Source organism: Diadema antillarum, unplaced genomic scaffold (assembly GCF_040938485.1).
Source record: "Diadema antillarum isolate AM-2024a unplaced genomic scaffold, OU_Dant_1.0 seq00001475_RagTag, whole genome shotgun sequence".
Taxonomy (NCBI): Eukaryota; Metazoa; Echinodermata; class Echinoidea; order Diadematoida; family Diadematidae; genus Diadema; species Diadema antillarum.
Window position 1 is genome coordinate 110,286 of NW_027272214.1, and position 144,179 is coordinate 254,464.

At 38.6% G+C, this 144,179-nt stretch overlaps 1 protein-coding gene across 1 annotated transcript; it reads left to right on the top strand.

Annotated features, from left to right (window-relative positions):
- Positions 1-6,822: 6,822 nt before the first annotated feature.
- LOC139709858 (protein RD3-like) lies at positions 6,823-74,569 on the top strand. The gene is made up of 2 exons (XM_071621818.1): positions 6,823-7,191; positions 73,859-74,569. The coding sequence occupies exon 2, from the start codon at positions 73,902-73,904 to the stop codon at positions 74,517-74,519; it is 618 nt and encodes a 205-aa protein (XP_071477919.1). The 5' UTR covers positions 6,823-7,191; positions 73,859-73,901; the 3' UTR covers positions 74,520-74,569.
- Positions 74,570-144,179: the final 69,610 nt, after the last annotated feature.

A 144,179-nucleotide genomic window follows, 5' to 3' on the forward strand; every position in this document is an offset into this window, starting at 1 on the left:
TTCGTCCCTCTTGCATATAACTTGCATTTTATGTGGTGATTGTTTATCAAGCGGTGTTCCTTTCTGGATTTGCGCGTAAATTCTAAGTTCCTGTCACTGTCTTGTGTACGAAAGCCATGATTTTGCAGTAACGTAGCTACAAATTGTACTGGTCATTTGAAAGAACAACAATCATAGACTTGTCATACAATTTATATCAAAGCAAAGCATGACATTTTCTCTACAATGTAACTCACTATTTGTCCAGCTAGAAAGAAATCTATAGGAGTAACATAGATTTGAAAAACAACATGTTTTCTCTAAGCACTACTACGTTTGTGTCTCTGAATAATGTGGCACACAGGAGGCTTCCGCAATGGCACATAAAGAGTTAATTCACAATGTATGGATTTTGAAGGTCCCTGCCATAAATCATATCATACACACAATTGACTTTCCTGGTTTGTAGTAGCCAGCTACGAATACAGTATATGCTTGATGATGATAATCATATTCATTGATGCATTGCCTGCTTACAATCAGAGCTGATGAACTCAAAACCTTGAAAAACAGTACGCAGAGAGTGACGCCATAAAACAGTCCTTCAAATACACGGGAAAGAGGTTTTATTTAACTTTGAGGAATTACATGTTGCCTGCAACATGCAAGATGCACCTTTACATGTCACTCTCGTGCACTCCCGTTATAACAAACATTGTTATGATGAAATTTTCGTAACAAGGAAGTGAAAATTCAGGTCCCAAAATCATCATCTTCATATATTTATGTACTTTACTGTTTGGGAATGATGAAATTTTGATATGACGAAAGAAAACTGCCCTTTCCAAGGACTTTGTTATAACGGGAGGCTCATTTATCACAAATAGAACATCAATTATGCATTCCAGACAGCAAATGCATCAAATTTGACAATATGCAAGAAAAAGTCAAATATGCTGCTACTCTACATGTGTATGTGACATTTCGTCGGCCTCATGCCAGAAGGGCCTTAACACCATAGACTTTGTACACTGTTAGGGCCCTTCTGGCATGAGGCCGACGATTTGAAGTCTTTACAGAAATGACATGCGTCATTGCATTGTAGATACAGGTAACAGAATAGGCAACTCTGGCTCCACATTACTGTCTTTGCCTCTTTATTATTATTATTTTTGAGGTTGTTGTTGAAGTGACATTCTTATGAGAATTTTGAATAACGGTAATCAAGGGCAAGCCTGTACTCTTGGATATAAGAAAAGAAATTACTGAGTATGTTAAGGAGCCTGAAATGCATCAAGACTAAGAAATAACAATCCTTTGATCAGAATTACCAGTTACATCAACAATCAGGTAAAAAGCTTTTCAGATATCGTGTCAAACTTTTCATCTTGACTCAATATGGGAAATATGAATGAGACATTGCAGTTGACTCTTGTAGCTGGTTAAAGGAATATATTAATGTATGCCTTTTGACAAAAGGGAGGGGGCACAACTATGGCAATGGAAAGGTTTACCCAATTAACCAAGAAACTACAAAATACCTCCGCAAGTCATAGCTATATGCATGGACTCATAATAAAGTAGGTTGATCCATATCATGGTAACTGAGCTACATTGAGCTAAATTTGGGGCATTTTCACTGAAGAAGAATGAACAACGTCATATCTCGAATATGACTAACCTTTACACATTGACATGGCTTCTATCAGAACCCTAGTGATCTGCATGAATCATATTAAGTGTCGGAGATACAAGTACTTCTATTCAAAATTAAAATATGTATATTGAAAAACAAGCTTGGTGAATGTAAAATAAAAAAATATGTGGAAGCATGCATAACTATTTGTTGTATACTGTCTAAACCTCAGGAGTGCATTATTCACATCTACATCACTTATATCAATATTTCTTTTTGCAGGCCAATATTACCAAACCCAATTCTATAATATACATATATGTACACTTATACTACATGATACAATATTTTAGATATTTCTCTCATAGAACTCCCAAAGTGACAAAGTGACCAATTTCCAGAAAGAGAAAAAAAAAATATGTTTGTCATTTTCCATCTTGTAGTACACTTATTTCATAACTGCCTCTAAAATATCTTGAAGGGGAAAAACTCTTCACAGTATCTGTGTAATATGACTGAAAGTTTACAAAACATATAGCTGGACTGATACACTAGCAATGTGTGGATGTTGGTCCATGACTTATATCAATTACTCATTAATGCAAATGAAAAAAAAAAGTAATTTAGTTTCCAATGAGTAAATGTACAAATTGTGCTATTGTTTACTTTGATTACCTGATTATATTTTGCGAAATCTAAACACAGAAAACCTTACGTGAAAATAACCTGGGCTAAATTGTGCAATTTCTTCTTCAATACAGAAAGATGTCATACATTTAAATTTAAATCAAACATCTTGTTAATGGACATGACACCGAGTTGGAAGTATGGACCGACACAGCAAAGTAGAAATGTGTGAATCAGCATGAAGTCTGTAGATAAATAGGGGTGATAGAGCTGTGAGATAAGACGTATGGAGGTCATCCTTTATGATGGATAACCTGTAAGAAGAACCATTGTAAAGGGGGGTGGGGGATGAAAAATAAAAGAAAGAAAAAGGCCCCGGGTCACTGAAATAGAGGTGAGCTCCTCTTTTCATGTGGGCTAAGCTCTGTGTCCTGCTACCAGCTGAAATCGCACTGTATTCTCCATCTAGGGGTGTGAAGCAGATGACTGGTTACAAGCAAAGTATGTTCCTCTCCTCCTCATTGTGGTAGAATGGGCCCACTCCTCAAACAAGGGTATCTCCTCTTGTTACCTGCAACCAATGAAACCATGGATACACTTCAACGGGAAGAAGCAAGCAAACAATACAATGTGCAACAAACCAAGGAGGTACTAGGTGAGCTTGCCTATTTCTTCCTTGATCAAACCAGATGTAAACACAAAATATCAAAAACAAGTGCAATGCAGATTCAGAACTCTAACAGAGTGAAAAAAAATGTTATCTTATCTTTTTTTTTTGCTTTTCCCTCTCACTCTTTCATTAGGGGGGGGGGGGGGGGGGGGGCTGAGAACAGGAATTCTATGTGCCAACACAGAATGCTGTGTAAGATGATAATATACTATCAAACATGCCTTACAATCTGACATATAATCAAGTACATTGTAGTATCATAAAGACACTATATCATTTTGGCTGAAATCATCACTGGTCTGTTGCTTATTTATGTTTACTTTGTAAGGGGATTCTCCTCAAGTAGGGCAAATTCAATCTGAGAAACCTGTAATGATCATAGTAGGAAAGTGGTATGTCCACTGGCTTACACGTACTTTGCTGATCAGTGCAAATGTTTTAAAATTCTACTTAACTCTTGAGAAATAGTTTATAATAATCCACACTTTTATGCTTCACTGTTAATAGAGACAACGCCAATGTCATGCCTACATGGATGGTGAGTCGTTTTAATTTCAATACGGCTAACTTTTTAAGGGGATGTGGGGGAGAAGTAATCATGATATAACTTGGCACATTGACGGTTAATAGGAGAGAGCTGAGAGCAGATATATGTACTACAAGATTGACTGATTTCTTTCTTTCAAACTCTTCTACAAACTGTCCGTATTCTCAATTCTTACCCTTGCTTCCAGGTATTCTATTCGTCTTTCCAAACCAGTGAGTTTCTCATTCAGTACAGCAAGTCTTGATCTACATGATGTGTCTAGAAATAAAAAAGTAATGAGATATTATGAAAATGTGAATGTGTACCTTTCAGCCTAGCAGAAACATAAGAATGTCAGATATCTCTGTGGCTATTGAACAACTGCTACAAAGATTTAACTATTCAGCCATTCATATTTCCCTGAATTACTTGTTTTTCTTACTCTTTTGATACAATTTGTAGACAAAAAGTAAAATATTGCACCAAAAGTGTGCACAAGATTGCAGAACTTCAGCTCTGAAAATACAGTCTCCCTCTTTTCTATCCCCCGCACCCTCCCCTGCTTAGCCACTCCGCTCCCTTGCACATATCCTCCATGTTTGTCCCCCCGTATATAAATGTGAGACAGATATGCCACAGTCTGAGCTGAGAAACAGACATGACAAAAGTCAATGCAAACACTGACATATTATCTGAGTCTTGTCTAAAGACAGTTCAGTTATTTCAATCAAAACTTTCCTGAATTTTGACAACAAATTCCATTTGTACATTAAAGCAACACTGCACACTGGTCAAACGGTCCTTGACTAGTAAAATTCACTGTCAGGCCAATAACTATTTCAGGAATTTACCAGTGAAAAATGGACAAACTCGGTACCAACAAAGTGTGCTAGTCCAACAGACTGGTCGGACCAGTAGAAGAAGTGGGTTAATGTGCAGCCCCGATTAAAGTAATGTCTGCCTGGTTTTGTAAGTTTCCTAGTTTTTCACTTGTGTTTGTTATATTATTAACACAAACTGAATAATGCAAACTCTGTGTCAGGACTCTGAAAATAATCTAGAGTGTAATATGATATAATTGAGTGTGTGCGTGTGCGCAATGTTAATTATCAAACTCGAAAAGAAAAATAATAAAGAGCATGCATTTAAACTTGTGTTTTCATTCATACATGCTGTACAGCTAGCAACTTGTTGTACAATAGATGAGTACTGTTTTGCATTAAGAGATAGCATTATCATTGTGTGATGTTGCTACGATGCCTGCTGGGCAGGTTATTAATATTGCATTTCAATGGCTGCAAAGGCCAATCAAAGATACATGTACCTGTTCTTGCTGCACTTTGCATTGCGTCTAGGACTTTGTTTACTATTAATCTCCCTAAAACTGGCACAGAAGCAACAATGATTACCAATGATTACAAAAAAGCAAAAAAAAAATCGCAGAACATAGCATTGTCTGCAAGATTAATTGATTCATTGTATGATGATATATTGAGCAGCACTAATGTGCTTTCATATCCGTAGATATCTCAAATCCAGAAAACCCAAATTGCACCAAAATCACAGGATATACTTAATAGCTAATTTTCAATCACCCATGAAAATTTGAACCAAAATGGTCATTGGGAAGCATCAATATCAATGTCAACATTATGTTGTTGCTCAAAACAACTCGCTCTTGGTGAGCGATCGCAGCATATGCTGCCTGCACAATCTGAAAGTGAAGTTAGCTGTCTATTTTTGTGATAAATCTTTCAAGTAACTGGGAGCAAAAATAAAAATCCATGTTCAAATGATTTATGGCGAGTTGAAGTCGGATGAGAAATGCAGTTCCTACATTGCACAAGATCATACACACAAAGACAGACAGACACACATGCACACATCACACGATCGGAGCTGCACTGTCGCAGTTGACAGCGTGACCTTTAAAAGTGCAGCTCCCATCGCGTAATGTAAACTCCCAATTATTCAAAATGGCTGTAGTGATAGATGATGTACTGTTCGCACACGCTGCATATAATCTGCGTTTTTGGTAACTTGTGATGTGTATAAATGTCAATATCGATAACATAGACATGAAGTCTAATTCATGAAGATTGTCATTAAATTTTAGTGAGTATGAGGTGAAAAAAATGATGTCAAGTATCAAAACTCAACGCGATCAACATTTTCGTCTTGTGTTCGCTTTGACTGTAAATGCATACAGACCTAGCCGTCCTAGGTCAAAGATGACTTGTGAACTAACGTTAGCTACTTGTGCGTGAATTTTGAACTTTGAAGGGGATGAAAAAGCGCATCGCGCTACCGACGCCCTACAATCAACATATAGCGGGGGGTATGGTACATACGGAAGTCTTGCCAAAACTATGCCAAAAGCTATCATCTTTGATGATTTAAATCCTGTAGACAAGACACCTCACCTCGCTCGTCCACTGCCTGTTTTACTATGCGTTACACTAAAGACAGCTCGGACAATCACAGTGCATTTTGTTGACAACCAGCCGTGCAGGTTAGTACCGAAACACGCATATGTACGAGTGGGGCTACACTAAAGCGACACACCCAATTCTACTGGTACGGAAACAAACACGGGCAGGGACATATGCGCCGTACCCAAACTTACCAAAAGAATTGAGAAAATCAGCTATTTTCTTGATATTCGTTGTGATGATTTCGATGTATTCTCTATTGGCCCAGTCTTCTTGAATTTGATTCCGAACAGTGGATGATTGGGGCATTCCGCGCGACATCTTGCTGATGGTGTTGTTGCCTGTTTGATGTATACAACTAAAGGGGCAATGAGTTTACAGAGTGAGCGCTAAAAATCCATTGTATTATCAAATACGCTGCAATCAACAACTTTACAAATATTTATAAGCTGAAAAAAATTATATTAGCAAATTTATGATATATTTGTTATGATTTTTGGTTTTATAAAATCTTACCAATATTACACACGTACTAATGCGTTGATTGCAGCTGTAAGAAGTTGAGCTTACTTCCTGGTTCGAAACAAAAACAAACTTGGCTCGCATCCTATCGGGCAAGAGAAGGGCTGATCGGATGACAACAGCAGAGGAGATGCCTCCTCACGACGCGACGACGCGATAGTCGGTGTACGCATGCGGCCTCAAGCGAACCAGCGATGCGATCGTGCTGGCTAGCTAGCGGCTGCGCTGGAACACATTTCAATGCGAAAAGCACTACGACAAAAGTAAAGCTGGGAGTGGGAGTTCACAAGACTTCATCCAGTAGTTCGTAGCAGCTCAGCGAGCGGTCGGTGGATAAACGTGGACGCACACTGAAACTTCGGGTACATGTACATCTACTTTCTGATTGGACGACATCCACACTCTTATTACCGATGATTTGTAGGACTGTGTGCTGTACGAAACTTCGACAGCTTCTACATTTGTTTAACATTCGAGTTCTTCCTAATCTGCATATGTTTAGACAGGTAGATACCCGTTTCAGGCTGTTAAAAAGTTGAGAGAGCTTCATCTGATCGGAATTTGGCTCCGCTACTCGTAGAACTAAGAGTTGATGCTGCTGTCGATGTCGAATCCCGCTGAGTGTAAAATCGCCACACGAGTGCGAATGAGGATTAACTTCTCTTCCATAAGGTGCAACTCCAGTATTAATCTTACAGCGTCAGACACCATTCTCATATGAACAGAACAATACTGGATATATCACGGGCTCACGGCATTTGCGATATTTCTTGTTTCACAAGAACTTGTGATGGAGAAGGTAGGTTTTGGAAATATTGTTTTCCTATTCAGGCGATATCTTTTGTCCTTACAAATGAAATAACTTTGTTTCTATCTATAGTCTTAAGTTATTGTCAATGGGATGATGCTTCTCTGACAAAATTCAGGTTTCATTGAAGAGCATGAGCCCCCCCCCCCCCTTTTTTTTTGGGGGGGGGATATGATTAGGCCTGGCTACTTGATGTTTTCAAACTGTTCAGCTTTTTTCTTTGTACTTAGATGTAAACTGGTCCATTCATTTTCCTCAATATTGGGTTGCGTAATTTCTAAGTTTCAGTTGTCTATAATTCTGTGGAATATGTGGACCTACTTGCACTCACATTCAGTTACAAGTATAAACACAGGTCACAATTCAATTCATGAAAGGCCTATCACATAAAATCTCAAAAGTCAAACTATAGATTTTTTTAGCAGATTTTCATGTTGTTATGAAAGAAGTTTGTTGTTATTTATCTCTTGATTTTTCCTTATGTAGATGGGATTATTTTTCCATGTTAGGTCTTGCTGAGAATTAGATACTGGTACAGTCTACAGAATCTTCAGTAGTATGCCAAATTAAAACCGGTAGTCGGTACAGGAAGTCAGGATTTTTAGTAGTTTTGCAATACTTCTACTTCCCCTGCATATGTTAAAATGTGATACTTGAGTGTAGGAGAATTCCTTCCCAAAACAAATAATCTACTATAGGCACCCACTGTGTACCAGGCACTTCTGTCATATTTATGCAGTACAAATGTACTGTGAAGTTGTATTTGAGGTATTACGTTAAGTCCGGATTTTGAAGTAGAAAGGTAGACTCTATAAAGGAAATAGGTATCATTTCAGTGTCAAATTTACTTATAATTTTAATCCACAAACTACAAACTGTACCCTTCTAAAAGAAAATAATTTACTTACAATAAAGCTATTATGAACACTAGTTTTACATCTACTCTGGATTTAAGAGGTAAATCTCTTTTGATTTCCCTTGCAGATCAACTGTAATTTAACAAATATTCATTCTTGATATATGACAACTAAGGTTCAAATGATATTTTACATCCAGCATAATTTCAAAAATTGAATTAACGTTCAAAATTGAATTGATGTCATTTTACAAGTTTTTTTTTTTAATGACATCTTTAATGACATTCCCTAGTGGAAAAAAAAAGTAAAGACATGACTTATTGTGTGTACAGTGTATGTGTGAGGGATGGAGGATGCACAATGTATGATGACTGTGAAAATTATTTACAACTTTCAATTTGTGTTTCAGATTTTTTAATGTCATGTTTGCTCTGGTTATCAATCATAGTTTTTCACACAAACTGTGTGTCTCTGTATGTGTCCTATTCAATACATCCTCTTCCCAGTATGCAGACAGGCAAACAAACAAACATTTCAGTCTATCTACAAAGTACTGTGCTTATCTATTTATTGTATGAAATGTAAAATGTACAGATGCTGTACATACATTCCCTACAAGTAGGCCTACTGTAGAAATGGAAATTTGAGTGCAACTACAGTGTATAGCTTGAAAATTTAAACATGATCATCTTTTTTCTTGTTCTACTTTGTATTTTATAATAGGGCAAGTCCAAGATAACACGCGCGTTACGTATGGGACATTCAGAGACTTTTATGACCTGAAAAAGAGTGTTAATGGCCTTTGATCATATTGAACTTTATCATGGTGATTGATATCTAGGAGAAGTATAATCATGTAAAAAATTTAGAAAAATGACCTTGACAATTATATTCTAGAAGAGAAAATATGTGCCGTTACGTATGGGACCAGAAAAATTTTGTTTTTTTGAACATTTTTTTCAACCTCAAAACTCTCTGAAAGTATTTCATTCTACAACTTGTAACTCACTGTGATGAAAGTCACAACACTCAAGATTATCACAGGTAAGTTTCATGTCATTAGGCAAAAAGCTCTAATTACAGGTTCTAATTAAAGACAGACATGACGTGTTACGTATGGGACAGTTACGTATGGGACACTTTGTCCCCCATTCATTTAGTGTGTGGAGAACCATGTTTATGGGTATTTTGCATAATTATTGAAGTAAAATCAGTTGAAACTACTCAAATACTGATCCAGATTGTCAAGGAAACAATATTCCCCAAATATTCACCATCATAGTCATATTCAATCATATTTTCATATTTTTATGACCAACCTGAGTATGCATGCCCATTGTCCCCCATTCGTTTAGTGTGTGGAGAACCATGTTTATGGGTATTTTGGAAAATAATTTTGCAAAATACCCATAAACAAATTTTTGCATGATTATTGAGGTGGAATTAATTGAAATTACTCAAATACTGATCCAGATTTTCAAGGGAACAATATCCCCCAAATATCTACCATTATAATCATACTCAATCATATTCTATATTTTTTATGACCAAACTGAGTATGTATGCCCTATTTTTATCAGGATAGTTACTACTAAAAAATTTGATTTTTAAGTGTTTACTTCCACTGATGAAGGGCAGTTTGCCATTTAGTTTCAATAAAAAACAACTTGACACAAGAAATATTAATTTTAAGAGGTTATAAGCAATACCTGCTGCGTGGAATTTCAGTAATCGAGTAGATGTATGATGTCTGTCTAGCAGTCAAGTCATTGATTTGAATCACACCTCAGTATGTATACCCATGAATTTTGTTGTGGCTACTACTGGAAACTGAATAAGGACAATTTGTGTATCACTTGCAATTAAAAAAAAAAATCATTTTACTTTATTTTTTTTTTATATCACAACCGTTTCACATTGGATCTCCATCAAATTAACTTTGAATTCCTCTAGTCTTAGAATTGTATGCTCTTTAAATAGTCATTCATATGATTGGTTTCCAGTCATCTCATAAAATGTTGAAAACTGAATCCCCGTTTCTACAAAAACTATACAATGTACCATCCCTTTAATGCTGCTTTTCATTGTGTATTTTGCCATCTTCCCCTCCCCCTTTCTGAAAATTGTTCAGTCAAGTATATGTATTGTTTCAAGTGTCTATAACTCAAAAAGTAGCTACAAAGTTGGGATGCTTTCTTCAGGATGATTGACCATTTGTGTACTGGAAGACCTTCCCAGCTAGCTACATGCATTCACATGCAATATATATGAGGATGTCCCATACGTAACGCATTTGTCCCATACGTAACATTATTTCAATGCCTAATAAAAAAATTTTCTTTTACTGTTTTTTCTTTTTTCTATGGTATTTAATCTCTCTAAACAATAAATTAGAACTTTCCAAAAGGGCATTCAAATAACCTTAGCAATTTCAGAAAAAACCTAAAAAATTGACCTCATTTTGTTACGTATGGGACATCTCATGATAGGACACGAGCTAATTTGCATAATCATTTGCATAATCCCTAAATTGTCATAACAAGTTAAACTATTTGATGAACTTCTTATGTCCACATATTGATCAAATAGAATTTGCTTTCCTTTGAATAAATATGAATTTTTATAAATGTCCCATACGTAACGCTGTGTTTTACATTTATGCAAATGAAGCCCTTGCAATTTGCATAAATTTACATAATATCATTTTTTCCTCCATGGAAATCAAAACTTCAACTCATAAGCTTCAAAATGATACCAAATATGTCAATATTGAGCAAAGATGAAATTTTGCCTTCTGAGGGGACCTTATCTTGGACTTGCCCAATACATTCTTATTCCACAGAATTAAAAGTGCACAAGCAAAACTCATCTTACCAGGCAGAGTGCATAAAATTACTCCCACAAAAATTTCCTCTCTTACCAGAAATAGAGAGGGGGGGGGGGATAAAGTGTTTGTGATATGCATGCCTTTTAGTAGAACTCCATACTGACACTTTAATAGCTACCATCCCAAGACAGCTTCATCCATGAGCTGCTCAATGAAATTACTGGATCAGCCATCAAACGTTTTCTATCACCTGGATCTGTAGCCACTCAAAATGCAAATATGGATTCTTGCGTCAGATGAAGGTAATCATGGCATAGCTTTCTTTTTAATTGGGTTTAGAATTTGAAGGGCATAGATCTCTCAAGTATGATTTTTTAATGTGATCCTCAGTTCTGATTGGTAGTAGTTAGGAGCATAAATTCCTTGATTGCCTTCCACACCATAGTGCCACATTGCTCCATAAACTTGATGGCACTCTGCTGGTTCATAGTGCTAAATGCTGTGCTTTCATAATGCATGAGGTGACCCCTGTCCAATACGATCGCAATACAAATGCCTGTAGCAGTGCAGATGTGGGAATACACCAGTGCGATCATGATTGACCAAGTAAAATTTGATATTATTTTGTTTTTCATATAAAACAGATTTAAAACTGCTATCACTAGGGCATTTTTTATATTGTCCCTTGGAATCTCAAAGCAAGAGTTGAGATCCCTCCCACAAGGCAAGTAGATGGGTGAGAAGAAGAAAAAATCATTTTACAGCACAGAGTTGATTTCATGACATTCTGCATATCAGGTGATTAATAACTGATTGGTAAAATGGAGACCATAGCTTGATTTGTTCTGCAATTATGAAATCGCCTGTTTTGGATTGATTACTGTATGTCCCTCAAAAAACTACAACGGGACCCCCCACAATGATAACTTTACAAACAGTAAATCAATCCAAATACAATTTCAGGATATGAAACTATAACTTATTACCCACATCTTACAGAACACCCCATCCAATATGCTTTAGTGGTCAAAAAGAAATGAGGATTTTTGTCAAGCATGGAAGGAATCCCTTCTCTCCGTGTTCTGTCCATTGTGTTCACACATTAATGCGCAACTCCAAGTGCATCCAAGCACTAAACTTGGAAGAATCAGATCCATGACATGCTTTACAAAGATCCAAAATATAGCAAAGATGTAATATATTTTGAGACTCTGAAATAGCACTCAGACAGTTTAATCATTTTAGAAATTATCGTGCAAAAATCCCATTGTAATTTTTTGGGTCATATTGTGTGTCGCACGAACACATAATACTAGGTGTTTCAAAAAACATTTCCCACTTTTGATCATTGATAGTCCAAAAACTATTCATCCGATAAATTTGTCATTGATTATGAGTAATAGCTGAATAGTGTACAATTTTGTTGAAGGTAATTTGGATGTGAAAGCATGAATCAGTTTCATTAAATCTAAGATTGATTTTGAAGTAAGGTTTCAGATTTTGGTCAAATTTTAACCCTTTGTACAAAAATGAACTTTGCACAGGAACCAATGATGTGTATGTGAGTGTGTGCTGACAATGGCCCTGAACAATGGACATGCCTGAACCACCTGTTGACTCGGCGTCAGTCTCGCGCTCCCAGGCACATGAATCCTTAATCAATAATTCATGTTGATTGCCCTGGGCACTGCTAGTCTGAATTCATGCACGATAAAGGGTAAAATGCATGCACATGGAAAAAGTAAGCACATGCTTCCATCATGTGCTCGCAAACACCACATTTCATTCCAGCTGGCAATCATTTTCAAATTTTGCTTCACATAACACTAAATCTGGGATATAAATAAGCGTAAATGATCTAAAGTTTTTCATTTTAATACAACTGTTTACTAATATTCTGACAAATTTGTCGATTTTTCGATAAAAGAGATCATTTTTGGTAAAGAGTTCAGCAGCATTTTTCATTGGGGCGATTTGTTTCACAGTTGTGAGTAGATTTATTTAAGGCTCCGTATACACAAGTGTATACTCTAACTGATTTTCTTTGCTTCCTGTCACCTTGTTTACGACAGAACAGAAGGTATTCATTGGAATTTCGTTTTTCAGAAGTAGGGAGAGCACTGTCGCCACTCAACGACAGTATCGGCCGGCGTTTCACTTTACACAGATACTGCCAGAGGCTGAATAAAGACTAGTTGTGATAGTGGAATTTCTCATGAATAAATAATAAAGCATTGAAACCCTGGCCATTGTTTAGGACCATTGTCAGGGTGTTAACCACACACTCCCATACACACCCATTGACCCCTGTGCAAAGTGAAGTTTTGTACAGAGGGTTGAAAATAGAGCAAAATCTGGAACCTAACTGTGAAATTAATCATGGATTTCATGAAACTGATTTATGCTTTCATATTTAAACCACCTCCAACAAAATTGTACACTATTCAGCTATCACTAATATCAATGACAGTGTTATCTGATGTATAGTTTATGAATTATTAAGAATCAAAAGTGGGAAATGTTTTTTGAAACACCTAGTATTTGTTATTCTCTTGTGTGCTGGCCTTTTTTGCTTGTAAAATTGCACAGCTCTAAACTGTCAAACATTGTTCAGGTTTATTTTGATATCAATAATCTTGTCCAGAATTTATGGATAAGAATTACAGGAAAGAAATATTGCATGAACTGCAGGCACTGCTGATCCAACTATTTGTCAAGAGTTACAGTGGAAATTACTCTTCATTCTGTACGGGATTCACACTTGCAAGCTTGTATAGATCTCTAAATCTAAATGCCTCCTGTTCACACCAACTCCTTTACATCTGAGCAGAAAGTGGGTGTATGTTTGTCTACTGCAGTGGGGACGAATAACTGGCTGATTTCCAAAGTACAAGGTATTTCTTTACATACTACCTTCTGCAATTTTTCAGAGTCCAATAAATATTGTGAAAGAGTATCTTATAACTTTATGATAAAGTGCAGAACAGAACGGATGGCCTACTTGTTACAGGATCTGCCCTTCAGGCATTGAAACAGAGCTACAGTTGTATGCATGATAGACAACACCCTGCTCCTTACATGGCTGCTGAGCCAATATTGGGAAGAGAACCAGAGCATATATTTCAGCCATTGGAATGATATTGATTTTATTTCTTGGAAAAAAATGAGCCCAAGCACATTCTATGAGGAGTAAGATAACCCTTGTAACTTGCAACATGTAAATCTACATACCAACTACTGTATCTTACTCGAGGCAACTTCATTTCGTTCCCTGGGTCTTTAAAAATTCCCATTATCTCGCACTGATGTCTCTGGTTTCACTGGAGGGCCACTTGGGCAGCGACTTCAGTGCGCTTTTCGTGCCCTAAAGATGCAACACATAATTTTATGGCAAGTTGCCATCAGCCCTGTATCATCCGTTATGGCTGCTGGGATGGGGAGAATGTTTGTGAGGAGGGGGAATGGGGGGGGGGGCTGATTACCAGGTACTATGAGTTAGCTAATTGTTTAAATCTGCCGTGTCATTTTCACTTTGCAATCTTAACATCTACATTAGATATCATAAATGCATATTATATGTGACCCTGTACCTCAAAACAAACAAAAAGTCGCCAGACATGAATTTTTAGTTAAGACCATATTCTGAAAGAGCAGACTTTAAGCTTTAAAATGATGTATAACTCAAATCAAATGGACTCTCCTAACCTATCCAAATATTTGAAAGAAAGCACAAACTCAGGAAAAGTGTGAACTGAGAAAAGAGGCTCTGAAGTACAGTGTCTATTCAAGCGCTTAATCTTTACCAAACCGTGCTGGCTGTGCGATGAATGGGACAAAAAACAGGAAGTAAACCACCAGAGTAACAACAATGAAGAGATTATCAGATTAAATTGAAATTAAGCATGCCTCATTAACACATTCTGTCCATAATCAATGCCAACTTTCAAAGCAGTAGCACTATCCCTTCAAAAGTTATTAGAGTTGAAAGTGAAGAGTGTGGACAAGGTTTTTCAGAAATGAAAAAGGGATTTTAAAGACACACCTAATCACACTATTCTACCAAAAATGTTCTAGATAAACTGCTAAAAAAAAAAACACACTTTCCTGCCCGTTTTATGATACCAAATTTTAGCATAATGTAAAAGAAGACCCGCTCTTTCAGAAAATATGAAAAAGTCAAGTTCGGCTAGGTTGACCCATTTCACTTATTTTCAGTCCTCACGCAAAATCAGTGTGTGCGACTTTATGTTCGTTTTGAGGTGCACGGTCACATATACACATGTACATTCAATTCCAATACCAGTATACTTTCACTCAATTAAGAAGCTGTGCAAATTCACTTCAAAGCAAAGTTTAATTTTTTCAACCCACTCATTGCTTTCTATGACAACCCTTTCCCCCTTCCCCCTTCTCTCCCCTTCACTCATCCCCTCCCAAGCTTTATTTGCATCTGGATATATGTGTTTGAGAGACTGTATCATTCTCATGCACTCTGCATTTTATTTCTCTGCTGTCTGTACATAAATAACATTAATCAATATTGAACATGGATTTCCTCTATACTAAATTTACTATCTAGATGATTTTCTAGAGAAACTGCTGCCATCAAATGACAACACTGTTTTTCTTTTCTTTTGGAATGCAGACATTGCTTTTAAGATTATGTTTTTGACATCATATTTGGGGTTGTCTTCAATCTCAAGTCCAGACTTGTGTGCAAGAGTAACTTGGACGGTTGATATTAAAGTGGTGATAAATTCAAAACAAAAAGTGGGATTTTCATGTTCTTCATTTAAGGCTAAAATACCCAAGAGCTGGTAATGGAAGACTTGTTTTATCCTTGATTGAAAAGTGCTTCAGTTTTGATGAGCCCAAATGTGCTTGCACTTGAAGGCCAGAGTAATTCAAATCTAGTTCTTCAACCCCTTGCTACTTGTATGTTCCAAGCCTAAGGGAAAACATAGCACCAGTGATACATATATTCTAGTCACATGTTCTGAGACTGGATTGGATAAAAAGCATCTTTGTTAAACTTTAAGGATTTAAAAGTCATGTGTATAGAATTTTGCACAACTTCTTTTCTTTTTCAAATAGTTATATTTTATACATGTGGTCAATTTGTTTGATTTTTCTATGGCTTTTAAAGGAATTCTGAGCAGTCTGACAAATCAGCTTTCAGATATTGTGCTTTACAACATCTTTTCCTTTATTCTCTTTCTCTCTTTCTTTGGTAAATATAAAACTGGACATATTATGCCTGTCTGCATAATGAACACTGACATGTGTCACCTTAACTTCTGCTCTTCTGACTTCAATGAGGCGGCCAATCATGCATTATGTCATAAATCATCAGTGTAATAAGATGGTGTCCATGATGAAGAGCTCTGTCCATTGGTCTGCTGGAAAGTCGGCCACACTGTGTTTATAGGTTTCATGACATTTAAAGGGACTGTGCAGTACTGGTTAAGGTGATGATTTGGGTGTATGACATTTTTTTGGTGAGATAATGAGAAACCTCTTACAAAATATGAAAGAGCATGTAATTTCAAGAAAGATTCAACGTTCATTTGATGAAAATTGGCCTTGAAATGGCTGGGATATCCAATAAAGCAATCCTAATAAAATTGACAGGCCACGACCTTAATTAGTATCTTTGTTTTTCCTTGTTTTTAGATATCTGAGTTATTTCAAAACCAATTTTCATCAATAAACTTTTGATTCCCCTTAGCATTTTATGCTCTTTAACATTTCGTAGAGTGGTTTCTAAATATCTCGCAAAACGTTACAAGCTGAATCCTCACCTCAACCAGTACTGTACAGTCCCTTTAAGTATCATGCTGCAACAATTGCTCCCCATAAACTGTCTGCATGCTAAGGCAAACATAAATTCTACCCACAAACGCAATCCTAACCCTAATCCTTATCCTCATATCAAACTACATAAATTGTAAACCTACAGTGTTCAAAACCCTATCACAACCTTAGAGGGTTGATACAGTTCTGGTTGAGGTGAGGATTTAGCTTTTAACGTTTTGCGAGATATTCAGAAACCACTCTATGAGATGTCAAAGAGCATGCAATTCTAAGGGGTATCAAAAGTTTATTTGATGAAAATTGGTTTTGAAATGGCTAAGATATCCAAAAACAAGGTGAAACAAAGAGATCCTAATAAAAGGCGTGGCCTGTCTTCTTTTATTATTATCACTTTTTTGGATATCTCGGCCATTTGAAAACCAATTTCAATCAAATAAATGTTGAATCATTCTTAAAATTACATGCTCTTTCATATTTCATAAGAGGTTTCTCATTATCTCACTTAGGAATGTGCAAAACATGAATCCCCACCTCAGCCAGCACTGTACAGTCCCTTTAACCCTAACCCTAACCCCGAGTCCCTGGAGAAAATAACACTCTCAGAGCAATACAATGCATATTGTCACAGGAGCAAATGTTGTGTCATCATTCATGACCCAACCTATAACATCCAGACTGATTCAAGCAGGTTGGAGATATCATCCTCATAATTTTTTTATGATCTGTTCACACCCAAATAGTCTCTTTGATATGAGTTGATACCATTCTTCCAGAAAATCATGCTATAGTTTTCCCATCAGTGCCAGATATTTAAACATGATGTGTATTTTCACAAGCCTGGAGAGATTTTACAGTGTAGCACAGAAGATTGAAAATGACATTGTATTCAATTGTCTCAACTAAAGATACACAGCTGCTGCATTTTTTATTTAAAATCTTAACTTGTGGAAGACATTTTTAGATAAAACTAGATCAAAACTTCCGGGTGATTTTCTACACTGTAGTACATTTTGCTATATAATGGCCTAATTTGAACACCAAAAGAGTGACATACACTTACTGCGTACAAAGGGAAACCATTGTGTGCACTGACATCAAATAAAATATAATCTTTTCAGATTTGATTCCCAGCATTAAGCAAATATGTGTACTTTGCAGTGAATATTTAAAAAAAAAGAATCCCAATGTGTATAGCAAATATCCCATGAATGTAACATGTGCTACTCTTGTTCTCCGTCCTTATGTTTAGAAATGACCTTTACACAATGGGATTGGATTAAGGCCTTACATAGATAAAGAATCAACACAGCATATCTCATATGTTTATGGTGAGAAATTATTGGTGAGAAAAAATAGGTACTGCTTTGAAATGCAACACAACTCTTTCTAGATTCAAGTGCTTACTGAAGCGCTCTTTTTTTGAACAGTTAGCGATGACTGAGTAGACAAAGTTCTTTTTATCTGTCCTGTCATCTATCCATATGTATACTGCATGTGTGTTGTGTGTTGTGTGTGTGAGTGTATGTGATGGTGTCTTGTTTATCCGCTTGACTTCACACAGAATTATTTGTAATGTTGCCATTGTAAAGTATTTAGTATTTCATGTGTAGGCATCCTAATTCAAGCACAAGATGCTTTTAAGGCTGCCTGGCTCTCATTGTAAATGCCACCATTATATTGTTTTCGTTTTTTATTTTGCCGAATAAACGGCCTAAATTGGCTGCAATCAATCAGTCAATCAATCAATCAATCAATCAATCAATCAAATTATAGTTAACCGTTAATGATAATAGCACTTTGTGTTTTGGTAGCAGTGATCACTGTCAAAATCAATGTAAAAAAAAAAATGTGTTTCGGAGATGATGTTGTCGTCACCTCACAATGCTTCCTCTGATTTATTTATGAAAAATACCTTAAATCAGTTTTTCCATCCATAATTTAGCAATTGAAACTTCGAAGTTTCCATGTGCAAGGTCACTATTGGTGAATTGTTATATTGCAGAAAAAGTCACTGCAAAGAATATCATTTTTTCATTAAAACAGAAAGAACAGGTGATTAAGTGGAAGATTGAGCAAAGAGTAAAACATGATTCACAGAAATGGGAAATCTGTGAAGCATGATACTGGTATTATTACATTGTTTGATTTGCTGTGTGATTGACAGACATCACCATTTTGTGAAAACATTTATGTAAGCTTTGGTGTTGCATAACCTTATTTTGGGAAGACAAGTAATTTCAATGAAACTTTCAGTGTTATGTCTGATCTTCTCCAAGTAGTGGATTTTTTTTTCAGTCAGTATTTGACTTGGATTGTTCACTGAAAATGTATTACATACACTTTTGCAGACTATTTTATAAATGGCTTGAAATGATGTCAAATGATTTTCACATTAGATAGACTGGCATTTTATCCCCTTTTTGCACTTTGTTAGGTCAAACAAGGCATGCAAATTGCAGTTCGTTGTTGCCCAGTGCACTACCGCTATTCATATTTCTGACACAAGAGGAGCACAAAACAATATCTTCGGCAATGAAACCCACAGGGAAGAAGGCTCTGTAATGCAAATCACCTCACAATCCCTGCGTGAGGAAAGTATTTAGGACTTACATTACTGTAATTGACTTCAGCGGAATTTGTGTGAAATGTCCTCGGAGCAAGGGAAGGGTTACTGATACCGACAGCTTTTGACATCCAATGCACAACTATTCTTTACATTCCTCCATCAAGTACAAAAGTGCGGCTTTCCCCTCATAGGCATCCTTTTACTCCTGACACCTTTGAACATTAAAGCTGATCAATCAGAATTGCTCCCCCCCCCCCTTCTCTCTTCCTTTCCTTACATCCTTCTTTTGAACTGCACTCTCTCTGGAGGCATATCAAATGTCTCTTTCAAGTCCTGTGCACTTTCTTGGGTAAAGCCTTTAATTCGCCGAGTGCCGGTGACACGTTTTCTCGTGAGAAATGGTTGCGAGCTCCGCAGGTGTCTGGGAGCATCGCAGATCCACTTCACCATTATATGCTGTGCGACTGCAGCAGCTTCCCCACGACTCCGGCCGCCGACAGATCTGACAAGTGGCTTCTGATGGGCATTTGAGGAGCCGAACAACATTTCCCGGCGATGACTAAACTCTACAGATGAAGACATTGTGACACATGTTTGCTGGTTGCCAAAGTGAGTGGTAGTGCCTCTGAAAAGATTCCTTGATCCCTAGATCTACAGAATTCATATTTCACTTTCAACCATTTGCACGAAAATCGAGATAAATCAGTTATCGTCACTGAGGGTTGCTGATATAGTCAGTGCAATTTGTACTGCATACAAATCTCGAGACTTTGTGTCAAAAAGTTTTGTGTCACAGGCTTTCTCATCTGCTATCAAATTTTCTTCAGAGATGGTGTTTGGTATCCAGTTTAGTACAGGTACAAAGAACTTACAAAGTGTATTCCCTGTTTGTTTGGTTTTTTTTTTATCTTTCTCATGGCAGCTGGAGTATCTGGTAGATAATTTTTAGTGTAATGTGAAATCACTGAGCATGTGAATCATTTTCACCATGAATGCAAGTGATATTAAAATACAGTTGTAATTACAACCTCTTTACCACTTTAGGCATCCTATTTGCATTACAGTTAGAGTCAATCCTTTTTGACATCTTGACGTGGAGCTGAGACAGTGAATTATTTTATTTGGAAAAGTTAGATGGTGTGAATGATTAAAAAGAGTTCAAGATGACTTTTGATGCACATGTGCACTTTGTGTAAAAATTGACATTATATTGCATTTTCACTAGAATAATTTAGGAGACAGTAGTGAAATGCATGGCAGAATTCAAATTGACTTTATAAATTGTTATCAAGGCAAGGTAGGTGTGACTTTCGTTTAGAAAATGGAAGAAGGTACAAATTGTACATCAAGAGAAAAGGATAAAAGAAAAATATTGTACTCAAATGAAAACCACTTGTTGCATGAGCAATTTGTAAATGGACAAATGAATGAAACTAATTTTAGCAGTGCATACAGTGATGTATATACAGGTTTGACTGCATGGATAATGGGGCATGCACAATTTAGTAAATTAATGTGGTATGGCTATTGTGTAGCAGTTTGCTCAATGGACTGCGAGAGTTCAGGTGAGTGAAAAACCGCAAATAGCTTCCCTGTGTTTCCTCCGAGCACTCACCCCAAAAATCTCAGTCTCAGCTTGGCATGTGGTTAAATACTCCGATGTGTAATCATACACTATTGCTAGTTTGGGAAGCTATCAGTGGCACTCTCAGTGGCATGGGGTGGGCACTGGTGCTTATTTAGCGTGATTACGTCTTCCATTTGGCCAGAAAGTAGTTGGCCTTGCACCACTGGGTGCCCTACTCCTCGCTCGCCCGACTGGGGATGCCACGGCGTGCGCTGACAAATTGAGACCACCATTACGGATGATGCAGGCCTCAGTCAAGCTCTCCCTGCACTTGTTTTGATTTAAGTCATTATTGGATACATACATCAGTCGTAAACATCTCGGCGTACGGAGCGGTGCGAGCACGGATGCTACCGATTGATTCGTCGCCGGTGCTAAGAAGGATGAGCAACATTTTACCTGCCACATTATACCCATTTTGCCTGCAATGTTGTCGTCTGCTCCAAGGTGAGCTATCTGTTCTGTTTTGCGGTGGTGATGTATTTGCTGCTGCCTCTTATGCTGCTGTAATGTGCTGTTGAAGACAAAGTCATTCATTTTCAACCCTGGGAACTCATACGTATGGTTATCTTATCAAGGTATTAGAGAGCAGAGTAAATGATACTTCAAGTTTCCAAATGCATCTTCCAGAACTCACATATCAAATTAAATCACTTACCCAACATTTTCCAAATGCATCTTGCAGAACTCGCAAAGCAAATTAGATCACTTTTAATACCCAACTTTTGCTTTGTAGCAGCTGAGACGTTGTGAAATTTGCACATCATATGATCGGAGAGTAGCAGGATAAAAATATCTGAAATTGACATCATCATCATGTTCCAATCATGGATTTTCAAGTTCTCTTCTGTAGTTTACTAGGTACTGTATGTCTTTATTTCTTGTATTTTAAGTTTTATTACCAGTGTATATATCTATTAAACCTGGAAAGTGTTGGATGGTCACTTTAGTTGAATCAATAGCTAATCCGTCTCGCAGACATTGCGTTTTACACTGTATGTATATTTTAAGGAAAATAGTGCCTATTCCCTGTACCCTACATACATGCAGTTAAAACGTTCTGTCATGGTAATGTAATATGATTCATAGATATTGTATTTTAAACAGAAATGAACAGATCAAAACCTGAATCGTGTCATCCATTGACCCCCATGTTAGCTGTTGTATAAAGCATCAGAATTTTCTTTTGAATATTCAGCTTTGTTGTAAAGATGATTTGACATTTATATACAAGCACTAAAATGAACAAAGGGATAGCACAAATCTACTTGACTGAGGTGTGTTCTATGCTTAGATTATGGGATGTATAGATGACTTATTATTTCTTATAGATGGACAATACTGTATCACTCATAACAATGTGTTTTCATTCATATGTGTATAAATGTCATTGCAATAGGTTGCAGAGAGCATGAACTTCAGCAGGTACTTTTTTCATTTTGATGCAGTTGTTCTAGTTTTTTTCTCTCTCTTGATTGTTTGGGTTGGTTTAGCATGAGTTTTTATAGCAGTTTCTTCCTTTTCAGCAGTGCTATTTGAGTAAGTCAGTCAAATGTTCATCATATATGAAAAAAAAAAAACCAAACAAACAGCAGTTTACTCTTCAAGTGCAAAACTGTACAAACCATACTGGGCTTTATTGTTCATGATTCTAATTCACCACAGCTTTTTCGTTTACGTTTGTGCACCCACAACAAGAAAATCTGATCAATAATTCTATCAAGTACATTCTGGCTAAAATTATGAAATAATGAAGCATTGAAGTGAAGTCTCTCTACAGTTGGAACATTTACCATAGATCTTATTTCTGCTCAATTTATATAACGTGTAGCTAAGAGAGTGTTATCACATTTATGACAGTGATAAGGATGTCAAGATGATAGAAACATTTGATGGTGCAGTTGCAAAGTAAATTAATTATCACTGTATCTAAGTACTTGGGACTTCGTCCGGAGTTTGTGAATTTTCCCCAATATGGGATAATGACTTGTAACACCTTAACCTGTTGGTTTCTTGGCAACAGATATGTCAGTGTGCATCATGTGTGTGTGTTGTGTGTGTGTGTGTGTGTGTGTGTGTGTGTGTGTGTAGTGTGTAGGTAGGTAGGGTGGCTGAGAGTGTTTTTTTTTCTTTCTTAACTCATGTCATATAATCACCTACAATTATTCTACTACAGTGTACACACTGTATTTCAGACACAATAAAGTAGTGGTGTTCAGTGGGTTAAAAGCTACATATTATAATCTGTCACAAAGAAGAATGAGGGCACTCTGCCTTAATAAATGACTTACAGAGCTGTGTGCCACTACCAGGAATTACAATATACGCACACAGAATTGCTCTATGTGGTTTGCCCTTGAAACTGGAGGAGGACTGTTACGTCATACAGTAGGCCAGTGTACAGTAAGGGCTCCTTAAATCCTGAGCCTCATCTTGTTTATCTTCCATCGATAAGCAGTACTGTTTGTGTTCAACATGGGTAGTAGATTGGATGGTGGACACAAGCTATCATGCATGTATTAGACTTGCTTCTACTTTGGGATTAGCTTTCCTGGACTTATTATTTACAGCAATGTTGAGGTGAGGTTCCTGATGCGCTATTTACACTATACTGATCCAATGGGGATGACTTTCTCGTCAGTCATTTAAAGTATCCTGCTTGAGTGTACTATTGAAAAGAAAACTTATACATGAACAAAAAGTAGGCAGGAAATACTTGTTTGAAATTGGCAATGAGCAAAAGTAAACAAAATTGCATCATCACCAAAATACATGCATGTTTTGAATTTGCTGTTGTGAGAATGTTTTTTGTTTTTAGGCTTACTCAATACTTTGCAGGCAGATAATAGCTACTGTAAAAGTGGAATTTTTTATTTTTCTATATTTTGCATGACAGGAAAATTTACTATGTGCAAAAATATAAGCATTTGCATATTTTGCTTGCTATTTGCATGCATATGATGCAATACCATTTTAGAGTTTGATCTTGCAGAATTAAAAACAGGGGAAATTTGTCTTATCTGGCAGAGCATAAAAAATTTCCCGTATAAACATTACAACTTTTACAGTATCCAGCTGGTGTACTCCACAGCTTAAAGGGACTGTACAGTACTGGTTGAGGTGGGGATTCATGCTTTGAACATTCCTAAGTGAGATAATGAGAAACCTCTTATGAAATATGAAAGAGCATGCAATTTTTAGAAGGATTCAACATTTATTTGATGAAAATTGGTTTTCAAATGGCTGAGATATCAAAAGAAGTGATAATGACTAAAAGGCGACAGGCCACGCCTTTTATTAGGATCTCTTTGCTTCATCTTGTTTTTGGATGTCTCAGCCATTTCAAAACCGATTTCCACCAAATAAACTGTTGATGCCCTTTAGAATTGCATGCTCTTTGACATCTCATAGAGTGGTTTCTGAATATCTCGCAAAACGTTAAAACCTAAATCCTCACCTCAACCAGAACTGTACACACCCTTTAATTTTACAGTGGTTGTAGGACATATAATGCACCTGAGTGGAGGATATATTGTCATTCATTGGCACGGTAAATTGGCACCTCGTCTACAACCACCCTGTCCACTGTCCACCTAGTCTAATGCCATCTCGTCTAAACTCACTTCGTCTAATACCAACTCGTCTACCAACCATTTTGTCTATATGCCAATTAGTCTAATTGTCATTTCGTCTACTAGCCATTTTATCTAATGTCCAATTTGTCTAAGTCACATTTCGTCTAACACCCATTATGTCTATTGACCATTTCGTCTATTAATCATAAGGTCTATGAATAAAATAGTCTACAGCTCATTTTGTCTAATAGCTAATTGGTCTACAACTCATCGTCTAATAGTCAATTAGTCTAATAACCAGTCAGTCTACTGCCAACTGGTCTACTCCCAATTGGTCTACTCCCAACTGGTCTACACCCAATTGGTCTACTCCCAACTCGTCTACTCCCAATTGGTCTACTCCCAACTCGTCTACACCCAAGTGGTCTACTCCCAACTCGTCTACTCCCAAATAGTCTACACCCAACTGGTCTACACCCAACTCGTCTACTGCCAACCAATCTACTCCCAACTGGTCTACTACTAGTTATAGTTTTTTTTTATTTAAGTCTACTTCATCCAGTTTCTTTTTTCCCAGTGAAATAGGTTGAACACTCTTGGTGCCCCATTTGGTTTAAATTTTTATGTTCTAATTATGACATTTTTTTAGGAAAAAAAGATAATGTCACAGTGTGAAAAACTTGCTGTGTTATTTTTGTGGTGGATGTGTACTTTATATCAGAAGCAATCATGCAGCATTTATATGTCCAAACTTCAACACTCCATCCATTCAACTTTGATACACAATCATAAGTATGGTAAAAATGAAAAGGAACACATTAGAAGTACATTATCAGTATTCTTTATTCTGTCTGCCACGTACTGATGTATGTAAATGGTTAAATGCACAAAAAAAGTTGAAACATGTACACAAAAATATGATTTGCGATGATGGAAAGAAATTAAATCTTGATCTAAAATATGGTAACGTAAGTTTCACTATATACAATTCGTCGGTCGCATTACGAACCGGCGAATGTTCGAATTTGGGTCGATTTTTCAAAATTCACTTTTTTCCATTTTTTGAATGTCCATACCAAACTCTACCTATCCCCAAAATATAAAACTGCAAAATTAACGAAAACACGTATTTTTGGTAATGACGAATTTTCAAAATGTCCAAATGCTGCAATTTGTGACATTACGAACCGGCAAATGTTCGTATTCGCCGGTTCGTAAAATCCCTGTTCAGACGGTAACACACGTGAGGTATGTGGGGCGAATCGTTTGTAATGGAGGATTGTAACTGAGCTAGTTTATCATTATTTAGTTATTTTACGGCCAGAATGTAGACTGGATAGTCATGTCTCACCATTGATTAGTATGTCTTTATATTCAGCATGTGCGGAATAATTAACAACTAGAATAGTCTAATATTGATTTTTGTGCTAATCAAGGGCAGGGTTTAATATGAATAGTTCATGACAGTGAGACGGACTGGACACTAGACAAAGTGGTATATTCATTATTAGCATGACCAGATGGAAATGATCAGTTTGGGTAAATTGTTGAGAGTAAAACTATATCAGTTGGGAGTACACCAATTGGGTATAGACGAGTATAGACCAATTGGGAGTAGACAAGTTGGGAGTAGACCAATTGGGAGTAGACCAATTGGGAGTAGACCAATTGGGAGTAGACCAATTGGGAGTAGACCAGTTGGAAGTAGACCAATTAGGAGTAGACCAGTTGGGAGTAGACCAGTTGGTAGTAGATCAGTTGGGAGTAGACCAATTGGGAGTAGACGAGTTGGGAGTAGACCAGATGGGTATAGACCATATTGGGTATGGACAAACTAAGGGTTGGACGATATAACTAGACAAAGTGAATGTAGACTAAATGACTTGTAGACGAGGTGGGAGTAGACTAACTAGTAGTAGACAAAACAGATATTAGACGACATGGCAAATAGACATTGTGAGTGTAGACGATTTGGCTATTAGATCAATTGTTTTGTAGACGAAATGCTCCTTAGACGAGTTGGGTATTAGACAGTACGGGTAGTGGGCAAAGTAGTCCAGGCTAGGCTCCATAGAAAGTGCACCTAACCTTGTTTTTTGATATATACAATGTTTTTTGATGGTTTCTTGTCAATTCGAGGGTGCTGATTCCAAATCCGATTGATGCCACTCGCGTAACCTTGAGCATTTTCGGCAAAATGCAAAAATCCAAAATGGCCGCCAAATATGCTAATTTGGCCGTGATAATCACAATCATGTGCATTCTGTGACCAATTATTCCACCAAACTTTGTACATTTCTGTTCCGAGAGCTACTTTAAGTGCATTTACAAGATAATTTTCATTTCATATAGTTTCATTTGGCATTTAAAGCTCATTTCCCATTAAAAATGGCCGCCATTTATATGTTCATGTACAATATGAATGGCAAAAAGTATGCATGGAAATATATACCAAATTTACTGTATTTCCAGTTCCGTACCTATGCTGTTATAAAGTGTTGCATGTGCAATGCAAATCTGATGAGTGCCACTAGCAAAACAAGCAAGCAAACAAACAAACAAACATAAAATATATTGTTTTTAGGCTTATATATTCTTCTTAAAACAAATCTTCAAAATGGATGCCACTAATATTCCTCTGTACATTATGAACGGCAAAATGCACATGGCAATAGACATTTTTTTTTTTCTGTCACGCAGCTACACTGGTTATCAATTTGGGTGCTGATTATAAATCAGAAGGTTGTTACTAACATAACAAAAAGCTGTTTTAGTTGTGATGCAAACATCCAAATTTGCTACATTGTATTTCAATCTGGTTTTTCCCCACCAAAACTTGAATTGACGCCAACATCAAGATCTTTTATCAGAAATTATTAGATATGAACATTTGATACTTATTTGCCTTGAGATGTTCAACATCATAATATTCACTGTTTATTGAATTAGACGGCTAAATCTTAGATGATGACACAAATGAAATTTCGAAATAACTGTTCTGTCCTACATTATCTAAAAGCGATATTACACAAACTTTTCAACCCCCTCATCCGAGAAAGAACATAAGGCAGGGGAAAGTGGAACAAAGGGACCATCTCACTTTCTTTCGTCAAATCTCTGAAATAAAAAAAGCCCCAAAATATGCCATGTTAACCCAGAATATGATTTGCTTGAAAACACAAATGACAAATGACCTTCTGTCTTATCTGTATATCGTAGATAAGATTTACCACTGGTTCTGTGCTTGCAATCAACTTGCATGATTTTCCCTACTTGCTCAAGGCTGGTTAGAATGTAACAAAACGGACAAGTGTGTTTGGAGGATTACAAAGAGTTTGGTAAAGTATTGCTAGTGGTACCACTATATTTTTTTATATTCTATTATAGTAAACAGAAAGTCCATCCCACCACAGTAGTCCTATTTTGAAATATCCAAGAATGATTTTGTATTTTCTCTAGGAATGCAGTCACTTAAGGTTGTAATGGAATTGACGCATATGATGCTGCCACTGTAAAAGGGACTCATTTTCTGTCTGGAGATGAGTACTTTGCTCACACCTTTCCTTCAATGATGAGTTGTGGAATCATGGAATATTTACCAATGTTAATATAACGTAGAAGATTCATGATGAATATACGTGTAATGGGTCCATTTCAGTCAAGGGGCTTGTATTACACATGCTTGCCCCCACCTCTGTTGCTGCCCAACCCTCGGTTCCGCGACCCCTGCAATCCTGCAATTGCCTTACAAGGGGATACGTTTTGTCTGACAAGTTTGTCTGACAAATTTGCTCTCAGCCAATCAGATACAAGGATTTTAGAAGCTTATAACAGCTTGTTAAAAAAAAACTGACAAAACGCTACATTGCATGCCCCCCCCCCCTAACAACCTGCCATCAATGCATTTGAAATCCCACAAGCCAACCTATAGATTTCTCTCCTTCGCTTCAAAGCTTTGACCTCAAAACAGGGTGGTGCAGATGCTGGGCTGATGTCATCTCTGATACCACCCAAGTTACCTACAACACTGTCTCTTGCCTGGCGACAAAGCCAAAGGGCTTCAAAGGGTAGTGAAGCAAGTCTTTGATGTCTTCATCCTGTTTCTATGGCAAAAAAAAAAATCACCCTCTGACCCCTGAGGAAGTGCTGAACATCACCAGATGTGGTTGCAATTAAGGCAATTGCAGGGCTGATATGTATCTTTAGCCTGAGAATCTTGCAAATTTGGGGCTGATGTCACCTGCTGCCAAATATCCAAATAAAGAGATCTTTAAAGACAATAAAAATGAAGAAAATCAAGTTTGCTCGATAATATCAAGGCGTTACTCCTAAATTATATCATAACAAAGCGATGGAGATTATCATCCATTTAAAACTTGCCTCAGGACTCCCCTCCCCCAACTTCTAGCTGAAAAAAAAAGCTACATTGTAAAGGGTTGTTAGTTTTGTCATAATGTTTTTGTCGGCAATTATGACACATTCTACAGTGCTGTATATGATTCTTCTGTACCTTCAGGGGAATGCATTGAAGCTTTGCTTTCTAGCTTCCACTCCATTTTGAACACTTGATAAATGATATGCATCTAGGCTTCTTAATATATTTTGTTAGTATTACACTTTTATATTCAAGCTGCTTGTAGAATATGATGGTACATTATTGATTTCTTTTTGCGTGGTGTTTGGTGCACTTAGTATATATATTCTTTGTTGAAATAAAATAAAAGATTTGAAATTGTGTTAAACATCGCAAGGTTTATGATTGTTAAATGCTCGAAACTCCATCCGTAATTCCTAGTGAAAATCCTAATTTATGTGGTAAATTTGGACTTTTGCATCACAAAAGAAAAACTTTCTGTTAAGAACATCCTTCAGATAATGATCAGCACTAAATCTTAACAAACTATGTAGCTGCATGTCAGAAAAAAACCCAGCAAATTTAGTTTTCTATTTCCACGTATATGTTTGCTATTCATATTGTACAGGAGAAAAAGATTGGCGACCATTTTGAATTTTTGCATTTAGAAGAATAAAAATGCATGTAGGCCCCCTATATTATAAGTGGCACCCATCATATTAGTATTGCACATGCAACATTTTATAACAGCATAGGTACAGAACTGGAAATACAGTAAATTTGGTATATATATATTTCCATGCATACTTTTTGCCATTCATATTGTACATGAGCATAGGAATGGCGGCCATTTTGAATTGAAAATGATCTTGAAATACCAAATGAAACTATATGATATGAAAATTTTCTTGCAAATGCACATGAGGTAACTCTAGGAACAGAAATGTACAAAGTTTGGTGGAATGATTGGTCACAGAATGCACATGATTGTGATTATCACGGCCAAATTAGCATATTTGGCGGCCATTTTGGATTTTTGCATTTTGCCGAAAATGCTCAAGGTTACGCGAGTGGCATCAATCGGATTTGGAATCAGCACCCTCGAATTGACAAGAACCCATCAAAAAACATTGTATATATCAAAAAACAAGGTTAGGTGCCTTCTAGCCTGGACTAAAGTGACTATTAGACAATATGGGTACTGGACAAAACGAGTTGTAGACCAAATGGGTATTAGACAAATCGGTAATAGACGATATGCCAGTAGACCAATTGGAAAATAGACATAGTGGCTGTAGACGAGGTCACTATAAACCATTGGCACTAGTCTTTGCTTAATGCCAAAAGTGTGGCTGTGTGCAGGTTTATAGTTGGAGATACACTTTGTCCCCACAGAACAATATGGTATGCAATGCAGTTCATCAAATTACTCTCTGTTTGTTCGCAGTATCAACTCACATACATTACACATCCTATGTGCGTAAGCTCTTTAACTAAATCCAGCAAAAACAGGGCATTACATTTCAAGGGCATTGTGGCACTATGGTCTTAAGAGGATCAGTAAATGATACCCAGTCTTAATCCATAGCAACAATATTGCTGCTAACCCAGGGAGGTATTTTCTGTGAAATGCCGTCCTCATGAATATACAGCAGTCCACATGGTGATTTCTCTCACCCAACCAATATGAGAGCATGAAGCTTAATTGAAACTTAACCCATTCTCTCTTCAAACTAGCAATACTTGTTTTTAGCATTAGGTAAACATTAATCTACAAGCAATATCACACGCTCCTGTCATGCAATGAAAAAGTAATGTATTTGCAACTATACAAGTGTACTTCTTTTTAAGTTGATGTCTGATGTTGCTATGCGATTCCTTTTTTTTTCTGACTCAATATATATATGCTTAGTGGAAATTAATTATGAAGGAAATGATCAACCCACTTCTTCACTTCTAGGTGTCTTCTTGCTGTGTGTGAGGTAATAATAACGTAAATTATGATGTACATGCAATACAGCTGCTTGTAAGAGCAGTGTGGCTGCAGGGCACTTACATAGCTTACACACACACACTAAAAAAAAATATATAATATATTTATATACATGCGTTGTTTTTTTAATGCAAGCTTTGACTCTCACTGAAAATGCATAAAATTAAAAAGTGAAATGTGTGTACACGTACATGTGTTATTATGATGTTTTACTTGTTACTGTACAACTAATTACATAATACAGAGTTTATGAATTTGTGAGCATAATGCAGTGATTTTTCTGCACACTAACCCATTTTTGTTTTCTACTGGTCTGACCTGTCTGTCAGACCAGTAGGTACCTGATTTTTCCATTTTTTACTTATCCATTCTTGCAAAAAGTTACTAGTAGGACAATGATTTTTACTGGCCAGGAACCGTCAGACCAGTGCCAGTGTGCAGCCTTGCATGTAGTTTGTCAGCCTTGTTGTTCTGTTCCCCTTTTTTCCAAGGATTTTCTGCACAATAACATGTTAATTGACAGTTGATGACACGGACAATAAAAAGGCATCCTTTCCTACATACAAGCTAGGACTTGATAATGGGATTGTGCAGCTACATGTGCATTGTAGTTCCAATTTCTGAAATTAGGCTTTGCATGGATGATTCGCATTTCCAGATTTATGGGTTTGATTCTGTACATTCTGTTTTCTGTTTTGTTTAAAGTCTCTTTCCACCTCTCGATATGCAACATTTCTAAAGGTTCATACAATTGTAGTGGTGTACTCTGTCTGCGAGATAAGTAGATGTGTGGTGTATGGAAACAGATGTCATTTTTTCCTGAAACAGATGACATTTTTTTTTTTTTGCAGTCCAAAGTCGTTCGATCAGTGAACATTTTTTTTCCCTCTCTCTCTTCATGCTATCATCATCAAGCTGAATCAATGTGGAAGCTGAGTTGCATTAGATGCGAGTAAAGAGGACAAATGCAAGCTGCCGCTGCGTGGGGTGGAAGGGAAATTCCTGAGTCTCCACATCAATTTCTGTCGCGATTAGTTAGACTTTGTATCCCTCACAGTTTATGTATCCTGACACTCCAGGCATTCATACACAAGCGTAACGATTCTGTCTTACACTTGCAATTACTGCCTTCTTAGAGGGACACATCAGGCATATGATATTGGTTTTTCTTTGGTTTTTTTTCTTTGTTTACTGTGCGCAGATGTTGTTGCTTGCAGTCTTTCAGCACTGTGTGCAATGCTAGAAGCATCTTCAAGGTTATGTAATGATGTGGTGTGCTAACTCCATTTCCAGCATCATGATAAATGATTATGAGGAAAAACGTTAATTTTGAGAAGATTGCATTCTTTATGAAGAGTTCTTGTGATTGGCAAAATGTAAATTTCTGTCGTGATTGAAAAATTGCTCTTCAGGCACACACACGCACACACACACACACACGCACACAATAATGTGCTATGTGTACAGTATCATGTATCCATCATCATGCCAATAATAAACATGCAGACTAACAGCCTCGCATGCCTGCCCGCATTGTATAATAACCCAGATATTGAATTTTGATTAGCAATGATCTATGGCAGTTTGGTGCGATGAATCTTTCCTCATCCACGCGCCACTGCAAATGACTCTGATGAGATCATTTCCCTGGGCTGTCCTCATTGCTGTCGTCATGGCGTAGAGAGCTGAGCGACCAAAAGGCAGCATCCGAACGATTACTCCAACGCGGCACTGCTTAATTTCCCCACCGCAGACTTTGGATTACCCAGAGGAGTTGGAAAAGGTCCAAAGCGTAGTTTGTAGGTGCGTGATTTCGTAACAAATCAGAGGACCATTATACGTGCCGGCAACCCTCGATTTTTCACAAAACTGCATAATCTGTCGACAGCGTGTGATGTCAAAAGGCCAAAGTATCAAAGCTGAGATGAAGCCTGTTTCAAAGAAGCAAATCATCCGTCATTTGTATGCCAATTGTTCATTTTTATGCTCACCAGATATTTATTCTATTGGGCTTATAATATTAACCCGTTGAGGACAGACTAATTTTGCTACAATACGCATTTCCCATAGACCCCTGCCCGAGTATACTCGGGACTCGTCCTCAACGGGTTTAAGTACTCAGTGTGTTCCTACATGTTTCAGCTGAAATCATGTATGACATAGATGTAGGAAATATAAGTGAGGGAAAGTGGCACACGTTTATTCATCATAAGCATCACTACTTTTCAATGTTTGTAGGATGCCATACGGCATCAGACATTTCTAACTTTGAGACCTAATTTTTGCTTTTAACATAATCCTTCGTACCTTGGTCCACTGGACTTCTTCTCAAGCACAGACACATACAGCATGTGCGGAAGCTGTCGGTTAGGGTTCACATACAAATGCCCCCCTCACCCTCTCGAGAGCACTTCATCGTTGCCTAATGGTTGCCGGGGCGACAGACGTCACCTTGTCACGCATTTTGCATGCTCCTTGAGCTGATCTGGGAAGTGGGATTCTTATCGCCTCAGCCAAGGGAAATGAACTGTGAAGAAGTGAGTCCTCAAGACTGCCCCACCCTGAGGTTCTGATTGGTCCACCATTCCAGGTGTCGTGATGAATGCTGGATTTTCCTCAATACTAATTCTAACTGACTAGTGGGCTACAGAAGAAAAAAAAATAATGTAAACGTGCACTCACTGTCATTAATATAGCCTGTGGAGTGTGATATCACATTCATTGTCAGATTTTGAGCCTTTTTTTTGTACTAAAGTGGAAAAAAGCTTGTGATGTGTGAAATGCAGAAAAAAAGTCTGAAGATATAAGTGCTATCGGCATATGTGCATATGTATAATAGATTTCTTCTTTTTTTTTTGTCTTCTTTATTTCAAGGAATGGTGTATTCAATGATCAAATGCTACTTGTGTGGACTCTCCTTGAATACATTTACTTCAAACAGCAACACAAACTGTTAAAACAAGATTTTCTTCTGATTTTGCCTGTTCTTGTGACAGCATGGGTACATAAAGAAAACTCTTCTTTTGAAAAACAAAACAAAAAAAATCAAACCGGTAAAATGGGAAATGAATCAATATCTTTTCACTGTATTTTCTAGCCTGGATTATCCAAAAATTCAACACTTCAGTACTTAAGTCTAAGAAGACTAATATATGAAATTTCTTTCTCTTTGTAGTTGGTCAAAATTCTGAAATCCCCATAAACGTTATACACAGACCACCAGGGAATGGGTTAATGTGAACAAATTCACCATATATATTTCCTTGTAAAGCATATATTTGCAGTTATACATCGTAGTTGCATTGTTCGATAAGTTTTGTCAAATTTCCTGATATATGAGAGCAATAGTGCATTGTGTAGTATTTGCTTCTTTCTTTTCTTTCTTTCTTTTTTTTTTTGGTGGGGGGGGGGGGTTGAGTAGCAAGTCATTAAGCGTAATCATTGGCACACACAATACTTCAGTTCAGTATGGTGTGTGTAGAATGCATTGTGAATAGAAAAAGCAATATAATATAACTGAGTAGAAAGAACTGCAATGCCAGAAATGAACCTCTCTCAATTAACCAAGACATGCATTCATTGTCAGTAATCATTCATCAGAGACATATTAAGGTAATGAGAGGAATGAAATCATGAACAGTATAAATGTACCTCATGAGCACTATCTAGCAGATGGGATGTTGTAGTAACGACTGAGCAACAGCGACATGTATACATGTAGTCAATATTATGTAGTCCTCTGAGCTGTCAAAAAATGGCTAGTCAGAGGCTGGAGACAATTTGCTCTTTAGGAGAAGCGATGTGGGCGGTCGTCCACTTCATGCCTGCTTACCAGTGCTCGCCCAGTTTGTGGCATTATCAGGATAAAAGGTCACTGATGATCATCCTCCAAGAATGGTGACGGATTAACCCGTCGAGGACGAGTCCCGAATATACTCGGGCAAGGGTCTATGGGAAATGCGTGTTGTAGCAAAATCAGCCCGTCCTCAACGGGTTAATACGTTCATATCCGACCAAGATGGAACATTAACTCACTCCACAGTGCAGCAGATTAGGCAGACTTTAAAAGAGGTTATCAATATGGCAGCTTTCTGAATGTTGAACATCCTTATCATCAAATTTCATGCCGTAGAGTAATTGATTCTGAATTGTTTTGGTCTCATATTGATGCTTTGTGTTTTAATAGCAAGAAAGAGCAGCCTGAAATAAAAACAACAAACACACAAAGAGTAGATTCGTGTCTGCAATTTCCTGAAAATGCCCTGTTAGAAGTAGAAAGCTGACATCATTGTGCAGTCTGATTGAAGAATTGAAATTTGATGTAAAACTGCATCTTCTTATTGCCACATCATCTGAAGTGATGATAAGGAGCTGTCTGGTGTAATACACGTACATGTATTATAATAGATTTTAATATGCACTGAAACGTAATTGTTATTGATTGCAGAGAAATCTAACTGCTCTTTTTACCCCAGCGTGGTAGGTCTGTCGTTAGTGTATGATACCAATGTGATGATGTCAAAGAGATGACACATTACAAGCAGTAGTGGCAGAGTAGTAGTTTGTCAATTGTTGTGAATATCCAACAGCTTTAGACAGATGAAATAAAAATGCAAAACAGTGTTTCTCCTGAAGCCTCACTATGGGCTGCATAAACCTTGATACATTTTAAACTATTGCTTATACAGAAAAGTGGTTTGACCCTGTAGTCTCATTACTCTGGATCCATAATGGGGATTTTGGAATCATGAACAGACGAATTTGCAAGTACTGCTGGTTTAGTGTTGGTTGTCTGCGGGATAAATGATCCCACTGAACAGTATTATCTATGATTACCTTGGTAAAATTGATACATATCTATTGTTCACATCTTAAGGTATTTATAGGATAAATGGAGAGAGGTAGTGAGGGGATTCTGGTAGTAGCTGTTAATGCTATGTAATGAGAAGCTTTGGTTCGGGCCTGTCTGAGCACTGTTGTGTGTTATCACGCTGTCCCCTCATAGTATGAGGCAAGACACTCTGCTCCTCTTATTGGACATAGAAATGAAAGGTCCCTTATGTGAGAGAGACACAAATCATTCGCTTGAAAGATCCCACTGGACTTCCCTGCAATCATCGAGCCAGCATGCAAAACCAGGACAGCAGCCCAACCCCCACAAACCCCCTGACAATGGATGACTGACGAGGACCCTTCATGGCTTCCACGGGTGACTATACAGTGGCGGATCCAGAGGGGGGTGCACCGGGTGTGTGCCCCCTCTTTATTTTTGGTTAAAACAAAAGAAATAAAAAAATTAGGGGTGCGTCCGCCCCTTTTTAATTTTGCAAAGGCGCCTCCCCTTTGCGGAATTCCTGGATCTACCCCTGCTATGGCAATAAGTCAGCATATGGTGTGAACCCCAACAGTGTGCTTCATGAACAGATGATGGTGATGATGATGTTGATGATGATGATGATGATGATGATGATGATGATGATGATGATGATAATGGGAAGAAAGAAAAAAACAGAGAGTGGGAGGGTGGATGATAAGTTATAGAATAATGAAAGCTTGATGAGGAATAGGAGGAAAATGTTGACAGCAAAGCAACTTTCAAAGGTCAAAGAGGCAGAATAAATCAGCCAGAAATTAATGACTTTGGTTTCATAAAGATTGCAACTGAATTATACACCGAGCATCCAAATAAATCATTCCATTTAGCTTGTCTCAATGTTCAGTGCCTTGTGACTTTGTCTGTGTTCATTGGCTGTTTTCTTTGGTTGATTGAATAATTATGTAGTCATAAAAGTCCCAATTTTACACTTGAAGAGGTGCTGCTTCATTTCTGTGTTTACATGGAAGTTGTACCTCTGGAAGCTTTTTTATGTCTGTGTTTTTCTTAAAAGGAATAAAGAGATGAAGAAACATTTTTTTTTCTTTTTGACCAAAAAAAAAAATGTAACCATGCATTCACCGTACTATTACATGTGTGTAAATATGTGGAGATATGAGCAGTTAGATTTGGGAGATTAAGTTATTTTTACATTAAGAAATGTAAGAAAAAAATATTGCACTACAAGGATATGGGCATATCAATTGAATTCAGCATGCAAAACTAGAAAATTATAAAATTACAAATTTGTTTACCTCAGGATCAAGTCAACAACTTTATGGTAAGTATGAAAGGGAAGATTATAACTGACGAGGGAGAAAATTACTGTTTTGATGGCAAAAGAAGCAAGATATTCTTTGTATACATGCCATTAGAAGAATCAAAATATGCAACGGCTAACCGGATTTGACCAGGACAGTGAAAAATGCAGAGAAGATAAAACAAGAAAATTTGTGGGAGTTGGGGACACTGGAATTTGCCGATAAACAGATTAAAATAGAAACCAGAATGGACCAGAATTTCACAAGTTGAAAGGAGCTTTGGGAGAAATTGCACCAGCCTACTTATCAGCCATTCAATTATAGTTTTGCCAAGTGTTTCATATAAGGGTGGAGGCATTCTGCCACAGTGACTTGCGATGCTGAATGGATGATTCAACCTTTAGGAGATGGGCGTTGAATAGGAAGGAATGAAATGAACTGCGAGGACCGATGTACATTCCCACTCTGAAGTAAACAGCATTTTTTTTTTGTGTTTCACTACCAGTGGAAAATAAGCAAAATTTATGAATGTATACAAAAATATAATAGCTATCCTTCATTGCTAAAGATGACAGCCTAGTGTTTGAATTACACCTGTGTGTATATACACTTATATACATGTATATGCTACCAACCTCACTTTTATTAATTGTGACAGAGTATAGCATGCATTGTGATTGCAAAGGTCATTGCATCTGGATAAAAGCAGGCAACTTTGCAGAGATCTCTCATGTTTTTTTGCTGAGCACACAATATGATGCTGTTTGCATCAGAAAGTTGAAAGGAAACTGGCTGGGTATAGCCTGTGGGTTTGTGTGTTTCATAGAACATGAGAAGAGAAATCTAGGTGGGAAGATGGTGTGCTGACTTCATCCAGGTTTCCATGGTAACAGAACACACACACCCACAAAATACACACACATTAACATACGTTGTAGATTGAGTATGAATACATGCAAAGGAAATGAATTCATTTGTGATGCTACTTTTTCTATCAAAAAAAAGTCTCCTTAAAGTTTACACATGTACAGTACTCATTTTGCTGACTGTTATGAAGCCATCTTCAAATTGATAACAAAATGGCATATTTGTTTACAGTTTTCAGAGAAAATTTTGTTTTTTGACACCTTGGAGCTTTCATTTGTTTTTCAGGGCAGTTTTGCTTTCCAGTGACTGACACCAATATATATAATGATATAGTAAAACAAAGCAATCCTAATAAAAGGTGGGTCCCACCTTTTATTGGGATTGCTTGTTTTGAATATCTCAGCCATTTCAAAATCAATTTTCATCAAATAAACTTTGAATTCCTCTTTAATAGAATTATGTGCTCTATTCATATTTCATAAGAGGTTTTCTCATTATCTTTAAAATATGCACTATCATAAAAAAATGGAAACCTGAAACCCCATCTCAATCAAAACTGTACCATCCTTTTGAAACCAAGGTTGGTTTTTTTTTTTTCTGGTCTTCCAAGCACTAAGGTTCAGAGGGAGAGAAGGAAATAAGAAAAGAGATTGAGAGGAAGAAAAGGAGAGGGAGATATAGATCATTCCCTGCACTTTGCAAGAGGCTGATATGAAACATTTTCTGTGAAAGGTCAAAAAGACAGCCTAGTGATTGCTACATTTCCTGCCGTGGTCTTCATCATCCTCGGAGAGAAATCTGGTTTGAATTGTGAAGGACAGCACACAGGGAGGCCATCTCTAAGGAGTCTGTCAACCTTCCCTAGTGTTCCTCAAGTAGCTTCCAAGTCTCGGGATGATGTACTGGTAGTCATTCATCACCGCGAGTGAAAAATTGCTGCATTACAAAGCTTGGCAGGTAACAGTTGGCTGCTCGATTATGCCAATGGCCACCGGAAACAAAAGTTCAAAATTCAACCACCAGTGTGCATTTAAAAAAAAAGAAGAATCATTTAAGTTTGCTGTGACAGTTTGTTAAATGAAAATGTTTAGACAGAAAGGCTGCAAAAGTTGCCACAAGACTCTCAACTCAGTGTTTCAACCATACACACACACACATGTGTGTAGTTTGCCTCACAGGCCATTAATTTTCACATTACAACATCCTAAATTGCATCGTAGCAGAGTACAGAGTCAGGTACCAGTACGCATTACAATGACAAAAAGCTTGCAGTACTTTGTACTTTGTGATTATTGTTGCAATGTGAACAGAGAGCTCATATACCACAATTTTTACTGGAGGTTTGGGGTTTTGTTGGCAATAAAAGGATGAGGCCCTTTTTTTTTTCTCCTTAGAGCTGTGCGAAGATAGATCGCTCTCAGCCTACAAGGTCTTTGAATTTCATTTTTCATTGATGTGCATACCAGACTTCCTAACACTGCCACCCTCCATTCCCCCCCCCCCCCCCCAAAAAAAAAGCCAAGTATAAAAAGAGCCGAGCACAGTAGTATGAGGTCTTTTGATAAAAGTTGTAACCCATGTGTTGGCTTCATTTCGATGGCTGTAAGATGCTCTCATGATCGCCAGATAGTGCAGTGATCCCCGCGTTAGGATCATGGAAAAGTGGAAAATCAATGTTTGGGAAGCCGCACTAATTTTCTAGGTGCATGTGTGTCTGGGATATTCATCTTGTAATTGGCAATCGTTTTCGAAGTCAGAGTTTGCGGAAGGGCAAAGTTTTGCATTATTGAATGTTCACCTGTTGAATATAATGCATGATAATCCATAGCTTTCCAGCAGCTATATATTTGCTTTAAGGCTATGCGTTATTTCCCATCTGCAGTAGAGGCAGTCATGCCAGCAGGATTGCCATTTTATTCCAATTTTCCCCCAATAATATTTGTATGTTTTAGTTTATTTTGATTATTGTATATGAAAAAGATATTGAGAAAGCATTTGCAGATGGACACTGCAGTGTGGCAATGCATGCATTTGTATGTTTAAATGAGGAGGCATGCAGATATTAGTGGGGCTGAAAGATTCCATTGAAATGTTCACATGTTCTTTATTGAACAAACCGCGTAATTCCTGTGACGTGATGGAAACAACTGTATGATTAATTTCCTATATATGCATGGGCCAGTGGCAGAAATACAGAAATATTGCTTATCAGTGAAAACAAAGACAATGATAATAAACAGATAAATTAGTGATGTCTGAACATTAAACGAGAAATACTAATTGCACAAAGAGTTACACTATTACACTAACATAAAACTCTCCAAACAACAAAACCAGGCAAGGTCTCAAAGAAATATGACAAAACACAATGCAAGTATTGTCATACTGAAAATGTGGAGCACTTCGACAAGCATAGAAAGACCTAGTTGTTCACATGAATGTATTTGTGCTATCATTTAAGTTGCTCCCACTTTACTTAAATAATACATTCATAGGTATTAGTTGCCATGAACAAAACGTGTATGTTTTGTTGTGTGAAATAATTTGTTTTTGTTGTAGTTAAGTAAGTCGATAGTTGGTTAGAAGTGTGTATTTATTCATTTGTGCATGAGGCCCCAATATTAAGCTCGGCTTACTGGGGATCCTCCTGTATGGTACCTTGACTTTTTTTTCTTTTATTATGTCTCCGTTCTCTGTCACAATGATTTGCTTAAACCTTTCATGTGCAAAATCAGCCATGAATTATTATGAACCATGTGTATATTTCTGAGAGTGATTTAGTTGATTATTTGTACCATACAGAAATAATAAAATGAAAATTAAATGAAAACATCAAGAAAATACAGATTAGCTATATGCTTGTGTTTCGCTGAAGCCATGCTTTAAAACATTCACGAAACTGAAATCATGTAAAATTGATCTTTCCAGGCCTAGCAGGAAAAAAACAGTCATGCCACAATCTTCCCTTGTAGAGTATTCTGACTGTTGAGATGGATAAATGGAGCCCCTGGAGTGATGCATGCCATGGCGAGATTAGCTGGGACACCCAGCTCAGTTGTATTGCTTGGGGTCAGATAATGCAGCTTGAATATGTCAATGTTGCAATATCCTTCTGAGAAAGATATATTGAGAGATATAAGGACAGATAGATAGATAGATAGATAGATAGAATATGGGAAATAGGTAGACAAAATATAGATGATAGTTCAATAGATTAATGTTTTTTTTTTCATGTAATAACCAGTAATGACCTTGAAATAATGGGCACAATATTTACATTTTTCATTAATTAGCAGCCATTTGTTGAAGTTGCAATCACATCACCAAAACACTGTATCAGATATATTTATTATATAGATTTTTCACAAAACTGCATTATTTTGTATAAGGAATGAAGAAGAAGTGATTTCTTTACTAAGAACAGGTCCAATTTTATGTGCAGAGTTCATTCCAGCAACAGCTTCATGCATATATTTTTTTGTCATTTTGAACATGAAGAGTGAAAAGTACACTGCACCGAGAACATGGTAAACCACTTCTATCAAGAGTGTTTATTGAGATTGATAAATATCAGAAATGTATGGTACATGCAGTATTTCATTTTCTTTCTTCAGTTCAGTTTCCAAGCCAGCTTTCATTCATTATGATGTTAAAAAACATTACATTTATGTGATATCAATTTGCATAATTGAATCTAGATAACTTTATGTGGTGCTGATTAGATGCATTTACAATCCAGGCATATTTCTTGCGACTAAAAGCATTAACACGAAGTTCAGTTGCAGTGTGCATTGTTTACCTTGATTCTGACATGCATGTTTGATGAATGAAATGCACGGGGGCAAGGATGACGCGTTAACAAGGTCGGGTGTAATAGAATTAATCTATGTGAGTCCGGCAAACCTGGTGACTGTTCGTCTGGGTGTGATGGCCAACCTTGTCAGGGTTGATGACCCAAATTGCACAAGGTAATCATTACATACTTAGAGCACTCAAATCATTTGGAAACAGAAGTTCGTCTTGACGTGATCGTCTGTTTAAAACGTGCTAAAATGTTGCATTACAATAAATGAATGAGAAGTCGATCATTCAGATCTGGTAGCCGAAAGCTGTATACTTGCACTGGCGTGGATTCCCTGCTTCTCTCTGTGATTGTCTGGTTTATTCCAAATTTCAGTCACGCAGAGCTACAAATATTCCTTTCTCTTTCTCTCTCGTGCTGTCTGGCTCTTTATTGCAAGAGGACTGTCGATGTTGTTTAACTAACTGAATATTCGGTGGGGGGGGGGGGGGGGAGGTGGGGGATACTGGATTCTTCCATGCCATATCATGAATTGAAAGAGCACACTGGAAGGTAAAAAGTCTCATTTAAGCAGAAATCCATAGTGTCCTTGTGACAAAATTAGTTTTCGAGTTGCAGAATGCAATTGTGAGAACAGCACTAGTCTAGAATTCAAGCTTCTCAATATTTCTGTTGGTGCATATCACACAGACAGGGCTAATGCAGGGTTTGTACTATAATTTAGTGTCTTTATGTTTCTTCTTTTCGTCTTTGTTTATACTCGCATTCTCATTCTTTCTTTCTTTCTCTCTATCTTTTTCTCCTATCATTCTGTCTTGAAAATACATTTGTGCAAATATTTTTGTGTTTTCCATTACCTGAATCTATAAAGAGAAGTTGATAACCCTGAATACAGAAAACAACTGTAAATGTATCTGAGGTGTCAAATCAATGGAAAAAACCCAAAAGGCAATGTGTACATATATGTATATATAACCTGTATTATAAAGTCTGGTGTGTTTTCATTCTGTCAAGTCTTCTCATAAATAAGATTTTCATGGGATTCAGTATGGAAAGTTTCATGCTTCTTTTTTTTCAGCATGCATCTAGCATGCAAAAAAAAAAGCACACTGTAAGTATTTTGCTTACTAATAAATGCAATACTATTTTATATTTGATTCCACAGAATTAGAAACGTGAAATTCACTGTACCCAGCAGAGTGCAAAAGATTACTCAAGAGAATATTTCCATTGTACAGTACCTAAAAGGGGACTGCATTATACAAGTTTGCTCTCTACCAGCCCCTCAATTTTTTCCAGACTTTAATGATCAATGTGTTTCTATTTGATACTATGTTACATGAAATATGCTATCATTTTGACATATTTTATGATATTCATGTATATTGTTCAGAAATAAAAAAGGAATAAAAAAGAATAAATATGTTAAGATTAATTTGATAATGTAGGCTTTATTTTATTTCATTTTTTTGACATGCAATTGCAATTGACAAATGAATAGATACTGTTTTTGCCATGAAATCTACCCAAATGAAGTAGTGCTTAGTTTGAAGTGAGATTACAGAAACTATGCACATTTTTCGAGTGACTGATTCTATGTGTAGGCCTATTGCCCTTTGTTTTTATTTGTACTTGTAGTGCACTTTTCTTTTGTGTTTATATATCTATTATTTGACAGTGTTCGTAATATTTGTATAGCTGATTCTGGGTGTGTAGACTGGTTGGGGAGGAATTCCTCGAGCCTCGGTGATAAGGTTTGCCTTTTTCTTTCCGGGCAACCAGCAGTATGCACCTAGTGGTAGAATCACCACATTCTCTATATCATGTAATATAATTTTCTATTAGTATTTTATTTTGAAATGCCAAATGATAGTAATAGTAACGAAATGAAATGGAATGAATAATATTGATAGGAATTAAATGAAATGAAATGGAATGAAAAGGCAAAGGGAATTCCTGACACAGAGTGCCATTTAGTGACATTTAGTGGCATTCACCAACAAGTACTGATCAGGATACCACAAGTGACCTCGCAGAGCTTCAAAGCCCGCATCATGGTGGTAGTAGGATATTGTTATTTCAACCACGGACAAGTGAAATCACATGGGCTCAAAGTGGATCATCCTCATGTCTTATCCAACATAAACACTGAAAATCCAGGCAGCTACATGTAAATGCCAAGACCAGAAGGTCAGCTGAATGATAGCATGCTATCATTCACTTACATTAACCTTGGTACACTCTAGAAAGGACATCCATGTAGTTTGAGTCTAAGGTTGCGGCAGTTACTGACTAGGCAGAACCTATTCCTCCACTTCATTTAAAAGTGAAGTTCCAACCAAGTACAGGTTAACCTTAAAGTACAATGAGATGAACTGAATAGTGTAGGTTTCATCAAAATTAGACAAAAGATAGATAGGAGTTATGGGATTTCAGAAATTTTGCACATTTTCACAAAATAACTCAATTCAGTTCAATTCTGCATGCATCATACTGTATTTCCATACAGAGAAAAGAAATACATACGATTGATACAAAGTATACGTTTGACAAATTATATTGTATTTAAAACAATTTGTAAGGAGAACAAATCATAAAATTAAATACATACAAATATACCAGATCTGAGAGATTCTAGTTGAAACTACATATATGTATGTGCATGAGGTGACCCTCAGTAGTAGGCCCTACTTTCTTCCAAGGAGCGCAGCCCCGAAGAAAATAGTTCTACTGAAGTCACCAAAAGCATATGGTTTAATCAGAACCTTGAAAAATGGCCTGGTATAAATATCCCTCCCAATGAATTTTAAGAGTAACAGCAAATTAAAGTGAGTGGTTTACTGATTTAAATTTGGTTTTTTTTTTTTACTCACACACAACTTGAATTGCAACATGATTTTTGCTGATGAATTATCCAACCCCACAAAAAACCAGCATGAGTTTTACAATAATTTTATGTTCAAAATGATGGGAGGGTTGTGAGTTAGTGACATATCATCACCTCATTTCAATTATATCTGTATTTTACAACCAATTTATAAACTGTCTGAAATTTCCAAGAATTTCCAAGAATTCTAAAGCTTTCTATTCCATGTCAGATTTGGATGAAGCTTCTAACATTCTGTTGGTCTGATTTTGATGTTGAACATAAACCTGTGGGAAATGGTATTGAGTGCAGATTACAATCTCTATACCACTAAACGTCAATCAGTTCCTAAACATTCAGGACACTATGGACTAATCTATACCTCTACCAGTGTGAGATGAATTTCATAAGAAATATCTGCATTTTTTTTGCATTTCTCACTGTATGAAGAAGCCAACTCTATCATGCCTGGAGGGAGTTCTCTTCGGTAGATGTGAAGTGTCCTTTTGACAATTGTACCAGGTGCCGTTTCTCTCACATCTGCCCATGCATATTTCATGATACTTTGCATTTCACATGACTGGATCGTGACTTGGCTGCCAAGCTGGGAGTCCCCAACTCTCTTTTCTGCCATCGTCGGCTACTACGAACTGTTGTTGTTGGGGTTTTTTTTTTGTCTCTCCAGGATTCACCGAAGCTTGAGGTAGACCAGTTATGGAAGATGCCAGGGGGAGCTCCCTACGGACGCGTTGCCAGGATACGCTGCGTCCTCTTCTATCAGAGGTTGGCCAAAGATGCCACATATTTCATTTTGCATTTTAACCCAGCGGGGCTTATGTGTACATGTGGCTCCAGGCCCAGATATGGTGTTGTGGGTCTTGAATCTTGATGTACTTTGTGGAGTGAAGAGCCGTGAAAATCAAACATCATATTATACCCTTCCAGTTTTGTCCCTTGTTGTTTTGAGAAGATGGGGAGGATTTTGTTTGTAAGGATCTTCTGACACCTCATGGGAAGGTCCGCCCTCAATATTTGATTAGAAAACCAGTTTTGATGGGATGTGCTTTATTGAGGTACGTGAGAGTGTCACCGTCCGCCATACCTCATATCTCCATTTATGAGCTTTGGGTATACTGAGTTTAATGATGAGCTGTAGGCAAGGAATCATGTTGAGTCTTCGGACCATCAGCGGCTCAGATGTTCCACGTTGAAACAGATGGGTTTTTGTTTTGTGTTTGTTTTTGTTTTTTCCATGCAGCAAAAGAGCTGCACAGACTTTAAAGCATTCATGACCTTGAATTCCCAAGGTATAATGTCTGGAGCCATCCATCTCACCCTCAACAAGTTAGCCGTCAAAAATCCTGATGATGATACTACTGTAGTGAGAAATATGACACATTTTTGAACACCCTGGTTGTAGTGGGCAAAAGCAATGTTGATTTCTGATAGAAGTTGACGTGAGGGGTCAAAGTATCATGTACTGAAGGCCCCCCCCCCCCCATACTTTTATTTTTCTTTTGTCTAAATTCAACATCTGGTGTTCTACAAACCTGAGTATTTATATTACTGTACTGTGTTGGGGGTAGTAGGGATTTTATTTTTAAAAAACATAAAATGAGGTTATTGTAATACAGGTATACTAGATTAAAGATGGTTTTACAAGCACTGAATCAGTTGTTCCATCTGTTCTGCAATAGAAGGACCCTAGTTTAAAGCCTCCCATGGGGGGAAAGAAGATATTTAAGACTGTGAGTAACCCCCTATTCAGACGCAAGCCAGTTTATACCAAAACTCGATAAAGAAACGACATATAAAGAATCATCGTATAGCTGATAGACCGTTCAGACGCTAATTTCCACCATTCCGGAAAAATGTCGTCTAGATGTGCAGTTTCTCACTGCGCATGTTGTTATGGTCATGAGTGACAGGTGCAAGGTCACCTTTCATGCTTGCTCCCATTAAGCCCCGCCCAGATATACCGCTCTATGGTCGCCATACGTTCAGACGCGCAATGGACACAATGGAATGCTGATTCGTTATCGAGTTCTAGTTTGAAACGATGCTCTAACCGTTGTATCGCTATACGTCGTTTCGTTAGTCAGCGTTCAGACGTATGAATTCATCCTATCGTTATACCATTTTGGTATAGCTATACCGTTCTCATATAAATTTTTTACATCTATTTTTGTCTCGTATTTGATGTGTTAATGTGTAAGACTTCAATTGAAAAGGAATTTTTGAATTGACAATAAAGATTTGAATTGAAATTAAAACTGAAATTAATTATAAGTGCACGCTCTACTTGTATAGCCAATATGTCAAATCCTTGTTTGCTGCAAAATACACAAAGCTGAGCTTTGCTCAAGATTTAGATTAAATATCTTATGTTATGAGCTTTTGAATGGAGTGAAAGAAAATTATTGACAGTGGGGTTTGTAGCCAGCATGCAGCAACCAACTTTTGAAGCCTTACTAGAGATAGTGCACAGATATTGCCAATATATTAGACCTTGTACCTCCAGCACAATTTTAAAACTTCTGTTTTAAAAATTTTTTAAAAAAATTTCTGTTGCATGTGTCACAGTATGTGTTTACATGTTTTATGCATTCTCGTAGCTTAATGGCACGACACTTTTTAACACTTGTATACTAAAGGGGGTATCTGATAAGAAATGTGCAATCATTAGTACCTTAGAAAGTGGTGGATTTGATCGTGTGTAGTCGATGTCACAATAGGAAAACTGAGAATAGTGAGATTTTGTTGGTTGCGAGTCATTATTTGAAATACGAGAAATGAGCTTGAATCGAGACAAACGATTCATGGAGTTTATACTGTAACCCCATGAGCTGCACTGAGGGAGTTGCATGCTACCAAGTGAAACTGCGAGCGAGAGAGCGATACTTTTGGGTCCTTGATCACTACAGTGCTGTTAGTGATATTCAATACTCGCCCTGGGTAATCGCCACGGGGAATTGCCTTCACCTGCTCGGGCAGTTCAGTCAGGTCCATTTGAGGCGAGGCGATAAACGTCTAGCACCATTACCTTCCTGAGGCTTTACCGCATCTGACACTCTGATTCACTGAACTCCCGTTGTGCGCCAGAGGTTGCCTGTAAGCCGACTCTCCAGTGTAACTTTTCTGCTTCCCTAAAGCTGTCTTTTTCTCTCTTTTCACAGGCCCGTATTGCATTTCTTGTCTACCCAGTATATACACTCATCAGCACATACACTCATCAGCACATAGGAAATTCTGCTTCATTCTGTTTTTTTATTCAAGTTAAAATGTGCATTGGCTGGAAGTTTTGCACAAATTGCAGATGCATGCCTACAGTGAGAGGACATTTTCAACACGTATATATCATTTGCAAATTATAAGATTTAACACAATTTTGATATCTGTAAGATATGGAATAATTATGTCATCTCATTTGAAGCTCAGATTTCTTTTGAACCACCAGAGTATTTCTCATTGTCAATATCATAGCTTTCACACTGGTATGTACACACTTAAACTATTTTAATTTAAGACATTGACTCTTCCACTGAATGGAATATGTGCCTTGCAACTTCCTTTACTGAAGCAGATGTGTAATGCATAAGTTTCATTCATGATGAATTGGAATATGAAAAAAAAAGTTTGTTGTAAGCTCATTATTTCAATTTTTGTCCCCACCGAACGAGTTCGAGCAGGGGACTATGAAACGGGCTCCGTACGTGTGTGTGTCCGTGTGTGTGTATGTGTGTGCGTCCGTGTGTGATCAAAATGTTCAATTTGCTACTTCTCTGTCATTTATGAGCCAATTTTGGTTCTGTTTGCTTTATATGATAGCACTACATGGGAGCTTTGAAACTTCCACACAGAATTTCAGTTGTGACCTTTGACCTTGACCTTTGACCTATATTGTACATTTTGCTACAAAATGCTACTCCTTCGCCATTTCTAACCCGATTTCGATTCCGTTTGCTTTATGTGATGGCACTAGATGAGGGCTTCAAAACTTTTACACAGAATTTTGACCTTTGACTTCTTTGACCTTTGACCTTGATTTTTGACCTGTATTGTACATTTTGCTACAAAATGCTACTCCTTCACCATTTCTAACCCGATTTCGATTCCATTTGCTTTATGTGATGGCGCTAGGTGAGGGCTTCAAAACTTTTACACAGAATTTTGACCTTTGACTTCTTTGACCTTTGGCCTTGATTTTTGACCTGTATTGTACAGGTGAATGTTAATCTGCACTGCCTCCAAATTTTACCTCTATTTAAGAAGTGTAGGGCAACACAGAGTGAAATACTTCATTGTCAGTTCAATAAAGTCATATCAAAGTTGGTATTTGCCCATAAATGAAATAATCTTGGTGGTGTCCTGTATTAGTTTAACTCTTGCTTTTCCACATTATCCAAAGTACAAGAATTTGCACAGTTATCAATTTAAGCAAATGTTATTTTAGGCAGTTTCTGTCGAAACCCTAATTCATTACTGAAACTGTAGATGGGCCTAAATAGAATTGCTTTTAAGATTGAGAGCCGCCGCCTACCTGAAATTCAATTATTGTCGGTAGATGGTTTAAGGGTATTGCTTCGCAAAACAATGCTGCTGCAGTTGTCAAATTTCTGTCAGGATTATAGTAAAGGATCTAGGTCGTCTGGGGCATGCTGGGATGTATCCGTTGCAAGTTCAGGAAGGGTCAGTTGAAAAGCCCCCACTGGCAAAGAAGAACAATCCATCTTATTCGAGTCTCCATTTCAATTTCAGCTTTTGTCTTTTTCGTCTTTCATCCCGTCTTTCACTCTGCAGCTTCTGCAATTGAAACCTTGGGGGAGATCAGTATGCATTGTCACGAATGTAATCAAATTTATGGATGTTTCCCCCTCGGGTATTGCCGTGGGGGACGGACGTATGCGGCTGTTAAGACAGCAGACGGGCGACTCGGCTGCTTTTCTTTGAAATTAAAGTGGATAGCCAAGAGATGATATTAAGCATGTATGAGCTGTGGACACCCTCTAGTGCTGATTAGTCAATAGCAGGGGGGGGGGGGGGGAGTGTTTTTACTCCTCATGACAGCAAACTTTGTGTGTTGTTGTGTTTGTTTTCTTGTTTATATCAGTGTCAATGTAATACTGTATACTACATTTACCAGCAAAAATAACAATGGTAGGGCATACCATATGAAATGCAACCGTACAAGGCACATCCCATTTTGGGTATTAAAAGAAATAATGATAAAAACATTGGGTAGGACTTAATTTAGCTCAAAACTTTCATCACTTAAATTCTTTATTTTTACAGCAAACTTCATTTGTGTTTCTGCATGGTTTTGCAGTTTGACACATTTTTATTGTATTGTTTCATTTTAAATCTTACAGACTGTACAATCCAAATGATGCAAGCTTTGTGTTAGGATGTCGAATAATTATTGAGAGTGTAATGTGAAGAATGATTAATTAATATGTGCACAAAATGTTGATGTATCAAACTTGTGTGATAAGTAAAACTGGTATGCAAAAGAGCAGACACATTTGTATATTCACTCAGAGACATCCCATAGCTTTCTTCAGGCATACAATAGCCAATGTATCACTTGAGATAGCTTTTGTGTGATACAATGTACATGCAGGACAAGTTTACTGTAAAACGAGAAACTTTTGCCAATTTTGCGAGAGTCGATATTTGCGAAATAAAAATGCACCCGAAAGTTCTTGTTTGCACTATATGCATTGAATGCCACTGGCAATTCGCGGAAAAGTTATGCCACAAAAAGGGCTGTCGGCTCCAATTTCCTGATAATTTCATGCTACGAATATTACACAAGGTACTTGCTTTTCAGTGTGGTATTGCAATTGCTGCTATGGCTATGCAAACTTACAGGTTTGTGCTATGCTTTTGTATGTGAGAGTTTGTTTTAATCTCCTCATAGTTGGCACACAAACAGCAGTGATTAGTAACTGGAAAAAAATAAGAAAGAAGTGTTATTTCAAATGTTATTTTAAAGAAAAACAATTAAGATTTCCCACCTTTGGTACAATAGACAAGGCAGCACTTATGGTGTGTAAGGTACAATTTTCTGAGAGAAGTTTCTCATTGTGAAGATTTTGCTGAGATGTGTTAATAGGAAAGGGTTAATGGTGTATGTTTAAGAGCGCTTTGAAGAAACTGTTTCATTTGAGCCAAAAGGCAAATGGTGTGCTCATGTTTTCACACACACAGAAAAAGAAAAAATGTCAGGAGCAATCTTCAGGTAATAGAAATATCACCAGGTAAAAGCAGTTAATTTTTCAAACACCCCTGGGATGCCTTGTTGTGAATGCTCTCATGGTTTGTTTGTTTGTTGGTTTGTTTGTTTTGAAAAGATCTGATTAAGAAAATAATGTTCACACATATGTATTGAATAGTGCACACAGAAAGAAAAGAAAAGTAAATCACAGGGAAACTCTAAGCACAACTAAAGAAATTGTCGGGGTACTTCCCTTTTTGTGCTACATTTCAATCATTTGGGGATCTTGGCAGAGCTACCAATTCTCATGCATTCTGCGTGAGACTCAAGCATTTAGGGGCCATCTCACGATCTCACGCATGGCGACACCCATTTTTATCACGCATCGGGCAAAGTCTGCAACTTGGGCCTATAATAATGAGCATAGCTCAAAAGATTAGAGTGATAGTTGCAGTTGAAGGTATATTTCCCTTTTGTCTTTCAAAATAAGTAAAAAATAGTCACTTAAGTATGCACCTGATCGCACCATTAAGAGCTAAAAATTGAAAAAGCTCCCTACCGTGGGAGGCCACAGGGGGAAAAACCCCTCCCACACCCTCGCTCGCACGCACATTTGCATGCCGAGATGACGAGTCATGAAAATCTCACTCATACATTTTTTTTGAACTTGGCATCCCTGTCTTGGTGATATTTGCCAAAGCACACTGCCAGAAGAGCTCATCATTGTAGATAGACAGTCATACTTCGAATGACAAAACAGGTGGTCGCAGCAGTAGTGGCATTGTCAAATGTTCTCCTCCACATCATTTCACTTTTATTCTGCATCCGTGCTTAGCACCATCTGAAGAAGACACACTTTACCACACAGGTCATGAAAGCAAGACGTGAGCAAAGTATTGTAGCAGCATCAGTGCTTTGGTGGAATACTGCAGTGCTCTTTGATACAGTGGCAGGAAAAAAAAATGCCAAAGACATGACATGCATACAGATATAGCAAGCTAGATAGATGGATAGATGGACAGATAAATAGAAATGAGTAGATAAGTAGATAGATAGATAGATAGATAGATAGATAGATAGATAGATAGATAGATAGATGAATAGACAAGGATGCATAGATAGAAATAGGAAAAATGAATTATATCCATGCATGAATTGAACAGATAAATATAGAAAATGCATAGATAGTAAGAGAAGAATGAATTATATACATGCATGGATTTAATAGATAAATAGTGAAGGATCGAAGCATAGATAGAAAGAGAAGGAATGAATTATATACATGCATGAATACATACATACATTACCCTTCATTGCATCAAGTGATTTTTTATTTCTATTTTCTGTGCCCTTGCTAGACAAAGATAGCAATCAGAATTGATGATTTACCCACCTGTGTTACATTTGCATGACAACTGATATCAATTTTGCATTCCAATTAAATAGATTAAAGCACACCTTGGGTGCATTTCATCAAGCCACTTTGTCCGATATTTCTTTTCTGACAAATTTGCTCTCAGCCAATCAGATGCAAGGATTTCAGTAGCTTAAAGGGGATGGTTAGTAACTGATCAGTGGGAATGCTGGGGGATGATTGCTCCAATCCTTGTGGGATTCATTTAAGACTACATTATATATCTATTGTTGTGTGCAAATTATTTGCTTCAGAATGGTCTCATATTCAAGTAATGTGCAATTTAATGTTTCCAGGTTAGCATGCCTGTACAGTGACAGGGCATTAAACTGCACATTACTTGAATATGAGACCGTTCTGAAGCAAATGATTTTCGCACAACAATAGATATATAATGTACTCCTAAATGAATCCCACAAGAATTGGAACAATCATCCCCCAGCATTTCCACTGATTCCCACTGATCAGTTACTAGCCATCCCCTTTAAAACAGTTTGTCAGAAAAAAAAGTCTGACAAAACGCTTGATGAAATGCCCCCTAAGATGACTCTGCCTCTGCAATATTCTCATCTTTGGTGGAGTAGGCCGAGTCGGTGTGAGATTTTGAGCTTGGTAGAGAGTGATAAAGTTATGATAGCTGCTTTATTGCTTCATACACCTCAAATTGACAAATGCCATATATTGTGTTCCCTCATCAACTCAGAAGATTTGAGATTTGATAATAACCCATGCTCTGACTATAGATCAAGGCGTGATGGCCAGAAAGAATGTGTACTCAAAAGTGGTGGTTATTTTTTTTGCGTTAAATAATTGTGGGAACGTTTCGTGCCTGGTTTTTCATTCAATGTTCCGCTGATAGTCCAGTAGAGCATGCCAGTTCTTATGGCGTGCCAGTAGCTCATACCTGTGTGACAGCCATTGTGTTGCAGCGTTATTTGTGCCCAGTTAATTACATGATTGTAATTCTCTGTGCACAGTATTTCAAGCCATCAGTCAATTTTCAGTATTTCGGCACGGTGAAAGGACTCAACAGTCAATTGAAAGGCACATGCTGCATGTTTTGCACTGCCAATTGGAATAAACTTCGACAGGTTATTTCATTTTTTTTTTTCAGTTAATGAACAATTTTTCCCACCTGTTTAGAGGTCATTGTCATTATGGTTTATACTCTGTTCTTGCTACTTTTGATGAAGTTTTCTTTATCCATATGTTAGACATCATTATCATAAATGATCTTCCAGGGAAGGATTAACAGCACTGCAAGTCATGTCTTGAACAAAGACTACCATGATGACTGCGTACTTGAAATCACACAATAGGTTCTTTCCGTGCTCAACACTCAGTTAATTGATTGAGTACCTGATACCTCTGTTTACATACCTTGTCTGGCTGGAAACTGCCTTGAACTCCTTTTTTTTTTACATTGCTGTATCTGTAGAATGTGAATAAAATGGTTGGAAGGAAAATTTTCTTGTGGTTATTACTGAAAACTCCTGTAACTATCAATACTTTTCAGAAAAGATCTCAGCTGGTGGCAAAATTATTTCTTTGAAATTTATGTACATCAGATATAAATGTGTGAAACTTGTGAACATGCATGACGCTCCACAAATTATTGTGCAATTTATATTTTCCTTCAAGTTCCATATATCGTGGATGTCATACTTTTACAGTCTGTATTGCTCCCGTATCCATTTTTGTTTATAGAATTTTGCAGACTCTCCGGCAAGATTCTCACGTTTATACAGCGCAGCTTTATCGTTGTTATCATCATCCACAGTCGCTATTAGAGTTAAATGTTTTGTGGGATGGCATATATCATCGTCATACATGCAGAAACAACTTACATCGGAAGTTGTGTCTTGATAATGACCAAATGTGAATAGCAGAGCTGCACTGTTAGATTTTAGTGAACATTCAAGGGGGGGGGGGAAGGATGAGGATGAGGAAAGAAGGATTGGATGGAGAAAAGGAAGAGAGATTTGAGGATGAGCCTGAGCAGTATTTGGAGGGTTCCTGGGTGTAATATTAGCTTCCATGCACCCTGCGGCTTTCGTCTTTCCCCCCATCTTCCCCCCACCGGCAGATGGCTCATTCATATGGAAGGAGATCAGAGTTGCCGGGAGACATCGGAGTAGGCCCGGTGTGTGCCGAGTGGCTTGATAGACGTCTCCAAGACGTCAAGAGTGCAGCTCCCACCGGCTGTGTCTATGTGCTTTGTAACGGAGATTCCAAATTTGATTTCTTACCACCACTCCTCCCCTTCTACTGCTCCCACAACCACCGACCCCCACCCCCCCCCCCACCCAAACCTCTTGTGCATAAAATGGAGAAGAGAGGGAAAAAATGGTCATGCGCTCACTTGCATGTGAGTACATGCACCACCTTCCACAGATGTGGTGTTGATCGGTGAACGGACCAGATTTTTTAAATGCATTACCCTGCCGGCATCGTGACAAAGTTTGACTATTAACCCATGGACTGCTAAGGGCTTCGGTTTCATATGAACATGCAGCTTGTCATGCAGAAGGGGGGGGGGGGGACCAGCATGGAAAGAGTTAACATGCTGCCTGCAGTAGCTTCTCTTGGATTATTCCAGCAAACAAAATGTGATTGCCCAAAGCCTGCATATATGCAAGTGCATTTCACCGTCTTACGCAAAGTTGACTTGAGCTTCTTGTGTTTTAGATTATGCTCAGAAACCTGCCAAGCTAACACATTTCTTAGAGTCATTTGATGGCTCTAGAAGCTACATGTAAGAGAAAAATCCAAAGTTGGACATACGTGCTCATGTCTTTATGTTTCAGGTTCTATTGTGGCTTTTTTTTCCAACCAGATAAAACACTTGCTTCTCTTTCTTGACTGTACAATAGACTAATTATCAGGTGAGATTTTTTAGAAAAAAATCCAGGCCATTGTTTTTTAGATGTAGATATATACTTTATTCATACATTGGCATTGGTTGTTGAATTGACAATGCACAGAGGCCTTGCATACTGATAGCCATAAAAGCCAGGTCTATTGTTCTCACACACACTATGGTAATAGACTGATTTGCGTTAGCACTGGTATGCAAAATGTAGATTGGGCTGCACTGAAATATTGCATGTGGAGGTCACCTCTGTTCAAGAAAAAAATAATAATAATTGAAAGAAATTAAAAGCTAGGAAAGTCTTGATTTCCCACAGTTTCACTTAAAGGCAATTCACGCTATTTTGTGTGTGTGTGTGTGTGATCCAATGAGAGTCGATATCTCATCCAGAATGAATGATTATGATAAAGAAAACTCCAGCTCTCCATTGTGGGGATTCACAGAAATTTTTTTTTCAAAGGTGAGTTTCTTTAATTTTTCAACTAAATGTAGAGAGAAAAAAAAGACTTCACATTAGTTGATATCTTTAAGAAAGGCATTGATTTGAGGTAAGGCTACATAAAGTAGAACTTACCAATATTTTATTATAGAGGACTTATGTCAAAGATTAACCATGTATACTGCAGGCAACTCCTGTATAACAAAGTCCCAAGCCAAACGATAAAGTGTATGAAGATGATGATTTTAGATCCTGAAATTTTACTTCATTGTAACAAGATTTTTGTTATAGCCATGTTTGTTATAACAGGAGTGCACTGTATATACGAGTACCCCATCATACTTCCTGCAAGACATGTCTCACAACTAGAAATGTAGAGATGCTTATATACTGTTAAAGGGGAAAACCAGTCCAAATATAAGTTAGTCTGATAAAAAAGATTAAAATATTACAATTTCAACGGTAGAATTTTGATCGAAATTGGGTGAAAAATGAGGAAGTTATGACAGTTTTGAAGTTTTGCTAATTTTTCAGGAAACAGTTCTTGAACAGTCAATATGAATATGTGCAAATGGAAAAGTGAGCATGTCATCCCCTCACAACTTGTGTACAACTGTAGTTTGTACATAAGATTTTGACATTTCCAGTTTATTCATTCAAACGCAATTATGCCCAAGGCTTAAATCCTGGTATATTTAACTGATCACTATTCTGAAGTTATTCAATCAGGAATAATATCATGTTTCAGACTTCAATGACAGAATAAATGAATTTTTGTCATTTTTGGTACATGATCAATGGACAATTGTGAGGTTATGACATGGTAGCTCACTCATTTGCATATTCATATTCCCTGTACAAGAACTGTTTTGCAGAAATTAGCAAAACTTCAAAATGTCATAACTTCCTTATTCTTCATCCAATTTCAGTCAAATTTTTACTATTGAACTTGTAAGATTTTACTATTTTTTTGTCAGACTAACTTATATTTGGATTGGATTCCCCCTTTAAGATGATGAAGCTTGATGTATGTCTATGTGGGGCCTCTTGAAAGCAGAAACCCAATGACGTATTCATTGAATGAGGTGAAAGAAAAGTACACAGAATTTAAATTGGTAGTCCAGCATGGAGCCTGTAAGGAGATGGTGCTATGTAAGAAAAATAGAATTAAAAAAAAAATCATGATATGCATGTAAGCTCTGTATATTTATTTCATGTTCTCGTAGAAAAATGAATAAATAAATAAGTTAGATGAAATTCAAACATGTAGATTCTAGGTCAACAGAGTGATGTAGTACTATAAGCCCTGACTTAAAAGAATGACCAGTGTAGTATTGGCGGAGATGAGGATCGGGCTTTTAACTTTTTTGCGAGGTACCAAGAAACCACTTATGAAATAGTACAGAGCATACCATTCTAAGAGGAATCCAAAGTTTTGTTTTGGATATCTCAGCCATTTCAAAACCAATTTTCATTGATCAGATAAATGTTAAATTCCTCTTGGAATTACATGCTCTTCCGAATTTCGTAAGAAGTTTTTCATTATCTCACAAAAAAAAAAATGTTAGAAAAGAGAAGTTAGGTCTCGACCGAAACTATACGATCCCTTTAATGTAGGGGCAAACAACAGATAGCAGATCCATCATATGCTAATGATTACAGGAAGCTCGTAGACAGGATGTAACCCCGCGGCATAAATATTCATATGATTTCAAGCAGTGTTTAATTGATCTCCTATGTCTTGCGGCTGAGACTGTGATTAATAACTTCTCAACGTCTACAGACCCATTAAGTCTGCCCAACTAACTCTGAGTTATTGACCTTTAAGCTGTAATCATCCCATCTGTGTTAGGAAACTAATGCACCAATATAATTACTTCTACATTTAAATGTTGATTTACCGTATTTTTGTAATGGAATGACATAGGTCTGTGTCAGCTCACAGTGATGTAGGCATTCTTCGAGATTTCACTTATTTACCTATTATCAAAGTAGCAGAACACCTGCCCTTTAAGTTGAAAACAAATTCACACCCAAATTGCCACTGACTCTGTCATTGCACAGATATAATATATCATTGGGAGAAAATGCACGACTGTTGAATTTTCAATGGGCTAGAATCCGTCGATTGCAACCTTCTTCCACATTGAATTCAATCTTCATTCATTAACCGTCATTTGGCTTGGTGAGGGAATGTACATGTACCCCAATTCTTCATCCGTGAGAGAAAATGTATGAATACGTCTTTAGGGCCTATGTAGTATCAGACTCACTTGTTGGAAATTATTCTTTTATATAATATATCAAGTATATATTTTTGTTTGTTTTAACAAAACTAAATTTGTGAATTTTCAGCAGGAGTACTTTATTTGATTCAACCTATGAAACCCTCAGAGAATATAAACACCACCCTAAATCACCATTCGATTGCATTCATATTACATGTAAAGTGATCTGGAGCAAAATACATTTTCGTCATCACTCTTTTTGTGACTTAATTTAGTAATATCCTTCCTTCCATTAGCCTCCTATTCGAGCATTAATTGTGCCATTTAACTTGTTTTGTTGCGAAGGCCAATATGGTATACAGGTGACAATTCCCATTAGTGGTTTTCTAATCAGCCAAGTGAAAATGTCCAATTCAATTTCAGTTGATAGCAATTAAGCACTGACATTATTTTGTTTCTCACACGACAACCAGGCAGCAAGTGTTTTTTAAGTGAATATCACTTGGCATGTATACAGCATTCAAGTGTGTGTTCATATAGCTTAATATATTACTATTGACTTATTATACCCCACCCACACATTCAGAGCTACCAAGTCTCACGCGTTCTGCGTGAGACTCAAGCAGTTAGGGGCCATCTCACAATCTCACGCATCGGGCGAAGTTTGCAACTTGGGCCTAAAATAATGAGCGTAGCTCAAAAGATTAAAATGATAGTTGCAATTGAAGGTATATTTCCTTTTGTCTTTCAAAATAAGTAGAAAATAGTCACTTAAGTATGCACCTGGTCGCATCATTAGGAGCTAAAAATTGAAAAAGCTCCCTACCGTGGTAGGCCACGGGGGGGAAAAACCCCTCCCACACCCTCGCTCGCGCGCACATTCGCTCGCCGAGATGCCGAGTCATGAAAATCTCACTCATAAAATTTTTTAAACTTGGCATCCCTGCACATAGTGTGTATGGGGATGTAAAGGAATCACTGTATTTGAAAGAATTTGTGCAATATATGGAAGTACATGTATTTGAATTATTATTTATTCTGATTATCATTCTGATTTTAATCATTTGGGTATTGAATGTGATTGAAGTAACCATGACAGCAGGTTGGGTATTTTGGTTTTTTTTTTCATTCCATTGCCATGGAGAATTTGATATGAAGGGCTATATTGGAGGAATCATTTTGCAAGATTCAAGTAGTGAGATCTTTCAATATCAATTGATTTTGATTAGATAATCATAAAGTTGAAATTGCCTGCAGTCATTTTCTGTTCTCAAAAACGCTGTCTGAGAGGATTGGATAGAGTGGTGTACTGCAAGGCACATTGTGATGAAGAGGACACTACATATTTTATGAAGCAAAGTGCCAAACTCTGTTATAAATGTACACACATAGCAACTACTAAACACGCCATATATCAACCCGTTGAGGATGAGTCCCAAGTATGTAGTCAGGCAGGTGTCTATGGGAAATGCGTGTTGTAGCAAAATCAGCCAATCTTCAACGGGTTAAGCAAGTCTAATTTTTCATGAATCAGGATTTCCCAGTGATATGGCAAGTAGTTTAATTTGCACTTGTGGAATACAGTAATGAATGGAAAAATGTATGCGTGCATGTCACATTCATGATGGGATCAGAGTCAATATGTTTTCATGTCTTAAATTCGCAAATACACCTGACTCTCAAATTTCATGATGATATAAACCTCATGAAATATTCTGCCTATACAGTAATTCTTTTTATTTTTGTCTTCATGTTCATGTGACTCAGATTACAGTTACTTGAGAAAGATTTTTCACAATATATCTAAATTTGAATTCATTAAATTGTCATCTACATCACAAATACATAGCCATTAATACTGACTTCGAACTTTATTATATTGTTTTCTCTTTCTTTTTCTAGGAGAATTAACTACTTTAAAACCAGAAATGTTTGAATGCATTTTACTTCCACAAATTGTCTTGGCAATTCGTGAAAATTTCATTCCACGAAAATATCTTGCTTTGCAGTGAGCAGTTGTTGTTGCTGTTGTTGTTGTTTTTGTTGTTGTTGTTTTCCAGGATCAGAAATTAAGGAGTGATCAAGTGGTTCAGACAGTTAATTCATAAGATTTATTCACAGGTTACTATGCACCTGAGGTACATACTAGTACAGCAGAAAAAAAAAGTCACAGAACCAAACTCTCACAAAAGCAGGCATGATTACTATCAAACCATGTATGAAGCTATACAAGCATGCATACATGCATTCCAAGTTGAGGGTAAATAAAAAAGACAACCAAATGCATTCTTGAGGGACATATTGCTCTAAGTGTGATAATTTCAGCAAAAATACCAGTGTATTCCTAAATGGCAGTATGTTCTTTTATTGAAAGAAAAAGAAAGAAAGAAAACTGAAAAAGTGAAATTGAAACCGCCTTGAAATAGGTTAAGTATGTGTTCGAATGCTCTCTCACATCATTGACTCAGAAAGAAAAAAATAAAGCAACAACAACCCAGCAACATAAAAAGTTTCTCCAATTCTAGGCCACTGTTACGTGTTACCTTTAAAAACGAGGAATCAGCCCATGCATGTATTCAGCGCTCGTACTAGATGCGTCTCAAGAGCCATTGCGGCAAATCAATTCAATCAAGCTCTTCAAACATGCTCTCTTTACTCGCCTGTCTCCCCCATTTACCTGTTAACTTTTGCTCCGTGACGCCGTGGACTTCCCTTTAGTCTCCATCCACCCCCCCCCCCACCCCATTTTGTTTTTATCTTACCCTCCTTCTCTTTTCATCTTCTTCAAGAGTTTAATGGCTGGTGCTGCATTGGTGTGCAATATACAATCCACTTTTCATATTAACCTTTCAGATATTGCTTAATTTTCAATGCCAAATAACCATGACCTTCTGAGATATTGCTCCTCTGTACAAGAGTATATTTTGCCGTTTGCAGAGGAAGGGGAAAAGTGGTCGTGTGAGGGTAGAAATACTCGCCTTGTTTATCAGTGAACAAGGATTCAATTTTGTGGAAACACGCCATGACCTAGATAAGATGCAAATATATTGAGATATGTCAGGAGTGATTTTAACACTATTTGGTCCATTCAGATTCCATCACACAGTACTTACAATGAATATGGGTTCAGTTGTGCGTCTACACTAAGAGAGAGAGAGAGAAAAAAAAACATCTTTGTTGTCATTTCCTGCGGATTTTGCAGGGCTAGCTTTATACTAGTATACAGACTGGAAGTGCTTGCAAAGGTTGGCTTAAATTGAATTTGTACTGTTGCATGTTTTTTGTTGTTGAATGGAATGCATTGAGACGTTCTAGTTTGTTTAACCCTTTGCTGATGTTCTTTCTATGCTGATTGGCATGTACGCTGGAGTGCTTTCTTTGTGTGGTTGTCACAGATGTCAGGAAAAGACTTTTCAGTGAGTAGAGATTGCTTAATCCATTAATCCCTATAAGCCAGTTCACAGTTACAATCTGAGCCATGTGCAGATAAAGGTCATTGCAGACCTTCTCTTGAAATGGATTTGCAACTGAGGTATTCAAAACCTAGATAGGGCTTCTTGGCAACTGTGTTGTAAATGAACCAGGTGCAGATTGGTATTTACAAGTGAATGTGCATTCTTTTCAATCATATTAACAAAAGCCATGCATGCAGCACTGACATGTAAATTAACACTTCCTGCACTACTTTCTTCAACTGCTCTTCTTGAGGACTATTCCATGTTTTGCAAAGTCTGTGGTTGGAGAGGTCATTGCAGACTAGTGCTAACTGTGAACTGGCTTATTGTTTCACTACACTCTTATTTCTGCCGAGTCAAAATTTCAACTCTGAATCCGAGTCAAAAATTTTTCACTCCGATCCGTGTAAATTTAACACCAAGCGTGTACTTCTGACTCAAATCCGAGTTATCATTTTGGTTATCTGACGTTTTACACCTGCGCAGAGTCACATCAGAAATACCCAGTGCGGTGTACATGACATATGCACGCTACAATTGGACAAAACATGTCATGTGTCCTATGTGACGTAGTACCCCCGCGAAAAAAAAGCGTCATTTCTCGACAATCGGCCGCGGCCGCGAGATGTCTTGCAACTTTTTGTCTTCAAGATGGACAATTTTGTGTGCACTTTTCTAGAGGAATGCGGAATGGAGGAATACATAGGAGTTTTCATCGATGAGTACCCACCTCATTCACAACACTCATATAAATAATTGCCTGAAACATGGTCTAAACAGTCAGTTTTATTTAGGGCAAAATGAACTTTCGACGCGGACACATTGACTGGTAATGGCGTAGCCGTAGGCGGACGTACGGTAGCTCGTACCTTTTGTACGTAGCCCTGGGCTATATGCTATACGTTAGAACCAATCTACAATAGATGTGAACCTACCTAGCTACACCTCCACTGTACATGCATAAAATACACATATGATCTTGATTGCTAATTCGAGCTACCGTACGGCTACGCCATTACCAGTCAATGCGTCCGTGTCGAAAGTTCATTTTGCCCTAAATAAACCTGACTGTTTAGACCATGTTTCAAGCAATTATTTATATGAGTGTTGTGAATGAGGTGGGTACTCACCGATGAAAACTCCTATGTATTCCTCCATTCCGCATTCCTCTAGAAAAGTGCACACCAAATCCGAGTCATTACTACACCAAAATGGGTTACTTACAATGCGGGAAACGACACCGTATCAGAGTGAAATTGTGATCTTTTGATTCGGAAATCCGTGTCATTTTGCTGGAATAGATTGCACCTAACTGACCCCATTCCGAGTCAAATTTGACACTTTCCGAGTTAATTTGACGCCACAGAAATGACTTGAAAAGTGACTCGGAATCCGAGTGAAATCACTTGACTCGGAAGTCCGAGTAGCTTTCACTCGGAAGGAGTTTACTCCCAGCTGGCGCCATTTCCGAGTCACATTTCACACTTTCCGAGTTATTTTTGACGCCGCAGAAATAAGAGTGTAGGACCATTCTGTTGGTCACAAGGCACATTGCTACATCTGAATGGAATTGCTAACAGGAGGTTCAGTTTGGATGGCTTACTGAATGCTAATGAAAGAAAGAAAAAGCTTGTCAGTAAAGTATTCGGCACCTAAAGAGTTAAAATCAACAAAATCTATGTGAAGCGCTGAAAAGTGAAAATCTTTTTGTATGGCATGCATGTTTAAAAGGTTCATGCAATATTTATACATGTAAACTCTTACTTAAATTCAGTTTCATGTTCAATTTATGTTCTTTATTCTTCATGGAAAATATTTCTGTAGGAACTACCTGCATATTGCAGGCAAGTCACACCAATTTTGTTTGACTAGAATATATCTCTTTATGGATTTAGAATTTCTTGGGTGTTGAAAGATACTCCTGACACTGTATGGTAACTAATGTTACCATAAGTGTGAATGTTGTTCAGTATCATCTGGACTATGATGATGTTGGTTCTGAGGCATGGCTCTTCTGTCCATTAGAACTGACAGTTCTAGCCAAAGCATAAACAATATATAACAACCAACAGATCACAGTACAAATCTTTTGTGGCAGGGGATTATTTATATTCATTATTCCTTAGTACAAAATAGTCAGATATTATACGGGGAATCTATTTTGGTTTGATGTCTGTACCTATATTCTCGATATCGCTCAAAGTCAATGAATGTATTCATTTTTCTGCAATCTCTGCATTTATCTGCTTTCTGTAGACCCATACATCCAAAATGTATCAATTAGTTTGCAGTTATGATGCTTTTACTGTGAGTGAAATGTGATAATGAAAAGGTGATAAGGATGGTAATGATAATCATTATTATGATAGTGCTAAATAATCAAAGTCATATAGCACCATCTCCCCCTGGCAAGGAGATGCTAAAGTCAGCAGCAAGAAATTGTCAGCACCACAGCATCTTGGAGAAAGTGGAAGAGAGAAAAAGACATTAATATATCCAAAAGCAAGGTTGAAGGAATGATACCCTAGGGCAGGTCTTGAAAAATTGAACAGATTAAAAATTTGAAATATTTATTTCAAAGTGATGGTTCTTCACATGCAAAGGTCCTATCATCCAACAAGGTTTATTGGCTATCCAGTATTTCAAGCAAGCCAGTGTTCAAGGGGTGAAGTTACTTTGCAGGTGTCTAATTTGCATTTTTTGCTTTTTGGTTGCTGATATTTTGTCAGACTGTCTTGCTATCTGAGAATGTGCATGGAACTGGAACATAAGTGCTCACATACAATCCTTATCCATGGTATATGGATCCCAAAACAATTATTACAGATATATGCCAAAAAGTATTAATCATCTGCCATGAGTACCACATAGATTTAATTACAAAGTAAGTCTGATAGTAAATAGAGTTATATGAATAAATGGAAAGGATATTGCAAATTGGATGAGTTTGTCAACAAAGATGAATAAATGATTAATACTTTTAAGCAATATTCATAGACTGATTCATCAGTCATACATCATATATCCGTATATACCTCTATCTATGACTGTGTGCGTTGGGAGTGTAATATGTGCGTGTATCCAATTTCTGTAAAATGGCATACAGGGAAAATGGAATCATAAAAAAGTGTGATCTTACATAGCCTTACGAGCATAAATCTTGTTTTTTAAGTAAATCTGAAAAAAAAAAAACCATGTGCTCCATTGATATGAATAGACTGACCAGGAAAAAAAATGCAGGAAAAAAATGCAGGAGACCTATTGCTTGATCTTACATACACACACAAACAAACAAACAAACAGAAAAACAGCTAAAGAGAGGGGAAAGTAGAAATGATTCGAGAGTGGAAAGAGTGACTGCAGTGTGCATTGGTGTCATATAAAAAGTGTGTCATTTTTATTTGAGTCATTTCCTGATTGCCTCAAGACTCAAAAGCAGAATTTGAAAAACCACATTTTGGTTGCCAAAACTTCAAAGTTAAGAAAAGCGTACTTTTTATAGCTGCAGGGCTTGTAGTATTATCTACTTGCACTTTCCCTTGACAGGTTCTGGTGATTGGCTGTTGTCTGTAAAGCAAGTATTTTGTGAAATTTGTCACATTTTGCTGTCAGCAAGCAGCTTTTGCTGGCCGATGAAAAGGACTGCTCGACAGAACATTCAAAGGATGACGACGTGACAGATGCAATCTCGTGTGGAATCTGAGAAAGGGGTTGTTTTGGAATATTGATTTATCTGCACTTTTCTTATGCATTCAGACGGAGTTTGTGTTGGGAGTTACTCTTCCTGCCTGATTCAACAGGTGGCAAGAAGTGTGTCCATGTTTTGGCTGAAATTCCCAGTTTGTGGTTGCCATAGTGACGAGACACCAACATTCTAGCAAAGAAGTTGGTGCTCGTCACTCTGTGATGCGAGTGAAAACTGTGCACAAATGTTGTATTTGTATTAGTGTTTGTGGACAGGGATAGATAATGAAAATTCATACAACTCACAGTAGGACTGGGCATGTTTCCCCCAAAAAATAACCTGAAAGATTTCTCACTTTTCTTACAGACACCACTTTTGGAATGTGGCTGTACTAAATTCGTCAGAACTGTCAAACAAATGTAAATTGTCAAATTTTGAGGTGTCATTTGCCACAGTCCCAATCACATTGCTAATGTCTGCAATCTTTGTAACATCACCTGCATAGATCGAATTGGGTACTATACAGCTTCATTTTGATAGTCAGATATTTACAAAGCTCTCTGGCGTCATGGAAACTGGCCAATTGGAGAGGGGGAAAAACAACTTAGCAGAAAAGTGTCCAAAGAGCAACTAGATTCAGGTCCCTGCCACTATCTACACAGTCTGGGCAACACATCATCCAGACAGACTTTGAATGTATACCAAGTGCATGAATTTGGCCTTCTATAAATTACTCATTCTGACTTTATTAGAATTGTAGGATGCGGTTATTTGCCCATGATAAACTGGACTCTCTCTCTCTCTCTCTCTCTCTCTCTTCCTTTTTGCTTATATACCTCTCATCTCACCCTCTTTCTCTCCCTCTCTATCTCTCCATCTTTCTCTTTCTCTCCCTTTCTACCTTGCTGCTTGCAATTGTATATACTTTTCATCTCTACCTCTCCCTCGCTATCTCTCTCTCTCTTCTTTTCTGTTTATATACCTCTCATCTCACCCTCTCCCTCTCTCCCTCTATCTCTCTATATATCTCTCTCCTTCTTTCTGTTTATGTACCTCTCATCTCTCCCCCTCCCTCTCTATCTCTATCTCTCCCTCCCCCTCTTTTCCTTGCTGCTTAATATACAGTGTAGGCCTTAACCACTCACCTCCCCCCTCTCTCACTCTTGCTATCTCTATTTCTTTCTCTATCTATCTATTTATCTATCTATCTCTTTCTCTATCTATCTATCTATTTATCTATCTCTCTTTCTTTGTCAGTCTGTCTCTATTAATCACAATCACTACAGTAAGTCCTGAATACAAGAACTCTAATACTGAACTAAATCATCCCATAAGCATCTGTGCTCTAAAATCAAGTCGAAAATCCAGATAAGATGACCTCACAGTACCCCCCACCCCAAACTGCAATTTAGCTCCCCCGCTAGACAGGACTCTTGAAGTATTGCAGATGACACCGCTTCTGGACCTTTGTGAGATGAATCTGGTGGACCCCACCCCCACGCAGCGTTCCCAAGAGCCAATTATGTAATTGGACCGTGTAGCCATTTCTGTGCGTAGGTAGGAAGGGAGGGAGGTTATCGACAGCACCGCATCCTCTCCTGATAGGGCGATTGATCCTCTTTCCACCGGAGGAAAGGAGGCCAACTGATTGTTTGCCACCCAGTTATGGCAGAATTTAAGAGAAGACCAGGGATGGATATGCCTTTAACCCCCTCCCAACCACTCCCCTGTTATACCACTGCAATTTCATGGTGAATAATTGCTCCCGGCATTGACAGGGTTAAACCATGCATAACTTAATTGTCATTGAGAGTATGATGCATTATCACCAGAGGACAAATTCTATCTGTAAATCATTGCAGTAGGAAATAATTTTGTGACAGAAAAGAAAAATCACTCGGTGTAACATGTTCTGAGAGCTTTTAACATGTATATTTCATGAGTCAACTGTTGGGTCATGATGGAAAATTTAAGTGGAACACACTTCAAATATTTATTGAAAATTTCAATCAGCATTCCCATTTCACACTTCTTACCCAGAAAGAAACACCACGCGCACCCAGAATCTAGTAAAAGTTGATTCCAAAACACCTGCACACCACAACTAGTAAAAACATCGTTTGAGATACGTGGGTGGGAAAAGAGTAATTGAGGTTTGCCTTTAGACTTATGAAAATAACTTGGTTATCATAAAATGATACAAAACTGTTTGCCAGTGACATTTTTGCAGAAGACTTAAAGAGCCTTCAATAAATTTTAATCTTTTTTCATCCACCTGTTCCTCAGATAACTGTTTGTTTTCTCTCACTTTTAATTTAACACAAACATCATACTCATGCTCTTAATATTGTCCTTCAGTTCAGACCTGCTACCTTTAACGAATTCGCTCCAGAAATTTGTCACTTAGAACCCTAATTTTTGTTTGCTTTAATGCTGATCAGCAGATATGTATAGGGCTTTTGTCGTTGGTTTTATTTTTTGTCTGTAGATATGCAAAGATGAATTGACTACCTTGCTTAACTAATATTACTGAATTAGTGTCAATGTAATCCTCACTGGCTCTATTCTATAACACAGCAGCCTTCATGTGGTAATGCCATACTGTATCATCAGTGGTGAGTTTTACCTATTTTATAGCAGATTACCCAATAGCCAATTAGATAACTTGATAAATTTAGTACAGGAAAGTGCATGAGCTTATAAAATGTTGAATATTAAGGAAAGCTGAAGTATTTTTGATATCATGGACTACATTTTTTCATTATTTCTATAATTAACTATTTTTTGCTGAAAGTGATTTGAAATATTGAAACCAGTATAGTTATTGTTATAAAGCTTCAAAATGCATTTCCTAAGTTTTTTCTTTTTTTTTTTTTTTAAAGCTGTGATCTTTAGATGGCTGAAAAAAATGTATGACGTACAATGCAAGTCAGGTAATAAACAAAAAAAATCTTGTTTTTTATCACCTCTAACTGTCATTGTCCACAAAAGTCTATTTAAGATATGCTTTAAGAATAAAATATTAAATTAATTTCTTTTTTTTTTTACCTTTAACATGTTAAAATCCTGCCACCTTTTGCTGATGTTCATGTTTATATATTAAGAGCACAATCAAAAAGAGAAAATGACTCTTTTAATGAGTGTTTATTTGGTTTCATTTAAAAGGAAAAACAGCAACTAATTTTAAGTTACGACGAGCCTTGGTCAAGCTATGATGTTAGTACCTTATCATTGCATTATAGTTCCTACTAAGTACTGTGCTGTGGATAGCTAATTGCTTAATTTTCATGATACTTCACTAATTTTATGAATTTAAAAAAAAATCATTAATCTTATCAACTGTTTCTGTATTTTCAAGTAAGAATAGAACCCTCACCCTTTGGTAGATTCTATGGGGAACTTCATATACATTTATGTTCTTTTGGCTTGCACATGTCCTAAAAAAGTTGACTGAAACCAGAACTAAATGAAATGATCGCATGATGGCAAAGGAAAAAATTTCTTGCATGACTCTTACTTTCCTGTTTTTCCAGGAAGCGCACTGGCAGTAACCTTTTCACTGAACGCAAAAATTCATTGTGCTCAGGGCGGTGGCAGAGAAATTTATATTACCAGCGGTTTGTGTCATATGAATGCCAATATTGCTTCTCTCGCAATTTGCGGATCAATGAAATGAAACGTTTTGAAACCAGAAGTTGGCTGGGCAATTTAATATCTCCATGACGTGTGCTGTCTCCCCCATTCTCTTGTTGTTCCTCATTTAGACATACATGTATGTGCAATTATATATATTTGTATGTATATATGTGTATGTATATATAAATATATAGAATCATGTATTCTATGTAATTCTATGAAAGCATATTATGTTCATATTTATTGGCCAATTGTTTTTTCTCACTTGCCTTCTCTCCCTCTCTACATACATATATGTGCAAATATATATATATTTGTATGTAATATATGTGTATAATTATATATAATATATGTATATATATATATTTATTTATTTATATAGATAGATATATAGATATTTATATTCATATATCTATGTAATTCTACGAAAACATTATGCTCATATTATTAGCCAATTGTTTTTTTCTCTTGCCTTCTCTCCCTCTCCTGTGCACATTATGCATACGTACGGAAAAACATAATCTATGTACATATTCACCTTCATTTTCTTTGCACATTGGTTCCATCATTTTAATTCTCTCTCTCTACCTATAGTTCATCTATCTATCTATCTATCTATCCATCTATCTATCCATCTATCTATCTATCTATCCATCTATCTATCTATCTATCCATCTATCTATCTATCTTTCCATCTATCTATCTATCTATCTATGGCTATCTATCTATCTATCTATCTATCTATCTATCTATCTATGGCTGTCTATCTATCTATCCATCTATCTATCTATCTATGGCTATCTATCTATCTATCTATCTATCCATCTATCTATCTATCTATCTATGGCTATCTATCTATCTATCTATCTATCTATCTATGGCTGTCTATCTATCTATCCATCTATCTATCTATCTATGGCTATCTATCTATCTATCCATCTATCTATCTATCTATCTATCTATGGCTATCTATCTATCTATCTATCCATCTATCTATCTATCTATCTATCTGTCTATGGCTATCTGTCTATCTATCTATCCATCTATCTATCTATCTATCTATGGCTATCTATCTATCTACCTATCTATCTATCTATCTATCTATCTATCTATCTATCTATCCATCTATCTGTCTATCTATCTATGGCTATCTATCTATCTATCTATCCATCTATCTATCTATCTATCTATCTATCTATCTATCTCAGTCTCTCCTTGTCTCATGTCTTTCAAAGCAGATATTGTCAGGGAGTCCTCATGTCAATATTGTTTGCTGCCTGCAAAGACATGAACTGTATCAATATCATTCCCTCGAGTCTAATAATCGTGACTGCATAGAAATTGTTCCTCCAGCTCCTTTTTTGTTTTTATCAAAGAGCGCCATATCAGCGAAGACTGCACTTCTCAACCGGTTTATGCAGCTGCGCCGAAATACCAACATCCGTAGTCATACTGTGTGAAATTGCCAGGTATTATGGATGTTGATCTGATAACTCTTGTGCGGCATTCATTAAAGAACTCTCTTTCTTGCTCACTAGTACCTGTTTTTCAGCAAAACTGAATATCTCGCACAAAGTGAGATTTTCATTAAATATCAACATTTACTGTTCCGCATAAAATCGAGTAATTATAATGACTATTGTATGTTGGATGCAGCAGAGTGGTGGTTGTGTGTGTGTGTTTGTGTGTGTGCTTGCTTTTTTATTGAATGGATTCTGAAAAGTTATGTGTTCACTTTGTTTTATTGTACCTTATCATCTAATCATGAAAATCTAGTACATAGCAAAATCATGTGTAATATTTTCATTTTTTTTTCATAATGAACTGGTTTATACATATAGGAAAAAATCCTGTAACTGTTTGGTTCCATTTTTTGACACATTCAAAATGACTGTTTAAATTTTGATTTACATTATATTGAATCAGTCATAAATATTATTGGGAAAAAAGTGTATGTGTGTGTGTGTGTGTGTGTGTGCGTATTTGTGGAGGTGTGTGTTGGAGAGATAGAAAGGAGAGGAGAGACTCTTCTCTGACATTTTGCAGTTATTCAGCGAGCAATAGCCTTCACGCTGAACGGTAGCCAAATGTTGGCTTTCACGTGTCGCGTATTGTGTCGCTCGGTACTCCCACGAGATGGAACTCTATACCAGGTGTGTCAACACGGATGGGGGGGGGGGGGCTGCTCCCATCCACAGGTTGATAACAGTTCTTGTGCTGAGAGGGACTGACTACCCGTGAACGGTATCTATGACACACAGACCAAAATACCGGTTGTCTACCATTCCACATTTGTGGCCATTATATGTGAGCTGATAGCATATTCATGTCATATGCCACCAATGTCATCGCCATTGGGAGTTTTATTACAGAGGGACCAAAAAATGCTGTATAAGGTGAGGAAAGATTTTAAAATAGGCAAGAGAGAAGAAAGAGAGGATATATTTTTTGGACATAGGGCAGAGGGTTTTAAGAATCAATTTTGTTGGAAGGCATGAATAGTCATCTCGTATATTCCAAAATGAAATGCACACTTACATCACAAGTTTGCATCAGTGTTTCAAATATTTGCAAATTAGCAGTACAAGATATTGCCCTTGTAAAATTGAAAAATTGGTGCTTCAGTCAAATTCATAGTATTTGCAGAAATTTTGTGCTTTTGCTTTAAAAATGGAGAATGATAATCTAAACCTGCAATGACTTTAATGGAATGGAATGCATGATGAATGTATGTACGCATCTTTTCATATACTACTTGCATAGTTGCATTGTTATTATATATTCCAGATTTGGGGTATAACTACATAGTATGATATATATGACGTAATGAATGTTTTTAGTTGCTGTTGTGTAGAAGTTTTTTTTTGTTTTTTGGGTCTGAAAACCAAACCTGACATCTACATCTGTTTCATATAGACATACTGCGGCACATGTGCCGTGAATCTTGGATTTTTGTGCAAAGGCCATCACTAATTCCTTGTGTTCAAACTAATTTCTTGTATTCTCTACCCCAACCATCCACGCTAGTTTTATCATTTTGGTGTGATAGATGTAGAATGATTTGATTATGTAGGTATTTGTACTTCAAAAGATGTATCCGGGGAATATTCATGCAAGATATATAGTGGGCGTACTTACAGAAGAAACAAGGTTTTCAAATGTCATGTGCGAAACACTGCTTTTTTTTTAAAGTGATATTTCAGGAGTTCCCCCAAAAGACATGCCACCAAGCAATGTGTTTTATTGGTGGGGCTCGCGCATCTCAGCAGTATTGCACACTAACACGAAGGTAAAGGCCTAGATGTTCAGAGTTATGGCAGCTTTCAAACAGAAGTGGGAGGTCGCGGCATCAAAATATCATCTCACATAGTATTTTTATAACATTCCAGTGGATATGTCCTCTTTATCACTTATCATCAAGCCTATAGAAATTGTGCATTTTTGTCCTGAGGCTATGATAAGATGCTAAAGAGTAGTCAAAAGAAATAGGAGGGAAACATTGGAAATGTCTTCTTTTTTTCAGTTTCAAATGAATGAACTGCTTGAAACAGTGTTAGCATGAAATATCAAAACATCAGATATAGTATATGTACAGTGAAACTTAGTCAAAGCTACAACTAATTTTTATTGTAGGAGGGCGTTCAAAACGGATTGCCTGCCTTTAACTCTTCAGCGGTCTTTGCCAGAGGTCATGCACTTATCATGAGGGTACCCCCCTCCCCACTCCACCACCATCACTGCCACCACAACTCCATCCCAAGGAGGTGCTAATGTGGTGAGAGAAAGAGGCTGCCCTACTGTGAGGGGAGGAAATTGTGCGCAGAGGAGCGGAAATCCCGCTAGATGAGGCGTGGTTTATCACAGTCCTTGTAGCATCTGCATCGCCTACCACCCTGTCTGTTCCTCATAGCACCTGCTTACTGACCCAGACAAAACCAACAAGGATTTGTGTTATTCTGTTGTACAAATATACAATTTTGTAGATATACTTCAAAATATGTGGATATATAAATTCATATACACGATGTCCAAAACCCTGACAAAAAAAAAGTGAATGACGCATTGAATTTTTGGTGCAACCATTTCAATTGTTGCACACTAATATGCCTTACACGTCTCTTCTTTTTATCTTTTATACATGTCAATAGGTTTATGTAGATATGTAGATATCTATAATGTGTGTGTGATTTATATGAACAATGGTCACACATGCTTGCTTATTCATGAGTTTCATCTTTAATTATGTGACTAATCTCAAATACATATTCCACTCAAATTCCTGCTTTCCTACAGGTTTCTTGAAGTAGGTATAGCTGCTTGGTGTTGTGGTTGCCTTCAGTAATTCTAAAGTCATTGATAAATCGGTACAGAAACACACAGCCATTTACATATTTTTTTTCTTATCGCATAATCACAATCATATCACTTCTTAGCCATTCTTCAGGTGAAGTCAGATCACATCACTCTGGCTAGAAATGAATAACAACGTGTTTTTGCTGTAACTACAAAGCCTGATTTACTCTGTACATTACATTTGTTGAAACAATCAAACACACACTGTTGTGGGTCATTGCTTGCAATCTAATGATGGAACATTTTGAGAATTTTGAGTGATTACAATTATATCTGTTAATATTGTGCTTTGTTTGGTGATGTTTGCTGGCATAGATGTCTTGAGGCTAGGTGTCAATGATTAGAGATTATGTAATCCCCTTAATCCCTATATCTTCACCATGGCCTTTCTGTTGGACAGATTGAGGCATGTTGTAATTACACCTGAGTGGATGTGCTATGATTAGGTCAAGTTTTGAAGAAGTCATGCACTGCCTGCTGATAAAAAAAAAAGAACTTGGCAAGTTACAGCTAACATAGTACCCACACACCCAAGTTACAGCTAACATAAGTACCCACACACATAGAGGGCTTACCCCCATGCTACTTATCACAGCTTCTTGAAAAACAGTCTTGTCAGATTAAAGGTATAGGTTGCATCAAAAATGGAAACACTTTGATGGAACAAATAGAGCACATTCATTGGTTTTGTGTCTCACGCACATTATTCTGCTAACAAGTGAAGTAGGCCTGTCTAGTTACAGCTTTTAAGATGCTCATGATTGGGTAATTTATTCAGACAATTGATTGATGTGTAATTCAGTTCAAGAGTGCATGCATAAAGATGGTAGGACAAGAAAGCTGCAGCTAGTACATTTTGCCGGAAGGAAAATTTTGCAGCATAAACAGAGTCCTCACCCTGTGTTGCCATGGTGACCGTAAGAGGGTATTGATAAATTATTATAGGGCCCCTCAGTTAACATTACCCACATAAAGAAAATGTGAGTTGTTGAGCACTGTTCCACGAAAAGCGCCTCTCAGAATTTCTCATGCTAAATGCCATTCCTCTTCTTCTCTGCCACTGTCTCGTCATGCAGGTTCCCACGGCGATGCTCCGCGGCAATGTGACGTCAGCCTAACATGACCAAGATGTCCCTCACCAACATGTTCCGGCAAGATCCCCGTATCCCGGCCAAGCCGGAGGCCACGGTGGTGCGGGAGTGCCTCTTCAACGAGCTGGAAGGACAGCTGCGGGAGCTGCAGCACCAGCACTGGCAGGCCGAGCAGACGGAGAAGCAGCGCAAGCAGACGGTGGACTACAGCTGGCTGGTCAGCTCCCAGCCCAAGTACTACGTGGTGCCCCAGCTGCAGCAGCTGGAGCTGGAAGACCTCTGCAGCAAGGTGAAGGCCAGTGAGACCGGCCGCATCATCACGCGCTTCCGCGAGATCCTGACCCGGCGGCCGGAGGTCAAGGAGGTTCCGCAGATCCTCAAGGCGGTCATCATCCAGGTGCTGCAAGACCGGCCGCCCGAGGAGACCATCACCGACTGGATGTGGAAAAAGACCAACAACTTGACCAAGGTCAAGCAGAACATCCGTGTGCATCCGCTCTCGAGTGTCTCAGAGCAAGTGGACAGGCAGTACGGACACACCCGCAGTCGGCGGGCCATCAGCGTGCCAGAGTTTGGAAACAGTGCAACTCTCAGGAGCAGATCTTTACCAGAATTCTGTGCCAACATGGATAGTTTGCCAGTATAGGGGTTTCCCCCTCATTTGGTTCTGCTGTTGAGTCATTTTTTAAAATTATTATTATTATTCATGAGGTGATCCTCTTTGTAGGTTTGTTTTTGTATTCATGCATGCTTGTGTGTGATTTATGAAAAAAAAAATTGTGAATATTTGGTCACAATTATGTGTTGTTGTTTTTTTAATATATTTCCAATCATATGGCTACTGCTCATGATGATTAGATTTTACGTATATGATCACCTGGTCTCACCCGGTCATTCTTAAGGATGCCTGGTTTTAACCTGTCATCTTTTGAGGACCTCTCTAGCTGTCTCGTCGCAGTTTGCAGCCTCAACTCCTTCCCTATGCCCTCGCTGACTGCCAAAGTTTGTGAGGCTGCCCGATCAGTATTCATGGGATGGTGGTGGTAAATGGACCTGCGCAAAAAAAAAGGACAAATCGCTCGCCTCTCTATCTCTCGACGGAACAAACTAAATGGCCGGTGAGACCCTCATCTGGTGAGTCCCAGTGCAACGATCAATCATGCCCCAATGTGACTGTACCCTGGACTCCACGCGCCCTGCCAATTGGATTTTCTAATTTGAACGATAATTGGCATCCTGGTTTGTGAAATCAAAAAAGATACCGGAATTAGTTTACCCTTATCATATCTCACATGTCTTTTTTTTCCCCCTCAGTGTAGACCTGTTTGATTACAAACTCCATGATGGCGAAACACATAGCTTCAATCACTCATTTCCTTTTGTATCACACGTTCTCGTTTGAATTGGATCGCAGGTTGAGTGTTTGATCATCCAACAGTATTTTCCAGTGTTTGATAGGGTTGCCCGTGGCAACCATACATGTAAATCAGCGCTCTGCATTGTCCCAGTGGTGTAGTGGAATATTGTGCAGAAGCCCAGAGGGTTGAAATGCAGGGCATAGGGGCAGATGAGCAAATCATATGTTTTCACTGTGGAAAGGGTAGTGATGGGAAATATGCCTTTATAGAATGATAGAGCAAATTCCTTATCAAATGATATAGTCTAGCAGATATAGACCACATATAGGGTGAATCATGCACATTATGGTAAAAGCACCATACTTGGTACACATGTACATGATGCCAATACAAGTCATTTCTGATATGGAAGCCACTCTGATTCTGCCTGTGGCGGCCGTGGCGGCCATTTTTCAAAATGGCCACCATGTGATAACTATAAGTCCGATTGTCGTGATTCTTGTACCAAAGTATAGGTTTTGAGGGTCAAGGATTCCAATAGAATAATTTTTGAGAGGATAAAACCATGGCAACCTACTTATTGGCGGCCATTTTGAAAAAATATGGCCACCATGCTAGATATAACATATCCTTAAAATGTATGGACAAAGGGTCATGACTCTGGTACCAACTTATATGTTTTTGGGGTCAAGGATTCTGATAAATTCAACTGTAAGTGAATATGAATCGTTTCATCCTACGTTTTGGCGGCCATTTTAATAAATATGGCTGCCATACAACAGATAATGAATATTGTATATCTTCGAACTCAAAAGATATATAATCCCGATTCAAGTGTAAAAGTATAGTTTTGGGGTGAAGGTTTTCAATATAATGATGTTTTAGCAAAGTGAATAGGTTCATCACATCCTTTGTTTTGGCGGCCATTTAATAAATATGGCCTCCCTCCAGTTAAACATGGCTGCCGCTCTACATTCTATTCATATATCTTTAAAACCAATGGATGCATCTTCATGATTCTGGAACAAAAATATGTTTTTGAGATTCATTTATTTAAATGGATACATCTTTTCATGTATACAACCATCGCATCCTATGTTTTGGCTGCCATTTTAAAACATGGCCACCGCAATATATACTTTACTGTACGTCTTTGAAACTAATTGGGGTCAATGATTTTAAACAAGCATTTGTTGATGAATAGAACTAACACATTTCGTTTTCATGTCCATTTTGATAAATATGACTGCTGCACTACATAGAGTATGCACACACACACACACACACACACACACACACACACATTATATACAGTGTGGCCTAGAATTAACGGAAACGCGAGTTTTCGCAAATATCTGCACATTTGCATTACTTTGATGCCAAAATGAATGACATAGAGTTGTAGAGAATTTATCTAGAAGAAGAATGACACCAAAATCCCTCGATTTGGTTGAGTAGTTTTCATTCTACAGATGTTTTTGTAAAGACGGGTCGAGCGTAAATTTCTTAGCTCAATTCAACAAATTTCAGCATCGAACAAAAGCCACTGCCTTGGGAGACTAACAAAGAATCGAGGCCGCACATCACAATGTGGAATGTTTGAATAGGATTATTGTCGAAAATAGACCTTCAATTGTTGAGTAGTCTCCGTTGCTGAGCTTTGATAAAATAAAGTAAGAAATTAATGATTAACAAAAACATGTCTAGAAAGAAAAGTACTCAACCAAATTGGACAATTTCGTTTTGGTTTTGAAAAAATATTCGTTTCCATTTTCTGAGGGGCCAACCTGTAGTGTATATATTATATATACACCCTCACTTGCCATATGTATTGTCCCATTGACAAGAATCGTTCACCTATTATTGGTAAATGAACCTCTTATGTTGTTGCGGCGTTTAGTTCTTTATTGTTCATTGATTGTTGTTGATTGACCATACCTCTATCACATTCACTATTCAAGTAGGTATTGAACATCACATAAGTACAATTGTTGCATACCTAGAATACTAAAGATAATTATGTTGAATATCAAAGGTAGAATAAAATGGTGAGAATGGAATAGAAGACTTTCCCCCCAATTTTGGATGCATAGACAGGAGAGTACAATTAGTGTACTGTCATAGTTTCCAGCCACAAAGACATGATAATTGCAGTCTTATAAGACCTACTGATTTCTAAAGGTTTTTTTTCAGTTCTTGATCATTATTTCATAGTATGACCCTTGTCAAAACAGTTACACAACATTATAAGAAATCATATGAAGGAATCGAATTAGCTCTGACAATCCAAAACAATTATTGTTCCTGATCATCCATTGATGAGCGGTGATGAACGTGAATGCATATATAGATGCAGGTGCGCTTTAGAGAACTTCTTCAGTATTTCTACTGGTGCCGGTAAGTAAGATCGATTTACTGAATATTTTATTCTGCAGTTTTATCTTCCAATAATTATGAACCTAAAAATTTGTATTTCTTTGAGGTTTTCCTTAAATTCATAAATTAGCATAATTTTTCTTGTAAAGTGTAGTTTATATTTTGCTAGTAGACTCATGTGGAGCTGCAAATGACAATTAGATGTAAACCTATAAAGATGTATTGTATAATACCTATTATATTTGCCGGAGAGATGATGAACTACAACACCTAACCGCCTTAGGAGTTCCGCTCCGGATTTGGATAAGGTTTACTCCCTAGCCTTTGATTAACCAAAAAACTGCCCGCAAGGCAGCGGGAGACTGGTGGAGGGCGGGGACGCCTCTCTACCCGTACAGGACCAGAAGGACCTGCCCACTGCCACTATTTACTTTATCGTTTGATGTATGAGATTCAGTGTAGTTATAAGTATCAGAACAGCCTGGTCAATCATGGATTTTATAGACATACATGTAGTGTGTTTACATTTGATGTAAGTGACCCAAGAAGTTTTAGAAGTTTTCTCACACTTAGTGTCATGTTTCCAAAGAAAACAGATATACCATATTGGTTGGAAACTGTGATTTTCATTCCATAGTCCAGGGACCAGAGAAAGCGAGAGTCTATATTTCTAGAAAATGTATAATCTTGATTAAAATGTACTTCAGACATGAAATTGTGAAGATCATGTTTTTCACATACACTGTACACACAGAAATCCTATAAAGGAAGTTGAGCATATTTTCCAAAATGCTTACAAAGTTAAATATGCCCAGATGTTCCACATTAGAATACTTAAAATGAGTGAACAAGTAATTGTTGACCCCTAAAACAAACGTTTACACCAGAATCAATCCACAATGGGCATCCCGCTTTCATAACACTCGTACGCTATTTATTAAATGGCCGTCAAAACAAAGGATGTGATGAACCTATTCACTTTGCTAAAACATCATTATATTGAAAACCTTCACCCCAAAACTATACTTTTACACTTGAATCATGATTATATATCTTTTGAGTTCGAAGATATGCAATATTCATTATCTGTTGTATGACAGCCATATTTATTAAAATGGCAGCCATATTTATTAAAATGGCCGCCAAAACGTAGGATGAAACGATTCATATTCACTTACAGTTGAATTTATCAGAATCCTTGACCCCCAAAACATATAAGTTGGTACCAGAGTCATGACCCTTTGTCCATACGTTTTAAGGATATGTTATATCTAGCATGGTGGCCATATTTTTTCAAAATGGCCGCCAATAAGTAGGTTGCCATGGTTTTATCCTCTCAAAAATTATTTTATTGGAATCCTTGACCCTCAAAACTTATACTTTGGTACAAGAATCACGACAATCGGACTTATAGTTTCCAAAATACACAGCATTGCCATATCACATGGCGGCCATATTGAAAAATGGCCGCCACGGCCGCCAAAGGGAGAATCATAGTGGCTTCCATATCAGAAATGACTTGTATTGGCATCATGTACATGTGTACCAAGTATGGTGCTTTTACCATAAAGTGCATGATTTTTTTTATATCCGCTGGACTAATAGAGCAAGTTCCTTATCAAATGATTGATTAAGAGCATGCAAGTGACCAGGCATTTATTTTTGGCTAACATACAGTTTTACTTATGACCGGTCATAAGTTCAGTATATTGACTGGTGATAAAGCACTTTCACGGGATGGTGAAAAGGATGGTGACCGGGCGAGATTTCATCATTTATTCACTCGCGGAAATGGCTGCCTTGGAATTTAAAATGCCTACATGTTAAATTCTTTAGAGATGTAGATCTAGTAAACAGATGGACATTGAGGTGAGAGTGATTTATCACATGACAAGGATCTGCCTCATTATTTTATAAAACAAATAATACCCATCATTTTGTTCAGGCATTAGTATAATCACCCACACTTGGTATCTTCGAAGCAGTCCAAGCACCCTCAGCTATCGCCGTGGGTTTGTCAGGCTGTTTGAAAGGTGCCTAATGATTTTACTTGCATAGTAAGATATATTTTGTGTTTGACCATAGCTAATCTTTGGACATTGCATTGGTGTCTTAAGCAATTAGTTTGTTCAGGGATCAGATAGTGAATACAGTGGATATGTCCGTGTTTCGTGGAAACTTTGGCCTTGAGAGCAGACTGTCAATACCTTTCTGTCATACAGTAAGATAGTGACATCAAAATCTATTCCAGATTCTGTAGTGGTGTTAGAATGTGATTTGACTAAAATGACCCAAGGACCTGACCTCTCCGTAAATTTTCATAGAGTGGACATTCAGTCATCCATCTTTGCGGCATGGCTGGCGATCACTCTGTAAATGCAGAATCGACCTGTCATTCAGAATGAAAAACATGTTATATTTCAACATTTTACAGTAGTTTCTTCTAACTTCATTTCTTTCTAAAAACAGACAGCAATGCACAAAGAGATTGATGAGTACAAAATCTGATTAAATTTGCAAGAAAATGTGGCAAATGAAGGATAGACATTGCCTAAGAAGAGGACTCTTATTGCCAAATGTGTCAGGGTAATGAAAAAAAAAACAGAGTACAGTGTAACAATGATTATTTGCATGGAAGGAAGCAACACAGCTTGACCCATCCAAAGAATTTGTAAATGGTAGCAAGGGAGGTTTGAAGTCTGACGATAAAGTCGAGGGACTGGTAACCTTCCAAAACCATGACGTTAGAATATGCGAAATAATTTCTGACAACAAATGTCATGAGCTTCTTATATTTGATGCCTTCGTCAAAGTACTTTAAGGGCAATGCATACCTTTAACTCATGGTAGCCATTTATTGCAGCATTACCAATGAGCCAACAGGTAGCTCACTATGTACCACTACATGCAGCTCCTGTGTCTAAATCTTTGCGCCCCATGCGCGGAATGCGTTCAAAAAATCAGGTGCCCTAATTTCATTACGTGCCGCTCCCTCTACACAAAATGTTTTTTCAGGGCAGAACATCCACACAAAAAAAGCATTCTGCCCTTATGAGAACATTCCAAATGGTCCATGGTGTAAAAGTGTTTGCTTAACCCAAATAATACAAAGGATTGTAATCATTTACAACATTCCGACAAGATGCCTTCTTTGATCGGTTAAAGTTGTTTCATATCTTGTAAAGACAAGAGAATCGTACAGACCAAAGTCTCGTATACCTGCAGACTTGGGCATGATATTTGAGGAGGAAGATCTATTTCAACTAATCCCTTCTACATTCTCTAGCAGTATTTTCTTTCAACCTTTCTGAATTGAGATAAAACCCATGATGGTGATATGATAAGACCAATATAATCTACATCGATGGGGTTGTGGGTGAGGTGGGAAGAAAAAAATTAAAGGAAATATGTTGTTTTGTTCATATTAACCTGTTGAGCACGAGCTGATTTTGTTACACCACGCATTTCCAATAGACACCTGCCCAAGTATACTCAGAACTGGTCCCCAACGGGTTAATGATAACTGATGTATCCAATAAACCATTCAAATTCTTCTTAACAGTGATGACAGTAAAAGAATATATAAACATTACACAGACTATGCGAGTGTAATGAGAACAGTGATTTTCCACCTGAATGGGCAAATTGGGTCACTCCCTCTGCGCTACATTCCCTAGATATATGTATCTGATTACAAGTCATATATAATTTACAGACTTGCAATGTGTGATATATCTCAACACGGTCAATTATGACTGTGGAGAAGGTAGAGTCAATCAAAGACTTATTTCTGAACTCATGCCAAACATTACACTGGGGTTCTGTATTATTCACAGGCCCTATTTTCCAAATGTGTGATATGTAATAATTGCCCATAAGTGTCTGTGTCACAGAGGAGTGATTGATATAGCATTGGTGTGCTTGCTTGTTGTTGTTGTTGTTTATCTTGCTGTAGTTTGCTTTGTTGCTTTTGTTTCTTATTTCCCTCATTTCTGATTGCTGCTTTGCACAGAAGCAGTGTTCAGAATGTTGATTGATGCTACAGCTGCACTAAATCTTATTATATTTTGTTTGCTGTGTAGTGGGATGAGGTTTTTATTTTTCTTATGTTTTATTTTTTGCAGCGACTAAATCTTATTAGCAGCCATGCCAGAGCTTGCGTGTATGATGTCAGTGCTGTTACCATGGAAATGCCACCTTGAGGTCATGTGATCTGTTGCCATGGAGAGTTTTGCCTGTGCTTCGAGCGTGATTGGCATTGAATATATCTTCTAGACATAATGTAGAAAGCACCATTGTGGAATTTCCTGTCTTGACTTCTGTATACACTGTGATTTCATCGCTTATATGAGTTTGTGATGAGAGGATGAGCACAAAAATCGCCTAAAATGAGGAAGTTTTGGTAGTCACACCATCATGTGGTGCGAGGTTTGTTCAAAACTGGTGCTAGAGTCAATGTCTTGATGATAATGTGATCTCTTGAGTGTGACACTTTCAAGATGTAGTTTTGTTTTGCTTTGTTTTTGTTTTTGTTTTCTGTAGTGTTTACAAATGATTTACTTCAAACAGTACCAGCTGGGGTGCCCAGAGTGTGTGCTTTGCACAAGTGTGAATGTACCAAAATCAGAATTACAAGTCTTGCATGTGAGTATTTTAGAACTTACATTGTAAATTTCTCACCAATGATTATTATCATGATATATATAAAAGGTCTATGGTACCATCACTGCTGTAGAAATATATCTCAGGAACAAATTGACAAGTGATATATTTATGCTCTCTCCAGAATTACCAAAAAGAAAAAAAGTTCTATATCTTTTCACCAATTACATGCCCTCAGGAATCCAGTACGTATTACAGGGGGAAAAAACCGCAAAACTTCTATGAAGAATTCAGGATCTTGTAGAATATGGGTTTAATGGGGTGCATTCTTGTGTATACCTTTGATTAGCTCCCTCCCCTCCCCCCCCCCCCCCCCGACAAAAAATTCAACTGCAATAATTCTTAATACCAGTCTCACACGTTTGATTTCTCTTTAGTTGTCTCTACAATCGTAGACAGATATTCCACGCATGCTAAGGATGGCTTCGAAAAACCAAATGAAATCAGACAAACTGGTGGCGATGTCAAAATCAGACCTAATATAAGGAAGTTATGGGATATTACAGATTAACATAATGTGGCCGTGAAATTATGATAGTAGGAGAAGTTCCTACACAAATCGGATGGGGTAACGATGTCATGGCCTTACACATCTACCATTAATTTACACACAAATCTTTAGTAAATTTCCTTACTGACCATGAAATTAAACAGGGGAAGTTTCTTTCCTTCACATCAACTCTATCGTTGCTTTGCAACAAACTCAGAAATTACCATGACTGTTATTATTAAAGGGGAAATCCAGTCCAAACAAAAGTTAGTCTGACAAGAAAGAGTAAAACGTTACCAGTTCAACAGTATAAATTTGGTCGAAATCGGATGAAAAATAAGGAAGTTATGACATTTTGAAGTTTTGCTATTTTTGGGGGGGAACAGTTCTTGAACAGTCACTATGAAAATGCAAATGGGAAAGTGAGCATGTCATTTCCTCGCAACTACCACATAGTTTGTACATAAAATTTTAAAATTTCCAGTTTTCATTCAAACGCAATTATGCCCGAGGTTCAAATCCTCATATATCTAAATGATCACTATTCTGAAGTTATTCAATTAGGAATGACGTCGTGTTTCAGATTTCAATGACAAAAACATTGATTTTTCTTCATTTCTTTGTACATGATCAATGGAAAATTGTGAGGGTATGACATGGTTAGCTCACTTGCATATTCATATCCACTGTACAAGAACTGTTTTGCAGAAATGAGCAAAACTTCAAAATGTCGTAATTTCCTTATTTTTCATCCGATTTCAGCCAAATCTTTGCAGTTGAACTCAAAAGATATTACTCTTTTTAATTAGACTAACTTATATTTCGACTGGATTTCCTCTTTAAGGGGGAAAGGATTGTACATGTAATTACATCATCATCAACCGAAACATGCCTTTTTTTCTTTCTTTTCTTTCTTTCTTTCGTTTTCTGTCTTGTTTATGCACATGCAGGTATTAGAATTGTGAGTTACTGACGTTATCACCTCAGTTTATAGGCTACGTGATTTCATTATTATTTTCTGTTTTTCTACTCGACTGTGATAAAACTTCTCCCATTGTAGTAATTTGAGTAAACTTTATCATGGTGTGGAATCGCACTTAAACTTTGTACTTTTTCTCCTTGTTAGATGATTTCCAGCACATTACTGTTTCACTAGCAGTGTTTCACTAACAGTGTTGTATATCCTTACCCATATTACCACAGAATAATGAAAATGATAGTAACGATGTAACATTATTGCGTCCACATCGAACTTTATGGCCACAAAGTTTATGTGTGCTTTTTTATTATGATTCAGCCTTTCCCAAGGGATTCTTCTTTTTTTCCCATGGCAATGCAGCTTGTTCCAAGGCACAATCCTATTCCCTGGGGAGCATTCCTGTTTTCCATTAGATTGGGCCCCAGAGGACGGGTTCACCAGGGCGATTAAATTGTGTCATTTGACTCCGTAAACAAGAAGGCACTTATCCATTATCGTTCTAACTACTAGGAGTTTATGGCCAGCTTCCTGCAGACCGAACTTGCTGCGCCGTTCCTAATTTCTCTGACCTACGGAGGTGATGTGGCGTTGTCGATATACTAGCTGCTCCTGACGACGTGGTGGGGGAAAAAGAAGGAAAGAAATAAAGTGAGAAAGACGATGTTCTGTCTCCTTGCGTCGACTGACGTATGCAATAAAATATCACATCTCAACAAGCGCGCAGGTCACAATCTAATCACTGCTTTATGGATTTTCTTTACCCCGCGAGCTGAAGAGAGAGGCCACGGGGAATCCACTGTCCATCACACGTGACTCCGAGATTAATGAGGCTCAGAATGAAGTGAAACAGCAGTGCGCCAAAATGAAAGATTTGATGCATAGATTAAAACAAAACAAAACAAAATCAGATAATACATATATACCGGTATCGAGTTCCCTTGAGCCTAGTAATATTGATGTTGTGATTAATATTGTTTAGTCTGTTATACACTCAAAAAGATAAAAATAATAAATCAACATTTTAGTAGTGTATGTTTTCACTCCTCAAACCTTTTTGTAGATGTTAAATCTAGCACTCAAAATGTTAGATTTACCATTCTTAAATGGTAGTTAAACATTTTGAGTGCTAAAGTAAACATTTTGAGTGTTTAAGTTAACATTTTGCAAAAGGCTGAGGAGTGGCAACATCTAAAATGTTGATTTACCATTTCATTTTTAGAGTGTACTGGCGATTCCATTATATCGTATGTCTATACATGTCTTAGATGTGCGTGTAAAGAGAGACTTTGGAACAGGTGTGTACAGGTACATAACACAATGTCCATTTTGATGAACTATCCTCAAACGCCGCAAAATGGATCGCTTTCTGAGCAATTTAAATAGTTAAATGGTCCGTGTCATCTTAAACTTTTCACCGAAGGATTCACCACGGCAAAATGTGCCTCATTTTGTTTAATTACAATATAATTATGCCGTGTGTATGTTCATGCTTCCATCCATCGCAGTTTCTGTGTCTGTTTCATGAATACTCCTACATGTCATCTTTCTCCTCACCTTTTCCTCTTTCTCTTTTTTTTTCTTTGTTTTGTTTTTGTTTTCTTTTTTGCTCCCCGCGCAGACACATTTTTCTTTTTCTTATTCCATCTTCTCTGCCCCAAAAATGATGCTAGATAAGCACAGTAAACTGTTTTATGCCTAATAAACGTTAATGTTTGGTTATGTATCTACATGTTTGTATTTATTCATAAATCTATAGATATATGCATGATTATATCTATCTATCTTTGTATCTATCTATCCATCTATCTATCTATCTGTTTATCTATCTATTCATACATACACGCATACACATAACTAATTATTAATGTTTTTATCTATCTCTCTACGGATCTGCGCTGTTAATCTCATCTATCTCATCAACAAAGGACAATGGCATGCTATGTGTGGGGAACACCTGCACAGGCTTTTTTTTTTTTTTTGTATCCTCGGGGTAGGCACTTAATGGTGTCAATGCTATCATCCATTAAAACTCACAAATTGAAACGGACTGCCCCGTGCCAGTAATTGATTCGCTTTGGCGCCAAATTAACCCCGTCCGTGCTACGAGCATCTTTGCTGTGTACCGTGTCAGTGGCGCGTTTCCGATGGTGGACATGAAAAGACTTAATAAGGGCTGCCTACACTGAACACACTCGAGTTTGTGTGACGTTACGGAGTTTTTCTGTCGCCATCAGTGAGGTTATTTTTGGAGATGAGTTTTCCCTACTGCTATTAGAGTGCGTGCATCATTTGTCCCGCCACAACCTTGTACACATTCTTAGCGTTGAATGTGTCATTATAGTGACATCGCATTTCTCTCGATCTACAATGACCGTTTGATGGGCGAGGACACGAGGCGAGCTTTCACGGTGGTCACGTGCACCATGTGAGATGGACGCCAATATACTCGGGACGATGAGCTACAAACATGGAAGATATTGCATTATTGTTTGCCTGTGTGGTCAACACTCATCCACGTTACAGCATAGAGTCAACATCTATACTCCGTATTTCTCTCTGGCACCCGCGTCATTTTCACGTTGACAGGATCGTAAATGAACACCTCATAATAAAAACTAAAAATTTAGCGCACACTTATTGTAAAAGAATGCTTTGCAGCAGATAAATTCATCTCTTTAGAAAAGATGGTAATGGGCTGGAAGCAAGACCACAGATCACGTGTGCAGTGATGTGTAGTGAATCAGAGCTAGTTTTATTTATTTGTTTGGTTTGCGTGTTGTTTTAGTTGTTGCACGTAATAATGTAAAGCTTTCTAGTTTCCATGTCACAATGTGTGTGGGGTTTTTTTTTTTCGGTAGACCGGAGTTGTTTGTCTGAAGGTAGTTGCATAGGATCGCTGTTGCCTTCCAAAATGTTGGAATGAGTTCAGACGAGAATAGAGGCGAATTACGACATGGTCTTTGGGTTCTTTCTTTCTTTATTCGTGGTTTATTTGTTGAAGTTATGTTTGGTTCTGGTCGTGCGTTTTCATAGCACTGGAGAATACTAGGAGGTTTATAGGTCTCGCCGGTAACCTCGAACGTGTAGTTTTCCATGTAATCATTGTACCTCCAGCACAGGACAAGACCCGCCGCTGATCAGAACTGTGATAAAAGACAATCGTACATTTCCCCGCAAGTTATCACTTCTTTGTTCGTCTTCTGCGAGGGTAGACTGATGTTACAAAGACAAGAGGTGCTTTGAGCTTAAGGATAGTGTATGACGATTTTTTTTTTCTTTTTTGTGTGATTTTCGTGGGAATTCGTGCCCCCGCGTGATCAACGAATTCCCCATGTCCACACGCGACACTGGTCCACGTTTACCGCCGTGTGAAGTCAGCCGCCTTCGGGTGCGAGTGCGATATTGTCTTTCCCTTTTTTCTCGAAACGCCGAAACGTGCTCGAAATGTGATGCGCGACTTTCTGTAGAGGTACTGGCTTAAATCTATTTCTCCCAAGAGGATGCCTCCCCCCCCCCCCCCCCCACCTTTCTTTCTTTCTTTAGCGATGTGAGGGAATGGATAAGGGAATGAATGAATGGTTCTGGCGATGACTTGAGACGCTGACTCGATGCGGACTCACAAACTGGTGGCCCCCTTGCGGCCTTTTTATTTTGCTCATCCAACAGTCCCGCGTCCAGGGACGAGCAGCTACACTATGGGGGAGAAAGCAGGAACTCATGATCGAGTTCAATTTCGAGTGCATCCTTAGGTCTTTCTTTTTTATTTCATTCCACCACCCCTCCCCCCCCCCCCCCCAACCTTAAATGAGCCCTTATACGACCTCGTCCCTCCATTCCATTTGCACAGAAGTTCTTCAGCGTACTCGAATTCACGAATATTATGCCAGGGACATAGAGCGGTAGCCAGTGGTTGCATCCTCACCTCACCTACCCCCCCCCCCCATAATAACCTCTGTCACTTTCTCCTTCCCTCCCCCCCCCACCCCCTCCCTCTCCTCCAGACTCGGATGATACTTCCCTCCATCTGCGTTGAGATGGTTACATTTTGTATGGCGACAGCTGAGACAATATGTGTTGATCGATGAGGACTCGTTGAGAGTTGAATAAGTTGGGGTCTGATCAAACAAACCCCGTGCAGTACATTCGCTTCAAACAGGAAACGAAAGCCCGCCTTCGGTATAGGCGAGAGAAAGAAGAAGAAGAAATGTAATGATAACAACAGAACACCTCCCCCCCCCCCCAAAAAAAAAGGACTTCCTTTAACTCTTACACGCCGTCTATACGTGATACTGTAAGGGGGCAGAATAATGAGATATATTCTGCGTGGTGCGATAACATTTTTATTTTGGGGAGACAGATGCCCTTAGCAGTGGTTCTAAAAGAAGGCATGCACGTACTCTCAGCAGGTGTTGAGAGGAAATTATGTTCGTCGAGCAGAATATATTGGTATATTGCCTCTGTAACTCCATGGAGTGAATGAACGCGGGGACGTTGTATTTACGTCGTAATTACAACTATGGTTAAGCCTGTGCCGACGAGGAGGGGCACTACTCTAGGAGGGGCACTGCTCTTGGACAACTCCGACAGAGTACAATCCAAGTTGATTTCGCGCAGAAGTTATGTAATATCAGAGAGTGCGAGGCATATTTTTAGATGAAGAGTAAATGATGTACGTCTTAAGCTGGAGAGTGCATTCTCGCGCTATTTGTTCACGTCTCCGCGTTATGTATTCTGCGAAGATTCTCCTGCTTGACTTCAGTGCGAGACAGGATGTTCCCGTTGGCATGGAAACGGGATGAGAACCACGGTGCTGAGTGAAGTTTATTTGTTCTGCATTGATACACGTGACAAAAATGTCGAGTATGCTGTTGAGATTTTGCGCATGAAAAGCAGTATTACGTGTGGGTTCTTAGGGCTCTAAATAACTGCTGCACCCAAGAGGTTAGTTTAGAGACGATACACGTGTAAGTTCCTCAGACGACCTTTTAAGGCGAGTTGTGTGGCGTCACAAGTAGTTGCTCCTCCCGAGTCCTGTGTGAGTAAATGATCAAACTTTATGTCCACAAAAAAAAAAAAAATAGGGTACTTATGACTGGCATGCAAAATGTTAATCAAAGTAGTCGTGAAAATCAACTCAGGCGAATGGACATGGAACATTAAGCATCTACGTGTCTTGGTAAAATTGGTAGTGCGCAACTTTAATGCGTCATTTAAGGGTGGGGGTTTACCAAACGGATGAATCTTGTTCATTTCGATAAAAACAACATAATGATATTGTGTGACTTGTCGGGCACCTCAGACTGTTTGATGTCCTCATCATTGCTTTCTTGCTTGTAGTCGACGGTAGTGTTTAATGAGGAACTTGTGAAAGTTTCATAACGTGGAGTAAAACTTTGATACCAAACCACGCCGGCATAACGATAGCCTTAGCTTAATCCCAGCCTCTTAACTATTTCTCTTCTATCTCTCCTCTCTCTTTCTTTCTTTCTTTCTTTCTTTCTTTCTTTCTTTCTTTCTTTCTTTCTTTCTTTCTTTCTCTCTCTCTATCTCTCTGTCGATATATCTGTCATTTTTCTTAATGTGTTGCCGAAATTCCTATTGTTGCTTTTGTGTTGTATGGTTGGTTGATTGGTTGTTGCTTACTCTCTCTCTCTCTCTCTCTCTCTCTCTCTCTCTCTTTGGCAATTAACTTCCTTGTACATCACATTGGAAGGTGTTTATTTCAACTGGCTCTCTACTTGCTGTTATGTCATGTAAACCAACGTGCACCCTGTCTCTTCAATCCAAACGGATTAACCCGTGCAAAACGGAGCACAATAAAACCCATTTGGTATAATAGATGTTATCAAAACAAATAATACGAGGCGACATTTATTTTTGTTTTCTTCTTTCAGTAAGATGTTGAACAACAAACGCCTACAGATAATACGATGCTGTTTGGCAATTTGAAGTTATTGTTGAGATAATTATGAGGAGGCGGCAGTATGTATGTTTGCGATAATGAATTTGCTGGTAATGATTGTGGTGTTGTTTTTGGACATGGATATGTGTGTTTGGTTCAAAAAGCACGAAAAGGCGGTGAACTGAAGGAATCAATAATTGAAAAAAAAAAGCTTGTGTCTATATTCATTTTCATCGCGATTGTCATTTTGCCGACCGAGGGTTAAAATGTCCTTCACAATATTCTCTCTCCTAGAGCCATTATTGATTTCGATTTCTTCTCGCATATAGGTGTCAGTGACTTAGTATTGTGTACTATAGTGCATGTGTTGTGAGAGAAAACAAGGCCTCGTTTTCATTATCTTGTCACGTCGCTTCTTCTAGCGGTAACTCGCAGTGACTGAGCTCGGTTAATTAGGCCGCATATTGTGATATTATGTTGTCATCATTCGTGTGAGCCGTGTTACGCGGATTTATCATGACAAAAAGACGTAAGCAAATATGCAAATTAGCTGTCAAGTGATATCGAATTACCGTCGACGTCATAGGGGAATGTTCCTCGTACTATTTATTCAAGCGAACACAATATTTTGCATCAAGGTTGATGCTGGGAATATGATGTCTATTCTTTCCTTTCTGTATTTAACTAGTAAGCACCGCTAGTGGTATTTACTGGTTTTTGTTTTGGTGCAACTTTGTGATTCTATAGCGTAGTTTTGAAGCATATTTCATTCAATTTCTTGTTTTTCGCCACCTTTATGTAGATGACACTATAAACAGGAGGTGTGGTGCGTCGGCGCCACGGTCCAACCACAATGGGACAGTATCTCACCAGGGTTGTATTTTTGCCCAGAGTGACGCGTATATTTCTGTCGCTGTTTAGCAGAGCGAAGCAAGGATGATTGTAATCTTGAAGAATGAAATGGGAAAGGAATCGAACAACAAAGGATAACCCTCTTTAAGTTGCAATGGGTTGCATGAACGAACCATTCTTATCCACGTCTTGCCATTTGATATCAAAGAAAAACGATACATTGTACGAATAACATTGTATTAACTCGAATCGTCACATTCGACACATTCGAATCGTCACATGCGATGGTAACGACTTGCTCAATATTGTATAGTGATTGGTATGTCGGTCACGTGTAAATTACGAATTAAAATGAATTTGAATGAAGCGATATGCCGTGTGTGAGTTTTCATTATCGTATCAGTGATGGTATCCTGACTTTTCTAAATTCTCAAAGATGAGAATGGATATGAGAGATAACTGAAAAGCGCAAGAATGAGAGTTTCCTTTTCCAAATATGTCTGCATTTATCATGGTATGGTGTTTGGAATCGAGTGTATCACCATTATTGAGGAACATAAAAGAAAGCTTCTGACTAGAAGCCGTATAGGGCAAGATCCGATGTAAATCAATCCAGCAAACAAGACACAAACCATTTAATATTGTAATCTTAAAACAAACAAACAAAACAAAAACAAAAGTCACAGCGTGGTAATCAAACAAATTGATATAAATTGATCGTTATTGCAACTCAGGAGAAAACTTAATTCATTTCATTGTCTCTGACAATGATCAAATATGTGAGATGTTTGTACGCCATTTCTTGACTGGACATTGTCCACTCTTTACCTCTTATTGCCCGTGATTTCAATAAACCCGCACCTGCAAGGGTGTAAATAAAACTTAACATTTCCACCTCACCATCAACCCCCTCATGTTAACTCCACTTGCTTACTTATACTGTAGAAAAGGGCAGGGAGAGAATCAGTGTTAACAGCCAAGCTCTGCACGTGTAATTCGGTTTCTCATTACTGGTATTACTGTGTTGCGTATATGGATTATTGAGGGTGCACTATAAAAGTGGGATAAATGATTGCAAGTTGAAATTATTAAGCGAGTGATGCGAATAATAATATAGTTTAATGTTGGTAGCGAAGGCGTGCCTAGGTGGCCCAGTTAAAACCGGGAGACTGGAAAGGGGGGGAGAAGGGGTCAGGGTAAAGGAGGTGGAGATGACTTTGCGGGTGTATCTATACATGAGTGATTGGGATGGTGTTTATTCGTTTTCATTTCCCGCTTATGAAGTTATGCATTCAAATTAGGCCACCTAATTAACATCGTATCATAGTCCACCTTGACGAAATGCTAACCAAAATTCATTGGCGTGTCCATATCAACGCATCCAGAGCCCGGAGTGTCCTGCCCCCCCCCCCTTTTTTTTTTTGGGGGGGGGGGGGTGGGGCGTTATCACGATTAAAGGTCTACAAAGTAGCGTTAACACCATTTCCGAGGCAGTAAATTGCACCGGATGTGGCTCCATGATTGCACCAACGTAATCAAGGAGGAATATATACCTCCTTGACAGCATAGCACGAACACGGGAAAACATGCACGCCCCTGAAGCGCAATGCCCGTCTCCCCGCTGTTCACACAACTGAGCCAGGCATGAGCGATCATGTGCCGCTCTCACGTGCTTAATGTTCCGTTCCATTTCACATCGTTTCGCAACTGATATGATTACATTACAATGTTGACATTATAACTTTCTTCCTGTTTTCACTTTTTGCCTGTATACCCCTACATCATTTTTGTCGTCTGGAAAAGCGGAAGGCGGGATCGGAAGAACTAGTGCCCAGTATCGACGCAGATTCCATGATCGAGAGCCTAATAATTGAATCATTTCATTTTCAGCTCCTGCTTATTCATCATGAGATTGGATGCTACAAGGTCGCAGCCTAGAATTGCGTCTTAATATCGATTCCTGCATAAACAAAGTATTGCGGAGCGGATGATGGAATATTGATGAAATAAGTAGAAAGGAGCGAGCAGGAGGGCAAGGGCTGACGTAAGCAGATATGATAGAATTTTTAGGCGAGATATCGAAGGATGGAGTCCCACATCGCATCCCCTGCGGAAATCCGATCAAATCGACATGATGTGATTTAATGTTGCTGTCAGCTTTTCAGAAAGTCTAAGAAGGAGATGCGGGAAATGCGTTCCGCGTGTCATAATTTTCTTTTCATTTCTATGTCTGTTGATGTTTTGTTTTGACATGTTTTAAACAAATAATATGCCGAGAAGACTCCTACGGAAATGTGATGTTCAAAGAAAGACAGAAAACCACAGACAGATAGACGGGAGGGGTAGGGGGATAGAGAGTAAAGATGGACGGATTAAAAGAGGGTCGACATGATTGGTAATCACCGTCATCGTCGTCACCAACGTTATCGACAGTGTGAGATCTTAATAATTGCTGAACTTTTCGGTAATAATTCTCCTTGAAGTCCTCTTCGAAAGACGATAGTCAACGTGGATAAGTTAATTTGCCCTCGCACTACTATTACTGCCAACAGACTAGAACCAGTAATTTCAAGATCCTTACTATTATCCAATTAATCACCCAATTAACGTTGGTGGAGTACAGTTGATTCTGAGTATACCGACGGAACCGGAACAGAAACAGAAACCACCTGTAGATCCTTTTCCTCTTTTTTTCGCGGAATTTTGATAATCTTAATCATTGATTAAACATTCCACGTGGTACATCAATCGTAGTACTTCAAGATCCTTACTCTTAGCCACTGAGTCACCTGTAGATCCTGTTTCCCATTTCCCGGGAAATTTTTGATAATCTCAACTATTGATTAAAACATTTTACGTGGTACAATAATAGTAAAGTGAACACATCGCGAGTCTACTGTAGCAATAAAATCGAGGAAAGTCTATTCGTTATTCAAAGTAGTATGTACAGATTAAGTATCTATGCATTTATCTATTTGTAGATAGCAAAAAGAACAAAGAAATTACTCAGGAGTCTTTTGTTGTTGTACGCCGACAGTTAATTTTGTATTTTTTTAAATCAAATCGGGTACCTTGCCCTTTGTCAAGTATTTTACAGACAAAGGGCAAGTTGCTCGGAAATTTTGAGAATGCAAAATAAACTGCCCGTGTACAGCGTGGAAACTTTCCTGAGTAGTTTAATTTCTTTGTTCTCCTACTATTGCTATACATTTGGCCAACAAGTGGGCTCACATAATTATAAAGCAAGCGTAAAATGTTCTTTCGTTCGTCAAATCGAGCCTTGAAAAGAATAATCTGATTATTACATTTTCTAACACAGTGAGCAGCTCGTGAGAAATGTACATTTCCTGACAGATGATCTCAGAGGTTATACATGTGGATCCTGGAATGTTAGTATTTGTTTTCCTCTTCTGCTGTTGTCTTTGTTGAAGAAATTTACTAGTATGTGTATCCATACGGCAGAGCGTCAAAATTGAAGCTCTGTAAATGAGCACGTGAGCATTATACTACAGCCGTCTTCCTACAAGCTTGGTCACGAAAATAGAGAACTGCAATGGGGTGGCCTCTTCCTCATCCGATTGCCCTAGAAAGATTATGTATAATGCATGCCCTAAGCATGGAGCTGTTTTAGCTCCATAAAAATGCCTTAAGCGCAGTGAAAGGTCTCTAAAAAGGTCGTACCTGGCGCAGCGAAGCATCAAGGACTTGCCGAAGCGATCGCTGCGTCTTTTAGGGCGTGGTCCTCGTTTGGCAAACCTCTGCATGGAGTATCATACCCTCCTCTTTACTCCTCACAGTTAATTTCATGCGAGGTTACGTGCTAATACTATATGGCCTTGCCGATGTTTTCCGCAAAGCGTGCAGGTGTTGCACAGTAACGTAATTGTCCATGAAGCCGCTACTGGTCATTAGGCCAGGGCCGTGATTTAGTGGGGAAGATGTAAAAGAGAAACTGAAGAAGAACAAGGCGAGCAACAACAAGAGCAAGTATTGAGTGTAGATGACGAGGGAGAAGGAAAACAACAACAGGAAGATCATCGAAAACAAGAAAAACTCGACTTTCATGGAAGACAGTCACTCTTCTTTCCCCACACACCGAGTTCAGGGCATATCATGTGACTTTTACGCGTCCCTCCCAATTGACAGACAACGGGATGAGTGATGGCTACCTTGAGGCCCGTTTCGTTCCAGGCTAACCCCCGAATTTCTTACTTTCGTCATGCCTCATCCTCGATAGCCTTTATGGTATTCGGATCCCCCCTCGGTTCTAGAGATCGTATTCCCCTTTCGCTCCCGCCTCAGGAGAGGTTTGTTTTTCCTCCTCGCTTCGGGAGGAAAGATGAGAAGGGCAAATCGGCAAACGGTGGAATTAGTTACACTATTACCCTCGTCATATTCTACCATCTTCACCCTTCCTCTCAGTCTCGCTCTATCTGGTCCCCCTTCTTTCTGTCATTTTCTTTCTCTCTATCTCACCTTCTGTCTCTCCATCGATCTTCTGAACATCTATCATGATCATTATCCTCTCCATCCCTCACTCCTCTCTCCACCTATCACTCTCTCAGTCTCTCGTTCTATTCACATCTCTCATCTTGGTGTCCATGGCGACGGACAAGAACATTCTCCGAGTGATCTCAATTTCTTAGTCTGGAATGCCTGTTGTCGCCACGATTTTCGTTTTTGTTTTCACCCCGGGAGCGACGAGATGAGATATTTGTACATATAAAGATTCATCATGAACATCTATATCGCCTGTGTCGAGACGATGAAGGTGGTTTGATCACTCGATCTCCCAACGGATGAAGCTGGTGATGTGTGTACGTGAATCTTCCGACGGTCCTTTTTGTGGCTATCATCCATGTTGATACTTCATACATTTATAACTATGATTGAAATGCATTTGTCCATCTCCATGTCTGTTGCCTTGTGCGTGGAGTAATACTTTGTGTCCTTATGTGTGTGCGTGTGTGTGTGTGTGTGTGTGTGTGTGCGCGCGTGTGTGTGTAAAAATTGTGGCGGAAACTGACAGTGTGACGGTAGAGACACTACATTCTGATATTGGACTACTTGTTTGCATGCAGTCTTTGAAACACGGTCCCTGACCCCTCGTACATATCGCACCTCATCCCTCAAATATATCGCACCCGCACCCCGCACCCCTCACCCGCACCCCTCACCCTACGCCAAACTCCTATAGAAAGAACCTCGATACCTGTCACAGTGTTAGCTGCGAGATTATGCTACTTGATACCTAAGAACAAACACTTTGAACGTTAATTTTATTTGATTTTCTTTTTCAAACACTCACTTTTGAGAACATGTTTTAGAATTGATGATCAAAGTGTGTATTCTAATCTCCCAGCTAAGCGTTTCGTCGATGTATAAGATCCGTGTTTGTTTCGCTAGTTAGATAGGTATTGGTTTCTTGTTATCTTTCTACATTTTGCACTTTCTACTTTGCACGCTTCACAATCTATGACTCTACCAATCTTAAACTATACTCATATTCCCTCCTTCAGAACAGGGAGATGAAACCACCTCCATTCTCAGAATATATTGCTCTTACTTCGCATCTCTGCTCAGTCTCATTACATTGCATTTCCCCGATTTTTTCCCCTTGTCTCTTCCCTTTTTTCCGCTTTCTCGTCACCCGTGCCACGCTCTGCTGTAACTCGATCAACCCGAAACGACAAACAACATGACTCAATCCCGTAATTACACGTACCTGGAGCTGCTAACGGTATCAATTTAACCCTCAGTCAAAGTCCTCACCTTACTCCGATCATACGCCATGTGCCCGGCGCGACTCAATCTCATCTCTTTTCCCGCTAAGTAAGATTGCTACATCACGGCTTTGTATGCAGAGTCAGTGGGTAGCCAGGTAAACTGTTCCACCCTGAGGCATTTCCAAGCATTATCGTGATATAAACAGTATACTCGGCCGTTTCCAACTCCAACATTTCTTTTGTTCACGGTGACTTTTCCGTAAAAAAAACACAATATTCATGATGAAAAAGTGTCAAGCTGAAAAAAAGAAATGAAGGACTAGGAAGAGGAGGAGGAGGATGAAGCAGAAGAAGAAGTGGAATAAGAAGAAACAAAATTACAAGATAGGAAGAAAGAGAAGCAGAAAAACGCAGACAAGGAAGAAAAAAAAAGAAGAAGCATTTTTTTTTCTGTAGTTGGCCTGTCTAGCTTTCCTTTGCCTTGCTTCTGTTTTGCTTTTCCCAAGCAACATCCCAGTGCTCCGGTTGGATCACAAAAACCGGCGTCTTTCATGGTGATTCCGATTCGGGCAAACCACGTCGGAGTTTCGAATTCAACTATCTAGAGACGTGTACGGTTGACTGATGGATTCGCGATAATGGTTTGTAATCGAATTCCGACTATTTTAAGGAGAGACGAACGAACCACGGTGATCTCTCTCTCTCTCTCTAGCGCATGATAAAAGACGTTGTTGTAGTGACAGTGTACGTTGCTAGGAGACGGGTCCATATTGCTCGCCATTCTCCTCCCGAGCTGCCAAAATCCGCATTCCCTTTACTTGCCTCAATTACGTTCCTACCGTGATTACATCTGGTTGAATGACAAATTTCCTCACCGTTTATTAGATTATCTCATATCACCTCTGTCAATCATGAACAACAATTTTCATATATATGTGCAGGTTAAAACTCACCAAGAACATGGAAGAAAAAAAAAAGAAACCTTCCCCCATGGCTACAACTACTCAGGTTTACACTTGTCAGTGACACGTAATTGACATCGAGCCTACTGTAGGATCAATTAATTTCTACAGAAAAGAGCAATTGATATTATAATGCATCCCCCCCCCCCCACCCACTCACGAATCTTCAATCAATGCTATGTGACATCACTTCCAGGTGCGACGTGTGATGAACTTCCAATCAATGGAGAGGGGAAAAGGTGACCTCGAATATAACAATACGTTGCGATTGTTTGAAGTGTTGCTCGTTGAATTTGTGATGGCACTGCTTAAACTGTCTGACTGAAATACCGTCGTTACAATATTCATCGCACCGTGAAATTTCCAGTTGCATCGTTGATGGTCACGTAAAAGAGATCTTTACCCAAAAATTCAACCTTTGATTTAAGTCTTCTGTTACCCTTATTCTTCTATCACTTTTCATGCTTTTTTTTTCACTCTGTCTTTCCTATTCTTCGACTTCTCTCCTCATAAAGGCTTTCCATTTCTTTTTTTCGTCATTAAATTACATCAATCTTTAAGTGTATCATAGAAGTCCATCAGCGTTCACCGCTTTGGTTATGCAAGATGAACATTATTTGCCTGTGGACTCTTAAATAGTTATAAATCGTCATGAGTGGCCGTCTTCCTTCCAGGTCCATATTATTTTTTCAAAAAAAAAGATGGATTTGCGATGTCAGAATACAAAGTTATGCAGGGAATATCAATAATTCAACGTACTTTTAGTTAAGAACAATATAGTGACAGTCCGCCAGTTTAGGAGATGAAACATTATCAGTCAATGTTTCTCACAGGTTGTAATCATAAAAACATGAAGGAAAACGTGACGAGAAAGCTACTTTTTTGTGGAATAGTATACCTGGAATCCAAATAGCTTTGATAATAATGAGCAAATCAGAAGTTTTCCATCTGAAAGATTAGTAGGATCGTTTTTACCATTGTTCAATTTTGTTTATGTTGTTTTAATTTAAGAGGATAAGAGCCGTGGTTGTTGTCTTTTTATCTCAACCGTAACAAAGCATGTGGTTATGTTATACATTGTATAAGGTTTACAGTCTATGCTCAAAGTGGTTGGATTCACAGCACACCTGAACTCTGCCTTTTTCGTAACTTAATCATGACCAGAGAATGGATTAAGGACAAGGGATAGAGAGGGGGACCTTGTACCGGGATAATGCCGGCCTGAATCGTTCCACTAACCGCACTGTGCAAGAATGACCGAAGGCCGAGTGAGATATTCGTACGCATGGCGTTGTTTTAAGAAATAACACGAACCGAATCCCTGGTTGAAAGACGAGGCACATTGCCGACAGCGCATCACGCACGTCTGCTCTTGTTGTCTTTCTTGGCCATCGTGTCTTGGTTGGTCCGCATGAGCTGCTACCGTATACCCGTCGTCCCGGAATAACATGGAATGAGTGAAATGCCGAGAAGAAAAAGAAAGCAGCCTGAGAGATGCTCTGTGCGTCTGTTGTCGAAGTTATTTGGGAACGGGGCGATCGATGGTTACACCTGAGTGAAAGCGTATTTTGATTTTTCTGTTCGATCCTCCGTACGGGCGTCGGGTGGCGCCACGTCGCCGTTGGTGTATGCATATGATATACATACTTCAACAGGATTCGTAGGTATTTTAAATTCTCTGCCCATAAAATTAATGTTATGCGATGACGATCAGCGTAATGCTAATGCATACATTACATCCTATGAATCCCTGTAAAAATTCTCAGTTTGTCGGTCGGTCTGTCTATAGACTGCCTGTCTCTCTTTCTATCTCGCGACATTATTTCATATACATACATACACACATACACACACATACACACACACACACACACACTTATATATATAATTACGTATTATATATATATGTATATATATACGCATATATAAGTATGTATATCTCTTATATATTTAATGTTGCACACACGTGTACTGTATATTTGTCTAGTTTTTTTCGAATTTTGGTTCCTCTTTTTATTTGTATGAACATTAAGTGTATAGAGGGGAACGAGGGGGCTGCAGTGCCCCACCCCCCTTCCACTGCCCCTGACGGTGACTGTTTAGTTTTCCTTGAATATTTCTACAGCTACAGTGAACTTGACATTGCTGGTGCTTGATCAGTAGTTTGACGTCGGACGATGCCTTCTACTTTTCCCGCCAAATCAACAGCGAACAACACGCGGATCTCATTAAGTGTTAATGCGTTGTGGCGTCTGCCATCAGCTATGCAGGAGCGATGTTTAGAATTCCCTGGTCTGAATACCGATAGGCCTGTCAAGGATTTTACAAGGCTTTTTTGACAAGATATTCTAATGAAGGAACACTGTCGTCCTCGCGCCAAAACGTAGCGAGCATCTGGTGACTGTTACGTTGAAGAATAGAGTATAGATAAAAGCGCGCTTCGACAGCAATCGTCAGGAAGGGCGGTTTTCGGTAGCGCCGCCGGAACTCCCCTTCAAAATGGCGCCACTCGAGAATGTCACTAATGTAACGACATCTGCTCTCTCTTTCTGTCAAAACGGCATCCCTATTCATCCTACGATGTACAATAGACAAGCTTACTCAAATATTTATGTTGTATGCTTATCTTCATAACTGAAGCTATTCGTTTCTACTAAAAAATCTTGTGATGACTACTGGCACAACATATCAACCACAGATTCAAAGCACCAATATCTGATTAAGAGGAGCAGGTGAAATAGCTTCTCACTCGGTCGTCTGACAGAAGATGTTAATGAAGAACACAAATTTCTCACATTAACGATTCGATCTATGATATTATCGTATTACACTTTCTCTACGTGTTAAAAACTTGAAAACCACGATGAAAGCAATGAACACGAATCCACATCAAGCTGTCAAGCAGAGAAAAATGTTAATTTCATCATCTTTGTTTTCTCTTTTTGGCAGACGAACTAAACGCAGTTTCTGTAAAGTCACGCATTTCTTCCAACAAAAGTCGTACTATCTGTACTTGTCCATCGCGCATGTTATTAAGCAGGTTAGGGACCAAACGTATGAGTAATTCCAGCTACTTCGGCGCAGAAAATACATTGTATGACAAACACTCTCTCTTATGATTCTATCCTTTGATAAACAAAAAAAAAACAACATCAATCATTAATGAATTACAAAGTGCTGGCATCAAATGAATTTATTTTTATCAGAAGATTTTTCTCAATTAGTCTTAAAGATCCACGCATTTATATTCACATTTCACAGTTTCATATCGATGTTAAGTTTCTTCATTATCAAGAGTGGAACTCGGAGGAATGATGATGATAATAGTTATGATGATGATAGTAATCATCATCATCATTATCATCATCATCGTGAATGGTCTTATTCACCCAAAGTAGCCCCTTCATCTGTAGCACTGCTGTTCCAGAGGGTTCTGCCATTATTATTACCCCAGCATTGCCAGGGGTTCACATTTCCACCGGGGACCAGAGGGATATCGTGGGTAAGAACATCTTGTCTAAGAACGTCAGCACAAAGCAGGACTCAAAGTCAAGAATCAGAATGTCTTTCTTTAGACTTTGCCACTGGTAAGAGTTTCAAGCAAACTTAAACGTTGGAAAAGCTTCGTTGTATAACTACAAAGACGTCTCGCTTTTGAATCTGATACATCTTCATTCTGATAAAGCAAGAATAGGCTAATTCATTATCACATCCAAATTCTATACATGTCTTTATATCAAAGGTTGTTAAGCCTGGCCGACGTAGCATCAATTATTAATGCACGCAAACTTGGCCAGCGTATTGAGAAGTATCCAGTAGCTAAACCTGAACTTAATACATCGTCGCTTGTTTGTCAGATAGAGAGGGAGAGGGACAGAGAGATAAAGGGGGGGGGGGAGAGAAGGAAGAGAGAAAGAGATGAAATCATATTTTTGAAAACATATAGGTGAACCGGCCAATCGCCCAATGTCAAACTCCAAGCAGAGGCGAACAGCGCGGGTATATGAAGAGAATCCTCAATTCGTTGCCGGCTCCCTTTGAGTGGTTAAGGGGAAAAAACAACACTGATCTTACTTCTATATAAAGGTAAGCCAAATGACGATCATGTGAAGTGCCTCTACCTGTCCCGTCTCCAGAGAGGAATCAAAACTGCGTGCTTCGAATGACGGGCGAAGTATAGCTACCAGAAGGACAGAGAATGAAAGAGGAAACCAAAGAAACCAAAGGAACACGGAAGCGATGCATCAGGGTCTTCATTTTCAATTCTATCAAGTTCAATTCAATTATACTTTATTTCCATCATTGTTTTTATTAGTATATAAGTTCAAATAAAAACAATGTTTGAGCTGTTTATAATATCGTTTGATTTGATCTCAATATTGCCTGCCAGTGGGGGAAATTGTTTTCCAATAGGGACCCATTGATATATATATATATTTTTTTTCATGAACAACAACACATTTCCATTGGACATAATACAAAGTGTACATTTTTCAGTTCATCATATTGTTAAACAAATCAAGAGAAGTACAAGTCATAAAGTAAAATGTAAGATATATGTATGGCTGATCATATAACGAGAAAACAATGCAAACTCTGCAATGGTAAAAAAAAAACACATTACATTGAAATCAATGAATCGATGGCTATGATAAACAGGTAAGGGATCAATTAATAAATGGATACATAAGAATGACATAAGTAAATTCTATAGCTATAAACTTTCATGCAAGCGCTGTCTTCCAGACAGAAAACGGATTTTGTCAAAATACCACAAAATCCTTCAGTTCCGTAAAATTATACGCTCAATGACGGCTAGACAACATTACCCAGGTACTCCTTCAACCTTCACTATCTCTTTTCCCCTTTATCGTCTGTAATTACTTCAATTTAAGAGAGAAAAAAAAACTAAGAGAGAAAAAAAAAGAAGGGGAGACAGGAGAGTCATCTTGCACACTGGAAAATAAACATTGCTTTAGAACTCAGACTTTGACGTCTATAAGAAAAAATATGATGATGTCCATCAGAATTGAAAATCAAAGATTGGCGTCATTCTACCGTCGGGCCTTTTTTTACTACCAAATTGCGCTCTGCTTTATCGACAGGAAACTCGACATTTGTGAGGAAGGGACCCGGTTGATGAAGGAGTTGGCTTTTTTTTTTCTTTTTTTTTTCTTTTTGATTGAATCAAGACAGCGTGGGCAGGTCGGTAGGAATTATTAACCAGGAGCCATTAGTAGATGCATTAAGCGCGGTTTCATGACTGAGCGGTGTACATATCGCGGCGCCGAAGATTCAACGGAAGTCATCACTCTATGTTTTCTTCGATTCTTCTACTAAGCGTGCTCTTTGAAAGAAAAAAAATGGTACTACGAGCAGAAGAGAGGCGGGAAGTTTAAGAAATGCCGATTTTCAAATAGATCAAATAAGAGGGCAGGAGATATGTCAAAATGAGCTTAAAGCATTGAGAAGGAAAGTTGTATTAGGGGAAAGGCATGGCGAGTTTCTATTTCTCTTCTTACGTGTACACGTCTTCAATCAAACCGAAGATAATGTCATTACAGTTATTGGCTAGACTGAGTGACGAAAATGTCAAAGCAATATCCCCAAATAGAAAACACGTGGGTAATAAAGACGACTGCCAGGTGGACGAAATGACTTTGCTGGAAATTTAAGTAGTGCAACAAATTCCATTACGACGTTTTTCTCTCTCTTTCTTTCTTCGCTCTCCCTCTCCCTCTCCTCCCCATCCTCTTCTTTCTATCTCTCTCTCTCTTCTCCTTTTTTATTTCTCTCTGTTCTTCTGTCTGTTGCTTTTTTTTTACCCAGCTGAAGAGAAGGACCTCGCAGAAGAAGGTCGTGTAACGCATGACATACGGTTGCAAATATTTCCAGTCTTACCCCATATCAGTTCCTAATCCCTGCCCCGAAGCACGGCGTCTTATGTTGACACTGCCTGGATTATGGCGGGAAGCTCCGGCTGAAACTTAAGGCGGGTTATCGGGAGCCAATAGCTCTAATTTGAAGCCGTGGCGGATCCTCTGTGTGCGCATTTTTCTCATTTTGAAAAATACATGCCATGATCGAGAACAGAAAAGGGCGGGTGTAGGGGGGACAGGAGGGAGCGCTGAGTTACTACATGAAGACAACAGATTGCAGATACTACAGATTGAAGACACTTTTCGGTCGGTTTTATCTTAGTGGGAAAGGAAATGAAAAAGAAATGCCTCGATGGAGGGGATTATATAGTATAACCTTCGTACTAGATTTCCGAGCTGGATTGTACAGTTTGTGGTCTTCCAGGCTTCTCACTTTGCACAAGAGGAACGTTGTGCCAAATCAACTATCTAGCGAGTTAGCCTTAGTGTCCGATTGTGGTCAAGGCGTAGGAATCTACTTGACCAGTATCTAATGTTTTCAATTTAAAGGGATGATACAGTTCGGTTGAGATGGGGCTTCATGTTCCCAACTTTTTTTTTTTTTTTTTGGTTGACGATGATTATTGGAGATAACGAGAAACCTCTTATGAAATACGAAAGAGCATAGTTTACAATCCTTAGAGAAATCCAAAGTTTATTTTGATAATGAAAATTGGTTTTAAAATGGCTGCGATATCCAGAACAAAGTGATCCCATTAAAAAGTGGGACCCACCTTTTATTAGGATCGCTTTGTTTTACTGTTTTCAGATATCTCAGCTATTTCAAAGCCGATTTTCATCAAATAAACTTTGAATTCCTCTTATAGAGGTGTGTGCTCTTTAACATTTCATAAAGTTTTTTTTTCTGAAGTATCTAAAAAAAAAATAAAAACTGAATCCTCACCTCAACCAATACTGTACCATCCCTTTAAATTGTACCAGATCACTACTCTGTACTACATTTTTCTCTTATAGACATAAAGAGAAAGGACAAAACACATAATTAGGAGGACTTTGGGAGTGTTGAAGAGGGAGAGAAAAGAGATGCAGATACTGACTGACAGACACAGACGGATGTTCAGAATGAGCCAACACTTTTAGTCATCTCGTTCATTGTGTGTACCTCAGTGTTGTATCATTTTTTGTTGGTGCGCGCTCGTGTGTGTGTGCGTGTTAATAATGACTGTTACGAAGGCCTCGATTATATCCATTCAACATAAATCATTTTGATGAAGTTGAAAAAAAGAGAAGTGACATTAGATGACGATCAAGAATGCCACCAGAGGATAAATCTTGATTATTACAGAAGCAGAATAAGAGACATCAATTAGGAGGCCTATACATCGTCGTGTTTTGACTGGTGGTTTGGTTTTGTGTATAATAACCGGTTATAGAATCAATTGGCAAAGATATTGTCGAAGAGCGTGATTACCCAAAAGTTATTAGGCCCAGCATCTTCCACTCATACATTATGTCAAGAGTCATTTGGATACCTCAAACGGTCCTTACGTTACGCTGTTCACAAAATCGCTGACAGACGGGAGGACGGACAGACCGACGGACAATCTGAAAACATAATGCCTTCAGCGACACTTTGTGGAGGAGGGATAAAAAAGGAACATTATCATTTTCATGAAGTGTACGTACGGCTTACAGACTTCGTATGTATGTTTGTGTGCGTACCACAAACGAGGGTGTTTTGGTATATATGTGTGTGCCTAGAATTGTATTGTGCGTGTGATGGGAGTATGTGTGGCAGTGACTGTGTGTGTGTATGAATATCTATGACGGGGAGAAGTCTATAAGAGACCGTGTGCCGTAGAGCGGAAAAGGAGGGGTGAAGCGAAAGGTGGGAGAAAGACATGATGTGTGGAGTGCAAGTAATGACCTCTTGTTAAATGGTAGAAGAGCTCGTTTGTGAGACGTTACACGGAGTTATAGTCGCTCGAAATAGGTCACCATTCCCATAAACCGCGAAAAATACATTACCTGCCCAGATCTGACATGTACAAGATATTTCTTTTTTCATGTCAGTCAAAAAATGTACTGCATTTTTTTCTGGGAGCAAAATTGAGCGCGAATTATTATGTCACTCTCATTTTACAAAGACATTTAATCATATTTTGTCACTTCATTCTTTCTTGTTTAATTCTTTTAACTTCTATTGTCATCATTCCCTGCGCCTAATCGGATTTTTTTTAAAACTCAATAGGCCCTACATGTGTTCCTAGACTTGTTATTCGTCTTTACCCTTCTCCTTTGCCTTCTCATTTACTTTGCAATCTCGTAAATACCATCCTTCTTTTCTACTTTTCATCCTCATGCTACTTTTTAAAATTCTTTCTAACCTTCGTCATTATCAACCATCTTCCGCTGAATTATGCCTTTAATGAAATACGACATCAGCGACAGGTATGCGACGATTTTAACGGGAAGATGGTAGTTTAACAGCCCGTTCAATCAAAACCACTGGTTCATATCATTCAACAACTGCTCACAAACGGAACAAAGAAACAAAAGCTTAAGGTGAAATACGTTATGAAACACGTCATGTCATCTTGTTGAGCAGTGACCACGTTCTGATTTGATTTGTTTGCGATGACTGTTGTGTTGTCATCTTAAAAAGAAGGAAAATATGGCCTTGAACTTTATTCCCTAGTCAGCGCTAAGGGTTTTCCCGCCACTTGCGCGTGTTATCGATCGTCAACTCTGGGATATCGATTGTCGCTATAGTTCGGCTTCACGCCTGTTGACCCGGTAAGTGGAGAAACAGGCTGAAACGCCGCAACGGTGGACAAGACATTAATAATTAGTTACGAAATTTATCACAGAGGTCCCCCGTCGGCAGCCTCATGTTTGTCCGGATGCACCACAGGGTGGCAAAACAAGTTTAAGTTTAGAAGGGGGAGGGGGAAATGGGAAGAGAAAGGGGAAGAGAGAATGATAAGGAACTGCGAAGTCATACAACTCCTCAATCTAGGTCAGTGCACGGATGTGGTTGACGTCTAGCGGGAGACCGCTTGAATATGTTTGGGATATAGAACAGTTACTAAGGTTTCCAAACCAATTAACAATTCCCTTTATCTCTCTCTGTTTACTTCAGTCAACTCGCTGAAGGGTAGAAGAAGATCAGTTTCCTTTACTCGCCTGAGGTCGAGGAGGATAGGCTGCAAAAAAAAAGAGACAATAGTAAGAGACGGATTTCCTGGGAATTGTGCAGGTAATGAAGGAATTGACGAATGCAATTAACAAACGATCATAATTGTTATAATTGTGGATGGTAACTCAATACTCTTTAAGAAAGATACCATATGTAGTAAAAGTTTAGTTTAATTTTCAAAGAGGTTATGTATCGATTTTCTTTGGAGGAATCTGTTCTGTTGATAGACTTGGACTATCAATTGTTATTGTAGTTAACCTTACCTTGTATGTGGTCAACACAAACATCTGTTCTCCTTCTCGCTTCCTCTCTCTCTCTCTCATACAGTACCTATCTGTCTTTGAACATTTCGCTGCTTATTGTTTGGCTTGACTTTTTAACCGTAGTCCATTACTTTCAGCCTTTACCTTGTAGTACACTCAAACATCTGCTCTACTCACTTACTCCTATCTCATCTCTTTTTTCTTCTTCTTCTTCTCTCTCTCTTTCTCGTTATCTCCCTGTCTCTTTTCTCCTCCTTACTTGTCACATTCGTTTTCCCTTTGGTATTTTTCTTCATCCTTTCTCCCGTCCCCCCCCCCCATACATTTTTTTTCTTTATGCTGTCATTTCAGCATGGGCATCATTATTGTGTGTCGCCCGACATTACCAAGTCTTTCGGAGAAGATGCGCGCAATATCCTCAGGAACATTTCTGACACTATTGATATGACTCAACGATATGTTCCCTTACATATGGCTAGTTACGACATTCTGATATTATGATGCTTTTGACTTGATTATGATTCGATCTTTTTGCTGTACTTTTGAATGCTCATTCGGTATGTGGGGTACACAAATTGAATTCATGATGTTGTTTATATAAAACTACTCGTCATTTTCTCTTTCTTCTTTCCTATCCCATATATTTACTTTTATATGATAAATATGTTAATATATATGTATATGTATATATCATATAGGCCTACAAGTAGATATATATATTATATATATATATATATATATATATATATATATATATACATATTGATATTGATTCACAACAGTAGTTCATATGAAAACTCCGTGAAAGACGTAGTTTTGACGAATTTTCGCCCATAGGGCTTTGTCATGTCAATGGCCATTGACTTGACAAAGCCCTATGGGAGTTTTCATATGAACTACTGTTGTGAAACAATACTTTCTTGGACTCCGAGCAAACACCTACTGCTGTTATTCACATATATATATACATATATATATATATATATATATATATATATATATATACATATATATACATATATATATATATATATATATATATATATATATATACATACATACATTCGTACATACGTTCGTACATTTATACGTACTGTCTCCGGTTGGTTTGTCAAGAAAAAGAAAGCAAAAATGCATATCCAGTACACACCATTATGTAGAATGATTTACACTTATGCATGCCTTCTGTTGGCAGCGTAGAATCTCCTTTTCCTGAACTAGATATCATTTTATCGCTGTTCTAATACTTGTGATGCTCGCTCGAGTGTAGGGCTGAGCGTATACCTTAAACTGCGAAGCAATGGCTACTTTCATATCTCCTGAAGAAGTAAACCTACCGGACGGCATGCTAAATACGGTTCACGTTTGATTAGATCAGATACGTATGTTCGCAGAATATATCACTATTGTATCTTTGCTTTAGATTCTCTCATGATTTACACGACCATATTCTTATGTTACATACAATGTGGCATAATATTCATTTTGATATGCATTGGATTATCTTATGATTATTACGCCACAATATTCTTATATTTAATACATGCAATACTATAATAACACGACAAACATGTAACAAGTTATTATAGCTTGAATAATAATTTCACATTACAAACTAAAATACTAACTTTAACAGATAACTGTCGTGTATGCCATAAATGCATTGTGGTTGTTCGTGCATGTTTGTAATACTATGTGTGTGCTATAGTGTTCTTTGTTTTCGGTTTACCTCCACTTATGACCTTATAACGAGCATGGCTAGTTTTAATGCATTTACTCTTCTTTTAGAGATATGTTTGAAATGTGGTCATGAATGATTATGTAGGCCTATACTGACAGCTATACCGCATTACTCACTCACTAGTACTTTTACACGTTTTCCCTCTCTCTCATCTCTCTCTCTCTCTCTCTCTCTCTCTCTCTCCCAATCTGGACTAATACTGATGACGTTTATGTTTGTTTACTGTGTAGTTTGTGTGTGTGTGTATGTGTGTATGTGTGTGTTTGCGTGTGTGCGTGTGTGTGATGCTACCGTTCATTTCCTTACCACTTTTACTCACTCATGTCAATTTATTGCAAACATCGAACATTGCTACCTCGGTGATGTATCGACCCTTCCGATGATTATATACTATGCCCAGTTACCCTCCTTTTGGTTGCCATTACCCGTGTACACATCCAACTCGAGTCCCTGATACATAATCATATGACCGTTTTCTTTGATTATTAACGGGACGGGATGGATGCTGTATATACAGGGGAGGGGGGGGGTAATAACCTACTCGAATTTAAAGAGTGGAAGCTACTCCGAGCCAGCTAGATTAGCCTAAGAAATCGCAATCGTGAACAGTTGGAAATTTGCATTAATAAAGCCGAAGTGCTGCTCTTCCCGCTCTTTTACGCATCTATTATTTTTCCCGCCAACCGTCGGCAAATTTAATTTCGCGCGAACTGTCGGGTAGTAATCAATGTGACTCCATGCCCAGTGGATGGTGAAATTGGATTACAATAGTCCACAGCACGTGTGGGACGTTTGCCACACCGAGCGGACGGCGTGGAGTGGCGTCAGCGTGTGGAGAGAGTGCATGTCCGCGACTTTTGATGAGGTCGTAACGCCGAGCGTCGAGACGCACACACAGCGCCGAGCGAAGGGCGAAATCTCCGACATTTTTGGAGGTCTATAGGTTGGGCGTTGGAGCGTATTGATTGCACAACGATTTGAGGCGCGTTGATGCTGAAACGATTGAAGAGGAGGAGTGGGTAAAGCATATCCCTTCTTACTGATTGGGCACCCTTTTCTATCAATTCAAGGAATTTAATTTTGAGGAAAAAAAGTTTTGATGAGATCATTGTTATATGGGTTTTTCATGCTCATAGCCATTATAACCAGAGTAATGATAAATACCAATTCTTGGGATTTGCAGACATGTCACGCAAAATGCATGATAAAAGTAAATCATTTATTTGATTAATTACTACACTCTTGAGGAGAAAATATGAAACACACAATTATCTGAAAAGTAGCTAGTAGCTGTCAACACCAAATACTGCTTTTATTTCTTTCATCGGGACACGGAGAATCTATAGATGACGCTCTATGAGCTCGCGTTTTAATTATGTCAGTGAGTTCTTATTTTGTTGATATCATTACTCTGCTGAGACAAGAAAGAACCTCATATGAACTTCTTGATGATGTTGATAACACCACTCGTAGAATTTTGTCCACACCTATAGGCGCTCCTGATGATGCTCCGGGGGAAAATAATAGGGCGTGAACAGTCTTTGAGCGTTTCGTTATCGATCATGCCCCGAAACTCTCTCCACGAGAACCTAGGGGAGGGGTTACTAAGCAACGGATGCAGAATAAATCACGCCCAACAGTCTGCTCCACGATAAATCATGCACTAATATGAGATAAGCTCGCAGAATGTCAAAAACAGATTAGGTTCTTTTGATATATTTGCCAGTTTGCAAAGAATGACACATTAGAGAGATACGACTTAATATCGGCATCTATTATGAAGGCTTAATACTCTTTCCCCCAAAGATAACCAGCTCCATGCACTTTTAGATTGTCGAGGAGCGTTACAGGGGAGTCTTAATTAAAACAACAGATCCATTTCGTTGCCACTGTTTTCATGCTTTCATGAGGATATTCCTTCTGGTTTCCTCAACTGATGTTACCAGAATGCACATGCACTCTAAAATCCAAAAAGAAGAGAAGCAGAATTGAGTAAAGTTGCATTTTCCCTTCGCGCCGACGCCTGAGATGCAATGGGGAAAAAAGGGACGCTAAAAAGCGCCGAGTGCAAACAAGAGATATTGCACTTTTACGGTTACGCCGTCTAAAGACCTGATAATGGATTTTTAGTAGCCGTATGAAAGCATATAATAAGTCAGAGAGGTGTGAAACATTTACCCCTGTGTCTTTGAGTGTCTTTGCAAGGGATGAAAGCTATATGAGAATGTCTTAGTGGAGATTACTGCGACGGGAGTTGCAAGGAAATTTCCCGACCTTTACTGAGAGAACTTATAAGATCACTATGGACAAAATATGAAAGTTCAGCCTCACAACGAAGAAGTAGAATGACATTCACTCTTCCACTCTCTATCTACCTATCTATCTATCTATCTATCTATCTATCTATCTATCTATCTATTTATTTATCTCTTTTTCTTTTATTCTATCTAGTATATTAATTTCCCTATCCCTTTGTGGTTTAACCTGATATTCTCCATTAAAAACAAAAAAGAAGACATAGACGAGCAAACATTATGAGCCCTCCCTCCCCCCCCCCCCATTTTTTTTTCTGAGCAAGAATCGCCCACTCAGCTCAAATAAATCGCTCCCTGGATCGTCCCCAACCCCCTCTTTGCGACAAGGCGAATTTACTGTTTAAACATATCGATTACTGGAGACCTGTAGCTCATTCGCAATCTCGTGAGGAACATTTTATTTCTAATGCACTGCGCTCTCGGTTTGGAGGCGCCGCTCTGTTAACATTGCCGCCCGGATACATGCACGCATGTGTGTGTATCACGAAGAGTCACACTGAACAAGACCTTCTGTTTCGTGTGTATCCCCATGAGTGTGTACTCCTGATTACGTTTCTAACACTTCCATGAACATTTTTTTTTTTCCTCTCACTCCCTCTCTTTCCCCGTCCCGAATTCAAGGGGTTCAACTACGAGCCAGAGTTAAGACCAAGAAGCGAGAGTCCTCTCCTTCAATTTGATTCCCGGATATTTTAATAAGTCTGGCGGACTAGAAAGCCTTCTGAGCGCGGCCCAATTTTGTTGCCCATTTCTAAATGCTCTCCTTATGACGGTCTTGCCCCTTTTTGTTTTTTCTTCACCGCCATTTCACGTTCGGCAAATTTGCCCACCTTATTTTGCAGACGAGCGGGTGCTATTGCCCCCACTTGGCGCGCGCGGGCCTTTGGTTGGTTTTGTCTGTCGTCAAGATATTTTGTTTCTCGCTGTAGTAATATGATGGATGGCCGTTTGCCTCGTATTCTGTTTGCTTTCATCAGGAAACGATGCGGACGTGAACGGAGAGTTCTCACTGTCTGCTCCTCGAAGAGGAAAATTGTGGTTAATCGTCGAGTCATAAAACATTAGGCGCCGTGTGAGATATACATTGTCATCTCTCCTTCCACGAAATTTAGATCTAACAGAATCGATAATGGTATAGCAGAAGAACAATATCTGGGTAATGTAAGAGGCCTTTTAATGCCACAGAAATTTTACCTGTAGATATAAGTATAAATCTAATTTTTATGACAGATCTGAGAGTCTTCCTTGCCATTACATCTACAGGATTATTTAAATCTATACCACTTAGGTAAAGAAATCATATGCGTATCTATAAGGAAAACAGGATATAATTGTAATGACATGAAATCTTCACCTACCATCAATTTGCAGGGTTGCACATTTGTAGGGTCGCACATCACCAACACCATTATCATCATTTCATTCTTGGGAAGAATATAATTAAAGTGTTTAAGGACAAAAAAAAATGCCACAAGAGAGATGTGAACTGTCTGTTACGAATATAATTATAATATGCATCAGTAAGCATGCGCATGGGCAAATGATTACAACACATGTACATCACACTTTAGGAAGTGGACCTGGCGATCTTTGGACACTCCGCAATCGGCTGCCCCTGTCAAGGTAGTTTGATGATGTTATTCGCGTCGAAATCCTTTCATTTATTAGGTTCGTTTTCTAGTTCGTTTTATTTTTTTATTTTTGGGTCAATTTTACTTTTTCCTTTCTGTGCATTGATTGTTCAGTCGTGCGATCTAAGATCCGACTGCAGAAAGTGCGATATACAGAAATGAAGTGTGTGAATGTGTCATGTGTGTGTGTGTGTGTGTGTGTGTGTGTGTGTGTGTGTGTGTATGTGTGTGTGTGTGTGTGTGTGTGTGTGTGTGTGTGTGTCTTTGTGTCTGTATGTGTTTTGCGTGTTTGTTTGTTTCCACAAAACGCGTGCGGAGAAGTGTGCATGCCTCACCGTCAAATTCATAATTTTCATGAAGGCGTCAATGAAACGGTTGTAATTATATAGATCCCTGAAAATCAACATAATTGCTATTCCACGAAATTTCGACAACACTGATGATCATAACAAAGACAGCAAAACCTCTACCTCATAACCGTCTATTGCAACGGTAGATTAGATCTCATGCTATAAAAGGAACTATGACTCCCCTTGAGCAGTACTATGTCCTCACCTGCGCCTATGACATCTTTAGCTACATAAGTGCTCTGCTAATCAGTTTAGGAGAAATCGTTTTTGTCAGTTGTTATAGTTCTTTTGATAAAGATGATCTCATTTATCTGCTCACGAAGGGGGGGGGGGGGGGAGGCGGTTAACTCTCTATTTCGAGGGCTCCATATAACATCACCCAAGACTGCATATAACACTGACATTCAAACTGTCGCACCATATACGTTAAACCTTACGTCCCTACTATACGCTCTCAGATCTGGCGCCTTAATTTCAACACTTCATTCAAGGCAACGTTGTCCTTAAAGAAAAAATTCCTCTGAAATTTGAATCGCTGTTTCCGTTCATGCTCACGCATCATGAATATGTATCCGTTATTTGGAGCATGAGGTGTACTCTGTTAACACCTTGAAGGTAAAGTTAGCTGGCATTAGCTTTTTCCTTTGTTTTTTTCATGAAATAAATGCACATTGACAAACAAGTCAGTGAGTCCTTTGCTAAAAAGAGTTCAACCCTCCCCATTTCAGTTCCATCGATGTTTATATTAATGCATCGGATAATTTTAGGGTTTACTGAAAGAAAAATTTCATACGGCTTGTTTAACACAGATACAGTCTTAAGAAAGCATTAGTATTCCCCCTTACGCACGTTATTAGCGTTTTCATGAATGTTGATAACGTATACACGCAGCAATATGCTGCATTATGTACGTTCACACCTCACCACACACACATGCAATTCGCATAAGCACACCCACGCACACACATAGAAACACACTCACGCACACGCATGTTATACGCACACAGCACCTACACCTACACAGACAGACACACACACATACACATACACACGCACACACATTCTTTAAAATTCGATAAGACGACGAATAAAACTTGTAAGGGAGAGCATACAAAATGCTGAGTTTTGTTTGTTTGTTTGTTTGTTTGTTTGTTTGTCTGTCTGTTTGTTTCCTTGCTTGCTTGAATGATGCGGACTACGTCATCAACCATCTCGCAGGGGACCCAGAAGTTGATAAATACTTGATCGTGAAGACTGAAGAGCCTTCGGATCACAGTGAATATTTTTGGTTTGGGGTGTTTGGCTGTTCCCTCCCCCCCCCCCCCCCCCCCTTGGAGAATGTTCGGATGCTTTCAGCATCGTACTGCATGTAACTTATTGTTATATCTGTGTGTTTCAATGGAGTGGATAACACTGTCGTCAACAAAGTAATGAGGTGCGATCCGGCTGTGGTTATGGTAGGAAGCACTTTGCGATCTTTAAACTTTGTTAAGGTCTTTATCCAGGATGTCCAGTGTGTCCGCTGCTCTACCAGAGGACCCCACCGTTATTGCTATCACCACTGGCACTCCCAGGTATACGCATTTATCCACCTGGGTCGAGAGGGACAAGGTGGCACAAAAAAAAAAAAATAAATGTCCGAGGACGTAAGCACATGGCGGGATTCGAACTCGGGACCTAAGGTTGAACGCCAAGAGTCTCATCCACTATGCCAAGGTACCTCTATGTAATTTACAGTGAACTGTGTAGAGAGGCATGGTTAAGATATGGGGTGGGGAAGACAGCAATACAGTTGAGAGGAGGGGGCGGGGGGGGGGGGGGACAGGAAGGAGACAACTGGTACAGCATAGAGGGCGGTTTGAAAGGAAAGAAAGAAAACGTGATAAATCCAACTAAGTAAGCCTACTAGCGACGAGACCCGTTAAACTCTCTCAACATGAATTTTAGACATATACATCATGATGGCCGTTTTGAGGAGTCGCATTCTATATCCAACTTCTTACTTATTCACCTCCACGAGTCCATTATCACGATGAAAAATTGTCTCATCTATTCGAGCAATTACCGGTACTCGACTTAATTCCCACTACCTTATCACCCCCCCCCCCAAAAAAAAATGGATCATCTGTTACAACGCACCTAATGCTTTTAGGAAAGCTTAGGAAAGCTACGCTATCAGAGTGATTAACTACTCTATAAAATTTTGAATGACATTGCAATGCCTCATTGCAGACATTCGTTTCATTAATCATTATTGAATGGCATAAAACTAAATCTAATAATCATGACTGTTAAATAAATCATTGACTGCGGAGAAAGTGGGGTTTTTTATCAGTACTGCTTCCTCTGTTAAATTCACTAATTTTTTTCCTTCTTTCTGATCAAGTTACTTTCCTACTTTTGCTATATAAAACAATAGTTATCAAAGCAACTACCGACTACATGTATTAATGCGATCTCTAATGCTACATATTGATTGTCTTATATCAAGAAACTGTATTCTGTCGATTTATGTACACCTATTTAACGTTTTACCATGTCGTGTAATTGTTTTGTACTGTTTTAAATGACATTATGTTTATTTATTATGTACGCTTAAGTCAGACCGTTAATGGGTTATCATTTTTTTCTGTTTTGTTCGTGCTGTACCAAGATCATTCTTTTACACTTGGACTCCTGTAGCACAGCGGTGCCATGTTGGCATTGCTGAATAGGGCTTTCGACTGTTTACGTTCAAAGGTATGCCGTTGATTTATATGAAATATTTGCAATCTTATCTTGCATAGAAACATAGAATAGCGTACCATAAAATACCAATCACAATTTACGCAAGATGGATGATTGATTTCTTAGCTATATCATGCTCATGACATGAGTCTAATCATGCGTCGACACATCAGGTGCGAGGTGCGTTGAAACTACTCTGAGGCGACGATTAAAAAAAGAAGGCTGCAAAGCGAGAATTTTGACAAAATATGTGACGGTAAATTCCCATCTTAGCGCAGATGCAGTCATTCTTGATTAATTCAACCAATAACTGTTATATTTCTGTCGTTTCGACAATTCGAATCAAATGCTCTTGCGGATAGGCAATAAGTGTAGAGTAGAATATCACAGTCTAAAAGCGTATTTTTTCTTTCAAATTTGATAGTGTTGTGCAATGTCATATAGAGGTTATCATTTCAGCTACATTGCTCAATGTCTTTAATATTGAAAATATGATTTATATTCCATTCGAGTGGTTTTTATCTGTCACTTTGAATTATTTGAGTTCGTTTGGAGTGTTTTTTTTTTTGGGGGGGGGGAGGGAGTTCTGTCCTAGTTGAGAGGATTGGTACTTTTTCTGGTTATCATTTAAAAGTTGCTGCGGTCGCAAATTGCGGAGTTGTCGAAACCCCACGGGTAAACGGGACATTGATAATCACAATGGTCTCTTCGTTATTTTATGCGCGTGCGCCTTTTGATGTTTCATCTGGTCACATGACAAAATAAATGACTCGTGGATTTTCATAGCGATCACTGGGTGTGTGTTGCCGTATCCATGCATACGAGTGGGCTAGAACTTAATAGTTATGTCTAATATGGCGCGCTTCGAGTTGGTACACATCACAAAGTCTGAGGATCTCACTGAATTTTAGAAAAAAAAATATTAAAGCTGATGACATAGATGAAAAAGAGGAGGACGAAAGTGTGGCAGATTGAAAAACTACTAGTCGTTATTGGTTCGACAGAGGAAGCTACTAAATTTGGCTGCATCGACCTGTCATACAGTACGTCGCAAATTACGAAACTAATTGGATTACTGCTTATGATTGCGGCAGATGATCTTGTCGATGCTACGCTGATTTGACAGATGGTCGTAAACTTTCGTTAATTGGAAAATGTCGCGAGATGAGATTGCTGACTCTGTTCCGAACCGACACGACTTCTTGAAAGAAAATCACCTTCATTATCATCACGCGAGGCATCATGGGATATTCGCGATGAGATTTTCATGGAGCCAAAAATGACGAATACGTAACAGGAGAAATTGTCAGTCCATAGTATGGCAACATTAGCTGATGCCTTATCGTAAAAACATAATTGAAGAAAGTTGCCAAAATCTTCATCATGATGGAATGACTTAATTGTTACGCTGTACGTAACTCTCTGCCAGTAACATTATACAATGTATGATACATCCTGTATATGAATAGACACTGCATGGATATCTTTATCAAATCCACTATTCCAGCCTGGGAATTTGATCTTGATATTAATATTTGGAAAGGCAATTAATTTGGGGTCGTAGATGAGTGCACTTGTGCCAATGATAATGTGTCTTCAGTAATAGGCTTATTGTTTGTGTTATGAGACTATAAAAAAGGTTCCATATAGCCTGGTGTAGATGTGACAAGAATAAAGTATCATGAGACATTCTTTAGTGTGAATTTATCAATGATAGGCCCTTCACCCTTCGATGGAGAAGGAAAACGTGCATAATAGATATACTGTTTTTCTGCAGAGAAAGAAAGTATATCAACTTCAAACGTATATCCTTTCGGCATTTTCTACTGAAAAAAATAATGAAACGAGGAAAGTCATCAAGCTATATAGATTCGCGAATTCTGCACTTGTTATAGATAATATTATCCAGCATAAAACACTGTTAATAAAGTTGATGAGACACTTTATTGGCGTGGGATATGTCTCAAAGCGTGGAATGAGTTACATTATAAGAAAAACGAAATAATATGAGAAATACAAATCCAGATTACTGCCTCCATGAGGACCTAGAGTCCCTCTATACTGCGTGACTCCGACTATATAGAAAGTCAACCCAAGGTGAAGAAATTGTGCGCCTGTATAAATCAATGGACTCGTCCAAGTTTATTTTCATTGCCTAAGCTCATTGGCGTAGAAAACAAGGTGCATTTATCAAAATAAATTATAATGACGGGCATCCCAAACTCTCCGTCCAAGCAAAAAGGACTTGTCAGGGTGTAACTTTGTTTAGCATTGCTTTTTGTTTGTTATTCATTATAATCATTTTTTGCTTTTAGTGTTATGCTTCTTTTTAGCACAAATTTAGAGATGTTCTTATTATGGGCATCGGAAACTGAACCCCAGTTTTGCTTACGTGTAGAGGCATATACAGCGCACTGGCATACACAAAACCCACAGAAAAACATTCAAAACCATGTAACTTATATACACTTGTGTAATATATCTATATCACAATGTAGGCATATACAATGTATATGTATACGTATACATGCATATATTCATATATATATATATATATATATATATATATATATATATATTACATTATGCATATTTTTTGCATCATAGCTATGTAATATCATATTCATAAGATCATTCCATCCAGGGTAGCCTTTTCTTTGCAAGCACTGATCTCCACAGGATCTCATCCACATTATACACCGTCAGCAATGCTAGGAATAATTGGTAAGGAGGGGCGTTCCAACTCAAACAGTTGAATCTCCTATCACAGTATAATAAGCTATCGGTCTGCTCGTGTATTCGTGGCTCTCTCTCTCTTTCTATCTCTATCTATCTGTTGGTGATGATCCATCTCTCTTAAATTCGGGTGCTGTTCGTTATTCCGAAGGTTCGTTATTCCGAAGGTTCGTTAGTCCGAAACACACAAATTTTCTATACCTAGAGGTTCGTTAATCCTTAAATGAAAAAGGATCAGTTAATCCGAACATCTGTGGCGTTATTCCGAAGGTTCGTTATTCCGAAGGTTCGTTAATCGGAAAATGAAATAGGGCTCGCTATTCCGAAGGCTTGTTCATCCGAAAATGTATAGGGTTCGTTATTCCGAAGGTTCGTTGATCCGAAAATGAAATAGGGTCCTTAACGAACCTTCGGAATAACGAGCTTTGTTTCATTTTCGGATTAACGAACCTTCGGAATAACGAACCTTCGGACTAAAGAACCTTCGGAATAAAGAACCTTCGGAATAAGAACTGTAACCTTAAATTCTCTCTCTGCATGTATAGTTTAAGCCAGGTGATGATAACAAACAGTATGATTAATTTTGCTTCCATCACAACACTCCCTCGGCCATGAGACTCACTTGCATCCCTAACACTACATGGGCGCGGCAGACAGTGACTAGTCTTGCTTCATTTTGCTTTCGTTTCTGTTGTCGTCTTTTTTTCCTGGAGACATTATTCATTTGCTTCCTTAAAACCCTCAGGGTTCTGAGCATTGACGGACTTTCGTCCATCACATCAAAGGAGACCGATATGATTAAAACGCCTCGGAGACATTACTTAGTCCCCAAGTAGACTGCGAATTCTCTGTAATAATTATTGTTTGTTAGTTGGCTTCTGTACGATGACATAGGAGGTCATAGCGGGGGAAAGACCATTTCATAACTGATAATGCTTTCGAAGACATCTATAATTTTATTTTGTGGTTGACAAAAAGTGAAATACAATTTAAAAAAAGTACGGGCGAATCGTAAATTTTAATTTTCCCCGATTATTTTTGTTTTAAGTCCGACAGGTTTCACGCACGAATGTAAAAAGGAAATTTTAATATTTTGACTAGTAACTATGTCGATTTTAAATCATTGCAAATAACTAAAAGTTTAATTATTAAACGTTAATCCTCCTTGCTTGAAATCTAGAAGTCACTCGTGACAATTTCTTGATTCTTTTTGTTTTAACTTGCGACCAAGTAATACTTGCTCGCAACCCTCCAGTGACTAAAACGAGCGTGTAACTTAAGATGCAACATCTCGGTATGTGTGATATGTTCGGAATTTTTAGTGCGTGCTGTCTATTGACGAAAATGTCCTCGTTAGTGTTTCATAAGACAAATAATGCACAGCCTCCAATCGAGTAAGAGCAGGGCTCATCCATCATATGCAGCATTTTTGATGTGTGCTGAAAAGAGCGACGGCTTAGGCAGACGAAAAGCACACGATGATTGCATTCATGCTTGGGTTCCGTTTATTTGGGGGTTTGATTTGTTCATTTGACCATTCTTGTGGGGGGGGGGGTGCTTTTTGTCTGGCATGTTGTTCGTAATGTTGTAGTCGTTATTGATGATGTGCAAGGGGTGATGAGAGCAGGAATTGAACGCAAATCTTCTGATGTATATATGCGATGCCCGCCAACTGTCACAACGGTCGTAAGATGTATTAGCTTGCTGCGCATCGAACGGTGTAGGACGATGGTGTACACCAACCCTTGGTAATTTCTGTTGTCTACTAGAGGTCGTGTGCCATCAAATGGAGATGTGCCATTGAAGCTACACAGCAAGATGCCAAGCATCGCAAATGGAGTCTGCATTCTCCCAAAACAACTAAACTATTGATAAGACCCAAGAATCCTGTTCTGGTCACAGGGTGTGGCGTATATACTGGGTATAAACAACAACAACAACAACAAACTATATACGCCCTAATTAGAAATTGTCTTATCTCAATATCTGGTTTTTTTTTTCCCTTAACTATGAAATTCTTGTTGAGGACCTCAACAAGAATTTCACAGTTACAGCACACCGTCATCGGCTTGTCTACATAATCACAAGTCACAGAAGAGTGTCATACCAGTGTAATATTCGTTATACTGGACCAAAACCGTGAAAGTCACTTCCCCCAAACAACTTATTACTGTCAATATCTGTCAATACTTTTTAAAAGCAGATTTAGATAAAACCCGTTATCAATTCGCTACAAGAAGTGAGATATAAGTAAGAGCTGTTGATTTTTGTTTTCTATGTTAAACGTAATCTGCAGTACGTCAAGTCATGCAAACGTGCCTAAACCAAGGTATGAACACACATATATAATAGATTATTTCTTGTAATGTTTGAGAAGGTGTATTCTGTTCTTTTTTTATTTTTCATCTTTGTCAGTCATTTTCTTGTATCAAATTTATATCTGTTTTTTTACGTACGCACCTTTTTGTATTAGATAACTACTTGGGACATGCCTTCCTCATCAGATCACTGTTATAATTTACAGTGTACCGTGTCATTATATATTCCTGTATTTCGACAGACGTATCTTGAATTGAAAGAAAAAAATGAACTGAAAAGCAACAACTGTTAGCTCAGCACGACTCGATACTAAGGAATCATGTTCAATCGCATTCGATGTCTCGCGCAGTCTATACACGTAGATGTGTCTATCTATAGCATACACGGAGCGTTCTCTCCTCGCTGTTGCAGGGTATCACCTTCAACCTCAGGTGTGATCCTCGAAAGTGTGTGTCACCCGGGCGTCGAAAGACTGGCAATTACTTCTTCTTCTGTTTTTTTATTTTGTCTTCTCCACGTTTTGCCGTGCGATGTGATAATTATTATGTGGTGGGTCACAAAACAAGAATAACGAGGTCACCTACTAACTCAGAAGACCGTGGAACTTTTGGCTCTTCAAAAAATAGAATAAAAACCTACGGAAAATACAAAAAAAAAATACAACAAACTCCATGACCCTACGAGTCTTCTTCTTCTCGTTGAAGCGAAGGGGGGGGGGGGGAGGGGAGGGGGTGTTTTGTATCGTTGAAACCTTAATTCCCCCATAAAACACACATATTGATTACACGTTTTATGAAAAACGTTCGCTGGCCCCTTTAACATAAAACACTGTAAACAAGTGCTGTTCCTGTACTTTATTTGCTATTGCCCCTCAATTAACTGCCTGCTCAGTATCTTTTCCAGCAAGTTTCATTATCTAATTATGAGCATCATACACTATTCGTCATTAAAGGGACATTCCAGACGGTTACAATATATAATTTCACATCATGTATTATATCAATTGATAACGTCATACCTATAGAATTGTGGCATTTATCATGGTCCTTGAGCAGAAAAACCAATACTCTGAAAAAACCCAAAACATAATATACGGAACAAGGATATTGAACATTTTCATATATTCCAATGATACTAATAATATGAACAAGTGTAATTTCATTACAATACCACTTCATTGACAGCTTCGCCTGTGCAGAGAGTTTGAATGCTTTCTACTTTTGCTCTGCTTTTCTTAAGCATCGAATCACGCATTCTTATGCTAAAGTGGTTATTTCATCATCCTTGCTCATTGTGTTTTGTTATGAATTTTGAAAAAAAATTGTCCCTATCCAAATCACATACGTTCTGAAACTATATTTACCCAGTATAACCAATTTATAGATGTTAAAATGCAAAAGTCTGAAAAAATCATTCGGAAGTCTTCTTTGAATACCGAGCTGTGCTTTCCTGCCCCATCACTTATGTAGAGCGTTGCATGTCCTTCTTTATCGTTTTTTATGTTACACCTTTTGATTTGATGACTTAAAACATGAATGACTGAGACTTCTGAAACCCACTGAAGGGCAGAAGATTGGAAGTTTAGGAAAACTTGACGCGTCTTTATGGTTATCATGTCGATCTGAGCTGCCCAAGGCGCTCTAATTCCAATTGTTTTCTATTGCGTTTCAGGTCCTTAATGCGATGGGCGCCGTGACGTCACAGCCTCACCACAAACCAACGACAGAAGAATGAGGGTATAATGAAGAACACAAGCGGCTTGTCCGCAGATGAGGAGCAATAGTTGAACCACTTTACTTCATAATTCTCTCTCTCTCTCTCTCTCTCTCTCTCTCGCCTTCTTCCTCTGTCCATCTTAAAGCCATTTATTTTTGTGGGAATTACGGGTCCAAGGAAGTAGGCGGTAAAATAATTGGTATATGTCTGCCCAGAGTTCATATCGATTCAATCAAGGGTAGCTTTATTACATTTTTTCCCTTTGGCTTAAGTCAAGAATTCGATTGTCTATGTCGTACGAGCATGCCATGCAGGGTCTATAATTCATACGTCAAAATGCAATCAATACTATGTTTACTGCTGTTGTTGCTTCTGTACGTTTTCTCTGAATTAGAGAGCAAGAAAGAAAACAAACTTGCAGTCAAGATGACGATCTGAGGAATGAACAAAATTAAGCATCTCACATACAAAATGTCATGTTAGTTTGAGATGTTAACTAAAATGTGTCATGGTTTGTTTGGTTTTTTTTTTTTTTTGCAACTTAATACAAGCATTCTCCAATATAACATATAATCATGTTCAGGTTTGAGTTTCTTCAGTTTGTCTCCCTCTACAAATGAAAATTTGTTAAGATCGCAACTGCTGATCTGTAAAGAGGGAGACAAACTGAAGAAACTCAAACCTGAGCCTTCACCCCTCTGAATAATATCTTTCTTTCATATAATTATGTTCTCTACCGTGCACATTTCGATGTTTTCACTTATAGGTACTGTATCCAATAACGAGTCAACGAGCCGAAGAAATTCTGTAAATTGGACCCATCAATGGGACGAACGTGACCCCCAAACAGACATGCAGTGTCTCGGCATCGCTCCCATGGTTCCCTCGACCTTAAGCCGGACAATTTCTCCTTAAAACACCTGCAGGAAAGAAACTTCCGGTACGCTGATGTGCTCGGCAATCAATTTTAATATGAAAATCATCTGATCAGAATTATTTTGAGGTCGGCGCTCTGAAAAATATAATTAAAGCGCCCTCTCTACGATTGATGCGTCGTCACTGTTAACTTGACAAAGTGTATAATGTCGTTATACACGGAATATGCTTGTCCAGTCTCTTCGCGAGACATCCCGTTGATACAGAGACGGGGAGGGCGCCGGCGCATACCATGTGATCATCATTCTGTTCGCCGAAAGAGTTCAATGATTTCGCGGTATGCGAACGCTCGAATGAAAATAAAGCCCTTCCGACGCTATAGATGAATTCAGTTGTATAGGGCGAGATATCAAGTGGTGCGCGGTATTTCGTTCAAGCGATAATCTGTTCAGCTCGCTGAAACGGAACTGGCGAAAACTTGTTGCGTCTTTATCTTTGTAATCACAACTTTCATTATACTGGCAAATAAAAGCTCGGCCTTCGTGACTATAGTGTTGACGAAAGAACCTCTTCAAGGTAAATCTAGAAAGGTCGTGGCATTTTGCCAAGATGTCTACATCCTTTCCGGATCTGATGTGAGCAGCTGTTGGGATGCTGTATAGTTGTCTTTTATTGTAGAGAAAGGTTCAAGGCTTTGTTTTAATGAAATCAATAAGTAACGAGTGTATTATTTTATGCATGGATGGATGAAAGGCATTTTATTTCAATGACCTGATTATGCGCAAATTTTGGGTCAAATGATTACAATTTCATCCTCTGGTTTCTTCAATGTATTTATTGATAATTCTCACCAGGTGTGTTTCCGTTCGTTGTCAGCTAAAAGTTTTATTCGACTTTCTATAGATGTTATAAGAGTCTGCGGATAATTATTCTGGCGTAAAAATCTATAGCGGGGCGATAAATTTAGCCCCTGAAACGACGAAGTCGATTGAATAATCACAAATTGAGTTCATAGTTGCACCCAGTTCTATTTTCATCATTGCCGAAGGAAAAAACTTTAAAGAAAGGTTAAATGACCCGTCAAATTTTATGTGATCTATTATACATATACATATACATACACATATATAAGAAATGGAAATCATATAGAAACTGAGCGCTGGAAATGGCCCAGATTATAGTTATTCAGGGGCGTCACCAGCTTTTTTTCAAGGGGGTGCGTTTTGACACTAAATGTTTACGAGATTTTTTGAACAGATATTTAGAATATAGGAAGCTCTCAATCCCTAGACTTTTACTGTTTTTTTAAAGCGAAACCAAGCGGGGAGAGGGCACCGGCGTTGCTAGGATTTCATCTTGGGGGGGGGGGGGGGGGGTTAGTATGCGAGGGAGCGAGCAAGGGTGGGGGGAGGGTGGGGGAGGGTGCGGAAGTGCCGGAGGGGATTGTACCCCCTATAAATGGATTATGGAATGACGGTGTGAAACGACAAATTACTGGCACTTAGTGGCAGTGATATCAGGAGAATGGCATAACGACTACATGCGAGCGAGGGGAGCGAGCGAGCTTGAAAATTTTGACATTTTACAGTCCCGAAACTGCCGTTTGTAGCCATATCTTTTTGCTTTGTAAATTAAGGGGGGGGGCACCGGGCGCAACTGCTGACAATTACTGACAGCAACATCAGGTGAATGGCATAGCAATTAAATGCGAGCAAGCGAAGAGAGCGATCTTGAAATTTTTGACATTTTACAGTCCAAAAACTGCCATTTGGAGCCATATTTTTTCGCTTTGGAAATAAAGGAGGGGTGGGGGCGCAACGGGCGCAACTGCCGGTAATTACTGGCAGCAACATCAGGAGAATTGCATAACAATTAAATGCGAGCGAACTAGCGAGCGAGCTTGAAAATTTTGACATTTTACAGTCCCAAAACTGCCATTTGTAGCCATATTTTTTTGCTTTGGAAATTAAAGGGGGGGGGGCGCACCGGGCGCAACTGCTGGCAACTACTGGCAGCAACATCAGGTGAATGGCATAACAATTAAATGCGAGCGAGCGAAGAGAGCGAGCTTGAAAATTTCGACATTTTACAGTCCCAAAACTGCCATTTGGAGCCATATTTTTTTCGCTTTGGAAATAAAGGAGGGGGGGGGGGGGCGCACCGGGCTCAACTGCCGGCAATTAGTGGCAGCAACATCAGGAGAACTGCGTAACAATTAAATGCGAGCGAGCGAGCGAGCGAGCTTGAAAATTTTGACATTTTTACAGTAAAAAACAAACAAACTGCCGTTTGTATAGCTATATTTCTTCGCTTTAGAATTGAAGGGGGCGCATCGGGCGCAACTGCTAGCAAATACTGGCAGCAATATCAGGAGAGCAAAATGATTACATTCGAGCGAGCGGAACGAGCGAGCTTGAAAATTTTACATTTTTACAGTCCAAAAACTGCCATTCTTAGCCATATTTTTTCGATTTGGAAATTAAGGGGGATGGGCACCGGGCGGAACTGCTGGCAATTACTGGTAGCAACATTAGGTGAATTGCATAACAATAAAATGCGAGCGAGCGAGCTTGAAAATTTTACATTTTACAGTCCAAAAACTGCCGTTCTTAGCCATATTTTTTCGCTTTCGATATTAAGGGGGGGGGCGCACCAGGCGCAACTGCAGGCAATAACTGGCAGCAACATCAGAAGAATGGCATAAAGATTAAATGCGAGCGAACGGAGCGAGCGAGCTTGAAAATTTTGACATTTTGCAGTCCCCAAACTGCCGTTTGTAGCTATATTTTTTCGCTTTGGAAATTAAGGGGGGGGGGGGGCGCACCAGGCGCAACTGCCGGCAATTACTGGCAGCAACTTCAGGAGAATGGCATTAGGACTAATTCTTCGCTTTGGAAATTAAGGGGGCGCAACGGGCGCAACTGCAGGCAATTGCTGGCAGCAACATCAGAAGAATGGCATAAAGATTACATGCGAGTGAACGGAGCGAGCGAGCTTGAAAATTTTGACATTTTATAGTCCCCAAACTGCCGTTTGTAGCTATATTTTTTCGCTTTGGAAATTAAGGGGGGGGGGGACGCACCAGGCGCAACTGCCGGCAATTACTGGCAGCAACTTCAGGAGAATGGCATTAGGACTAAATGCGAGCGAGAGGAGCGAGCGAGCTTGAAAATTTTGACATTTTACTGTCCCAAAACTGCCGTTTGCAGCTATTTTATTTATTTTTTTCGCTTTGGAAATGAAAGGGGGGGGGGGGGGCTTCCGATGCGCCCCTCCCCCTGGATCCAGTGGTAGTCAAGGGTGTGGGTTTATGTTCATGACTGGGGGAGGTATGACCAGCGAGGTGGCGTCGAAGTGACCAAGCGGGGAAAGGATGTCCAAAATCTGCACTTTATAGAGAATCCCCTAAACTAATTGTGCGTGTTTGTTTGTGTGTGTGTATTATATACATGGAAAAGTTAGGAATTACCCCAGGTCAAGTCTTTTTATTGGCAATGCAAGACATTTTAATATAGACTAGTATGCAGTGGCGTATCTAGGGAAAACGGCGCCCGGGGCAAGCGCGAAAATTGCGCCCCTAATTTCTAAAAAAGTGTTCAACCCCAACCCCATCCCGGTAGACTTTAAACAAAGTCCACATGATATGGTTTTTCAAGCACTTAAAAGGGGTCTTTTGAGGGTGATTTAAATGTAATGAATTTTGATAAATTTTGGCGAGCGAGCGCAGCGAGCGAGCCAAAAATTTTCGTATTTCAGCTTACAAAACATGGAATTCTTGTCATTTTTTGCTAATCAAATCTTACAATTCCAATCAAGATATAGTGACGGCCTTATAGATAACGATTTATACCAACAAACTGCATGAGGAATTTAAAAAGTACTCTAAATTAGTACGCGCGAGTTAGCCGAAATTTGTATATTTCCACGTCATCATCACGTTTTGTTCTTATCTCTTTTTTCTTTTTCTTTTTTTTTTGGATAAATTTTGGCGAGCGAGCGCAGCGAGCGAGCCGAAAATTTTTGTATTTTAGCTCACAAAACATGGAATTCTTGTCATTTTTTGCTTATTAAATCTTACAATTCTAATCAAGATATATATAGTGACGACCTTATATAGATAACGATTTATACCAACAAACTGAGGACTTATAATACTAGTACTCTAAATTAGTACGAGCGAGGGAGCCGAAATTTGTATATTTCCGCGTCATCATTACGTTTTGTTCTTATCTTTTTTTATTTGGTTTTTTTTTTGCGCCCCCCCCCCCATATGTTCGAAACCGTTGGCGTCCTCTCTTGATCCAATCGGCGATCGCTTCAGAACGAAAGAAATTGCAGCCGCTGCTCCGTGAAACATTTTTCCTGCTTAATATAAAATGACATGTGTGAACACAATAGACATTGTCATTTTGTGCGCGTCATCGTCACGTTTTGTTCTTATCTTCTTCTCTTTTTTTTTTTTTGATAAATTTTGGCGAGCGAGCGCAGCGAGCGAGCCGAAAATTTTTGTATTTCAGCTTACAAAACATTGAATTCTTGTCATTTTTTGCTTATTTCATCTTACAATCCTAATCAAGTTATAGTGACGTCCTTATAGATAACGATTTATACCAACAAACTGTGGACTTGAAAAAAATACTCTAAATTGTAAGAGCGAGTGAGCCGAAATTTGCATATTTCCGCGTCATCATTACGTTTTGTTCTTATATTGCTTGATGTTTTTTTGCGCCCCCCCCCCCCCGTATGTTCGAAACCGTTGGCGCCTTCTTTTGATCCAATTGGCGATCGCTTCAGAACGAAAGAAATTGCAGCCGCTGCTCCGTGAAACATTTTGCCTGCTAAACATAAAATGACATGTGTGAACACAATAGACATTGTCATTTTGTCCGCGTCATCATCACGTTTTGTTCTTACCTTCTTTATCTATATAAATTTTGGCGAGCGAACGCAGCGAGCGAGCCGAAAATTTTTGTATTTCAGCTGACAGAACATGGAATTCTTGTGTGAACACAATAAACATTGTCATTTTGTCCGCGTCATCATCATGTTTTGTTGTTATCTTATTTAATTTGGTTCTCTGCCCCCCCCCCTTTTTCCGGGCGAGTTTTTTTTTCTTTTTCTTCTTCTTCTTCTTCTTCTTCTTCTTTTTCTTCTTCGTTTTTTTTCTTTTTCTTCTTCTTTTTTTTCTTTTTCTTCTTCTTTTTTTTCTTTTTCTTTTTTTTTCTTTTTCTTCTCCTTTTTTTTCGTTTTTTTTTCGTTTTTTTTTTGCGCCCCGAAGGAGTGGCGCCCGGGGCACGTGCCCCCCTTGCCCCCCCCCCCCTAGATACGCCACTGCTAGTATGTAAAGCAACACTGCAAAGTCAATGATCTAGCTTTGATAATAACGAAGCGTAAGGTACAAAGGTGTACATTCTGCATCGTAGCGACTCTTCGTTCGGATGTACTGAGTACACTGCCGACTGCGCACATCCTGCTTATATGCAGAATGCCGACCAGGAATCACAATCTTTTGTCGGGTCCGGGCTTTTTGAACAATGTTTCACGCTATATGCCTATTTAATTATGGTTAAAGGAAATCATAGAAAAATATGTTATTTCTGGATCACCCTTTCATTCAAAAGCAGTTTACTAACACTTGAACTACTATTTCGGTAAATCTTTTTTTTTTTTTTTAACCAGCGGATTGGGAGGGGGCGCACCCCCCCCCCTCCTCCGTCGTTACGCCACTGCTTTTGGGTGAAATAATTGGACAGATTTCTTGAATTCTAACAAAAAAGCAAGAAAATCACAGTAGCACACGTACATGCAAACGTGTATAAGTGCTCCGATCCGTACGGTCGATAGATAGTAAACACTGTAGAATACTGATAGATATGTATAAAATCAGTGCTGCCAGAACCAGGGGTGTGTATTGTTTTTGCCGACGAGTTCATTTGTGTGTGTGTGTGTGTGTGTTTGTGTGTGTGTCCCTGGTGCAAACTATTAAAAAGAAAATAGAAAAGAATAATTATTTAGCGTCCGGCGTTGAGGTCACTCGCAGACTGATTTTTTTTTTTTTTTTTTTTTTTTTTTTTTTTTTTTTTTTTTAGGATCTGAAGGGGGGTGCGTTCGCACCCAACGCACCCCCCCTGGTGACGCCCATGTTATTCAAGGATAAAACAGCAATTTGGCGCTTTTGATAAATTTGCTAATTGTGGTAATTTACTCAATTTGCTCCACTAAGTAATTATCCCACACAATGGCAGACCGATATAGAATTATGCCTCATCGAACCCGGGCAGTGTCCTTCTAAACTCATCAAATCACTGCATTCTCTGTAAAGTGAACCTCCAATGATCATTCATCGCCGTGTTGAATCTCACCTCATTACAGTCTTTCTGCTCGTTGCGATTATTCTCAGTGGACCCTTTATTCATTATTATAAACGCATTTGCTGAATAACTTTTTTTAACTATTGTTGATGGAGCTCCGGAATTAACGCGCGGCGCCAGAAGTATAATGCTATACTGGAGATCCATGTAATGAGACTTCTACAAATACAACATAATTAACCTCATTATGCAAATGCCACCTATAGAGCAATTACTTTTAGTGACAGAGTATATTTGATATAGGTTAATGATTAATAAATGGTTGACGTTCTGGCCACGACTTCAATGGCAATCTCTCTCTACAGTATAATCACTCTGTCAATCACCCAGTTAATTTCTAGTGTGTACCTCAAACTCCCTGTTAAATCCATGTGAGCTTGTGTGTGGGCGTATGCGTGTGATGATGATGATGATGATGATGATGATGATGATGATGATAATGATGATGTGTGGGGGATGTGCGTGTGTGTGTTTGTTTGAGAGGATGTGTGTGTGTGTGAGAGAGAGAGAGAGAGAGAGAGGGAGAAAGAAAGAGAGAGAGAGAGAGGATGTGTGTTTTGGTGTACGTATGCTGAGGTGATTCCACCATTCGAGATTCAAAACAAATAGTGTTCGAAGAACCCGTTTCTCTTTTATCCTTATTAATTTTGTTTTTAAGGGCTTTTGTTGTTCTTGTTTGTCTGCGCGTGCAGTGACCTGAACGATGAGCAGAATATCTTGTGAGTTTTTTTCAAGATGTTATGCCACCAAAACACGGTGAAGAACAAACCGAAATTTACAAACTCGTCCGTCAGGCCTGAGAACACCTTAATAATTGTATTATTGAGCACGTTTCACTCGGCGTGCGCTTATGACGGGAGCACAAGGGCAAACCAACCACACAGGTGCCGGGGTCCATCGAGAATTTTTCCCAAATACTACTGGTGCTAGTTCACCTTTCCTGTCCTGCTATTTTTCGTTCCTTGTTTACGTGACATCTCTTTGGCAAAACGAATGCTTAAGCACGCCTCGTAAAAGAAGCAATGTTTTAACTTCTGATGTTCTATGCTTTTTTTTTTCTTCTTTCTTTGCGCTTCTGTTTGTCAAAAGACCGTAAGATTTAATTCTGAAGCCGATCATGGGCGAAATGAACTCCAGTGGTCCCTCTTCACGTGGTGTATATTGAGAAACTTACCTCTTAGCAACCAATACCTTGTTATAGGATGAAAACCGCAAACCTTGACATTTAACGAGGGCTTACCCCCGAGGGCCTCCTGGGAATTGAGGCAGCACGAAATTGACTGGAAGGGACTACAAGGCGGGAATTACAATTCATCGCATATATGAAATTACAGCGCGATCCCAATATTCCACGTGTCGACGATGCCATAAGGCAGCTAGGTTGGAATCAATATCGGTGGCTCCTAACTCGCCCCGTGGTCGTGTTCCCGTCCGTCGAGGTAGCTCCTCAGCTCGTCTTCCGCTCGATTCAATAAACACGACAACCTCTTCAGGTGTATTATTCACAGTCTTAGATCGTCGCCATTTTCGAATGGTCAATATCGTCGTCTTAAAGCGTTCGAAAAGTGACCCCCTCCACACACACACACACACACACACACACACACACACACTCATCGAAGTTTATTCACATGAGCTGGAAATGTTAAGAAGTTAAATAAAATACAAGACATCCATGTCAAATTATATCTCGGGAAAGTAACATTCAAACTGAGCTGATAGACTGAATATTTTGCGACCAAGAAAAACACAAATTAAAAGCGCACCGTTGGGCAACATCTTTTATAGCTAGAAGACATAAGTAATTATAAAAGCATGTGAAAAATTGAGATTCCGTATCTAAAATTTGTAAGGTGGGCTATATGACAGTCATGTGTTGTCTAATCCATCAAAGTTGCATGACTAGGTTTAGAAGTTAGAATATAGCAAGAGGTTTGATTTAATATCATGCGAATTACTATTATATCGCTGATGGGTAAATTCTGACCCCCCCCCCCCACAATGACTGGTGACGTCATGTTAAGAAATTTCGACACTGCTTTTAAAGAAAGTTAGAAAATGTCAAGGTACATCAAATGCCTCTCTCTCTTTCTTTCCGTCTTGCTCGCTCTCTTTGATATTTGCGCCATTCTTTAACGGCTAGTCCCTACCATAAAGTACAATTTATGCATTTCCTTGACTGTTATTCCAGCAAACTTGGGTTGTGGTGGAAAGGGAGTGGCAAGACGTTGGTATATTTCACCATTTAGTAATATTTTATTCCCATGCCTACTTTTGCTTAAATCCATTTTATTCTTTCGACTCACAATGACATCTGTGGAAGACGCCTGGAGCATTTTGAGGGAAATCTCGGCCATAGTGTCATTTCCACCACCACCAAATAGGACTATCATACAAGGAATTCTTTACCTATTCTAACAGCACACGGCTCTGAAGCAAGCAAACCACTTCAGCCAGCCATTGTATGAAAATCTGGTTAGTTGAAAAAAAAAATAGATCATATAAAAATAAATAAGCCTTATCGTTCATATGGCTCTGTTTTAAAGGGGATGGCGAGTAACTGATCAGTGGGAATCAATGGGAATGCTGGTGGATGATTGCTCCAATCCTTGTGGGATTCATTTAAGAGTACATTATATATCTATTGTTGTGTGAAAATTATTTGCTTCAGAATGGTCTCATATTCAAATATTGTGCAGCTTAATGTTTCCAGGCAAGTATATGCCTGTACAGTGACGGGGTGATCGTTAATGGGCCGTTAACGATCGCCCCGTCACTGTACAGGCATGCTAACCTGGAAAAATTAAACTGCACATTACTTGAATAATATTATGAAACCATTCTGAAGCAATAGATATACAATGTACTCTTAAATGATTGGAACAATCATCCCCCAGCATTCCCACTGATCAGTTACTAGCCATCCCCGGTTGCAGTTTGATCTACTCAAGATATGAAACTACCACAGTTGGGGAAAGTTCTTTCCAAGGAACAGAATCCTCTGAAGATGATGGCTTTATCAAAGAGCTCTATGGTTCACCGATTTCTTAGGAAAGAGGGTTTTCTTATTAGTAAAGTGCCTTGTGCGCATGATCTATAGGCTATAACGACACTTTTTAAATGGAATTATAGGAGTATGTCTGCATTCATCAAATCTTGGCGTAAACTGTCTCGAATAAAGTAAACGAAAACGCTTATAGAATTTCTTTTGAGGTTATTATTTTATATGGTTACAATTTCATTTACCCTTTATTTCTTTTTCTGGATGAAGGAAGTTGTTCAGTTTCCCCCACATTTTGAAGTATTTCTTCACTGAAAGAAACTTAAAAAACGGATAGAGAGAGAAAAAAAACTATCAACAAGCAGCTACTTTCGATCACCTATATAGACAATGAAAACGGTCAAAACAGGCCGTCCATAAGCCTCCTTGCTTTCACAGCCAGTGCCTTCCCATCGAAAATTCGGCCTTAACACGGTTAGCCCTCCACCGGGAATGTAGGTTAGGGCCTCCAGCTAAGCTAAATTGCCCCGATACCACCCCGGCAGCATGCCACGCCTTTTTCCTTGAAGGTCACTCGGTTATTATTGCAAAGGCAAGTCGTGCAAACAAGCCGCAGGTGCTGAGCCAGGTTTTCTGTTTATCATCAACATGTCAGCTGATTCTTCATCCAGATCCTTCGTCCTCTTTTTCTGTTTCTTCATTTTCCTTTTCCCTCTTACGTCTTCATAATATTCCCCAAATCTATTTTGTGCACACTTTTATCAATCGAAAGGCAACATGAAGGGGAAGACCTGTCTTAAAAAACTTATCTCAATTCAACCATCACCCAATTTCTGTTGCAGATTTGTGGGCCTACGAGGAAAGTTTTCTTTTTTTATTCTTTCTCCAGCAATATTCGAAATATGAACGCGCCCATCCTCTTTCATTATTCTTAACCAAAAACAACCCCTGATATTCTCAAATAGCCCTAATACAAACTAACAATGGTGATAATGAAATAAAATTAAATGAGGAATGCCTTGCACCAATTATATTCATTTGTCTATCTCCCATCGCTGTATGTCGAAAGTAAGTAAACTCGGCTGGAAATCAAAATTGAGAAGTTTTTTAGAAACGGTTTTGATCTTACCTTTGAAGCCAAGAAAAACAAACAGAAAAAATAGGAAAAGAGTGGTTGAAGACAAAGAAAACGTGTCCACCTCATTTTGCATCGTGGTAAACAAAATCACAGGGATCGTGCAGTACACGCATGTTAAACTCAATCTGATGATCAATCAGAGCGAAATGATGTATCTGTGTAAACTTCAGTGTTGATAGAATGGGGTAGGCTTATTATTCAACGAGATATCTGACTGACAAACAATATTTCATCTTCGACAAGAATAATTGGGTCCTCCGTAACGTCCGTAGACCAACTGATTACCAAAAAGTGCAGTGTTTCTCTTCGCATAGACCATTAGTCACAATCCTTTCTTTTGCTCTCTTTTGTATTCATTCAGTGATTTTTTGATAAGATATTTTGATATCACTTGAATTCCTCTCAGAATCTCTGTGTGACTAGGGCAGGAAAATGTAATGTTTCTACAAATTTCGAATTGTGTGGGTTTTATAATTATGATACATGTATGGGCGTTTCTTAATTACGTCATCCAATATCAGTATACAAGTCAGGCTTGCTAAGTCCTTAGTTCGTCTCACAACGTCATTCATTGTTATAGTTTGTCAAAACAAACTTACGATTTCCATTTGCATCGCATCAGCATAAAATTTGGCAGGGTCTTATCAGAGAACGATTGAACCAAATTTGTTGCGAAATGTGCGCATCGGAGAGAGTGTTTTGTCTTGTATATGACAATCTTTAATTTCAGACGGTCTATACAGAGACCGTGCTTTCATCTGGCGGGTAATTCACCGACAGGGCAGAATGTATATTACGTCCACTGCATTCTATCCTCGTAAATTGTGATATTGGATCGCATGCTATCGGCCAGAGTGCAGACGATTGCACTCAATGGGGTTTTCGCGGTCAAATCTATTTCAGACCGTCGGCGGAATCTCGTCAGAGAGGCGCAATATTGCGGAAAGTAGAGAGTCTGAGTCGCACACACCTTAGAGCTATACATCGAAAGCACAAATTGAGGGAAATGAACGTATCTCTGCACCCAAAAATGTTTAGCTTAAATGACCATATAAAACGAAAAGGAATATTAGAAATCCGCTGTGTTTGCAGCGTGTATGAGACAGAAAAGTTTCAGAGGCAATAGATTGGAAAGAAATATTGAAAGGAGGGGTACTACCAGTCGCGAAGTAAGCACTCGAAAGAATTGAATTAGAATCGAATTGAAATAATTTGTCGCTGTTGTTTTTATCACGCAAAGATATTCTCAATAAATTCCTCAGAGTAAGATCAAGACTCGTAGGATGGCATCACAAACAGTGTATTGTAACGGACGATGCGACCTTACAATTTATTGAAAATACGTCCTTGACCTTGTGTTTTGCTTCTTCGGTTTTTGAGGGGTTTTGTTGTTGCTGTTGTTGCTGTTGTTGTTGTTGCTGCTGCTGCTGCTGCTGCTGTTTGTTTGTTTGTTTGTTTTGCATGAGGTGGTTTGGGAATATATAACAATATTGCTTCTATCTGTCGGTCTCTGTTGTTTTCACATTATCTTTCTTTTATTTTAAGAATGTTTGACACTGTGGAAGGAAGCATCTGCTCCTGTGAACATTTTCGAGGGATTATATAGTGAGAATTCAAAATCTCTTCATTTTCCCCATTTCCTTTAATCTTCTCGAGAGACGTCAAGCATTAATTTGATACTAACTATATAAGGAAAGGATTCTTTATTCTTTTATCATTAAATGTATACCACAGTTTGCAGATATTTTATCTTTTAAAGAAATCAAACTATGCAGGGTGTTGCCAGTGACTCCAACTGCAAAATCAGATCACCTGAAGCTATAGTCAGAAGTCTCTCTTGTGTTGTTATTTCTTTCTGTGTTGGAAAGTGCATGAAATACTGCATAGTGGGTGTGTTCATTAAGGCGTAAAATGTCTGCGAAGTGTCTCAGCTTATTGTGCAGTAAATAAACTATATCACACTCCAAAAATTGAAAGTGATGACTTATATCGAAATGAGTATAGGCCCTATGTTAGATATCATCTTGACCTAGAGCAAGACCTCAGGCCGGGCACAGAAAAAAAAAGGATATGAATAAGAAAAGGTAATTGCGTATATATGCGTAAAATCTGATCAGTGCCGGAGATTGCTTTGGAGCAAGCCACTTAATTCTCATCAGCGACGGTTTTAGTTAACAACATGGGAGTGAATACAATCCAATCTCCAGCCAAATTAGATGAAATCTCACTCGATAACAGAACAACGATGAAAACAAACTAAACCAATTAAAAACGAACAGTGGTGATACGTATAGGTGTGTCGCGTATACAGACGCGCCGCGATGATAATACACTCCTTTTAGTTTCCATGGTAACAAGAAGCCGATTTTCATCATGCGGAGCCGACCAATTTCCCCGGGTTAATCGATGGGAGCGAGCCACGAGATGAAGAGAGGAAGATACAGTTCGCCTTATTCCCTCCCAGTAGGATTGCGTATAAAAGGAGGGTGGGGGAATGGCCTGCTTCAATAGATGGTGAATTGTCACGTAATTCACCGAGATGCAGTTCACCATATATTTGTGAGCTATAACCATCAATTATTTTGTACCACCAAAGACACGGAGGAATGGTTCTCTCAACGGGAAATTCGAGCTTGATTAGAAATAATGTGAGGTTCCTGCTGCACTTGCAAATAATCACTGTCTCCGCCCTTACGAAAAAGTCCTGTGGTACTCCTGTGGTAATTACCACAGGACGGTACCACAGGACAGTACCACAGGACAGTACCACAGGAAAGTACCACAGAACAGTACCACAGGAATTGTCCTGTGGTATTTTGGGACATACCACAGGACGGTACCACAGGAATTCCTGTGGTATTTTGGGACGTACCACAGGGCAGTACCACAGGAAAGTCCCACAGGACCGGTACCACAGAACAGTACCACAGGAATTCCTGTGGTATTTTGGGACGTACCACAGGGCAGTACCACAGGAATTTCTGTGGTATTTTGTGACGTACCACAGGGCAGTACCACAGGACTAGTACCACAGAACAGTACCACAGGAACTGTCCTGTGGTATTTTGGGACAGTACCACAGGTCGATCATTACCACACAGCATTACCACAGGGCAGTACCACACAGCATTTCCATGGTACCACAGGAGAGTACCACACAGGATAGATCGAAAAAAAAAATCTTTTAGAATTTTAGCAACATATCAAGGAATATTCCTGATAGGTGAGTGATGGATTTCAGGACAAACATGACCCTACTTAATAACCTGTCCTACTCCTAACATATAACCTCAAACGAGAGTCTAATGGCCAAGTGCCAATCTAGTCCTATAATAGATCTATAATAGTCATATTCTATTCCTAGGTAGCCATCGACTGTATCAGTACATATATATATGGCCGTCTATCCGTAAAGCATTAAGGCATAGTTACTAACTCGATTATACTTGATTATCAAGATATGAAATTGCACTTTCATAACAATATCTATGATATTGGGAATAACATAACATAATTAGACAATCTTTCATAAAGTTCAAAGTAAGTTCCATCATTAATATTTTGACTTTTTAAGTCATATATGTATTTTCTAAAATCTAGAGTGGTTTTTATGAATATTCATGAGCTATGTAAAAATTTGTACCACAGGAGTACCACAGGAGTACCACAGGAGTACCACAGAAGTCCTTATGAAATTTCTCATGCTTTACATCAGCACTAAATAGGTAATACTGTAGGAGTATAGGACAGGATAAGTAATGGCAAATCAATTGCTATAATTCACAGCATAACTCATCTATCAATTAATTGAGGAATATTAATATGTGCTTTTTTTGTTTGTATTTTTGTTATAAATTTCAGTTGATTCTGCCTTACAATTTTCCTGTGTGGTACTCCTGTGTGGTACTGCTGTTTGATATTCTCCTGATGTGATAGTCCTCTGGTATAAAAAGTTAAGAAAAAAAAAAGAATATCCTGTAGCATTTTTCTGTGGTACCGTACTTACAAATTTAATTTGCTGTGTGGTATTTCTGTGTGGAATAGCACCATATTATGATTTTCCTGTGGGATTTTGGACAGTTCCTATGGTACTCTCCTGTGGTATACATCGAAAATTACCACAGGAATTCCTGTCGTACTGTCCTGTGGTACGTCCCAAAATTCCACAGGACAAATCGTGTGGTATGTACCAAAATACCACAGGACAAGTCATGTGGTACTGTCCTGTGGTACTATCCTGTGGTACTTTCCTGTGGTACTGCCCTGTATGTGCTGTCCTGTGGTACATCCCAAAATACCACAAGACAAGTCGTGTGGTACTATCCTGTGGTACTGCCCTGTGGTACGTCCCAAAATACCACAGGACAAGTCGTGTGGTACTGTCCTGTGGTACTATCCTGTGGTACTTTCCTGTGGTACTGTCCTGTGGTATTGTCCTGTGGTACTGCCCTGTGGTACTGTCCTGTGGTACGTCCCAAAATACCACAGGACAAGTCGTGAGGTAGTGTCCTGTGGTAATATCCTGTGGTACTGTCCTGTGGTACTGTCCTGTGGTACGTCCCAAAATACCACAGGACAATTCCTGTGGTACTGTCCTGTGGTATGTCCCAAAATACCACAGGACAAGTCGTGTGGTACTGTCCTGTGGTACTATCCTGTGGTACTGCCCTGTGGTACTGTCCTGTGGTACGTCCCAAAATACCACAGGACAAGTCGTGTGGTACTTTCCTGTGGTACTATCCTGTGGTACTTTCCTGTGGTACTGCCCTGTGGTACGTCCCAAAATACCACAGGACAAGTCGTGTGGTACTGTCCTGTGGTACTATCCTGTGGTACTTTCATGTGGTACTGCCCTGTGGTACGTCTCAAAATACCACAGGACAAGTCGTGTGGTACTGCCCTGTGGTACGTCCCAAAATACCACAGGACAAGTCGTGTGGTACTGTCCTGTGGTACTATCCTATGGTACTTTCCTGTGGTACTGTCCTGTGGTACTGCTCTGTGGTACTGTCCTGTGGTACTGCCCTGTGGTACTGTCCTGTGGTACGTCCCAAAATACCACAGGACAAGTCGTGAGGTACTGTCATGTGGTACTATCCTGTGGTACTGTCCTGTTGTACTGTCCTGTGGCACGTCCCAAAATACCACAGGACAATTCCTGTGGTACTGTCATGTGGTACTATCCTGTGGTACTTTCCTGTGGTACTGTCCTGTGGAACTGCCCTGTGGTACTGTCCTGTGGTACGTCCTAAAATACCACAGAACAAGTCGTGTGGTACTGTCCTGTGGTACTATCCTGTGGTACTTTCCTGTTGTACTCTCCTGTGGTACGTCCCAAAATACCACAGGACAATTTGTGTGTATACTGTCTTGTGGTACTGTCCTGTGGTACTTTCCTGTGGCAATGTCCTGTGGTACTGCCCTGTGGTACATCCCCGAGTACCACACGAGCCTGTGACACAGTACCACACAGTTCCTGTGTTAACATATATTTGTGTGGTACATTGTGTGGTACCAACAAGTACCACAGGGGAGCCTGTAAAACAGTACCACACAGTTCCTGTGGTAACATTTATTTATGTGGTACATTGTGTGGTACTGACAAGTACTACAGGGAGTACCCTACAAGCCTGTGGTACAGTACCACACAGTTCCTGTGGTAACATTACAAGTGTGTGGTACATTGTGTGGTACCGACAAGTACCACAGGGAGTACCACAGGACTTTTTTGTTAGGGCGTTGTGAACATTAGAGATGTGACACACAAAAACATATACACAAGCACACACACGTGTCACACGCGCACACACACACACACACACACAAACACACACACACACAAATGCATGTATACGTTATTACACTGATGGGATGTTATCTTATCTAATTGAAATTAAATGCATCCTTTTCTTACCACTTTGTGGTGATTGTTTGAAAAGAAGGGGAATAAACCCTAATCAGGATCAAGATAAAAACACCAGAACGACGTTCAAGTCTAGCTGAAAAGGCACTTCTCTGGACGTCTAAACTGAAATATGAGGTCAAAAATTTTCCCCTTCATTTCTTGTATTCATCTACACATACTTTGCATGGTGGGTATAGGGAAATCGGTGAAGCAATAATACAATGTGTTGTCACCTACCATGCCTACTTCTATAGATACCTCTTTGTTGATATCAAGCCAAAACTACAACAGCGCGGCAAAACATACAAATGTATATAGTTGGACATGTTGCCTATCTTTCTTTCTTTCTTTCTTTTTCTTTTTTTAATGTATTCTTTCGACACCTAGATTCATGGACTCCTTATAAGACCAGGACCGAAAAAGAAAACACAAAAATTGCAGGCAAAAAACAAACAAACTACGCTTCCATTCATGTGTCACTTTCTCTTCGAAACTAACAAACTGTTCCTACTTCTGATATGCTTCAATTTCAATCAAAGGCAATCCAATGGGGACGTATATATTAGACTTGTCAGCCGACGAAAACGGGATACGGTGGCTATTGTTCAGCGTGGTGATTGACTGACAACCTTGCTTTTAAATTGGATATTAAATTGAAACTGAGGTGAAGCATTGAGGCAATTCACGACAAAATCTGTTGAAACCGCGACTGGTGACTTTTTCTTCAAAATTAAATGTTCCTGTATCACTACCTAACGGCTTGTCGTCTGTTTTCCGTCCTGAAATACTAGCGGCTTGCAAAATTGTAGAACCCTGTTACTTGTGTCACCACTTATTTTACCCTTCCAGTGCGAAATTAAAACATGAATTCGGAACAAGTGACCTTGGGTGTCTTTTTGGCATCTACAATACGTCAAAAATATCTGAAAATTCCACATAGTAAAGTAAAGTTTTATTTTCTGTTGAAATTGATGTTAAACTTTTGATCTCAATACAAGATATTTACCTTTTACATTTATTTCAGTTGAATTTCCAATACAGATGAGCTTCTACTCTTACACTTTTTTGTTATTTTGAAATGTTACCATGTGTGAGTGACATTAGGAAATTTTGTAGACATGCTATAATTTATGGCTGATGGTCAGACTGCATATCTAATGTAAATAATCAGTGAAATGAGCGAAACTGTTTTCATCAATATTCTTAATAAGATATAAACTTTGGCTCATGTTGTCCTGATATCAAGAACTGTTTTGGACTGTAACTTAAAAAAAGTGGATTGATAAAGTTACAAAATTCGACACTATTCTATCGCAATATTGATATGTTTTTGTGAATTTAATCATTATGATCATTATCAGTCTTGAATGATCGTAAATATATATTTTTAAAATGTACACATCCTATAGTGATGAGGTGTTTTAATTTCATTAGTTGTTATCACATTATATATGCTGTTATAATAATGTAAGTAAGGTTTGTTTGTAGACGATATTCCTTTGTTTTTGTAATGTGTATTAATTTAAGTTTGTTTTTTTATACTTTATTGTTATGAGGATTTACTAGCCCTTTGATTTATAACAACTCACCACAAAAAGCGTTATATAGTAATGACGAATAACACATTGTTATCGGAATGGATTTTGTCTTTTTCTTAGTCATTTCGAGACGAATTTCTCTCAGCTACGCCGGTGTATAACATTTTATCCATCAAGAAATGACTTAGCTCTTCCATCGGCGAACGTCTGTCTCGAGTAGATTAGCGCGCGAGATTAAGGAGGACCAAACGAAACATCTTATAGCGAGAAGGAATGCTACCAAATGTGCCATTATCCCTCCGGCGACCGACTCCGACCCTTCATGAGAAACCATACTGCGTTCGCCCGGCGTCGTGACCTCACGGAGCGGAACGACGACAAATGGGAAGCGAAATCGGCTATCGGGACGGCGGTGGAGATCAAAATGGCGGGAATCACTCTCAATTATCGCGTGTTTATCAGTTGTCACCGGACATCCATCTTCCCGAGCGAGCGGCCCGTCGGAGAGGCCCGTGTTCGGCATTTATTCTCATCCGTATCTAACGGGGAAGTTGAGGGGGAACGGGGGCGGGTTGACAAACTGCAGATGTGAGGCAAAATGTCGATGGCGAACATAGACATGGGTTGAGGCAGGAATATGTGTAGGTGAAGATCGTATAATATGGGACATCGGTATTTTCCCTACATGACGACGACAAAATCGTCGTATGTACAGTCATTCTTCACAGATACACACGCATATACTTGCCACCACACCACAAAAACATACACGCATTATACACATCACCATATAGGCCTATAAACACGCACGCACGCAAACACACACACATGCACGCACGCAAACACACACACATGCACACACGCACACACACACACACACACACACACACACACACACATACACACACACTATTTACATTACCTTTAACATGGTCTATCATGATACAGACCAAACAAGGAACGTTATATTGTCACACTAGAACATTTTCGCGCGTGCGCGACACTTTCGTGAATTTTGCGAAAGTAAAACGCACGCGAAAGATTTTGTCTACACAATGCATTGCATGTCAGCAGCAAGTTTCATTCCGCGAATCTTTCTGGTTTTACAGTACTTACTAAGCACAAACATCTACTCCAAATTCAAAGTGTCCCAGTGGTACTAATAATGGGCAATGTCCCGTACGATGCTGCTGCTACTGTGCGACCCGAAGAATATCATGATAGTTATTATAAAGTCTTGCTTGTCACGTTTATAGCTTTCGGGACAACACACATGAATAAGAGTTATATAAACAACATCCCGTGCACGCGATGGGGCGGAGAATTTTTATTATAACATGCGAGAGAGGGAAAAAATAGAAAAATACAATCCAGGTTTCAAAATTCACTTATTTCGCCGAGCAAAAACAACAGAAAAATTGCCAGTGGTCATCTTTTCGCATGGTATCTATCAGTACCGGTATCTACTCTAGTATGAAACTGCTCCATCTGCAGTAGATATTGATAGAATGCAGCTATAGATGCTTTTTCATTATGGATGTATCATTTTCTCAGAAGATGATTTCAGGTGTTCTTTATAACAGAATAAAAAGAAATAGACCCATCAAACAGTACATTTTCTGATTTGTCAGGGTAAGCATACATATATGTGTGTGTGTGTGTGTGTGTGTGTGTGTGTGCGTGTGTGTGTGTGTGTGCGTGTGTGTGTGTGCGTGTGTGTGCGTGTGTGTGCAGTGTGTGTGTAGTTTGAAGCATACATCTGTTTGTGAGATCACAGAAGATTAGTGCCTCTTCAGATAGCCTGTGCTGCGGTTACCATGGAAATTGCAAATACATGTCTATCGCTTATTATCTACCGCCTGTGCATGTTTGCATCTATAGTCTGGAGTGCCCTGTAATACGACACACTGTAAATCATTTGCTGATAGTAGTGATGATAAAACAAAAGCTAAGAGAGAAAAAAATAAAGGCGACCAAAGTGCTGAAGTACTTAATGACACACCTAAAGTATTGACAATGTGGCGCCTCAGTTTCGACCCGAGTCGATCTCCGTTGATTGTGCTGTACAATGATGTTCAAATGGATAAAGAAAATACTTAAGCACGCAAAATTTGTGACTAGTTGGGCTAATGTTTCCACTATGAACATTTCTGTGAAAAGATATCACTGCCAGTAAAACGATTGCAAGTGATTTCTTCTAATACTGTACTGTTCACAGGAGTATGTTAACGACAAAATCTGATTACCTTGCAGTATTTTATGCGCTTTGCATCACTTGTGGATCATGTTCAAGAACAATAATTCTCATACCTTCATTTCTTAACAGAATGTTTATTGTTTAAGATGCCAGTGACATGTGGGATCATGCAGCCCACGTTTTGTCTAAACTGGCAGAAGGTGTTAAACCATGCTTTGATTAACCGTCGAAGTCAGAGGGCATGATCGTGGAAGAAGAAAAAAAAAACCTTGGGTGTAAATCATGATAATCAACTACGTAACTACGATGTCACACTGGCGTGCTAGGTACCAGGTGATAAAAAGCTACTAACCGAAGGTCGTCATGTCGTTCTGGTGTAATTACCTTCTCGTTCGCACTCGTATTGATCCAATCAATCATGCTAATTAGTTCGAGCGAATTTCCTTTTGATACAGATCATTTCCATGGCTGATACTATCTTGGTTAAAGACGTCCGTGGTTCATGGAATCATCTGTCACGCTGAGTGAATATTCTTTAATCGATTTCTATACTTTTGGATCCCTGGAAACAGAAAAAAAATAGATTGAGAGCCTCAATTACAACGACACAGGGTATTATATGGAGTGGTATGAACTGACGTAAAATTGCATGTCGTGCCTGTTCTACTAACCTATCAATTTCGCCCGCGGCTTGAAAACTTATTTCACCCTAAGTGTCACCTTTTTTTACAGCCTTCTTTTTCGTCCTCTGTCCTCTGTGTACTTGTCTACTCTGAGATACAGGGGAAAGAGTTTTTTTCTTGGTTCTGCTCGTTCTTTTTTTTTCAACTTAATCAGCTGTTAAAGTCCTTTTCACTTTTCACTCCATAAACCTTCTCGTCTTAATCCTACTCCTCATCCTACGCTGTTTTCTTCATATTATTCCTCCTTTTAGTGTATCATCATTACATCACCTTCCTTCCAACTTAATCAGCTGCAATAGTCCTTTTCACTTCTCACTTCATAAATCTCCTCCTAATCCTATACTCCTCATCCTACGCTGTTGTCTTCATATTGTTCCTCCTTTAGTTTATTATTATCACCTTCCTTCCTTCCTT

Excerpts from the sequence above, each read along its gene's own strand:
- LOC139709858 (XM_071621818.1), top strand. The coding sequence starts at position 73,902 with ATGACCAAGATGTCCCTCACCAACATGTTCCGGCAAGATCCCCGTATC.